The 144,179-nt window shown below is 46.8% G+C and overlaps 2 protein-coding genes and 1 long non-coding RNA gene across 7 annotated transcripts; 2 read left to right on the forward strand and 1 right to left on the reverse strand.

The window, feature by feature from the left end:
* Window positions 1-17,143: 17,143 nt before the first annotated feature.
* Window positions 17,144-21,382, reverse strand: LOC139052453 (uncharacterized). Its single transcript, XR_011509910.1, has 3 exons — window positions 21,247-21,382; window positions 18,751-18,800; window positions 17,144-17,811 (listed from the first exon to the last, which is right to left on the reverse strand). It is a non-coding gene; the product is annotated as an uncharacterized lncRNA (long non-coding RNA).
* On the forward strand, window positions 20,785-75,061 carry LOC139052451 (negative elongation factor A-like). Of its 5 annotated transcripts, none has more exons than XM_070529555.1 (14): window positions 20,785-21,188; window positions 23,464-23,635; window positions 26,311-26,472; window positions 28,027-28,119; window positions 29,766-29,905; window positions 37,795-37,861; window positions 41,953-42,062; window positions 42,828-42,851; window positions 43,021-43,077; window positions 43,238-43,337; window positions 51,680-51,809; window positions 62,660-62,906; window positions 68,410-68,509; window positions 71,976-75,061. In XM_070529555.1, the coding sequence occupies exons 1-14, from the start codon at window positions 20,880-20,882 to the stop codon at window positions 72,149-72,151; spliced, it is 1,887 nt and encodes a 628-aa protein (XP_070385656.1). In that variant the 5' UTR covers window positions 20,785-20,879; the 3' UTR covers window positions 72,152-75,061. The 5 variants fall into 5 exon arrangements, with proteins under 5 accessions (XP_070385656.1, XP_070385657.1, XP_070385658.1 ...); XM_070529556.1 differs by having other exon boundaries at window positions 43,021-43,044; XM_070529559.1 differs by lacking the exon at window positions 20,785-21,188 and adding an exon at window positions 21,343-21,452.
* Window positions 75,062-103,959: 28,898 nt separating this feature from the next.
* On the forward strand, window positions 103,960-111,912 carry LOC139052450 (sperm-specific sodium:proton exchanger-like). The gene is made up of 2 exons (XM_070529553.1): window positions 103,960-107,159; window positions 109,707-111,912. Exons 1-2 carry the CDS (start codon window positions 104,049-104,051, stop codon window positions 110,058-110,060), a joined length of 3,465 nt encoding a protein of 1,154 aa, XP_070385654.1. The 5' UTR covers window positions 103,960-104,048; the 3' UTR covers window positions 110,061-111,912.
* The last annotated feature ends 32,267 nt before the right edge of the window (window positions 111,913-144,179 follow it).

Consider the following 144,179-nt stretch of genomic DNA (forward strand, 5'->3'; position numbering starts at 1 on the left):
TCAACAGCCATCTAGAAGAGACGGAAGCCTACCCCCACACCATGATAGGCTTCCGATCCCGCCTGTCCACGCAGGACGTCATGTTACAACTAAAGAACCAGATCCTTGACGACAAGACAAGAAACACCAGAGCCATCCTAGGACTAGACCTGGAGAAAGCATTCGACAACGTCGCTCACGAGTCGATCCTTAAACAAGTGTCTAATCTGAACCTGGGGGAAAGGTCCTACAACTACGTGAGGGACTTTCTGAACGATCGCAAAGCCACCCTTACGGTTGGCGACCTCGAGTCCGAAGAACGAGCCCAGGGAAGCGGAGGTACCCCCCAGGGCTCAGTTATATCTCCGCTCCTTTTCAACTTAGTCATGCTGGGTCTCCCCAGCAAACTACGCGAAATCGAAGGAATCCACCACGCTATATATGCAGACGATATAACGATATGGGCAGACCGCGGCAGTGATGGGCAAATTGAACACGCACTACAAACGGCCATTAACAAAGTGGAAGAGTACCTCCAAGGAACGGGCCTCAAATGCTCCCCGAGCAAGTCCGAACTACTCCTTTACCGGCCCACGCGCAGAGGCATGCCACCAAAGAGCTACACAGGACCCCGGGAGTACGAGGAAATCCGCCTGTACACCCAAGACGGAAACGCAATCCCCAAAGTGAACAAGATCAAAATCCTCGGAATGATCATTGAGGCCAACGGAGCTAACGGTGAAACCGTGAGGAAGATCGAAGGCAAAGTCATCAGCGCCACGAGACTCATAAAGAGAATAACCAATAGACACGCGGGCATGAAGGAAGACAACGTCATTCGACTGATCCACTCATTCGTTGTCAGCCACATCGCCTATGTAGCCGCCTACCACAACTGGTACGTCGCGGAAAAGAACAAGATTAACACGCTCATAAGGAAAACGTACAAGATAGCCCTGGGCCTACCGGAATCGACGAGCACCGAGCTCCTGACTCAGCTGGGCATATACAACACCATAGAAGAAATAGCCGAAGCACAACGCATCTCGCAGCTCGAACGCCTGTCGACCACCACGACGGGAAGACACATTATGAACACGCTCGGCATAACGTACCACAACCAGCACGGCCAGAAAATGCCAATCCCCAACAAAATCAGAGAGACCATTACGGTGGCAACCATCCCAAGAAACGTGCACCCCGATTACAACCGAGGTAGACGAAAGGCAAGAGCCGAGGCTCTGCTCCGCTCATTCGGCAGGGACAGAAACGCGCGCTTTGTCGACGCAGCCGAATATGCGAACGGCCAAACATACGCCGCCGTAGTCATAGACGCAGAATCAAAAATCAGAACCGCATGTAGTGTATACACCAAACACTCAGAAATAGCGGAGGAAGTAGCGATTGCGCTAGCCCTCACAGAACAGGAATGCGAAGTCGTACTAAGTGACTCGCAAACGGCAGTAAGGAATTATGCCAAAGGTCGAATTTCCAAGGAAGCCATGTCCATTCTGGCCAAAGCGGGCAGATCCAAAACCGCGAACTCGAGGATCATATGGTTCCCCGCGCACGTCACCACGGAAGGCGACGCGCTCCCGAACCTAAACGAGACGGCGCACCGGACGGCGCGAGACATGACCCGCCGCGCCGAACAGGGAAACGCCTCTCGCACGATAGCGAACGCTTCTCGAGCAGAACGGGACAGGCTCACAAGATACAACGACATCACCAGTGCATATTTGAACGCCAGAAGGATATACCCCCCGCCGAGTCCCAAATTGAACAGGAGGCAGGCCGTCGCCTGGCGACAACTCCAGACAAACACGTTCCCTAATCCATTCCGTCTCAAACGCATCTTCCCAGATAAGCATCAGGACGACACGTGCAAATTGTGCCAGGAAGGACCAGCAACACTCAAACACATGCTGTGGGAGTGCAATGTAGTTATAGGAGGGATGGCAGTTACTCCGGAGACCCTGTCGTCGAGGTGGGCCGCCGCTCTGCGCAGCTCAGACCTCGGAATCCAGACGTGGGCAGTACAGCAAGCCCGTGAGGCGGCGTTGAGGCAGGGCCTTGACGTTCCTCCATGGGAGACCTGAGCCCGGGTCGCGTTAGACCTTGCCGGACGTACAAGAAAGTTGTATCCATCCATCCATCCATGGTGGGTCACCCTTCGTCCTCATCAGCCTCTGTTCCGCTCTTCGACGGGCAGCGCATAGATTTTGGAGCTTTAGATCCGGATCGGAGAATTGGTTGGGTAGCTTGAGCTCAGCGGTAGCTGATCTCTTGCTACGTAGCATGTCCGCGAACAGGTATCCAGACGATTCGCTTAGGCCATCCCCGTACGTATCCCAATGCGTCACAGGACAGGATCTTCGGCCGTTGATTCTATATTCAGCAATGTTAGCGAAGACAGAAAAATGGTCGCTGCACATTCTATCTTTACTCGTCTTTGACGATGCAAGGATGTCCGCTGAGTGTAATGTCAAGTCAATGTAATGTCAATGACACTGTAAGAGGCCGGTGGTCGAAAAAACATTGGCTGTTTGTCATTTGTGACGCAGAGTCCCTCGGTGTCTAAAGCACTAACAATTTGCTTCCCACGTGCATCAATCGCCTTGTCGCCGCAGACAGTATGGTGCGCGTTAAAGTCCCCACATATAAACCTCGGAGCTGGGCAGCGGCTGCAGAAGTCTCATAATTTCTCCCATCGAGACCTTCAGGCGAGAGCTCACATATACGGAGGCCACGCTGAGGCTTCGGTTTCCCAGACGCACTTGTACAGCAGTGACTTCCAAAGCACTGCTGCAAAGGTCTTGAACTGGTAGAACGTAATGTGGTATTTCACGTCTGACATATAGCATGGCGCTTGCGTTCAGAAATGTCGGAATACTTTGGTTTCCGTGTGCGACATAACCGACAATTGATCTGGAACTTGGAAGACCAGCTTCGCGCAGGGCCAATATTAGCACAGACATGTTGCGTAAGAAAAGCGACAGTTCAGGTAAATGCAACGCAAGACCCGCACAGTTCCATTGCATAATAAGTTGCACCTTTGGGCGAGATGGTGAACATTGTGTCCTGACCACATCCATATTGCTAGGTGCTTTAAGAAGAGGCAGAGCTTAGAATCACTGACTCGAGAGCCAGGACTACTTCGAGCATGTCCTTCATTGAGCTCGCTGGCAGCTTCTCTATGTGTGATTGCAAGGCCTTGAAGAGAGCACGTAGCCCCTGCTGGCAGTCCTCCTGTGGTGTTTCTTTTTTCATCGCAACGCGATTGGGGCCGTTGCAGGGCAGACACGTGACTTCGCTGTTCTGGTTGTTCAGCAGTCTTCTTGTCTATGGGGCCACTGTTTATTGATTTGACTGTTTTAACTGGTCCGCTGCGCGACGGCACCACTGTGTCCTGGATTCCTTGAGAAGGATTCAGGTTTGGAAAATCAGTTTCACTCTTTGAGCTCCATTTGAATTCGTCTGATTCTCTGAGACTCTTCGTCTTTTCTTCGTCGTATTTTTCTCATCCTTTTCTGTTGGCCCCAAGATAAAGGTTTTCTTTCGCTTTAATGCCGCCGCCCGTGTAAGACACTTGCTATAACTAGCTGGATGACCACCACTACAGTTTGCACAAAGAAAGTTCTCGCTGCACGCACGTGTTTTGCAATCATGTAGTCCTCCACATCTCTTACACCGCTGCTCACCACGGCAGTACTTGGCCACATGTCCATAGCGTTGACACTTGAAGCACCGAGGTGGTGTATCAACGTAGTCGATGATCTCATGTTTTGTGAAACCCAAGTTGATCTTCCCTGGATGGTCTGTGTTTGGAGCGAACGTAAGAACCCCGGTGCTGGTTCGCCTGGACTCCCAATCGGATTCGGAAGTCTGGACACGTCGCGTGACTCTCCTTGCATGGTAAACATCTTGTGGCTTTAGGTATTCCAACAGTTCCTCATCAGTGTACAACTTAGGTACTCCTCTCAAAATACACGTGTTTTGCAGGTACGAATTGGGCACTTATGCTGAGATTGCAGTCCCTGAGATTGACTTGCAACTGAGAAAGGAGTTCACATGCTCTTCTGTCTGGACATCTAGAAGCAGCGCAGTAAATCGCAGCAGCAGCAGTAAATCGGCTCCTAACTGGCGATGCGCAAAGAATTTTCACAATTTCCTTAGACAGAACAATGGGATTCACTCTTTTCAGGTCGGCTCTTTCTGTGGCAGGGGTAACAATCACTGGGATTTCGACGGTCCTCTCCATGTGGTGACGCACAAGCCTGACGCTTTCATCGTCCAGGTCTTTGGTATCAGCTATGTCACAATCATCAATAAGCGTAGACTCGTCGTCTGTTTCTGTAGCCTTATATCGCTTACATTCACGGTTGCTCTCAGGGTCAGTCGGTTGCCTCTGGCCCGGTGTCAGGTCAGGCGTAGTCATGACGGAGCTCTCGCCGCTAGCAGATCGGGCTCTTCTGTAGGCTCCTATCGAAGCGACAGGAAGCGAAGCCCCCGACCCCTCCCCCCCCCCCCCCTAGCCTCTGGTAGGGAAGATATCTTCGCGAGTCGTCCGACGCCTTTGACAATTCTATTTCACGAAACCTCGAAAAGAATACAAAAAACACTAGGAAGCGACGCAGCAGTGCGACTTGTCTTGTCTTGTCTTGTGGCCTCGAGAGTGGCGCGTACCCACTATGGAGGATTGGCCAAGAAGCAGGCGGTTTTCCGTATGGTTAGAAGTAGAGACAATCTAGATTTGTATAGTGGAGCGTGGGACGAGAGTACTGTAAATTAGAAGACTGTGTCGAACCAAACTTCTTCTTCCTCCCTCAAGCAGAGCATACAGCTCTGTTAGGAACCAGCGCTAGCCACGAGGCGCTACGGCAAACTTGACTGGGCAGCTGAAGTATGCAGACACCATCCGATGAGGAGGCCACGAAAATGCTACGACGTTTTGGTTGATAACAGACGCGCTGTTATATCAACGTTCGCTTTAGCTCTATGCCTCGAGCCAAGCTCTGGCCATACCCATGCCCGTTGGAGAAGCTCATGCGCTCATACATTCTAGCAAGCCGGTTACAGCTCAGGCCAGAATCTGGACGCATGTGTGCATGAACATGATCAGTGAAACTGATGACGTGGAATCACAGCTTGTGCTTCTGAAAGCTGTTTGCACCGCTCACTCGGCTGTGTGTTGTGGTGCTGCTGCTGGCACGCGAAGTTTCAGCGCTCGTTACCCATATCGGAAAACCAATCAAGAAAAGTTCACACTTCATGCTGTTTAAGCGCAGTTTACAAAAACCCCACAGGGAAACGAATGGGACAGGCGCTAACTTCCAACTAACGTTTAATGTAAGATGTCGTGAATATATACAGAAAAATCGTCAGAAAGAAACAGAAAAGTCAAGAATGAACATAACTATTCATTCGGTCGTACCGTCTAACATGTGTGCGTTACCAAGCAATCGTCACCAACTGCCCTCAAGAAAAGTTATTTCTTTGGCAGATAACAAAAGAGATGGAGAGCTGACGCACTCACAAACATCACTACTCATTACTGCAGCTTCCACGATCTCGCGCCGGCACCGATCTTTGTCTCTAAACAAGACTGCAGTGTTTTTAAGATATGGCTTGCACCTAAAGTCTCGGCAGTATAACGCCAGGTGTCCCTGCCTTTCCTTTGTCACGTTCCTGTCGTGCTCCCTTGACCGCTCGTTTAGACATCGTTCCGTTTGCCCTACGGATGTTTTGTCACATGATAGTGGTACCCGATAGACAACACCTTCGCCACATGAGATTAATTCTTCCTTGTGCTTTGCTTTGAGCCCCTTCTTTTGGCTTTGCACCGGCGCTGTCATATTGCACAAGTTGGTTAATTTGTCCGGGGCTGTCATGATGACTTTCAGGCGTGCATTTTCCCCAATCTTCTTCAGACGATGTGACATCGTGTGCAGATATGGAATGACGGCCACCTTCTTTCGATCAGATTTTCATTTCCGTGCACCTGATCAGTCACGCGTACTTCGTCTAGCGCAGAAGAACCTCAGCCATCGTTGCGATGTCAAGTGTGTAGGATAACCTGCTGAAGCTAGGCGCTGTATTTGTATTTCGAAGCTTTCGTTTACACGATGCATGCACGACTTAAGTGCATTATGCCGACACATTTGAGCGATCCCCTTTTTTGCCAGCTTTGTGTTAGCCGACAGAAACGGCAACAGCGGTTTCTTGCTCCACGGCTCGTATGTCCAGCAGGCATGGCTTGGGGGAAAAAAAAACAGCTTTAGGTCAAGAAACCTGAGAATGTCGTTTTCAGGCACCTCGTGCGTGATTTGCAGAGGCTGGAGGCACCTTTCATATGTGCGGACAACGTTCACCACGCCGTTGCCGAAGGGATTTTTGTCACTTCTAATCAACACAAGGAAATCATCCCCAAACCTGTAAATTCTTGTGGCCTTGAAACAGGACAGTTCTTCGTTTATCTTTCTGTCAAGAGAGGCCAAATATAGGTCGCTGAGCACTAGCGCTATGCATAAACCTATGCACACTCATGTTTTCTGCAGGAACACGCACCTGACTATCACGTTGCGCATAGGTGGACGTAGTGTACAAGGACAGTAAATCAAGAAACCGCTGTTGGACCACCTTACATTTCTCTTGAAAAGTCATTGCCCCTGTTCAAAGATTTTGTCATCGACACATTTCGAAAACTGGTCTTGAGGCAGGGAGTAGTACCAATCCTTAACGTCCACGGAAAAGGCGTACAATCATTCAGTGGCGTGGTCATTCAGGAAATCAATAACTTGCTCCGAATGTTTTGTGGCAAAGGGGTAATCGGCCTCATAAGTTAAGACTGTGCTGTAGGAATTGTGCTACACACTTTTCTGCCAGGTATGTCTCAGAAATAATTACTCGAAATGGTGTGTCGACCTTGTGGGTTTTTACACTGAAAAACATTTCAAGGCTAAGCTAGGCCTTGCTACTGCTACTCCCAATCTTATTCACCAGATCGGGGAGATTCAGCAGCTCACACAGCTCTTTTGCTCTAGCATTGACATGATTCAGCTTAACTTTGGCACACTTGTTGAACACCGATCCAATAGCGTCACACGCTTTCTTGTTGAATAATTCATAATAAATAACACCGAATCCGCCTTCTTTATCAGCAGGCACAACGCATAGCTTGTTTACCTTTAAGTAAGAGGCTGCTCTTCTGATTGGTAACCGAAGGCTAGTTGCTTTATGCCGCAGCAGAACATTCAGACCGTCTGAAGCCCTTCTAGCCTTTTCGAAATCCGGAGCAATACTAGAAATCCACCTTACCATGCAGAGCAGGTTTGGCTTCCGTGGCTTGGGCTCTGTTGCACATTTTGGACCATGACTTAGAGTGTACCGAACAAATTCTGGGAGAACAATGTCTTCTACTGTATGAACGACGCCTCCGGTCTGCGATGACTTTCTGGCTTCATTCGAGTGAAGCTGGAATAGGAAGTGGCACCACAAGGTTGCACTCGTACTGTCTATCAGGCTGTAGTACTCATTCCACCTTCTTCGTATACGATAGTCCAGGTTGCCTATGCACATGATCGTAGAGTAAGTCGTGGTAAAAGTAACCTTGTCTGTTGCATTCTGACCGGAGAATTTTACATATCCGATTTCCATGGCTGACTGAGGGCTTGAATCCACTAACCAGAGCTGAGACATCGGGAGGCACCAGTTTCACACGCAGGCAATATGAGATGGTGCAGGTGCGACGCACAGCGATAGCGATCAGAGTGATGAGGAGGGTTGGATTAGAGGTAACGTGAGTGGAGAAGAGAAAAGTTCTTTAAGGCTATCCCGCCCATTCCCATCGGTAACCTGTTATCGACGGTTGGCGGGAGTCCATTTCACCTTGTTCAAAGTGCTTATTGATGACTCCTGTAGCACTATGCACAACAGAAGGAAGCACTGTTCTAGTAAAGATGATTTTCTTCCTTCTGTTTCCTTATCCATAAGTTGGCAATATTAAAACATATGTGTGTTTCCGATTGCGATGATTATATATATGATGCTCAGGACTATAGGGCGTCCTCGTCACCATTCACGGGCGCTAAGAATTGTAGTTTTTAACCTCATACCCGCATGTAACTTTTCGCGTGTAAACAGCACTACTGACTCTCAAGACGACGGCATTCGCCGTATTTTTGCACAAACTGTGAAATCATGTCGAACCGGACCGGAATGTCTGTGTGTGTCGATCGATGGGTGTAACTTTCACGAAGAGCAGGAGGAGGGGTGTTGCTTTTGCTGCAGGCGGACCTAGCTTTGCAAAAGTTGCCGGAAATTGCTCCGCCTAAACGCCACCACCACGATATGGTCTGAAAAAACTCGCAATATAAATAAACTAATAACACCAGGTTCCAAAAACAAGTTGACTGGGAGCCCGATACGTTGCGCGTTCTCAGGCCTTTCACTCGCTGAGTCGCACATTGTTGTAGTGGACACAACCTCGGTCCATCTATCTATCATATATTCTGTCGAGGTGCTTTACCGCCAAAGGTTTTGCCTCTGCTACAGGTGTAAGCCACTTGGTGCGAATATGCAGGATGGTAAGTTGACATTCCGCACTCTCATATGACCACGGTGGTTTCCGATTGTCTAATTTTTTAGTAAACTGCAGGCCAAGTACACGAACTCTTTTGAGTGCCACAGAGACGCGAGATTCCGTCCACCTCCTAAATCACTGAAGAAGCGCTCTTGACGCCTGAGTATCACTGAGGGGGCGCAGTCGCAAGAGCAGACGTTGAGATGCAAGCAGGCACGTCACGTCTCGTCACGTCTCGTGACGACTGTGACTCGTGCAAAATCTTGTTGCTAGCAGCTGTCAAGAGCTGCCCTGAGGGTTTCCCGTTGTAGAGAGTCCAAAGGATCGTACTGGGACTTTCACGGTGATATTAACGGCAACTGGGAAAGCACGCGATTCATCACCAGTGCCGAGTGTGATTACTACATCGACGAAGGATGACTGCCCCAGCGTGCACCGGCCATCCTTTGCACAGCATTCAAGCGCGGTTCGAGCGACGAAACGATGGTGTCTACAGCACTCCTGCAATACATCATGAAATCAAGTACTACGCGAAGAAATTTTACGTGATTTGCTTGATTAATTGACGTGCTTCTGAGGCTATCATGCGCGTTATTCTTCGCCGTAGCCCGGGAAACAGCATAAAACGGAGCTTGTCTACCGAGATGGCTAATTCTACCGATGAGAGGTAAGCTTTTGCGGACCCTACAGCAGAGGCACTTCCCTGTGGTGCACCTCGTGAAATTTCTCTCACTGTACTGAGTGCCATCCCTAGTTTCACCTGCATTTACCGCCCACTGATAAACGTATTAATGAAACATCATAGGTGGCTTGTGACCCCAATGTCCGCTAGCGGACAGACCGTTGAGCCCTGGTTGACATTGCCATATGCCTTTGATACGTTCAGGAAGATTGCAAGTGTGGAGAATCCCTTAGCTTGTCGATGTTCGCTGTGGCTTACCAAATCGATGATGATGTCCTGCATTCGCACACAGACGTTGCCGGAATGCAGTCATAGACGTCGGGAGAAGCTTGTGATATTTTGCTACCATCCCAGCCTGACACACACGAGCTTTTCCAACAGCTTTCTTTACGCAGGAAGTTAGGGAAACCAGTCGATACGAGTTCTTTGTGGGGGTAACTATTGGTACAACCCATGCCAAACTTCCAAGATGACGGTACATCTCCATTTACCTAGATACGAATAAAAAACGATAAAAGATTATTGTTACGATCCTCACGTAGGTTGCAAACTATTTGGTTGGTGATTCCATCCGGTTCCGGGGCACCGCGGCGACGCAAGGAGTCTATGGCTGTGGGCAACCCCCTCGATATGAATGAGGCATCCATCACAGATGACGTAGCAGGTGGAAGGGGGAAATGCATCACTGCGCGTTTTACAAGCTCGTAAATGCCTGCAAACTCCTCAGCCAGTGACATAAAACAGTTGTCTTTCAATAAGGAAAGTTCGACAAAAGGCTTCAGTGGCCTAGGTGCATTGCATCGATTGTTTACCACACCCATATATTCCAGACATCGGAGTAAACACAGTTAACTTGTCACAAAAAGCATTCCATTGACTCTGGTTCCAAAGTTTCTTTGTGTGTCGGCGAATAGCTGCATTGAGTCTGTTGAAGACCGTTTTCAGAGCATGCATGGTGCCCCTTCTTTCGTACAAGTTGCCTCTCTGCTCTTCTACATGCAGCGCACAGATTACGGAGCTTTAGGCCTGAAGCCGGAAAGTGTCGGAGCAGCTTTAGAGTAGTAGTTCCTGCTGCCGTGCTTGCTGTCATACCTCGAAACAGCTCACCAATAGACTTCGCAAGTGCTCTCTGTATTTATCCCATTTGATTACCTTGCGAATATTAGGCCCACTTTTGTGAAACACAGTAACGCTTACGCTCAGACAGAATGAATTTGTTTCTGTTGCGCAACTTTGTGAACACCTTTATGCGCTTTCTGTCTTGGTACTATCAGTGTATCGTCGTTATTAGCACACGATTACGTGTTGTCGATATCACAATATTCAGTTATAGCGCAGAAATGTGTCGCAATTTTTTTTTCTCGTAATCACGTTCTGTTTATGGAGCGCGAAGTGGTTCTTTATTCGACGTTTTCGTCCACAGTTATTTAGAGCCTGGACCACAACGCCTATAAATGATAACTAATGAACTCAAGGAGAAGCCCGCCGTGGTGACTTAGCTGCTATGGTGTTGCACTACTAAGAGCGAGGTCGCAGGATGAAATCTCGGCCGCGACGGCCGCATTTCGATGTGGGCGAAATGCAAAACCACCTGTGTCCCATGCTTCGGGGGCACATTAAAGATCTCCTGGTGGCCAAAATTATTCTGGACTCCCCCCCCCTCCCTCTCCTATGGCGTGCCTCATAACCAAATTGTGGTTTTGGCACCTAAAACCCCATATCTCATTCATTAATTCATTAACGAGCATTATCATCGTTATTGATCGGTGTTATGTCTAATTCAGGGCAAAGGCACCTCCCAGCAATCTCTAATCACACCGCTCTCGTGTAATTTTAGTCCAAAGTGCCAACAAATGATCTCATCTGATCCCACTATGCAATACTGTAATGTCCTCCACTGGGATTACTTTCTCTTTGTGCCAATTTTGTTACTCGTAATACACCACTCGCTGTCAGCTCTACGCATCGCATGACCTGGCCACCAGTACTTCTTCCTCTTCATCTCAACCAGAATATCAGTTATCCGCGTTGGCTCTGTGATACACACTGACCTCTTTCTGTCTCTTAACGTTGCGCCTATGTCTTATCATGGTAGACATTTATTTTAGCATTGTATTTCTAAGTGGCCTGTCATGACATGGAAGTGCTTGCCAATATGTTACAGGCCAGTTTTATTCGTCTGGAAGTTTCTTTCCTGTGACCTTTACCCTCCTTTGACTGTCTGTGTACGTAATAACTATACTGTGGCACATCTCCAAGCTAGAGCATTACTGCCAGTCACACACTGTTGTCCTTTGCCAAGCTTTTGACCACTACCTCAATAATTTGCGGCTAATCTGCAAACTTACCTTCCGACGTGGCCATATAAGGTGTTCTTTTCTTTCTCATTCGTTGCAAGTTGTCTCAATCGTTGCTGAACAGGAAAACGTCATGTAATGAGGAGAAAATGTTAGGAGGTAAAGGGGGGGGGGGGGGAAGGAGACGCTTAGCCCACGCGCCAGCGCTTATAGCTCTTGGACGGCTCTGGCGCTTGAGGACTCAGACCGAACGCCTGTATTGGCTAAAGGTCGGCTGTCGTTGTAGATTGTGATAATACGTGGCTGGTTCTATAGCATCAGTTTTGCCTACAAGATGTGTTTGCAGAGCCTAAAGACAGGTAACTAGACTATCTAGGTGAATATAGAGACAGGTACTTGGTAAGTATGTAGAAACAAGGTTCTAGCACGTAGCAAATTTTGCGACCGGGCCGTGGTGCGTCGCCACCACGATGGACGCGCACCGTCAACGGTGCTGTAACCAAAGGCAAATTAAACCCAGTGCAACACCTCGAGGCCTACTTTGAATACCCGAGGCCAACGGTAAGTACGTTTTTATATGATCGAACATCTTCCCGCCTTGCCCACTCCCAGAACTAGTGCACTGGACTGATACCGGAAGCAGCGATATTGGCTTCGCACTAAAGCCAACCATCCTGAATTTAGTGTGACAGTGCTGAGCTTTGAGTATGTTTCCCATGTCCCGACTTGACTCAGTCGGAATGACCAAATGTCCCGACTTTTTCTTTTCTTTTTTTACTGCATAGCTATATATAAACCAGCTTTCTTTTTTTAATTGCTGACAGCATGTTTGCACATTCTTCTATATTGTGTTCTGTTGCATTGTCATAAACACGGCTTCGTTTTTTTCGTGGTTCTACGAGTAGTCATGTATTGGGCCCTAAGCGTTGGCAGAACCGCTATCCGTATTGGCAGTCGTGTTAGTCAGGCACCTTTTTGTTGTAAATGGCTACATGATTGGGCTAAAAAAAAATTATTAAACCTTGTTTCACGTATTGGCTGGCGGCTTCTGGCACTGACACGGTCGTTCGTTGCCAGCCGTCCCTTTCCTACTGTCCTGACTTCATTCACTCGAGAGTTGGCAACCCTCGTTCGCACAGCAGCCTAAAGGCATAGAGTTTCTCACTACATTACCTAGAGGGAAATCTGGCGCTGCTGCGCTGTGGTATGCATGGGAATGCTGGTATATTGTGGATTCGGATTGGCATCGTTCTCGTAGAGACAGGACACCTTGAAGACGCGCTTGGCAAGTACCGTTCCGTCTGTCACAGTGATTCATTTTCTGCTAGAACAGCAAGTGAAAACCTGTTTTAGCTTTATTATTACGCGAAAACATGTTTTGTTTAACTATGAGAACTTGTTATTACGTGTACGATTATATAATACGTAAAAAGTATCAGCGAGCCGCTAAAGTTGGAGGACAGACGACAAGGTTCGCGCTCGCTTTGAAACAGTTGGTCGTCTGTTCTTGCTTTTCTTCGCTTGGTCATGCCTCGTGGGTGAGTAAAGATGTAATATGCGTGAATGGAAACATTTTATGAAGATTTTACTTTGAGAACGCGCTATTTGCGTAGCCATATCCACGTTTTAGACGAAGCCTCTTACAACACCAGCCAACACGAGCCTCGCAGACACATATCCCGTCATTCCCATGACGGCACGGTGCCCCCTTTAGAAACTCCCATAGACGGTGGCGCCAGATTACCCTCTAGGTGTTATAGTGAGAAACTCTATGCCTAAAGGAAAAGAAATCGAGTGGAGGTATAATGAGCTGTCGCTGCAAATTGAAACGTCACGTTTCTAACTCTATCCTCAAGTAGACGACGACGACAACGACAACAAGAACAAGAACAACAACAACAACAACAACAACAACAACAATAATAATAATAATAATAATAATAATAATAATAATAATAAGCATTAATTGGAGCATCGGTAGAGCCTTCAACGGGACAAAACCGGCGCGCCAACAGCATAAACAAAATCGTTATCTCGGTTAGACGACTTGTCAAAAGGCTTCGTCCTACAATGTAGCGCAATGTCTGTACGCTCACGTAGCGTTACATCATCGTGCCTCTACTCACCCCACTTCTCATGCCCCTACCGGAGCTCACCTATAGGCGCTTGTGTGACTCAGCCTCTTTACGCTTCTCACCTACGCATCAATGCGTCTCCGCAGAGCATCTCCGCTCCTACGACCAGCTTCGCAGCGCTACTTATGTATGCTAAAACCCTTTGCCAAAATATCTCTCGGACTAGTTTCCATCACCATTTCAAGATCATCAGGAGCATTTCCTTTTAAATACTTCCTTGTTAAATGCCAGTAATCACCTACGGGGCAGAAACCTGGAGGCTTACGAAAAGGGTTCTACTCAAATTGAGGACGACGCAACGAGCTATGGAAAGAAGAATGATAGGTGTAACGTTAAGGGATAAGAAAAGAGCAGATTGGGTGAGGGAACAAACGCGAGTTAATGACATCTTAGTTGAAATCAAGAAAAAGAAATGGGCATGGGCAGGACATGTAATGAGGAGGGAAGATAACCGATGGTCATGCATTAAGGGTTACGGACTGGATTCCAAGGGAAGGGAAGCGTAGCAGGGGACGGCAGAAGGTTAGGTGGGCGGATGAGATTAAGAAGTTTGCAGGGACGGCATGGCCACAATTAGTACATGACCGGGGTTGTTGGAGAAATATGGGAGAGGCCTTTGCCCTGCAGTGGGCGTAACCAGGCTGATGATGATGATGATGACTTCCTTGTCTCCCTTGCAAAGTTTAATGTTAAATGTTCTCTAGCTCTTACCGCTTTCATATACATTGATCCTTATAAAATCTTGGAAGTTTCCAAAGATGCCCCGAACGGCACTTTTCTTGACATTTAACAAATCCCGATGGCACTAACAATTTGCGCAGCAGACTGGTATGACTTGTACAAGAATATATTCTCGAAATTCTTTTGATTTACACCTCTGTTCAACATAAGGTGAAACAAGGAAAGAAAGAAAGACACGCGCCTCAGGACAAGCGCTGACTGCCAACTGAATTTTTGTTCAAAGAACGCCAGCCTTAAAAATCCAGACGCAAGTGTGTAAATACGTCCTCTGTTGCACGGTCAGGAAAAGCGATAGCCCTTATTACATGAAAATTTCTAATCTAGTGCTGTGCAAAATGTATACGCATGCTTGTTCTGGCTGACGTTCCCCAAATGAGAAATTCAGGCAGTACTCATCTGCGATGATTATTGAAGCACGCAAATACATTCCTTTTGAAAATAAAACGAATTTATTAACGCTAGGACATGCTCTGGGAATGTGCCAGCAACAACGGTACTGAAAGCATCTCCGTTCGCGACGCGTCCATAACCACGGCCGTTACCAGTGTACAAAAAGCCTCGAGCTTGCATCTTCCCGACGCCGCCTCAGCTGCGGGGCCACCGGGGACCTTCTCCATCGGCGTCGCCACTGCTCGGCTATCAAAAGTGCGGAGTTGGAAGACCAGCTCTGGGCCGTCCGGCAAGCCGAAGATGCCGCCTGAATCCAAGGACTTCGAGCCACCACCTGAGGCCACCACAACAAAACTGCCGGACCATTCTTTTTAATAAAGTTTCTTCTTCTATTGTACACTGAGTGGTTGTTTGTCGTTCTATGTACACATGTACACTACGAAGTTAGTACAGTTACAGGTACAGGTAGTTAGTAATGTTAGTACAGGTACTAAATTTAAAGTCACACTTTAGCCTTATCGGTGTTCTTGAAAACACTTGTGCGCTGAAATTGCGGCTTTATAGAGAGCGTTCCGGGTGCTTCACTAAACGGTTAAATGGCCGCAAAGAAAACTGCCCTGACAATACCAAGAATGCTATTCGCATTATTTACTTCATTTTCATCGTAAAGGAAAATGCTATACTCACACTTTGGACTGAACTACCTCCGCACTGAACCCGTATTTTTGATTAGATAGCCGGAAAGGAAACTTGTCTGAGAATGCCAAGAATGCTATTCGCATTAAAATTTAGTGCACAGTCAGCGCTAGCTTGTCCTATACTGTGATGGCGTTTATTTGCGCCTTCGTTTCAGTCGCGCTGTTTGTGCTCGTAGCATTTCTGATTGGTGTCTCAGATGTCCTGTGTGTGTGTTACAATAAGTTCTAGGTGGGATGGATAAGTGGGATCAGTTTTTCTAAACACATGAATTATCGAAGAACTTCCACAGTGAAGTCCATGATGCAAGCTGTGGCTTCAGCATATGACTATCAAGTTGTTCAGGATGTTAGACACACAGCTTGCGGCGCGCTTGTGAAAACCGGCTCGGTAATGTTGAGTACTAAAATAGAGTGTAATTACCATACTTGCAGGTAAATAACGTGACCACGAATATAACGCGAGGGGGACTTTCGGTCCCTTAGAAAAAGATAAAGTTACTATATAAGTTATTATACGAACAGGAACTATTACTATGAAAAAAGAAAAGTGAAACAACGCAAGAAAAATGTACCGACGATTACTATGAAAAAAGAAACATCAAACAACGCAAGAAAAATGCACCGACGATTACGATACTCCGCGATGCAAAATTTGAGCGCATCACCCGTGATATATTGGCTGGTGCGGACAATCTGCCTCGTGTGGTACGACTGCCTCTCTAATCGGGAGATGGTGGAAGGCAGCGCGTGGGTGACACGTGGGTGCGACTCACAGCATCCATCGCGGACAGACCTTCGCTCATGCGGCGCTTTGTTTCCATACGTCTGACGCGCGCTCCTCTGGGGCCATCTTGTAGCTATTGTCGCCGCAGCCCGCCTTCCGCGGCATTAGGCTTTTCTTGCGCTTTCGCGACAGCCTCCCCTTCCGTTTTCCTCCTCGCGCTCGCTTCGCTATCGCTGTATCTCTCTCTCTCTCTCTACTGCGCTTCGCATTCGCTCTTTCGTCCTTCGCTGTGCTCGTTCGCTCGGTTACGAGGGACGCCGAGGCACGCCGACGTTCCACGCAGGTCTTTCCCTCAACCCTAACCGAACCCGAGAGGAGTGGGAGGCGATGCTGCTCGGTTGCTCGGACCTTCAGGCCCAAAAGGCCTTGGTCCAGAGCGCTAAGCTGGCGGCTATGTGTGTCATCGCGAAATATGTGTGTCAGAATGAAGACAAATGGGGGGGGGGGGAGGAATCAAAGATATAAACTAAAAAGCGCAGTGTGTATCAAATACCAAGAAAAACTACTTTCTATCACCTGTGCTACATTCTCGCGCTAGCTCCCCCCAAGAACGACTGTGAGAATAGAACACAGAATGTTCCTTTACTCGACTTGGGGTGCACTTCTTGTTTATCTATTTGTTTTCATTATGCAGTACGTGTACCATATTTGTCGTTTGTCAATAAGATAAGTCCCAATTAATGTCAGCGATTGCCCATGTCTGCTTCTCTGTTTATGTCTTCGTCCCAGGTCGCGCTGAGCGAATATCAACTTTTTTGAATACGAATCGAATACGCGTAGTGCACAATCGATTAGGTAATCGAAGTGTCAAACGCAGACGCATATATTCACAGCAGAAATATTTATTTCGGCAAAATTTGGTGTCCCGCTTGGGCTAATTAGCGAGAAAAAAAAACAAGCAGCCAACTATCACGGACAATTGGGATAAATTTTAAACACTGTATCACTAATGGACATTAAAACAACAGCGCAAATAGCCTCTGAACCTCACTGGAGCTTGGCTGCAAACAAGCTTTCCGAGAATGAATGCATGCTATATGACTAACTTTTTAAAAACGACATATAAATGGATGTTAAAGAAAAAAAATATCACAATGAAGTTGAGCAAAAAGAAACGAAAAAGCTGCTTAAGGACTTGTATGCCGTGCAGATGCATGTAAAAAGGCCCCTTGCAAGGAAAACATTGTTGGTTGCATGCAAGAAGCACTAAATTGCAGACTACAAGCAAAAATAACATGTCACGTAGGCTCTGGCGCGAAACCAAAAACAAAGCTAGCATTGCCACTTTATTTGTGCATTGCTTTCATTTATTTATTATACTCTCAAGACCACAAGGTACTACAGAGGGGAGTGGGGTAAAAAAAAGAAAAGTTACGTAACACAGAAAACAAAGAAGGCAGCAAGTGACGTAGTCGTAGACATGTGAAGCCCGAAGCGATGGTGTCCATTATGGCCGTACGAAATCGTGCGTGGTCTTCAATAGCAATCAACGCGGCGGGAAGGTGGTTCCATTCTTGACACGTCCTAGGAAGAAACGATTCATGTCAAGCTCTAGTGCGACACTGCAAAACTCCAACTTTGTGATGATGATCAGTGCGAGGAGATATGTAGGTTGGGAATGAAATAAGATTATCGCGCGGGTATGAATTATGGAAGTATATATTATGAAACAGAGCCAGGCGAGAGCATTTGCGACGAGCAGAAAGTGGTGGAAGTTGGAGGTTGTTTTTCATAGAAGTTACGCTAGCCGTTCGGTTATAATTGCTTAAGATGAAACGCGAGGCATTATTTTGAACACGTTCGAGAGACTGGGTTAGTGTCTCAGCATATGAGTCCCAAATTGATGAAGCGTATTCCATTTTACTCCTAATTAGCGTCTTGTACAAAATTAACTTTAATGATGACGGAGTGGAAGAGAAGTTTCGACGGATATAACCTAACATGCGATTACTTTTATTGATAACGCTGTCGATGTGTAAAGACCAGGAGAGAGTAGAGGTTAAATGGACACCTAGGTATTTGTAAGATGTAACTGCTTCCATGGCAGTATAATTAAGGTAATAGGTCGGAAGAAGAAGTTCACGGCAGGTTACACGCATGGTTATGCACTTAGATGGGTTTAGTTTCATTAACCACAAGTCGCACCAGTTACAGACAGCGTTAATGTCGTTTTGCAGAATGTTAGCATCATCGGCGTCAGAAGTTTCACGAAGAATAACGCAATCGTCGGCAAAGAGATAAATGTTAGAAGAAATTTCATTGGGGAGGTCGCCAATATAAATTGAAAAAAGGAGAGGGCACCGATCCTTGAGGAACGCCAGATTCAACTGGGCTAAATGTAAAGAAGTGGTTATTAAATGCAACGAACTGTGATCGATGAAGAAGAAAGTGCTCTAGCCATGCAAACAGATTAGGGTCAAGGTTTAATTTACTAAGCTTAAAGATGAGTAGTTTGCGACATACCTTGTCGAAAGCCTTTTCAAAGTCGAAGAAAACACAGTCTGCGCATGAACCTTTATCAAGAATAAGATGAAGATCGTGAGTGAACGAAAGCAGTTGTGTTTCACAGGACAAACGTTTGCGGAAACCATGCTGTGCGCGTGTGAAGAATGAGTTATCGTCTAAGTGCTTAACTAAATGAGGAAACAAGCTATGTTCGAGTACTTTACAAGGAATGCTAGTGAGGGAAATGGGGCGGTAGTTGTGAGGTGAGCATTTTGGCGGACTTGCGAAGTGGAACCACCTTAATTTTCTCAATTATCCAGTCTGCAGGGAGCTGATGGGTGTCCAAAGATTGCTGGAATATTTTTGAAAGTAATAAAGATGAGTAAACTGAAGTTTTTCTCAAAAACTTTGCGGTAACCAGGTCTGGGCCAAGGCTTGATGACATCTTTGGATTTTTAATTACATTTTCTGTCCTAAGTGGCTCGATCCTAATAAAATCCATAGCCGGGTAATTGCAGCTATTTAGGGTGGGAAACGCAGGATCAGGACATAGAACGACATTACTGTAGAATGCGGAGTTTAGGATTCGGGGACATTCAGCGTCAGGTATTTTTGATCCACTATAATCAGCTAAGGTTATTTTATCATCTTTGGAAGGGTTTACGATGCGCCAAAACTTTTTCGGGTCTTCTGTAACTATTGTAGGCAAAGTGTGTTCTTGAAACATGCTTTTAGCGAATTTTTTAGCTGCTATGTAAGCTTCGTTGGCGTCCTTGTAAGCGTCCCACTTAGATGCCAAGCGACTTTTCTTTTGCGATGCAGTACAGGCGCTTTTTTGCGATTGCAAAGCCTCTTTAGGTGAGAATTAAACCAAGGCGCCTTAGAATTCGACGGAATAAACTTATCAGTTAGTTCATATACTTTGTTTCTGAATATGATCCAGTTATTGTCTACCGTGCGATCATCGAAGTTACTTAAAGAGGGGTCAAGGAAGTTAGATAATTCCAAGTTTATATCATTAAAGTTTGCGTTGTCGTAGTCATATATTAACTTTTTTTTTAACAGCCGGCTTTGACAGAGGAAAACTGTTGATTTCTAATACCTTGCGCTAACCTTGTTTACCAGACGTAGAACAGTAAGCGGACTTTAACAGTCAGTTGTGAAATATTTGATTAGTTTTTTTTTTATATTCGAATACAACCTTCCCCCCTCCCCTCCACCCAGACGGCGTCGTCCGACTGGGAGGAAGGGGAAGGGTGGAAAGCTAACTTATTGTTGCAATGAGGGAGGCAGGCAAGTTAAATCAGTCATTGTTCTGATCAAAATTTTAAAGTTTATTTACGCATAGCTCATTCCTTTGTAAAAAAAAAATCTCTTAGCTCTTTTTGTTTGGTGGTTATCTATTATTAACCTACACATAACCGCCAAATAGCTAACAGATACATTAAATCGTTGCTTCGACGTTAATTTTGCGTCGCAGCTTATTACTTATTTTCTAAAGCACTTCACCCACAAGGATACTGGTAATTGAGGCTGTCTAAGCACTCCAGCATCGGTAATTTATGCTTATTTATTACCGGCACCTGTTCTCTCACAGCTTGTTCTGGTGCTGTCAACCGAACGGTCGTTCCGGAGTCGTCGCTTGGGCACATAAGTCTTTAGCGCTATAAGTTAAATGCAGTGGAAGGAACTTGGCGTAATGTGTGCGTATTGCTCGTGAACAGTGCAGTGCGGCTGTGCGGCCGTTGCCCTCGCCTGTAGAGAAGCCATCACAGTACGCCAAAAGCATGGCCTCCGAGATACTGACACCAGTTCTGCCATGTTGTTATGAATGTGGACAGTGCTCAATAATGCTCAATAAAAATAGAGTGTTTCTATATCACTTCTTGACCTGGTTTAATGTATCATTACCGTCCTACGGCCGGCGAGCAAGTCACAGAGCAACGAAGGCCCGTTTCCACATTTAATTCTCCCTCCTTTCGCTACTAGATCGCATTCACTGTCACACCAAGGGAACTGCGAGAGCTGTCGCACCTGTTGGGTGAACACTGAACGCCGTCTGTGTGGACATTGGCAGCAGACAGTAAAACAACTCAGAAAGAAGTAGGACGCATAAACAAAACCGAAAGCACAATATTTCAAGCGACATGAAAGTAGAAGCGGCCAAAAGCGGAGATCACGCGGCGAAGCCCGGTTTGAGGCTACCAGTTTCTCAAAATGGCGTCCGAAAAATTGTTCGATTCAAGATGGCGTACGTGCGCGACAGCGACACGTCGCTGTGGCTACATAATAAGCTCGGAACGAGTAACGATCTGTGGTCTGGCTATTCCATCTGTTCCCAGCTAAACCAGGATGTGTTAAAAAACATCAGAGAGTGTTTCATTGACCTACAGTCTCAGGTTAAGCTAAAACTACTACTCTCCTTCCTGCACATACCGCGACGCAATGTCGAAGAGGTAAGACGAGAGTGTCATTAGTTATTTCGTCTTATTTTAGCGTCTGCAAGAGACTTACTTGCGTTCAGATTGTTCTCCGTGCTATCTGTGTTGACCTATGGCACGCATCGTGATTATAGGAAGCGCTACGCGGACAGCTGCGACCTGCTTAGGAGAGCGTTCGCTGTTTGGTAAACACACCAGCTGGAAGGTATCACAGGACTAGCGCGGCGGCTTGCGGTGCCGCTGAACGCTGCGATAGCCACTTACGTAGAGTCTGCTCGAGTACGTCATAGCTGTCTTTGCACATGTTTCCGTTTGACTTCATTGTTTGTTTGAACCCGTGCAGTCTCGATCTAAACACACGGCTGGTGTTTTCCCGCTGTGTTTTGCGTCCGTAGTTCTTGCCAAGCCCTCATTTCCATAGTAGGCGCGGAATAGGCGGTAGCGAACTTGGCGCGGATTATCGTGGCGCAGCGCCGAATGGTTCGCGCGCGCTAACTTCGTACGATGCGTTCACATTTTGCCTTCTGCACTTTGAAAAATTGATGTTCGTTTGCGCGCATGTCGCTGGCGTTGTAATGACCGGTAACGTGGAAAGCCACCCGTTAGGTTGTACGGTTGTTTATTTGTAAATAGCAGCTGATGGATGTACTCGTTACGCGCACGAACGATATTTCAATGCCCGGTAGTCTGCTCCACTTTAGCTGTGCAGTGCCTGGTAAACTACCGTTCACGGCATGTGTGTTAATAGGCGTTTAGTCGAGCGTCGCAGCTGTTCGGTTTTTAATTTTACATGTGCATACTACTATCAGTTCTATTTGTGTCTTCTGTTGTGCTGTGCGGCGCCGTTACAGGCACACTGTTTAGCAGTTGCATAACATGTTTCTCTGCTATTGGATTCACATGATTTTGCTGCCAGTCTTCACCATGCCAGATAAAAAAAAAAACGTCCATTGCAACACTTGCTTTCTATTCTTTTTTTTTCTTTGTTGCTTTAGTGTTATTTAAATCGGGGTTCTGGTGCATACTGGCGAAAGTATTCTACTGCCTTTGAGAGCTTGGAAACATGTTTGTACAAACATTTTAGAAAAGCAGCACACAAGGCACTGCATTGCAAGATCAGTCGACTTATGTATATTTTGTGTTGCCATTAGGATTGTTATTAGGATTATTATTTGGATTGCCATTAGGATTGATATTTCAAGATTCCAGTTCCGTCAGCCAACGACTCTGGCACATGTAAAGCATATGAGAGGCAATGTGCGACAGGGATGAAAAAGCAAGAACTCTTTTTAAGCTTACACTATGGCTTGCATTTCAATATATGACAAGGAATCCTGTGTTTTGTTGATAAATGTTATTCTAGTCATTTATTAATTTAAGAGGATAGGAATACTTGGAGCATTTATGTGCCGCAACAACGTAATTGCATTGTAAAAGTGAAGAGCCATAAAGTGCTAATTTTAAAGATAAGTCTCATGTTAAAAGAGTAACTTTTACTGGGTGGAATGCAGTCTACATTGCCTTAGTACTTCTATTATAGAAGTTCATCCATAGGAATGAAAAATAAATCTGACCGAACTTTTATAAACTCTTGACCATTTGTCGGTATTCATTTTTGTGTAAGGACCCCGAACTTTGATTGCTTAATTTAGCATTTGCAAGGAGAGGGCATGTTTGAAAGCCTCCTTTCGTAACTTTTTCATGTACTTGTAGCATTTCATGTCATTCAAGTCACCTGGAACCTAAATCATGTGTTTGCTGTCACTTGTCATACTTGTTGACATTTCTTCACTGCACTGTTAATGTAGGAGTTAAGAGACACTAAAGGGAAGTTAAATCTTGTTTGTTTGTAGACTAGGCTGTATACTGTGTCAAGGTATACTAGACATACTATGTCAAGGTAGTGTTATGTTGAATGTTTAAAAACAACAGAAGCCACCTCAACCTTAAAAGATCAGTTCTTATGGCTTAAATTCTCCTGCATGTTTTTAGATATGTTTGTAGTGAGTGTCTCTTTTTAATGTTGCTTGTTTTTGCATGCGACATGGCCTAATAAGGCACTAAATAGAGGCATCTTGGGCAATGTGAATGTCTGGATTAAGGAATGTGCGAGGGCAAGATGTATCTTGAGGTGTGTGCTGACGTATAGTGACATGACAGTTCATTTCATGTGCAGGCTGGTGTTTTATGCCACTGTAAATCCACCTTTCAGTATAAGCTCGTATTTTCTGTTGTCTCATCATCATCCCCTGTGTCTTCTTCTTCTCCTCTTGCCCCTGCGCAACACCAGTGGAAGGCCGAATTAGAGGACATTCTGGAGGTGGCGTCCGCTGACAGCGACCAGTGGGTCAGCATGCTCGCCGAGCTACTGAGGTCATTTCCCGGCAGTGGGACACTGAACTTCAACATCGAAGAGAACTCTGGTGTCTTTGTCGACCTCTGTAATGACCTCCGAAAGCTGGGTGCGTCCAACTTCTCTGAGCTTTTTCTGTAAAGGGCATAAGACACTAACGGGTCTTTAAACCATGTTTGGTGCTGTTTCTTGCAGAAGGAGGCCGTGATGTCTTATTTTAGATTGGAATCCATTGTTGGTGTGGGTTTCTCAGGCATGAAATTATGACTATGACAGTGGAGTTCACTTTACGCGTTATGTATAGTATTTATTATGTGCATTTTCACTTGGCTGGATGTAGCCTTGCAGTGCTCACAAATTCTGAGCTGCTTGTGTATCGGAGTAGGTGCGGAATACGCAGTAGCGAACTTGGCGCGAGTTGTCGTGGTGCAGCGCTGAATGGTTCGTGCACGCTAACTTCGTACGATGTGTTCACATTTTGCCTTCTGCACTTTGAAAAAGTGATGTTCGTTTGCGAGCATGTCGCTGGTGTTCTAATGACCGGTAACGTGGAAAGCCTCCCGCTAGGTTGTACAGTTGTTTATTTGTAGATAGCAGCTGATAGATGTGCTCATTATGCGCACAAACAATATTTCAGTGCCGTTAGTCTGTTCCACTTTAGCTGTGCAGTGCCTGGTAAACTACCGTTCACGGTATGTGTCTTAATAGGCGTTTGGTTGAGCGTCGCAGCTGTTCGGTATTCTCGCAGTGCTTTAATTTTACATGTGCATACTACTATCAGTTCTATTTGTGTCTTCTTTTGTGCTGTGCGGTGCTGTTACAGGCACACTGTTTAGCAGTTGCAAAACATGTTTCTCTGCTTCCAGTCTTACATGGGCATGCAGGTTCTCTACATAGACACAACATATAAAGAAAAAGACATGTGCTGCAAACCATTCCTGTTTAATGACATCAAAACAAGAAGCTCAAGCTTCCTCACTCACTGCCTACAGTACCCCCAGAGTCCACAAACCCGTAGGCTAAGCAGATGCATAAAAAAAGAAACTATTTTACAGTACAATTGTAAATATTTTACAATGGTAAAAGGAAGTCAAGTAGATGTTATGTTAACCCTTTCTATGCCATGCTGTCATCCCAAATTCAAACGAGAACTGTCTGAAAAAATATTTAAAAAAATGACCAACATGTTTTACTTTCCCAGAAAGAATAAGTTCACTTCTGCTTGTGCTGTCCCTTGGTTTGTTTGCTTTCATCTACCAAAAGCTTGACTAAGTACTGAGACAAAGCCAGGCTCGTCCACGGCATTGATAGAAAATGCAAGGTACTGCTGATGAGCTGAGCTTCGTCTCTGGCAGTATTTACCAGAAACCTGTGGGCGAATCCAGCTCCTCCAGGCTTGACAAGGGTTCAACATGCCAGCAGGTGTTTAATGTCACAGTGGGGTTGTGTATTGCATTTACTTCTTACATGGTAATGTTACCTTTACCAGTCTGGCTGAAGCATCCATGAGAAATGGGCTGAATTCAGGTGGTCTGTAATTATTGGCCCTCCGTCGAACCTCTGACTGTATTGTCAAAATTGTGGTTCAGCCTTTAATTTAATGCTACCACTTTTCTTTACTGGCATAAAGATAAAATGCCATAAAATGGCATAAGCATTTTATGTAGACAAGTTTGTACATGCTTGTTTAGGCAAACCATCTGTATTGCTGCAAAAATGCCGGTAACCTTGCGTACAATTTTGATTTCTTCAGTTTGACTGTAATGGGCAACTGAATCATGACATGCTGCTCTGTTTTTTTTTTATTTGAACAAGTGTCAGTGGGAATGAATTTACTCTTATTAGGCAGTGCCCATATTGTGTCCTCTCCTTGTCCTTTTTCTGAAATTTCGCACTGTTCTTTTTAAACAATCATACCAATATAACTTGTACAGCTTTTCGTTCTGGTACACTTTTGGGTTTTACAGCTTCCAGGTATTGTAAAATAGTTTCTTTTTTTTTATGCTTCTGCTTAGTCTACGAGTTTGTGGACTCTGGGGTACTGTAGGTAGGGAGGGAGGAAGTTCGAGCTTCTTGTTTTGATGTCCTTAAAAAGGAATGGTTTGCGGCGCACGTCTTTTTCTTTACATGTTGTGTCTATGTAGAGAACCTGCATGCCTATGTAAGACTGGAAACAGTGTTATTTCATTCTGAGGTTACGTAATTCAAGCAAGGCCTTCATTTTATTGATACTCTAGCTTCTCTGAGAAGAGTGTGTCCTGTAATTGTGGATCAGAGGCCATTCGTGATGTAGAGACAGTCAATACTGTCAATGAGGATGTATTTTGTACAGGGATGACTGTCAGGAAGACATAGTGGACGAGGTACTGAAAGTATTGAGACTATTTTGAACATGTGGTTTAGAATAATCTTAGCCAGGCTGTCTGTGAGCACACTGTGCTGTTGGTAAATTTTAGTAGCATGTGTTACTTTGCATGATGCAGTCGCTCTGTAGTGGCTGAAAAAATTGTCAGAAGCCAACCATGTGTAGAAGCATGGCAGTACCTTTCTTTAATGTCATTTGCAGTTCCGAATGATGCTTCATAACAATACACATGAATGCAGAGCATCACCAGTTATGTTAATCGGACTTCATTAGTACATTTGTGACTGTATTAAAGCAGTGCAGCAATTTTACATGAGATCACTTGCTTTAGGACATGTAGTTGATTACAATTTGCCTTGCAGAAAGTGTCACTTTCATACACACTGTAAAATACCAAACTTTTTATGTGCTCTTTCCAGTGAAAAAGCATGCCGACAAGAACATCCTTCCTCTGGAGTGCCTCTACCTCAACAAACATGCCCTGACTGCGTTGGTTGGCCAACTTCCGCAGCCCGTGAAGCACTTTGCCCTAAAGCGCAAGCCCAAGTCAGCTGCCCTCCGGGCCGAGCTGCTCCAGAAGTGTGAGCCTCTCCCTTGTTTTTATCCTGTGTAAGGTTTTCTAAACGTGGTATGGGTGCTACTTATGCGTAACTGCTATACATGAAAGGAAAAATTCAAAATTGTCAACTGCTTTACTGTAGCACGAAGCCGCAACTTTCCCTTTCATGTACGTTCCTCCATCTTGCAGCCTTCTGCAGAGTTGATTTGCCATTGACTGCCAGATATGTGGCTAATGGGAAGTACATACTGAAAATTTCTGAGCTAGCGTACAGTAAATGCTTTCTTCAATGATGAAAAGTCTTGTAGCAGACATTTCAGCAAAACTAGATGTGCCTGAGGGCACCCTTATTGGTAATGGAGGCAATTCATTCTCACTTTCCTTAGTGCTCGGCAACTGAATCAGCATCATTATGATGAAGTCATAATGTGATTTTAGTATTTCCATTCTAGTCCCGCAGCTAAAGGAATTTCATTGCACTGTCTTTGAGTGAAACAGTGCAGCAGATGGGACGCAGCGAGTAGCAAGCGGACATGCAGAGTGATACTCGCCATTCCCCGTCTATTCCACTTTGTTCCAACATGTTGCCTTACTAACTACCTTGAATTCAGACCTTAGTTCAGCACAGTGCTGACTGTGCTGAATCTGCTGCAGCCCTTCTGGAAGGGGATGCTGTAGGTAGATTGCCTAACACATGGCCTCCAAGATCTTTGTAGCCGCACCAAGTCTTGGAGTGGTTTGGCTATGCCCAACACAGTCGACTTCCGTCACTTCATTCTTGACGGAACTGACAGAATTGATCTGATTATCTGGTCGGTTGAATTAAAAGAAGAGGTTGAAAAAAATGGCCAAGTGCAGCTACTCCTTTATTTGGCAGTATTTTACGAAATCCAACATGCCTATAAATCTTGTGATGGTAGTACGTACACAGGAAAGGTCGACTGTGTTAAGAGTTCTGTAGAAACAAACGGGCTGTTAGAATGAACAGCACCTTTTTTTTTTTGCATTTCATGCTTTCGGTATGTTAACTGGTTATGCACCTGTGTTAACGTCAGTGGGAAGTCTCTTCATACATTTTTTGTTCTTACTATCTACACAAGAGTTCTGCCTTGAGTAGAAGTCATAGGCAAAATTGGTTTCTTGCCATCTTGTTCCTGCAAGGTGTTGTTTTGCATTGTAGCTGCCTGCTCCTGTTATTAGCTCAGTATAATGAGATAAACTTAAAATGTGTCTCGCTGATTCCAATTTATAATAAATATATTTTCGTAATGAGTAACGGGTATAACGAAGGTATTTTTGAACCAAATGCAACTTTTTTATGGTGAAATTTGAATGTATATATACTTGAATCACAAAGCAGTTGTAGCTTTTGTCACAAAGTCGACAAAATGTTCGTGTATCTTTTATTTTACATATAGAAACATGGGAACCTAATGTTCTTGTCATATCATATGTCATCTTAGACTTGCAGTGGGAAGTGTGCTAATGGTAGCACTTCGCTGATTCTCGGGGCCATAACAACTGGTTCGGTATTGCAATTATTGGTTTTTCTGACGTGTTATGTTCTTCATTTCAGCGCAAGATGCCTTGTCCAATGCCAAGCGGAACACATCATCTTCATCTGTGCCAATTAGGTGTCGAGGTCTTACAAAGAACCTCAATGATTCAAGTAAGACTCCAGATATTACAGCAGATACAGAGCTGTGTACGTCACCTTACTAGCTTTTCGAAACTTGGTAACAGGGAAAAATCTTGGCCCAGCTAAGATTTATACCTCGGTCTGTTGCACGGAGCATGAGCATTCTGACAAGTAGATAATCCCAAAGCTTGTCGAGCTCTGCACTAATAGATGTAGATAGGTCTCATGTTGTGTCAGAAATGTGCACAAAATGCTGATCTCCTTACTCCATACTGCATCTCCGTATGCCCACAGGGTGTTGTGCCCAGCCTTGCTTTCGTTATCATCAGCACTGGTCGTCTCGTATTGCTCCAGATCTTTCTGCTAGTTTACTGTGATCGGCAGGATGTCGGCTCTGTGGTAAATTATGCCCACCATGAAGTCTTCGATGCGGAAAAGCCCTGGGGCCCGAAAAAGCATCCCAAAAGAAAAGCAATTGATATCGAGCAGCATCTAGTTGAAGGAAAAAGCCTAACTTGCGCAGCAGTGGCATTTGATTCGGCACCATTCCCCAGAGAATAAAATGGCTTGTTTCGAAATCGTTAAATCAGTTTTTCTCCTGTAGCACTTTTTGGCCAATTCACACTTTTAGGAAAACTATTGTTTTGAAACTGCAATAAAGAAAACTGTTTACAATTTTTTTTTAGGCTGTAGATTTGTGTGGAACAAGGTCATGGAACTCTTGAATTTCTAAATTGCTTCTGTCAAGAAACAAGTATACATTTTTTGGATCAGAGTAACAACAAAAAACAAACTTTGTTTTCAAGTGACACAGTTTCTACGAAAAAAGGCATAAACGTGTGAGCAGCTGTTGCTGTCTTGTAATATAGGGCATCCAGAAAATGTTTATTTAGAAAAATTTGATCTATCTTTATCATTTTTGAAATGATAGTTTTCCTAAGGTGACACATTTATTTGCTAATTGGAACCAACGTTAAAACAGAAGCTTCAAAGAAATGTTGTGTTTGGCATTATGATGGCCTTAGGAGCAGTACCACTTGATAGAAAGGGTTCCATTTTATGGCTACAAAGAGGGGAAACTTAAATCCATTGTCTGCCTTCTCTATGCTGTAAGCAGGACGTTTGTGCATGACTGGTAAAAGCAAACGGTCACCGTAGTGCCAATGAAAGTCATTGTAGAGGCTACTCTGCTTAGGTCTGGTGTGCATTGCTGCATTGAAATTGAGGATAGATCAAAATTGCACAAACGCTGTGATTGCTGTAGAATATCAGTGCTGTTATCAAGGTTCATATGGTTTTCGGGATTAAATTAATTCATAAAGTTGCCTGGCTCTGTATTGAAGAGGGACGTTTATTGTGACCAGAACAACCCTTCCTTGAATGAAGAAGAGGGAACGGTTTTGGCTGGTAACATGGCCAGCACCGCTGTTGATAATAATAGTCACCAATGATAATCATCATCGCTAAGAATGGAGTAGAACTACTTCCCAAGTGCGAGAGCGTATCTGAATGTAGCCGGAGTGCCCTTTTTGACCATCCGTACAATGTCAGCCTTTTGGGAGCGCTTTAAAACTACCATCTTAAGATGCCATTTAATGTTGCTATTAGTGTCTCTTAAAGGGGCAGCATATAGCATTCTTCCGTGTAAGGACTCCAAAGTGCCGGTGTTTTTGCAGGTCCCTTGAGGGGTATTCCCAGCCGTGTGCCAACAGGTGGCTTCAAGACACCCACCAGCGGCAACCGTCTGAGTTCGGGTACTCCACTTAGTCGGTCCCTCACCAAGCCTCTGGGGAACAAGAAAGATGGCGGCATCAAGGTGGGTAGCTGCTGTAGTTTAACTCACTGGCTACATAGTATATATATGCACAAGTTTGTCAACTGCATAATGTTAACTACATTGCCCTTTACTTTGTCTTTTGATTGAAATTTCTCTATACCAGAATACTGTTTATTGTTTGTTTAACGGCTGCATCCATAAATTGCAGCCTAAATATTTACGGAGAAATGTGGGGTGGGTGAATATACGAACTTTCGAATACGAATAGAATACTACACGCTAACTATTCATATTCGTATTTGACAAGGAACTATTCCGTATTTTTGAATATTTGAAAGTTCAGTAATCCCTCGTTGTAACGAAATCGCTTTACTCGAAATTATTTCCGGGCCCAAACCAAACGCATGCATTTTAAGCCATATAACTTGGAAGCGCGCGAAGAGCTCGATCCGTTTAGAGCGAAGTGGCGAGCGGTGGCAATCCTTTTGCGCATGCAATGCCAAATTAATACCGCCGATGGATTAGTCTAACGCAGGCACAGAACAGGCCACAAAAGTACCAAACCCACAACCAATGACCGCCTAGTAACGAGTACCAAGCTAGTATTGAGTGCACCCACTGTTTACTGCGGAGCGAATGGAAGCTGTCAAATTATATGGTGCAGCATGCCCGAACCATCAATCTTAGTTGCAATTGCATCACTGGTGTCCGCCGTGATAGAATCCACACAAAAATAGTTTTCCTGATACTTTGCAATGCTAGAAAACTGTGGACTCTTGGATGCCAAAAAGGGGCCAAAAGAGAGCGGGCAGACTTGTGCCGTAGCATTCCATGGGGTGTGCTTGATGAGCAAAGTATTACATCTCTAAAGAACACTTCTGGTGCTGAAACGTGCCGAAAAGCACAAAAGAAGTGTCTCTCTGTTATAAGTGCCATGTTCAACGCACAGTGCTACGTTAACAAATCGGGAAGACGACATTGGGGAAGCCGGTCTAGAAATTTGCTCGCCACTCGCCATAATCAGCCTGCACCCTAATAAAACACTGCCCCTAGCTTCATTACACTTTTAATGGTGCAAATAGACCGATAATTTGCCAAAGCACGAAAAATCCAAGCGTCGCCAGTGGTGAGTAAGGCGTCAGCATGGCAGGTCAATGCTAGCTGGCATTTCCCTGGCAATTTTTTTGAGCCGGTCATGCTTGATTCACGCCATCTGACTTTAGATATGCTGTCTGAATGCATGGTAGGGTCATTGAATTTTGTTCCTACACATTTGTCAATGGCGCAGACACAATAGTGCACAAACACCGACACTCGAACCGTAGAATTAACACAGTGTTGTCGACAACGGTGTGCCGAAAAACTCTCATTTCGCAAGCTTCACGGCTACACACCTCGGGAAAAAATTGTCCAGCGATCATGCAGAGCCCCTACTGCAAAACCATTCAGTTTTCATGATTGTGCTGCGTACCCACAATGAGTGGCTAACCGTTTTTTGAGCACAACAAACACAACCTCAGACTCGAGCCGCGGCATTTGCGGCGCTTTCCAGCACTATCCTCTCGTAGTCTTCCGTGACCTCCACACACCCCCCTATAAAACCGGCCACGGCCTTACGCTCCTCATTCGCTGTCCAGTCTGCAAGCAGTTTGGATACCCGTCACTCCTCTCACTAGCCTTCATGTTAACTCCTCGCCTCCTCACTGCCAGTTTTGACATCACTGCTTCTTCAAAGCTGCCCTTTTCTGGCCTGCCCTCCCGAGCACAGTCTTTCACCAATGGGTGCCCTTCTGCAGTTCCTGCTTCTTGGTCTCCACAACTCCGCTCGCCTTTCTTCCACTACATGGGAAGCCGATGCCAAGCCTGCCATTGCAACCGTCGCCATCATCAGTTTGCACTGACGAAGAAAGCGAGATGCTCTGACGACATTTTGACGCTTCTGCCCTCTGTGTCGCACACTCCGTTCAGTCACTTTGGCATCGATGGCTCCATGCTGCTGGCCATGCAAATGTGTTTTATTCGGAGTGCTCCATCATGCATGTCTTGCGTGTTTTTGTGGTCTGCAAGGATAAATGGCTCCGTCTGTCTCCGGGCATAAGTGTCCAACTTTAGAGCAGGAAAGGTCTATTCGATTCAGCCAAGCTCTTCTGCACCTATTCACGGTGCACTGCACCTAGACCCTCGATTCCCCGAGGTGCAGCAGTGCACTCTGCACCCCCGTGCTCAATAGAACAGGGTGCAATGCAAGGTGCCGCTGCGGTGCACCCTTGAACCTTGCAGCGAGTGGGTGCAGCCCGGCACCCCCTGCACCTTTTCGTTTGTGGTGCCGTGCACCTTTTTCTGAATCGAACAAACCTTCAAGTTCTACTGATAAAAGAAGTGGAAAAAGGCGGCCGGCGGAAAACTGACATCGCGAAGGAATTCGGCATACCGCCATCTACTTTATCAACTGTATTGAAAATATTCAAAAACATGGAAGCTAGCTGGGCTGGATGGCTTTGAAGAGAGCTTCTCAGCAAAGAGAAAGAGGAATCGTGATTTGAAATACCCTGAAGTGGAAGGTGCACTTCTACCGCTGCTGAAGAACGCCAAGAGTGCGAATCTCACCGTACATGGACCTGCGCTTACTGCAAACGCCAAAGCTCTCGCCCTCCAAATGGGCGATAAAGATTTCAAGTGCAGCAATGGCTGGCTTGAGTGGTTCAAGAAATGACATGGTGTGACCTCGAAGTCGACCGTTGGCGAAAGTGCAGCCAGGAACCATGACATTGTAAACGTATGGCGACAACATTGGCTCCAAGCTCTACTTGAAAAGTATGAAGACAAGGACATCTACAACCTGGATGAGGCTGCATTTTTCTACAAGATGCGACCGAATCGCACGTTTACTACCGCTGGCAGATCCTCATTCAGAGGAAGACAGAGCAAAGACCGTGTCACGGTGCTGTTTGGTGCCAATACAGCAGGCGAGGACAAGCTTTCCTTGTTGGTACTGTGGAAGGCGGAGAAGCTGAAGTGCTTCTGAAATGTAACTCAGGGTGTCTACCAACTGGGAAAACCGGGAATTCTCAGGGAATTTGTGCTTCTATCAGGGAAAATTAGCTGTAACCTTATTGAAAGGGAACGAAAGTCATGTTAATGCTGGCTCCAGTAACAGAGAAATCGCAAAGAATGGTTGTTGACGCCGTGTCATCGGCACAATGTATTGCCAGAGTAGTTACCGACCGATTTTTCGGACATGCCCGATAATTAGCACGGCTTTGCGGCACCTGCACATACTCCATATAGTCGATGTAGGTATATTGCCCTGACTGCAGGTCTGAAATGGCATTAGTCGAAGACTCCACCGCCGCCATTTTGATTATCTCGAAGCCTCGAACCGGCACTCTCGCACACAGATCCGCTGGCAGCCGTAGCCACCACCGCGGCAACGTTAGGCCTAGCTGCTTCTACGTTTGCGATTAAGCTTGCCTGCTAGATCTTATGTGAACAAGAAAAGGCGCGAGGCACGCAATCAAGAACAGTGTATAGCCGCCTGCCTCGCGTGAGAACAATGACGTGCGCAGTTTCTTATTCCGGTACCAGGAAATCTCCACCCGGGTCATCTCACGCCGCATTCACAGCTGTTGCCACCAAACTTATTGTGATAAGCGTCTTCACCTATCTGTTTTATAGCACATGGTTCATAGTGCCATCGTTAGCATACCGCATGCTTTTAGTAGGCATTATTTCCAAACGTGCCACTGTTGTCTGCTGCAGCCAGTGCAATGTGGGCATCACGTTTCACTTCGGCGGCATCTGGCGTCGTCCACCAGCTCGATTTCGTTTCGGTTTCTTGTTGCCCTCTTAAAACAACACGCAATAGGAAAACAACAGAGCACATCTTAGGCCGCCGGAGTGCTACCAGCTCGACGCACGTCAGTGTATCGTGCCGCAACGATCCGAGCGACGTTTTACATTATGTAGATGTCAAAAATAGTTGAGTTTGTCAAATTTTTTCGGTTACCGGATTTACTTGCATAATGATCGCACTTGCGTAATAATCGCACCCCTGAATTTTGTCGTCAAAATTCGATATTTTTCTTTCCCATGTAATGATCTCACCCCGAACTTGCCGCAGCGATATGTTGTGTGCCAAGTCTAGCTGATGATGATTGTGCTTACGATCTGTCGAATGCTATGCGAACGACTCTTCAAGACTTGCCAAGCGATCTGCATGCGCCAAACAGGCTCTTAAGCAGATGCCCCATTCCATTCCTTTCATCACTTTCTGCACTTCCAATAAAATAAAAAAAATATCTACAACAAAACTTGCCTTGGTTTTATTATTTGTAGGTATTATAATTGTTGTGGTCAACAACAACAAAAAAAGGCACCTTTCTATTTTTTTTTTTTTGCACTTGTGGGCACGCTACAAATCGTAAAAGGCAATGACAGTAGCCACATTTACATTGATATGTTAGAAGTGTACCCTATTCATACGCCAGCATTTGTAACACAGCTAACATATTCGCCCATACTTAGCGGAAATGTGCCGCATTAAGATTGTAGTGAAGATTAATGTTGCTGTTTTCGCAGCATGCCCACCATGTGTTTCTGTCACTGGCAGCTGAGCACACCCATCTCTGTTTCTGTCCCTTCAAAGTGGACATGGCTATGCTATTCCCGCAAACTTGCCGATATTAAGAATATTATTCATTACTGATACGGTAGAAACTTTCAATGCACGTAATGTGCTCATGAGAAAAAAAAACAATTGCGTTTGGTGCTTTCAGGCTTGCTCCGTGGACAACAATCTTTGTTTTGAGGTCCCAAACTGTTACTGCGTCGGCCGCCTTGTTTGTTGACCTATTGTCATCCCACAGCAAACACAAGATGAATTTTTTTTTGACGCAGAAAATTTATTTTGCGTAATGATCACACTCCTAAATTTGCATCATTTCTTTTTTAAAGTGCGATCATTATGCAAGTAGTCGCGGGATCGAATCCCGGCCACGGCGGCCGCATTTCGATGGGGGCGAAATGCGAAAACACCCGTGTGCTTAGATTTAGGTGCACGTTAAAGAACCCCAGGTGGTCAAAATTTCCGGAGTCCTCCACTACAGCGTGCCTCATAATCAGAAAGTGGTTTCGGCGCGTAAAACCCTAAATATTATTATTATGCAAGTAGATACGCTAGTTCGAATCGTACGTTTTCCCGGTTAGCGTATGTATGAGGTTCTACTGTAGTTTATGCAAATCTCGGCTGGAGCCTACTACTTGACATCCTGCAAGTTTAGTTTGTAGTCTCTTACAGTCGAACCTCGTTGATACGAGGCCATTACGTAGGATTTCCCGGTGCCAATTTTCACTATTGAGGACAAAAAAGAAATGACCCAGTACAGTTACGTATTTTTACCAGTTCATACACACTTGGAAGATACAATCTTTCGGCACCAACATTCAGAATATATCTCTAAACTGTTATCCTATATGTCTTCCAGCCGCCAGATCCCATGCAAACAAGAAAGGGCACGAGGCACGCACATTCAAAAATAGTAGCTGTCTGCCGCAGTAACTTGCCCGCAATGTAATACTATACTCACCCACCCGTCTCACGTGAAAACGTCGGTGTGCACTAAGTTTCCTATTCCGGTATCAGCAAATCACCTACAGGGTCGTCGCACGCTGCATTAACAGCTATCTCCGCCAACCCTGTCTGTTTCACAACGCGTGGGGCTTAGTGCCGTTGGAAGCGTACTGCATGCTATTAAGGCGTAAGCCTTTAGTAGCTCATAAGTGTCCGGGCGCTGTTCGTGGTGGACACAGGAAAGCGGTGATCACTGACGAGGGGAGCGAGGAGAGGAGGCGCCATGCCAGTAGTGATGTGTGTGTGGGCGCGTGGGAGAACGCAGACATGCACGTGGGGGTGCACGCACATCGGCGACAGACCTTGCAGCCATATGGCGGTGATTGCATCCCATGCTCACGGCCACGGCAGCGTCTGTTCGCAGAACAGTTCAGACAACAGCAACAGAGACAGTCATAGATAGGCTTTCACCTATCGCAGTTTAGCTCAGCAAAGTGCCCATAGATATTTTATTAAGAGGGGATGTGGGTTCTAAAATGCCTTTCTTTATTTTTGGTTCAATCTGAACTAAACTTCAACGTTTCAATCAGGTTTTCTTGCTGATTTCAAATCTATAATTAGTTTTTCGATAGCTACTTTGGTTCAGAAATCATTGAAGTCTGAAAATAAACTTAATGGGTACTTCTTACGAGGCTTTTTGGCAATTTTGCATTGGTAAACACAAAAAGTAAGTGCATGATGCTTATACCAAAGACTTGGGTGATGCTATTTTTATTTGTTTGAAGGCATTCTAAAGGTAAGAAAGCAGACCAACATTTACTGTAAATATTTTTTTCTTATTTTCACTCACTATTTTTATTGTAATTTGCAAAACGATGCTAGAGTAACAGAAATAGCATCACCCTCTAGATCATTTCAATATGAATACACTAATACCAAATTTGTTATTGTCTCTGAACAACATAATTAAGAAAAGCCCTGTAAGGCTGAGTGCGGTGTGTAAAAACATTGAACTGAGAAGAACGCATTTGAAGTTTAGACAGCTGTAACTTTTTCTAGAATACAGCGAGGGCAAGATTAATGACATCATTTTGTAGCTCTATTCTTCACTAGAATGGCCATACTAAATATATGACTGTACCCTCCCAGAAAACAGCAAAAAGCTTGTTATAAATCCACGTACTGCCCGTAAACCAGTATGAGTAACTACATTTACCACTTCATGTGCCAGTTCCAGTGGCTTGCAAGCTTAATAAATAAAAAAATTGGATAGTAAAGTAGCCTTTCCATAGCCAAATAAACCACAATGTTAAAGTAAAAAAGAACGCATGGAATATTTATTGAAGGGCGTGAAATAATTATTGCCATACCACAACACTTCGTTCTACAGCATGCCAGTGCTCTATGCAAGGTCCTTTGCTGGCTGGTGCTGTTTTGAAAATCTGGCCTCAGTAGCACTACAGTCTAGATGCTCCCTTTGTGACTTCTAAAGCTTTTGTGATGAGCAGCTTGAATTTCCACTCCATTGCGCACTGTGTCGCCCACTGAATAGCATGCAGTATTAATGCAGTCTAGAATGTCGCTGGACGTGCCAGCTGATGATGTGATGACATCAATCTACAGCTAGGCCCAGTAGGATTAACGGTGTCGATAGAATGCCGCTTCAGACGCAACAGGTGGTTCCAGCCATTCTGTTCGTGCCAGCTGTTTGGGCAGCATGTCGTCATCCGCAGTCTTCAGCCTCTCATTCCATTGACGCTCTCGTTTTTCCCCCCCTTGTGTTCTTGGTCCGTACTGTGCACAATTGTGCAGTGAGCTTTTGTGGTTCCTACGCAATTTGAGACTTAAGAACTTGCTATCGACTAAGGCACCTCATTCAGAGTTTGCTTGAAAACCTTGGTACTTTCTATCATTACGCAGCCTTATGTGCCACACAACATTTTAGGACAAGTTCACCTTATAACAGCACTTCAATTGAAGCTACTCTGTTAGTTAGTCAGGTGTAGTGTGTCCATAAACAACTGTGTGTAATTTATCCATTTGACTGCTTGCAGCCGTGGTAATTTCCAATCAATGCCTTGGCCTTTGCAGTAGCAATGAAATTTCATTATGTAGAAATTGTGAATAAATGCATTTGCATAAATATCACCCCCTGAAATTTGAGGTGAGATTTGGCCACCACCTATCGCAATCTACATTTTGTACTCGATACTAACGTGCTTGTAATACCTTAGTGAATTTTTTCCTGAATATAGGTGCGTGTTAAAATCGAGTAAATGCCATACTTTAGTCACTTGTATGAGCAGTTTATTGTGGTGGGTGCAGCTTGTTGACCGTGCACGGTCATTTCTGCATGCAGTTGCTGGACATCAATGAGCAGCCACTTGGTTACGGAAGGGATGCCAAGCGGAGGAAAAAACCTACGGGTAAGTTTGTGCCTGCCCATTGATCTGCAACATCAGTGCAAAGCTCGCAGTAGACTATGACAATCCTTAAAAATGTCACCGGTGCTTGAGAACACCCGCCACGGTGACTTGGGCGATGTGGTGTTCTGCTGTTGAGCTTGTAGTAGCTGGTTAGATTCCCAGCTGTGGCAGCCACATTCAGATGAGGGCAAAATGCAATGACTGTGTGCTGCGTTTTGGCTGCAGATTAAAGGAACTCAGGTAGTCGAGATTAATCGAAAGCCACTGCAGCATCTCACATAACCACTTTGCAATTTTGGGACGTTAAACCAAATTGAATGAATTATTAAGCAGTTGGGAGCACCAACTCTTATTTGAATATTCCTAGATTGAAGCAAGCTTAGGACGGCTGTTATTTAATAATAAATTAAACTAAACATATTCTTTCAAGGAATTTGGCTTCTTGTGAAGTTGAACAACAGAACCTTGGGTACAGAAAGATGTCATCTAAGTGGTTTTCCTAACTGGGCTCGAACCTGAGGTTCCTGCAAATGGCGTCTTACGTTTTCACTAGTGGTCAGAACAACTTGGACCCCATCCTTTCTTTTCCCTAATATCTGTGCAGTTTGACCTTTGTATTGAACATCCTATCTGCCAATTTTTTTTCTGGCTGCTTCAAGACATTTTGTTGAGTGCATGGTTTTGAAAAGCCTATACTAGAGCCACTCGATAGAAGTTGTTTGTAAAGCAAAACTATGTAGATAGCATTTTGTAATTGTACAAGCAGTGTTTGCCTCTTTGCTTTGTCGCAAATCGGGACGCTGTCAATGTTACTATGCTCTGCTACTGTCACCGTCGTGCCTGTGAAATTTCAAATATCATCTAGAGTAGCACATGCTGATCATGAAAGCACAGTCACGGTGCATAGAAAAAGGAAATGAAGTACAACCATACACTTTGGATGTTGCATTGCCTAATTTACCTGCAGGCTGCATTTCATTTGATCACTGTGCAAGCAGTAAATTCTGCAGAACTTCTTTACGGTAACAGAGAGTACAACAAAACATTGTGTATACAGTAGTGCATAAGTGGGACTTCACTTAGACCATTAACTGTGGATTTAATTTTTCATTGTTGACTGCATCTTGATGACCTGTTGCACTTGTTTCGAGGGCAAACTTTTGTCAGCTTTTATCAGCGAGGTGACTTGCAGCACTTTGCTTTATAAGTGATCAGCATTTGTGTTGTCTTATAATTGAAGCGAAGAATCCTCTCTCTTCATAGCATCTCTTAGCTCTTAGGCTGTTAACTTGGGGTATGCGAATACCAAGTAGTAGATTCCGAATCAAATATAGAATCAAATGAAGAAGAAAATGACCATTGTCAAATCGAATATTGAAGATAAGAAAATTTTTCACAAAATTTAATGCTTACACATTTTCAGCAAGAAAATACAATGCTGCACATGCTCAGGTGTCTCCTAGCATTGCATAACAAGAACATAACAGGCCAGCAGTAAATTTGGTACATAGAAATCAAGATTTACCATACGATCTACTCTTATTAAAGGGAATGTCAAATTAGTGTACTGGCACTGATTACAGCTCAGTTCTAGTATATGAAGGTCTGGAAAATATTTTTTTCATCAATAGAATTTCTGTTCAATCCAATCAAGTGCTTTTTTTTCCTCTAAAGCTGCTGAATTAGTGATTTCCTGTTCTACTGAACCTGTGGGGTTCTCAGTTTAATAGTGGACCAGAGTATTTGCACTAATCTTTTATTTATTGCATACAAAGATGTGCTTTCCAATTTTTCACCGAAATAAATGTGGGCTATTCCAGCTTCACGTCAGGTGGGTTATTGTAAGGCCTATCTGCGCAACAGTTGAAAGGACCGCTCATTACGTGACCCGATCACCACTTCACTCTTGCATGCACCGTCCACACTGTTTCATTGTCAGGTTTAGCGTGATTTGCCACCTGTCAAAGATTCTGAAACCTGGAGGGTCATGGCAAGCTTGCGCGATGCTCCCTCCGATCCCCCCCTCCCCCCCTCATTCATTGGCTGTTTAGCACAAACGCATGCAACCAGCCATGGCACTTTCGTACCCGCAATTTAAATCCAAAGCTAGTCTTGTGAAGGGGTTGCTCGAAACTACAAAAATAGGCCGATGTGTGTCTACGAATGGCATTGGGAATGAGAGGCCACCATACGGTGGGTCACAAAAGTGGTGGTTATAAACAACTTCATTGCCATCCCGTGTGCTTTTGTTTGTGAGGCGCTTTGTTGGCTTTCTGAGTATCGCAGCTGCTGCGAATAGATTGTGTCAGTTCTGGCACCAAATCATAACTTTAGTGGCCGTCGCCCAATGAAGCAGCGCCGGTTAGGCCTAATGGCCTAGCAGTGTGGCCGTGACGAAAGTTCACCGCAGGCCAATGTGGTAATGGGTCGCAAGCCATTGTGGAATGCTTGCTGCTAATATGTTTGTACTGGTGGTTGACTCATAACTGATCGGTCCCGAAATCATGTTGAATTGGTGTAAAGTTTGTTGCCATGTAACCAACACAGCCTGCATGCCTATCTTCGCACATGCTTTTGCACTTGACGGAATACTTGGGTGGCATCAAGCTTCGAGAGGCTCTGCGGTGCACATGACATGTAGCGTTGCACGGGTGTCTACAACGAATATATTCAATATTAAAAAAATAAAATACTAGATATTCTTTTCACAAATTGAATTATTCGAGCGTTCACTATTCAATTAGATTCAGTAATATCCGAGTATTTGCACACCCTTGCTGTTAAGATGTGATGACTGCAAAATAGATGGAGCAACAGAAGGGAAACTCCGATAGGCCCTCGTTATAGTGAAGTGAATGGGACGGCAAGAAAATTCAATACAGTGGAATCATGATAAATGGAAATCGCTTATATTAAATGAAACACCATCCTCATGGTTGGTTAGTTTTGTATTTATGCAGTTGTATTCAGCTTTGTCTCTCAGTAAATGGAACTTCTTATAACAAGAACCGATTTCCCTGGTCCCTTGAGGTTCCGTTTAAAGAGAGTCCACTGTATAAGCAGTAATTCAATAAAAGTGGCTGCTCCATAAAAGCTAAAAAGTGGAGCTGAAATAGGGCAACTCCGTGAAAGTCTAGTACGGGTGTCACACCGTGCATTTTTCGGGAGCCCAATTGCAATCAAAATTCATTGCACACATGCTCAGAGGAAGTAGTGCATCTTTGTTCGGGTGACCTTAGGCACTCAGGGCATGCAGAATGCTGTGTGGAGTAAGATTTGCCTCTTCCGTAGAGCACTAATCCCACAGGATGGCAGCACCGCTCGCCGCTGATAGCACATGGGTGCAGGATGGAGAAAAAGGGTGCACAGGCGCCACAATGGTGTTAGCTGGCATTGAAGAGGGTTGCTTGGTGGGAAAGGTGTAGGTTGCTGCTGTGTTCACTCTAAGCGAAGTGGCTGTCTAAGCGGTAGTTCACTCAAAGTGGAGTGGCTGTCGATGTGCTTTGAGTAATTCGGTTTAAAATTTATGCATTTGGGCTCGGGACGGGTGAAATTTCGAGTGAAGTGATAATTAGACTAAAACGATTTCGTTACGACGAGAGTTTACTGCATGCAAGTTGCTTGCATTTCAAAAATACCGGGAACAAGAACAATGTTTCTTTGTATTGTGTAGGATACAGCATAATATATGTTGATGACCTGCGAAGTGAACCTTGTTGGAACTACGGCGACCCTTTCTTTTATTTCCTTTCCTTTCCTTTGGTGTTATAAGGCTAATCATTGGGCTTGTTCATATTGATACTTCGAAGATGTAGTAAATGAGACATGGACAGAAATAAGCACAGAAGACACCTTGGTGTGCCACTTCTGGACCCAGTTTTTCTCCAACAAATGGTTTGAAGTGGCACACCATAACGTCTTCTGCATTTCTTCCTCTATTTGTGTTTATTTTGTTGCAATATTTTCAGTGTTTTGTGTTTCGATGTTTTGTGTTGCTACTCTGGTGGTGTGACTATCAATTACAAAGAAGCCAGACGTGCAGCTCTTGTGGAGCACAAGTTGAATTTTTCCTTTCATGTTGCTCTGCGCAGAGGAAATTCCCGAGATGCAGAAGAAAGACAAGGAGGCACCGACTACACCCACAACATCGGCAGCACCTGTGACGCCAGATTATGCAGCTGGCCTGCTTTCATCATCACAGGTGACTAATGCCTTTGTGTAACCCTTCGAAATAGGTTGGGACTCTTTGCCTCTGTGTTGTGTTGACTGGATTTAAAAGTCCGTGGAATGACAATTCGTGTTACAGTCAATGTCGAATATATAGAACTTGAAGGGAGATATAAAATGTGCCTATCTGAAGCCTATCCGAGATCTCCGCACGTCTCGGGCAGTTTCCTGAGATCAGGAAAGTTATCAAGTTACTGAATTTCTTCTCCAAGGCCATGTTGAACGCATGAGAGTTTAATTATTTTTTACTCATGAACATTGCAAGTCGCTCGCACACTGGAATGGTCTTTGATATACTGACCACAATGTTAACCCTAAATGGCCGCGTCGTCCCCCAGATGTGAGACTGCAGTGTGCCTCGCCTTTCTCGAAGTGCTTGAAACTGGACTTGGACTTCACAGCAGTTATCTTCTCATGTGCGCACAACACTGGAGAGGCAATTTCCGCGAATTTCTGTACTGCATAAAATCCTATCTCAAGTGCATTTCTAAGCTCAAATTGTAGCTGATAACAGCGGATGATTTTATCGAATAAAGTAACAAGCTTCTCTTGTTTCTTCTTCTGTTTGATAAATTTACTGATATTTGTGATCCTGCCAAGATCCAATGAACAATTTCCAGATTATGCCAAATAGCCCGGTGTGCTTGGAATGTTATTATGACATCGTTTGTGATCCCTTTGTATGTGGCTTTGGTCTGTTACAGCGTGTTCTGTTTTTTAACTGTCATTTCTGTAACAGTACAGAGGTCTGTATTTTCCCTGTGTAAGTACTTTATTCATTTTCACACATACATGTATCACTTATTTATATTTTGATGAAATTTGTGTTTTATCATATAGCTAGCTCTCTTTGGCACTGAAAAGTCAGCACGTACGCCTTTCATATCTACTGCTTGGTTCTGCACATGTGTGTTCTCATTATGCGTTCATAGGTGCACCCGACCTTCGTTTACTCGGCAAGTTCCTTCTTGAATTCAAGATGTGGATGGGTCTGTGCTATCTTCAGCTGCTGCATTTCTCTTGTTTGTGAACGAAATTTTAACATTGTAAATAGCCAAGTCAGAGCCTATTTCAACCTGCCAGAGGTCCTGTTCCCATTTTCTTCTGTCATCTTATATCTCATACCTGCTCACATACTATTTACTGCAGCTCTCTTCAGTGCCAGCATCACCTGCTGCTTCTTACGGCATACCGGCCACAAGTACAGCCTTACCAGCCATTGCTGCTAAGACTAATCCACCATTGCAAGGTAAGCTCGAGTGTTAGTCTTTCTAATTTTAACTGTTGTTGATGACCAAACTGTCTGACAAGTGCGTGGGTATCTGTAGGGATACCAAGGCAAATTATGATTATTGTTATATTAATTTGTTTGTTATAACCTGTTTTGTTATGAAGAAATTTCACTGTATTAAGGTTGTTCGATTACTTCTTCCAGACTTGGTGTACACTTGTTCCACTGAACAGTGGGAAAGCTTTCGTTCACTGGGCAGCTTGCGAAATGCTCGTTGCAAGAAACATTTATCGTATCACATTATTCTTCTATGAAGCCTTCTGCCACGAGGAAAAGGAACAGAATTTTTTTCTCTACAAGACATGGCATGGCATTTCTGCCCTTCGATTGGGCACTGTGTTGCAGTCGCAAATACTTTGCATGTGTTTTTCTGCCGAATCTGCTTCTTTTGTACTTACTTTGTCGATCAGTGCTCTGCCACATATTCTTGGCAACGCATCCTATCGGCACTCGCAACAATGCTTAACTCTTTAAGTGCCAGTTAAAAATCCGAGAAAGTGATCAGAAAATGACATTTCTTCTTGACTACACATCTGGATAGCAAATTTTTTCAGATTAGAAATATGTATATATAAAATGAAGGTAGTACAGTGAAACCTCGTTAAACTGTAGTTTGCCAGAACCCGGAAAAAGTACGTACTAAACGGTACTACTGCTTAACCGAAATAGCATGAGATCGCCCACTTACCTTTCACTTGGAGAGAGTGTGATGAAAGGGGAAAAAATATGCAGTATTTATTTACTTCGCACGACAACCGTGTTATTTTGGTTTGATGCCGCGGTGGCTTCAAACTTGCTGAAGCTGTGAGCCAGCTTTTCAGCCAGGGCCCTCTTATCGGCAAACACTCGCATGGCAGATTCCTTGTTCGCGTTGCATAATCTCCGTGCACAGGTGCGGTAGCGTTGCAGAAGTCGCGGGGCACCTTTTCATTGTGGGGTGCTGTTCTCGTAGCAACGATTGCATTCATGAAGCTAACATAACGCGCAGCTTCGGCCACTGCCAGACCTGAAGCACCCGCGCTGTCGCTTTCCGTGTCGGCCTTATCGCTGTCGCCTAGCGACAGCGATAAGGGCGACACTGTCGACACTGTCGCTAGGCGACACTTCGGCAGTAACAGAGGCAATGATGGCGAAGAGTCAGACCTCGTAGCCAACATCTCTCCGTGGTCACAGCAGCACTGCCAAGCAACTTCTTCGCTTTCCAAATGCCACACTGTAGTCAACAGTAGACCCATGTCGTGTGCCAGCGCCTGCTTTTCGTGTCACGTTCGATAGCACAAACGATGTCTAATTTTTTTTCTGTGCTAAGCATCCGGCATCATCTTTATCTGAGTTTCAACATGACGTGAGCTCCCGCTTGCACAGCGCCACAACGCTCTCTGGCATGGCGCCGGAATGATGTTGATGTGGCTTCACGCGCAAACGCACAGGGCGCTTGGAGGCCATAGTGCTAATCTCTGAGGCTTATTGTACTGCCGGGCTGCCCGATGGAGATGACGCACCGCCGTGTTTGCGCGACGAAAAGTAGAAGCACTACGTGTTAACCAATAGGTACACAATAAGCTGGTGCGGTTTATGCGGATAGAAAACACATTACATTCAATGGCCCCTAAGTTGGGGATTTGACTTTACTACTTTTAAAACAAAGATACTGTTTAAGCGGGTATGGTTTAACGGGGTTTTACTGTAAATCCACATTTTGTCTGAAGATATGAAGTAACATGAACCAGGTTCCATCCATCTAACTTTGTCCACTGCCATGCCGTTTCAGAAATATTGTTGTAGTTGGCTACATCAAAGTCACTAGATGTGTCTATGGCAAAGCTGCCTTAGCTTGAATTCTTTTGTGCAGAAGCAAATTCTCTTTGGAGCTTCACGACTGAATCAAACCCGTACTTTCACGATGGGCGCAGCAACACACGACTGGCAGTTGCCATTTTTAAGATCTCTACCAGATGAACAGAGTCTGTAGACCCCCCCAAGTGGGGGAGGCATAGAGGGAACTCACCATAATGTTAATATAGATTGGACAAGCCCAGTTCATTACCGGCACATAGAAACAGAACTCAAACACGTGAATGAGACAGACTCCTCGTCGGCACGTTTTGCCAAAAAAAAAAAATTAGAAAATTGTGAACGAGTGAGACTCGTCCACGGCGCTTAATTAAAGGGTTAAGCACACTTATAGTTGTGATTAAGGAGGCCTTTTGTTGCACGAATTTGTTGTGGAAGGAAGATTAAAAAATGCTGAATTTTTTCTGCCACTCATTCTATGATGCTGTGTGAATATAATGGGTACACTCGCAAATTGACACTGTGCTTGCATGGAAACATTTGCTTCATTATAGTTACATTTGAATAAACACTGTCTTGCATGTGCCGCCTTTGCGCTGTGTTTCTATAGCATTTGCTTGAAAGGTTGCACAAGCCCGAAGAAAGCTTTGCTTAGAACACCAATTTCCACATATGTGTGAGATCATCCAGATTTCTTTTATTACCCTCAGCAGCTTGACTTACTCAGCAAGTCACCCAGAAGTTTTCACAATGTGTGATGCCACAATGACTAGTGTAGGAATATTAACATCACATATTGCCACCATTCTTTTGATTTCACCACGCTATTTGGTATACCATGCCTCCGTTATTCGTAGAGATCTACGTACTTTCTGTTCCGTAAATGCGATCTATCAATCTAGCTTTGCACATCATTTTTCTTCAGTCTGCCATCACATAGTGCTGTGGGGCGGTTGTAGCCAATGGCAAAGAAACGCATTGACGTTGAATAGAAAGTAATGTACCTCTGTACAAGCTGAGCCCCATCATGCTTAGTCCTGTCTCTTGCTATGCAAAAATTACCGTATTTACTCATGTAAGGCCCGCGCTTTCTTTTTTCTATTTTTTAGTTTTTCGGATTTTACTCAAGGCAGGCTTAATTAAGGGCTACTCACTGAGCCTCTTTGATTATCTGTCCCAGACAGTTCTGGAATGCATGAGGCGGTGCTTTCAGCCAACGAGTGTCATGTATCGTCTCGAACAGTGTAGGTCTTTCAGGGACGGATAATTGAAGTGGCCCACTGAAGCCTTGACCGTTGTGCAATATAACACAACCACTCAATTGTCCTCGTGGTTTCCACTGCCCCCCGTCGTTGGATGAGCTTGCCTTGTTGGTGCCCACCCAAAGCTTGTTGTCTTCCTCGCTGTCCATACCATACGAGATTCCTGTCACATTGACGCTCTCGATTAGGGGTTTGAACTAGACTGTATGCCATGCGATCAATATCCACGCATACTTCTTGCAACGATACCCTCTTCATGCACCTTAAAGCACTATGCAGCTAAACAATGAACTGTAGAACAGCTGATTGCTTATGGATCTATGCTGTGTGAGCGAGATACGGTGATGACGATGATGAGGCCATCATCATCGTAATGGTTTGCAAACAAAGTACGGTGGAATCCCGATCATACGACTTTCTTGTGACTGCGAAAAAGCATAGCAAAATCCGAACATAAATAATGCCTGTAAAAATGCTACTTATTTAATGCGACAGATTTACTAGAAGCTTCAATGTAAACTACTAACATACTCTGCAGGGCTTGGAAACCCAAATTACCAAAAAAGTAAATTCGATACGGAATAATGCTGCAGTGCAGGTACCAATCATGCTTTATTCAAACGAACCTTTACGACACTGCACTGCACACTGCTGTGATTCCCGCCAGCCGGCGCAAACTTTAAAAAAGTTGGTAAGTTTCTTTTGGACCTTGTTTGGACCTTGTTTGGACCTTGTTTGTTGCCGAACTTGAGCTTTCGCTCAAGTTCGGCAACCTCCAAAAGGAGGGCCTCTGCGGCGTTGCGTGAACAGATGAAGTTCCGGATGCTGTCTATGTGCCGTAGCACCTCGGTGAACGAGGTAGGCACAGGCACGGCATCTGTGGCATCCTCGTCCTCCTCGTCCGATGTCGCAGCGATGTCGGCAAACTTTCCAACAGCAAGCACGGGCACTTTCTCAGAACCGTCCTCGTTAGCACAGAATAGTGCCGTCACAGGCTTTTACTACGCTTGCCACCATGACAGCTGACACCCTTAAACGCAAGGGTTTGCTCGGGCTGCATATGGTAAAAAATACCGCTTTCATCGGCGTTGAAATTGTTGCAGGGCTTGTATGCAGCAATCATCTCCGGCAGCGACTCCATCCACTAGTTCACCATCGAGACGTCCACAGAAGTGCTTTCTCTGCAGGAGCGGCTGTACACAATCCTGTTTCATTTTTTAAGGTGATCCAGCCACCCGTTTGATGCCTGAAAGTCGTTGATGCTCAGACGCAATGCCACAAGGTCCGCCTTTTCTTTTAGAATGGTGCCGTCAACGTTGATCGCAGAGCTCCATGCTTGATGCAGCCACTTGATAAGAACTTTTTCTAACTTCTCATGCTGTCCTTCTTTTGCTGCTTTCCGCTTGAGCCCGAACCTGTTGGCATTCGGCAATATCATCGCTCTGTTTGCCAGGATCGTCTTAAGCGAAGATTCGGGTACGTTAAGGTCCTGGGTAATGCTGGCTTTCGTGGCTCCATGCCGCTTTTCCGCTTCCTTGATAATATTCAGCTTATCGCCGAGCGACAGAACTGTCTGCTTTCGGGACATCGTGCATCGCGTTGCTCCACACAGCTTAAAACCTCCGCTGAACGCTGGTTGCTAGGATTACAACGAAAAATACGTCCAATAAACCTAGGCCTCTCCGTGCTACCTTGTCGGCGATCTGCTGTTGGGAAACTGGAAGGAGAGAAACGCTTCCCCAACGTGACGAGAGGCGATGCCGCCGAGAAGAGAGGGAGAAAGTGATTGTGGAGAAGAAAAGGTGCTATTTCAGCACAGCGAGCGTCGTGGGCAGCTGTTGGGGGGGGGTGGGGGGTGGTAGAGAAACGCCTCCCCAACGTGACTAGAGGCAACGCCACTGAGAAGAGAGGGAGAAAGTGATTGTGGAGAAGAAAAGGCGCTATTTCAGCACAGCGAGCGTCGCGGCCAGCAGCTGGTGGGGGAGAGAGAAACGCGAGGGTCCTTGTATAACGCAGGTCAGGCGTAAAATTGCGTCGGATAACCGGGATATTTAATGCATTCCTTCTATGGGGACTTTGCCGAGATTACGCGAATCCGTCGTGAAACCCGGGTCGTCGCAAAACAGGGGGACGTATAACTGGGGTTCCACTGTAGTGGCTTGCGAGAATAACCAGCACACGGCATAGCCTCTGAGATTGGGCAGCATGTTCTAGCTAGGTTTTGAAAGGCATGCAGGCAGGTATGTGCATGTGAACCTTAAAGTGAAGCTTTCTTTCACAGATTTTTCAGACCTGGTTGATTAATCAGACTTCTACGTGGCACTGCCACTTATTTAATGTACAACCAACGTATAACAATTACTGAAATTTGAGATGCTGAATGGTGTGTTGCTAATATTTTTTTGGACTTGTGTGCATGTGCGATGTCACAAACATGGCAACAGTAAACAAAGTTACTGCCATTCAGGCTGTCGGTTATGCCCTCGTTTTCTCTGGCAAGGTGATTTGTTGGCTTTCTGAGTGCCCTACTGCAGCCACTAGAATAGTTGTATGGCCGCTGTAAAAAGGCTTTTTTTATTGGGCACCAAATTGCAAATGTTGAAGCTGCACTGGTTAGGTTACGTGCGCCTATCAATTTTTGAACGCAAATTTTTTGAATGCGCTCGTTTATGCTGATCTACCAGTAGCAGTGCGATTGGGTTTATCAATTTTGTATGGCTGTTATGGCAGCTTGCCTGTTCACAGTGTCCCCAGAGAACAAAGTCTGTGGTGTTTATACATATATATATCTATATATATTATGAACAGATAATGTATTGACTTTTAAAAGAATTTTGGTTTTTTCGCTATATATATTTAGTGTTTTTGGATTTGACTACACTATTTTTCAACTCCTAAGGTTGGCAGGTCTGAGCTAGTAGACAGTTTTAGTTTAACATGCGCTATTGGGGGCGAGGACTTACAGAGTCGCCTTCTATCGGAAGCGCCTCCCTTGCGTAATATGAGGAATCGCGCGGTGTGCTCTTCATATGTTTGGCTTACGGCGCTTAATAAAAACACTGTGCGGCAGCCCTCCTGCACGTTTCTGTAAGTACTCTCAAAACGAGGGAACCTTATTACTGCAGAAATAATAATCTTGGGCAAACTGAAAGCACAGAATCGTTTACAGACGCCATCTCTTTACTGAATACGAACAGTGAAAGCCACTGCGCTTGGTCACCGCGATGGAGTCTGCCGAACTGGCTTGCGTGAAAGTTCAACAATCGCTGAGCACAAACTATGTGAACTATGTTCTTAAAGTGGGTGGTCTGTATAACCAAGGGCGCGTAACAGAATGAAGCCTCAATGCATGCAGCGATTGCATGGGTTCGCGGCGACTGACTGCGGGTCTGCATGCATGTCCGCGCACAATGTTTTGCTTTCACTGAGAGCATTTTCGCACTGTGCTGCAAACTTTAGGCCGCACAATATGAGCATTTGACAGTCCACAAGCAACCATTCTTGCGTAGACGTTATCAGAGCTGTTCAAAAACAATTTCGTTTTAACAAGGGACTTCGATGCTTACGGCGACTGTGATGTGCTGTCGCGACGATTCAATATTTTTTTTCTTCTAAATTCTTGGACGTTTCAATATTATTTCTAAAGTTGCGTCACACTGTATACACTCAGTGGGCGATTTCGCGCTGCTTCTTTTTCGTAATTCAGTGCGTTAATTCATAACACAAACATGACCATATGCCATGCCTTTGTTTAATGTGCTTCTTACCACTTCCTTTTCTTTTCTGTAAACTTGCCAGTGTCCAGCATAAACAAATTCATAGACCAAACCGTCGTGACACTAGCCGAGCAGTGAGTGCGGGTGAACGTATCAGTGTGCGTTTTCTGCTACTCACCGAACATCGCAGTCCCGGCACTGTAGTAACAATATTCCTTGCATCTGTGCTTGCTGCATACCTGAGTTGTAGCCAATGGCTGTCTGCCGGTTCTAAGTTTTGCCAGCGAAGCTTGACACAGCTCCTTGCCCTGCAGCCACGTGTGAATAAGGCTGACGCCGGGCTCCGTTGCATACATCCGGCACTGCGGCACCGAGCCGTAGCCTACCATGCTGCACGCCTCCAAAGGCAGCCACTATCTATTATAGTACTTTTAAATGTCAAGCAGACACCCAAGGTGGTAAAGCCTGACCACTTAATCAGAACCGTGGCACAGGTGGGACTTTAAACTTTAGTTTTCAGCTCGCTTCGGCACTTCTGAAGCAGCCGACGCAGCCGCTGTGTCCACGTGATCCCTCATGCCACGTCATGCCGACGGTAGCGCCATCTGTTCCAGTGGTGGAGCTCGCCCCCAATACCATTGCCTACGCTAAAATATAGTGGGTGGTTACTGCGCATGCGCAGAACGCTAAACAACCGATAGTGTATTGCATACACACGCTATTTCTCAGATTTGGTGCTAGCGTCATCGCGTTGCTTGCATAGTTTTCTGGAAAACATGGCAGCAGTCCCACCTGTCCGCTTCGAATTGAATTTGGTGTTCTTTTTGTAAAATTCACATCATTTGTAACAAATGACTGTGTAAATGACTTTCGCTTAGTCTCAGGCCGCTTTGACGACAGAGTATTGTAGATAACCTTGCATAGTTTTCGAGATCGTTTCTCATTTCGAACGAGTCGAAGCCTAACGAAAGAAACATTCCCGATGTCGGTGCCACCTATCGCTCGTGTCAGGAGATAGCCGCAGCGACGACATATGGCCTCTGAGATTCGAACATCTTGCAGGGCAACTAAAACTGTAACAAACGTTCGCTGCTTAGCGTATGCTATACCATAGTGTATAGCGTACGCTATAAGTTGCGTACGCTAGACATAAACTGTCTAGTATCTATGAAGCACAACACACAGCAAAATTTGGTGAACAAACTTCCTGCTGTGCTGCTTTTGTCAAAAGACAACAAAATTTATTTTACCATTGAAATTCAGTTTTTCAGACTGCCTGATAATTTGGACATTTTTGTTGCCATGTCCAAGCTCAAGAAAATTTGCCGGCAATTGTATACTGATTGGAAGTGTGCTTCTTAAACTGCCAATGCTACTATGCGAGACGTTTTGGGTAACACTAATAAAGTCCGCATGGACTTTACTCTGAAGTCATGCTACTCTCCTAAACATTTGTCTTGTGACATTGTCGTCCATGAGCTTTTTATTATGCAATTTTTCTAACCCGCTGTTCTCTATCTCTTAACAGCTTCAGGGGGCACTGGAAGCCAAGTTGGGACCACAACCAAGCCAGGGGCTACACTGGAGCAGGGCACCGCTGCACCAGCACAACCACACGAGGCCATGCCGCCCAGCACAAGTGTGGATGCGAGCACAGGGTTTGTACCTCTAGCACAGCGTATATGGCTAATAGCGTAATTCGCCGGAATCACATATATTTACACTATAAACGGTACTGGTAGGAGAAGATGAAATAACAGTTTATTAAATTAAAGATGGAGAAGATATTATACTCGAAAAGCTTGCGGCCCTTTATATGCAATGCCTCGTGACTTGAAGTGTACCAGAGAGCTGGAAGAATGCCAGCATTATACTAATCCATAAGAAGGGAGGCGTTAAAGAATTGAAAAATTATAGGCCCATTTGCTTGCTTTCAGTATTGTATAAATGATAGTATAAAAATAAATATAATGCAGTGGACGTAAAAAATAGTCTGATGATGATGGTAGTGAAGCCACATCACTTGTATAACAACATTTTTTGAAGGCTGCACACATGCAGAACTCGTAGACGAAGCATTGGCACATATCTGAGAATTGAAGCATGTGATTGGGATGTTTGCATGTTTCAATTTGTGAATATAGGAAGGTTAATGTTTGAGCACCTGCAGTCTTCGCAACAAGAAAACAAAGTACAATTAAACATTGATATAACGAAATTGAAAACATTTCACAATTTTGTGTTAGATAAAGGTTTTTGCTACACACAGTTCTTGAATAAAAACTAGCATAGATCATGCAAAAACAAAATGCAGCGGATGCCAATCCTAGTTGACTCACTTCTGAAACATTTATTTAACAGGAAAATCTGTGCAATCTTTCTTGCTGTTTTCGCACAAGGAATGACGTTACGTGACGCTCCAATGAAATTAAATCATCCAAAGCTGCCTTATTGTCCTGTGAGCCGACATGACGACGCAAGACGTCCAATGCATCCATAACCTTCCTTGCAGTAGGCAACTCAAATAGTGCATCTGCCTCTGTCAAACCGTCACTGCTGTAGGGTTGTGTCACTTACAGTGGACTCTCTTTAAACGGAACCTCAAGGGACCACCAGGGAAATCAGTTCTGTTTATCAGGAGTGCCATTTAAAGAGAGACATTGCAGAGAGCATTACATGAATACAAAACCAACCAGCCAACCATGAGGGTGATGTTCTGTTTTAGTGGCAGTTCCACTTAAACGATTCCCGGCTATTGAAATTCCACTGTATAAGCAGCATGTGCGTCCAGAAACCACATAAAACAGTCTTGTCAACATTAGCATACGTAGATGTCTTTAGCCTTTTTATTCCCTGCAATTGGTGCCCTACTCCACTACGTTGTGGATACCTTCTCTCGAAATCAAAATTGTCAATGGGGAGCTGGCTGGGATGTTGAACCAGGCAGCGACATCCTTCTCGCCTGTGGAAACCACATTCACGATTGCAGATATGCTTTCAAGAGATAAAACTTTGTCTTTTCTAATCACGGAACTCATGCTCACAGCGAACCAACACCGCCAACAATGAGAGCATGCCCATCGGCACGCTGAGATAGGAATAAGCCTAACGTAGATGAGCGCCAAACTGATGTCACAATTTCATGAGCAAAAGCTTCAGGTCATGGCCTTTGAGATGGTCCGCCAGCCCGGCCGCCCGGTGCAGTAATGGCGCTGGCTCACAATCTGAAAGGCTATGTGAGGAGGCTGCTCTGCTTGCCGCTGTACAGCGTTAGCGGTTCTAGAGTCTCTCGTATCATCATTGTGACACATACTCACTCGCTGTGGTCGTATGCATTTTTCTTGCAGCCCGCCCATTATATTATAGTCTTTAAAATTACAAAACATATGCACTGTGCATACAAATTTTCAGTTACGGTTACGGCTCAAGATAATAAATCATCAGGGCCGCAAATTCTTTATATCAAGGTCAATCACCACGGTGCCTTTGTTAAATGGAGGTCATAAATACATGGTCTTCTATGGAGATGGCGTTATGGATTGAAAAAAGTTCATGAAATCCAGGAATTTGTTACATATAGGTTCCTGACATCCAGGCTTAACTGTAACACAGAAAAAAGAAAGTGAGAACTGATACAGAGAAATGTAAGCTGCTGACTAAATTTTCAGACCTGCTCGATTATTCGAAATTCCCCGCAGCACCGGCACCAACTCTACAGAACTAGCGTAAGATCTAAATTTCGGATGCCATACAGTGTTTCGTTCAATTTCTCGGACTGATTTGCTTGCGTTCAATGTCATAAATATGGCAACTGCAAACCAAGTTGCTACCGCTGAAGTGTTGTCCGTGATACCCGTGCCCTCATTTTCATTGTCAGGGTTGTTGCTCCACTTTTCAAGTTTTATACAGCAACTGTGACACATTTTGTTGACTTGGTACCAAACTGGTACTTTGGCCGTGGACTACCGATGTGGTGCGCTGGTTAGGCCTAGCCAGCGGGTGTGCCATGCGGCATGCCATTGCGAGAAGCTCACCTCTCATGTGTGTTTGGACCCGTAGACGATTGCATAGAGATGAGGCATATGAAGCGGAGTTGGGTTTCTTGGGCAGGTAATAGGCAGTGGCAACTACTGGCAAACACCTACCAAGTTTGAGTGTGCGAGCACTGGTACAAACAGCGTAAGCTTGCAGCGGAGATTAAGCCTAACAGCTCTGAACTAAAGTTGCTGAACACTGCTTAAACTGACAGCATTCAAGGTCACAGGCATGATATCTGCACTTCACGACACTCATCGTGATAGGCGCACACAAACTGAAGCGCCAAGGAGCAACAATGCGCACGCACTCAATGTGGAGCGCACGGCTGCTAAGTGGCCAAGCAAAGTCTTCTCCGTTGCCTAGGCACCCCCGGTGCAGCCTCATTATGCTGCCGCCACTTTTCCTTTTTTTTTCATTTCTTGTTTGTTTTTGCTGTGTCTCCTCCTCCTCCACGCAAACATGTAAGTGTGCAATGATGTGTGCTCTTTGTAATGCAGGCTTGTGTAAATAAATAAAAAAGGTTGAATACAGTCGTTGACCTATAAATTGGACACCGGTTATTCGGTCATGCTTGGTAATTCGGACAGCTTTGCAGCACCGCCAGTGCCCCTTAGACTTAATGTGTAAAGACGACTCATATATCGGACAGCCGCCAGCTCTACATTCGATTATGCGGACTCCGTCTGTGGCTGCAGCACACGCCGACTCTGCCTTCATTATCTCCTCTGGCAACCTTGACGAGCCATCTAGTATGGCTTCAGAGATTACATGATAAATGGTAATCCCCGAGGCCTTGCCTTGGTCGCAGCACTGCGCCTCAGGGGGCTTCTTCGATTTGCCATTTCTGGCTACCCGCGGTCTGCCAGAGCCAGCCAGAGCGTCTTCGTTTTTCTCGGGTTGCTCCGCCCACCGCGCCACGCACTTCCACCAGGCGTTCGTTTTGCTCGGGCTGGACGGTTCTGGTTACCCACAGGCTGCTAAAACCTGCCAGGACGATTTTGGTCTGGCTGCTCTCTGGAAGTTCTCTGGCTAGCAGACTACTAAAAGAGGCGATGGGTGCTCTCCACTATCTTTGCGGGGACTTCACGGATTGCAACGTGGCTGCTTGAGGACTTAAATTTATCTCGCTCAGCCAACTGTTTACGGTCATCTTTGAATTTCCTTACTTCTAGCATCTTTTTGGGTGCTAATGCACTGTTCCGCATTGCGAAGCGGTCTGATATGAGCAGGGGTGAACCGTTTGAAGCTTTTGTGTGTGTATGTGTGTGTGTCCCCAAGGCTTCTTCGTGGCGGTGATCAGTGCGCCGCGCTCTCATGCGTGCATGTTATCTGCATCGTGTTTCACGCAAGTTGTAGGCACTCATTAACACATATTGCGGTACATTTTCGGTTCATCTTTCTCTGGTGGTGTTCCTTTTCACATATCTCGCATATGTATGCGGAGATATCTCCTTTTTCTGCAGTTAGCGAAGGCATTGCAGCTAGCCCGTATTCACTCCATGTCTTCGTCGTATGCTTTGGTGGCAGCTCGAAACCGATATGTGTCTGAACTGCAGGCTGTTGATGTAAGAATGCACTGGTTGAGTAATAGGCACACATACATTAGACACACGTACATTGGCTTATCGCTCTCATGATCGCAACCAATGTTGTTTTTCGTGTGAAACTTTTCGCTGGTCACAGGCGGCGAGCATTTGCATGCGCCAGCCCCGTCTCCAGCTCCTTAAGGTCAAAGAAGCACCATCAGCCACGACAAACTTTCTGAAATCGAAGCCCAAGCAGGGCGGTATGAAGTTTTATGCGTATAAGACGTACCCGACATCGTGCTTTTTCATGTCTTGTGAAGTAATGACACAATGCCAACTCATCAATGTCGCCGGTGGGTGACGCAATCGCTGCAAGCAGGGACCCTCGAGCTATTGCTTTCAACTTTCAAGGATACAATCACTTATGCACGATTTCGCGTCTTGTCACCGGATGCGTCGGAGGCCATCTGTTGTGCTGCACAAGGTGATGTTGGCCCAATGTGCGTCCTGTGCCGAGACACGCGAAATCACGCAAAAGTGATCTTATCCCTGAATGCAACTATATATTTTCAAGCTGACAACGCATAAATGGGCTGAATACGCTGAGCGTGGCCGGCCTCGCCGGGCGCTGCCATGCTGGTAGCATGTTTGCATTCGGCCAGCTGTCCCGGTGCTCAATTTTGCAAACTTTGGGTAGGTTCGGGTTGTCTTGGGATCCCAGCCCACGTGACTTCCTATCAGGACTGGAACTAACTGGCTGCCAGCGGGCTGCCAGAACTCCGAAAATCGAAGAGGCCCAGTGATTTAACTCTAAATGCAATCTCGGAGGTGTTTGCCTGAATTGTGAGGTTGCATCAATGTTGCGATCATCACATCCATTCCGGCACCACCGTGCATGGCCAGCTCTTGTTTGTTGAATATGCCTTCCAGAGTGAGTGTCTTGCCATTATGTGCTTATTTGTTTGTTTAGTATGCGTTCGAGACAGTGCTCTGCTGGCTCCAAAAAGTATTTCTCATAATGTTATCGGCAGTCCACGTCAAATAGCACCAACGGTGCCCTCCCAGTTAGACTCCACAACTGAAGAACCTGAACTGCCGCCTACCACAACGAGCTCAAATGCCGACATCATTAATGACCTGCTAGGCTACGGTGTGCCAATTCCTGCTGCAGTTACATTTGAAGACTTTGCAGACGCTGACAGCGCAGTGTCGTTGTGTGTTGAACTGAACGATGACGAAACAATTGAGCAAGTTGTTCCACCTTCAAACTGCGACTCTCTGCAACTCGGATGATGTAGATGGTCTGTGTGCTCCAGAGCCTTCACATGCGAATCTGACTTGAGCCTTTGCAGTCCTTGCATCGACATACAGAGACAACACAAAACTGGCAGAAATACAGGTGGACTTGGTTGCACATAAGCGGAAGTGTGTGCAGCAATGAATCGGCCACTTTTTCATTGCATAAAGGCCTTCGTAAATAAAATAATACAAAAATAGAATAAACGTAAACAAAATAATCTTTTTTTGGATACATTTGTTTTTTTCAGACGTTCGATAGTTCGGACTTATTTATGTTCACTGTGGAGTCCGAATTATCGGTCGTCGACTGTACCTGCCGAAGCCTACATTACTGGGAGCACACACAGTTGTAGATTTACATCTTGCATATGTGGTGGCTGAAATTTTTTTCTGTACGTGTATGCTTAGTCCCGATATGTGAACTGCAGACTGCTTGACATTGTAAGAGATGCTTTGACATCCTTAGTAGTAGTTTATGGTATCTTTGCTTCTGTAATCTTCTCCTGCATACTTATGCCCTTAAATAAAAATCTTGGTAAGAAGAAAAGCATCTGTGCATGTAACCCATACAAGTAAACTAAGCATTGTGGTAAGGGCCCATCACGATTGCTGGAACAAACAAAAACTCTAGAAGCATCACTTTTATGTTCAGTTAACACTGCTTTCACTGACACGGCTTCTACACAAAGCAGATGGTTTTTCACAAGTTTCACTTCTAGGTGGAGTTTCACAGCAATGAAGTTTGCCTTAAGGTGTGGTTAATGGCACTGTAGCTCAATTGGTCATAAAGCCGCACATGAAGGTAAACATTGAAGCAATTTATAGCTCTAGTTTTCACTTCAATTTCGTAAATTTTTGGTGCAGATTACACCACTGAAAATATGACACTAAGTGTTAATGAAAGTACACTTGCAAATGAAAAAGTCACCAAAATAAACTGCATTTACAGCGGAGCTGTCTGAAATGTACAGATGTGCTCATTATCGTGCAACTTGTTACTCTGTTTCTTGCATGATGATTGCACTCCCCAGTTTTGTCATCAAAAATGTTTTTATTTTTCTCTCGTACTGATTGCACCACAAACTGCAGGGTGTTGTGTGCATGGAGGGGGAGAAAAAGAAAGAATAAAAAAACAAGAAAAAGAAAGAAAACACAAGAAGGAAGCATTAAGTCGCACAGTCAGCTTTCAATCGGTGATCCTCCCCCTCTGACGCCATTCTCTCCTTTTTTTAACTTGAAGCATGTAACCAAAAACTGTTGCCAATCAATTTTTTGGACCCAGATGACTGCTCCAAACAATCTAGCAGTCTGAAAGACAAACTTCAGTGGCAAAATATATTTCGTTGTTTTTTTTTACAACATCAGCACGGTAAAAAACTTGTTTACAGGCTTTTCCTTTGTGTTGCGATTCACTTATATAAACACTACTTGAAATTTTGGGATGGTTGAGTCTATGGGTGCAGTTTGCATTTGCTTGTTGCACAGGCTGATATGCACTGTGCATCATCGTAAAGCGCAGATGTCACGCACGCGATCTTGACTCTGCAATGCTGTCAGTTTAACTATGGTAGTTTAACGCAAATGATAAACGGACATGAAAACAATGAAACATACACGAACAATTGCAAGACATGTGCGATGTTCATGTGTGCAACATCCTTCTTCACTCACCAATAAGCACCCGTCAATGTCTGTCTCATTGTTTTTGTGCTTGTTTATCCTTTGTGCTAAGCCACCATAGTTATAATACAAGGCCAATTAGCCCAGCAGGCTGTCCTCCTGAAGTACTCTTCAATTTAAGCTGTGCAGGGATGGAAACGCTATGCTGATTGCGCCATCTTGTGCCAAACAGTTCAGCTGTAACAACTTGCGCCCAAACTAATTTTGAATGAAATTGCCATGTACACCAAGATGTGCGTCTTCAGTGCCAGCCACATAGGCTATAGGCCATAGTCATGCTTTGGCTTGTGTTTAGCCCTGGAATCCAAGCCTAAGCAACCTGTTTCAGCGTGAGCATCTTTGGAGTGTGGGTGTTTTTGGCGGCGCATTGTAAGGTGTCGAGAGGAAATTAAAATGTTTTTGTCGTATAAATTCCGGAGTTATTGCTTTTTGGCCACATTTAGTTGGCAAATTCGATACGCAACTTATGCATGGTTTCAGAGAAACCCATATGGGTTTCCATTGTCGCTTCATGCTATGGTCAGATGAAGTACAATTTTTCCCATTCATAAACTTTCCTCCACCTTGCGAGCTTCTGCAGAACTGTTTTGCAGTTACTTAATAGTGTTCTACAAAGTCAAATAAAGAACGCCTTTTCTAGTCTGCCTGCATTTCACTCATGTTGACCTTTACTAAGCTGCTCCAAAACGGGAAATTCCTGCTTCAAACGTGCTCCAGAGTACCAATTTGCTGCTCCCAGAGCTACTCCAATCTTGTCTGCTTCCATCCTATCTGTGCTGCACAAAGTCAGTTTTGGAACTTTATCTGTATTGTGCCCACGTGTGAGCTTGTGCTGTTTCATCCATTTAAGCACATACATAAACTAGGTAGGCGTTCGCAGTGGCTGCCGGCTGATCACCCACGAATCCGCTTCACACGTGCTGCCATCAGACCAACTCATACTCATGACTTCATGCTTCATCTTCGATTTAGTATATGGTGCAAGATTCATGCAATGGCTTCCTGCCTGCCACCCTCCACTGACTAGGCCTAACCAGTGCTACTTTGTTGGAGTTGGTGACTGAAATTGCTCTTTGGTATTGAATCGATGAAAAGCTCTTCACATTGGCTGTACTACACTCTGGAAGCTGAGGAATTGCCTCAGCAATGAGAGTGAAGCCATGTGCGACAGCCAGAATGGTGGCAAATTGGTTTGTAGCTTCCACGTTTGTGACCTACTTCACCCAGATCATTCTAAAAGATTGAGCAACATACTGTGTGGCACCTGAAATTCGCCATACGTTGGTTCTAAGGACAACATTGCGGTGCCACTGGGATTTCTGAATAATTGAGCATGTCTGAAGAATCGGGCATCCAAAGGGTTGGTCAGTGATTGCAGTTTTGTACTAAAATTACCAAAGCAAATTCGATTCTTGGTGCCACACATTATTTCACCAAGAATTTTACCTCGTGTGACAATCGCACCCCCAAATTTCAGCTGCTTTTCTAAAAAAAAGAGAAGTGTGATCGCGATGCAGGTAAATACGGTATGTGTCCTTTATGTTCTTGAACCAGAGCCTATAAATCCGAATGTTTGGAGCGCAAAGAGATGTCTGAAGGAGGCATCCACAAAGCTGACTGACTAAAGTGCTGGGGTCCCTTTCTGGTTCTCCAATTCTTTTTCCCAGCACACATGTCTATCTTCTCACTTTTGCGTTTTTTCAGCAGCTTGTTTCGCTTTCTTATCGGCACTTATACTTTCACAGCCACATCATGCATGCCAATAGCTGTGCCCCGCCCCTGCAGCACACCCCTGCAGCACACTCCTTTTTCCTGTAAACATGAGACATTCGATAGACCTTAGAAGCCTCCATGCAGCTATGCTTGAAAACATTCACACTTTTCTAAAAGAGTTATGTGGAACGTTGGGGCTCGGATTTCCAAGGAAGCTAATAAAGCTGCCCTACAAAAGTATGAAGGGAAAGTATTATGCAGCCTCAAATAACATGAAGTGGTGCGTACCTGCCAAGCTTCCCGGATTAGCCGTGCAATGTACAAATGTGACCATGCACCCGAACCTCGTTAAATGAAGCTGAAGTGGAAGCCGAAATTACTTAATTATATCCGTTCGTTATACCAACTATTGCCCTTTACTGCAGTGTATGTCCAGTGGTACGCACTACTTTGAATATGCAAAGAAGACTACAGCTACGTGGCCTGCCGAACCGCTATGTATGAGATGAAAATTTGATAGAGCAACAGTAAAAGACTCTGGCATGTGCAACACGCAACTTTTAGCACCTGACACGACAGTCATTACGATAACGTCCTTATGTTTCAGTGTGATGGTCTTTCAATTTTGCGTTCCATTTGGCTTGCTCATATTGTCGTGGAACTAGCGAGACAGTGATGTAGTCTAAGAGAACAGCCAGCACGCTGTGATGCGAACGAAGCCCGTCGTGTTCGAGCATCACGTGACACACATCGCAGTGTACCGACTATGTACGCAGCTGCGGGGGTATTGGACTTTCGGAGGTAGTTTCACTTTCACAAGATTTCGCAAATCCGTCGAAGTATACGGCCGACAGCGCTTGTAACAGCGTCAGAAACGCAGACATATTCGTGGACGCATTCAGCCCTTGAACACGAAACTATCTTATCTGGTGTTTTTTGTGGTCCTGTGGCTCTGCTGTGTGAGCGCGCCGGCTTAGCTTGGTCGGTGCGTGCCAGTTTCACGCAATCTTGGAGGTCATGCTTGGCTGCATCAGCACAGTGCGACACACTGCAGTGGTGGAGAGAAGTGCAGGCACTGGTTTTTAGCACGCTGTGTGCAAGCGTCATCGATATATGGCACAGTGCAGCTAGGTGGGGCCTTTGAGATAGCAATCTCAGAGGGCGCGCCTAGTTTCCCCAGCCATGTGCCGCAGTGAGAGAGAGGTGTGATAAGCAATAAGTGCTGCTTGTGTGTGGCGGTGATGGCGTATTCGACACTGGAAATTTTAACTGCCACACCATACGAATGCAGAACCCGGCAGAAAGCGATATGCTCGGTGTGCAGTGGCTGGTATTTTTGGTTTCAGAGACGAATCTAGTTTGTTATGGCCATTGGAAAAACAATTGTACTTCGTTAAAATAAGGTTTTGAATACATGTATCTCTATGGAGATTCTTTGGCGAATTGCATTTACATCGTTATACCCATTATTTCGTTAGATCCCTTCTCGTTATTACGAAGTTCAAGTGTATTGTGCAGTTGTACAGCTGAGGAAAACACCTCCTGGAAATTGCACTTCTCATGCAAAGACACCCATTGGTATAGGCACATAAAAACAAAATGGTGTAGGTGACCCAAATTTGCATTGTTATCACAGTCTTAGTACGTTTGTTACGCCACCGTATCAGCCACGCAGGGAAAAGAAATTTAATGCGTCATGCTGCCAACAAAGCGGTTGCATAGGTGGCCTAATACATGGCCTCTAAGATTGTCAGTGTTGCGTAATGCCTGCTTTATGGCTGCTTTATGCCTGCTCGTGCCCCCTCTGCACTGATGATCTTGGAGGACATCTCTGATGCTGTATTCCACTACAGCATTTCCTGTCTCTCCATAAACGGCGATGCTAGCGTCGAGGCACCTTAGACAGAGGTTGCTTAGCACCCTTCTCTGTGCCACTGTGCTCATTGCTACAATGAGTGTGGTGGCAGCAGTTTAATGATGCCTTACATGGTTACAGTTATCCTTTACACGCTTTATTATTTAGGGCAGTTGTAGTTATTTATCGTCGCTTTTTTTATAGTAGCATGCAGGAAGTATTCAGGGTGATAAAGGTCGAATAAAAGTTAACATTGTTCAAATTAATGATATGGTGTAGTGTTCGTCACTTGTTTACTTTTTTTTTCTTGCATTTTTTGATTTCGTAGGTTAGATTTAATTTCCAGGTATATATATATATATGTGAACATCTGCTCTTTTAACTAACCGTTGTGCAGCATGGCGTCGGCGGCAGCAACTGTGGTGGCCCCAACAACGAGCACCGTGGTGACGGTTGCAGCACCGCCCAATGCAGTGGTGCGCCGCACCACGGCCACCATAGGGGAACTGGGTGCCCTGAACAGCGCCACCACCACTGCGGCCGTGCAGCACATCGCGGTGCAGAAGGTGCAGCCCGTGGTGTCGCAGCAGACGGCAGTTGTGGTCACCACCCAGCCACAGCAGCGCGTTGGGCTCTCCCTCTCGGTGAGTGGCCGCATGCCCCCATTGTGGTTGGAATCGGATTTTGCAGACCGATTTACGGAGAGAATCAGATTTACAAACCAGCTGCTGCATATGTTTGGGAGTCTATTCTTACTGAACAAAAAGAATGTTGCCAGCTGTCTGTGACTTTGGTACCTAAGAATTAACATGTGCAGTATGGGCTACTCCAGTAAAAGAAAACAGCAAAAAAGCTACACCAGCACCGATTACAGCACAGTTCTTATGTAAAGACCTGAAAAATACTGTTTGTCAATCGTGTGTCTATCTAAGCTTTCAGATAAAGTGCTTTTTCATTCCGAAGTTGACGTGTTTGTCATGTTGACTTTAATACTAAATAGGTATTGAGCTTAAAAAGTAGATCACACTGTACCGTCAAGAGCACCAGTCTAGAGACCATGGCATCAAGCAGCAAATCTTAATTTCTTCTAGCACAGTTGTGCAGTGTGAAACTATCCCATTGCATTACATTGGTCAAACAGGCACAAGTAGGCTATACCACATTATTTCAACCTGCATGCCTAGGCTGCGGTGAAAAAAGAAGAAAAGAATTATGACATCCCCGGACTGTTGCTCACATCTATATTGCGTGCCAATGTTCCATTGCTTGGGAAGCTTTGTTTTCCAGTTTTTCTCCAAAAAACCAAGATATCTTTCTGTATTATGGTAGGTGGCTTCTCTGGGTTTCTCTGTCATTTGCTCCTAAAAGGGGCCCTGAATCACTTTTTATTCAAGTTGAGAAATGCACTTGAAGTTAAAATAGACTATTTTAGAAATGGTTTGCTACAAAAGGCACTTCAATTCGTTCAGCAGAAGCAGAGCTATTGGCAGTAAAAGGTTGCGTATGATCCCATTTGTGGTGCTTCTGCTCCTTCTTCAATGACTTGCATTGTGAAGGCTACAGCGGAGCGAGGCAGCCCCACAACGCTCCACCTACTAAACGTGACAGTGGCGCGCTGCTACTTCCGATTTTGGGCCAAATGCAGTTTTCCTCAGTGAGCTTCGGTGCGCTTAGCCATTGCAATCGTCGCGGCACCCCGTGGTGGCTGTGCTATTTACATTACATAGCAGACTGCAGCTACACGCAACTGTAGTGTATTTGTGCAGTCTTTGCTTTGCGGACAACAGGGCTTGAGTGTCCACTCGCTCTTATATACTCCAGTCTGGCTGTGCTATGTAGTGCGGACTGACTTTGTCCTGCACCAGCCTGACGGACGGATAGTAGCCGCATCCAACTTGTGCATTTTGAAGCTCTATCAACAGCTCAATGCGAGGCAAAGTCTGCCAAGGCGTTTAACCAGGAGTGGCCAGAAGGGAGTGCATGCTGGCAAGCATGCATGTGGTCTGACCTGAAGTGTCACGTGGTTCGAGGCTTGTTGAGTGTTAAAAACTAGTCGAAATTAGCAAGATCCGATGGCTATGGCACCGATTGCTTCATTTAATTCCTACGCAGGCGGCCGTGGCCGAGTGTGAGCAGACGATGGTCAGCCTATTGCAGAAGTATGTAATTATAATTCAAATTTGAAACCGGATTTGTGCTTACTTCAGCCTGTTTATTAAACTGCCTCAATAAATTTGCACAGCAACAGTAGGAAGAAGCGCACTGATCCAAACACCCTTCTTGATTGATGTCACCCATTGGCCAATAGCAGCAGCATATGGGAATCTGCTATATTATGAAATAAAGCATGCAGGAAAGAGTAAGGAGCAGGCTTTTGTATAAAAAAGAGTGTTTGAGAAAAAAGTGACTTTGTGGTCCGCTTGTGAGCTCCACACGTCATGCTATTTGCGAACTTAGTTCTTTCACCAAGCCCTAGGGGTGTTTTAGGACCCCTTTAAAGAGAAGCTGAAGAGTCTGTCGAATTCAATAAGACGTTCATATACAGATGCGGGAACTTTATAAACCACGAAGGTAAAAGTTTGGGGGGGATTTTTCACTTAGGAGCGACGCAATCATCAGTTAAAATTGGGTTGTAGCTCCGCCCCCCGTCGAGCGCCGCGCGCTGCTGCTGACGCTGACGATGTGAGCGGAGACCGGAAACCGCGGCTTAGTGACGTCAACACTGGTGTTCCGCTCCTTCGCAGTCTCTGCGACCGTGCCTGACCGGGCTTATTTCTGCATGCGTGCAGTCCTAATCTGCTTCGCTCGACCCTACATTCCTTTATTTGTGTGTATATAGGAGTGGTAGTTGACGTGCGCAGCATCAATTGAACTTGTAGGCCGATCATGCTGGCGTTCTGTGCAGCCTATGCTTGCACGAACACCAGCGGCCGCGACGATGTTCCGATGTTCCATTAGTTCCCGCAAGACAAGTAACTTTCAGCTAAGTGGGAGGCTGCTGTGAAGCGAAACAACTTCAAGCGCTCAAAAACAAGTGTTGTGCTCTAACCACTTCCGTGACGATTATTACCGGAGTTTATCAATTATGCGTGCTTTGGGTTTTCCTAAAAAAAAATTGTTAGCACGCTGAACGGAAGGTGCATGTTTATCGCCCACCCTTGACGCAGGTTTCATCGCCAAGTGCTGCAAATTTTCTAGTCGCACAAGTGTTGTGAAATAGCCTGCATGCAGCTACCATAACGCAGTGCAAGCTGAAAGTTTGCATGCGTTGGAAAGCCTGCTCACGCCAAGACTCTGCACTCCCCCTTCTCTCGCACACATAAGAAACCGACAATTTCACATAGCCGACGGAATTCGCCGGTTACGAGTAGCGTGCGGATGGTGCGCTGATGAAGGTTCTATACTACACGTGCTACAACAGCTGGTAAACTTTTCCCACATTTAAACCGTCTGTGTAGATTGCCGACAGCTTTGGGGCAGCGCACAAATGCTGAAGATTGCATCACCGCTTTCGTTCTACGAGGAGGCATGCAGGAACATAACACTACAGTTGTTTGCCCGGAAACGTACTCACTGGAACGCTGAATGCAGCTTAGCAAAGAACATACTCGCCAAAGAACATTTCCAACACAAGGAGATACTAACACTTCGCCTTCGTTCGCGTGGAAAGCAGTGCTAGCACCAGCATTTTTTGCTTCTTGTAGAGGCCGGCTCTTCGCAATCGGCTTGTACATGTAGTATGTACAAGTATGTACGTACGTGTAGTATGTACAAGTATGTACGTACGTGTAGTATGTACAAGTATAAACCCCTTACAAGTGATCTTGCATGCGACAGCGACAGCGCTGCAAGAGAGGCGATGGCTGTTGCGTTCACTCGTCGTCTGCAAGCCGAACCATTGTTGACGTCAGGAGGCCCCCCGACCAATCACAGGCGGAAACAAGGCGCGCGAGCTGGGCATGTCTGCTGCTGCACTTTTTGTCGAAATAAAATATGTTTGCGCTTTCTTTCACTCAATTTCGATGCGATATTCGAATTCAGAGGGTTGAAAACCACGGCGTAGTGCTCTTCACTCATTTTTTCCGGAAAACCTTTCAGCTTCCCTTTAAGGCCAATCCACGTGGCAGATTAAAGCATGGACAGCATGTGTCAGCCACTGTTTGTGCTGACGGTAAAGTGCAGCCGCCACCTCACTCTCGGGTTCGATGATGTTTGCTGCTGGAGCAGAGTTCTGAAGAGGAAATCCACGGCAAGTTTGCGTGAAGCACCCAACTCCACCAACCCTGCAAACGCATATGCAGCTGGTGCACTGGTTGCATGACATTTTCATGCTTGTGCTAAGCTTGTGATTGTTGAATCTACGAGAAGCGACTTTATGTGGGTCCACAGGCAGCGAGCGGAACGGAAGGCCAAGCTGAAATTGCAAAAACGGGATGGATGAGACGCACTGAAGGTTGAATGCCAGCAGCAGTTGTACAAAACAACCTTCTATGGGTATTGAAATTACTATCTTGTAAATTGCAACATACAGTATAGTTTTGTTTGTTCTGCGTTTGAGTAGGAACAACCTTTGTGAGCTATACTTTACGAACACCTTTATGCATGATAGATTCCCTATTTCTGCCCCCTCCATAATCATTCATTTGCATATAAATCACCGACCAATTATTTGGACTTCTTCAAGGTACCACCACCTTCTCCGCAGAGTCAATAACGATAAATGAAATCTCAGACGCTTCATTGGTATACTTACCTGCTCACTTGCATGCAATGTCGGAAAGATGATGACCCATGAACACAGGTATAATTTGTGCCGTTCAAATTGCCATTTGTGCTCTTTCTTTTGTTGGCATAGTGGCCTCTTGGCATTGCAAGTGCTGTGAATAGGCCTGCGTCAACTCAGCGCAAAAACAACTTCAGTTGCCTACATGTGAAGAAGCTGCACTCATGCAAAAGAAGCCGCCACAAGTCGAGAGGCATAAGTGGAAAAGGCTAGACGGTTATGATACGATTGGCGGTCTTCTGCTTCAGCTAATCTCTCTCACCTTTGAGCTGAGAATATTCATACTTGAAAACTCTCGAGTTCAATCAGCCTTGAAATTTTAACCCCCAAATTAATTCCAGAGAAACGTACCAAATTTCTCAATTTCTTTAATGTAGTCATGATATTTTCTATGTCATTCTGGTTTGGAAAATATGTTGCATGATTGGTTTCCGCTTAGAATTTAAAAAAAAATAAAGAAAAGCTTCTCTTGAAGGCAATCTTCCATCGATGGCGACCATAACTTGTCGTTGGCTGTGCGAGCAGCACATCGGGCTGAACAAGTGCGACTCATCATTGGCAATAGTGGTACAACCTCCCATGACGGGTACAGCTCTGGATTGGGAGGTTAAAAGGTTAAAGTAAAGCTTTCTTCACCTCCTTTTGCCACTTTGCGGGTGCTGGCTTGCTGTATTGCTGATTATGCAACAACTTTGGCCACTGAGCATGTTTTACTGGGTATGTGTACAAATAGACTTAAGCCACTGGTTACGTGCCCAAATAGATAACATATGGGCCGATGGGTATTCGCAACTGGGAATGTTGCACAGGAACATGTATGTAAGCATTCTTTGCCAATCTCCCAGAATGGGTATGTGCCTAATAGACAAGCAGAAGAAAAGGCAAGATGTGATGAAGTCAGCAACAGAAAATTAAGAGAGAGTCTGCTACAGAGAAGTGAAGAAGCCACATCAAAATCAACCGAGTGGGGAGAAAGAAGCAGAGGCAACAAAATGGGACTACGGCATGCTTGAGCGAGGAGCATTGAGGTACATTGAAGTAAAGACATTTCAGTAAACATCATAGAAAGCCTTGCTTATCGCCGATTCCCGCATGTGCAGCGAATACACCTATCTTATTTTTTATTATTTGCATTCACTTTGCACTTTAAGATGTGATTGCTGCACAAGGGGGAAAGAAAGGGATGCGGACACTTAGTTTATGATGATGTTTGCTTGATTTTGTGTTATCTCCTCTGTCAGATATGTGATAATCCCGATATGTGGCTTGCCAATATACTGTACTCTGCAAGGTAACCTTCGTGTTCTCAGCATTGACATTTCCCCATTTTTCCTTGTTCTTCATTTTTCATTTCTGTAAATTAGTTGGACCAAGTATCTGAGGCACAGGAAATGTTCAAGAACTCCAACAAGGTGTCACGTTCTGAGAAGGCGCTCATCCTGGGTTTCATGGCTGGTTCCAGAGGTGGGTGATTTCATTCTCATGTACGTAGTGAGATTTTTGTTTAATGGCAGTTGACAATGAAATAGCCACTGAATTCTGTTTCTAGGGAATACAGTCGACACTTCTTACAACGGCCTGTAATGATTCTGCGAAAAAAGTCCATTATATACCCAAAATTCGTTCTGTCAAAATGAGGGCCCTGGCATGATGTGAAATAGTGGAACATTGCATACACAGCTGTTTAATCTAAAGGCCACTGCAACAACAGTGAGAACATCAGAATTAGAATAAATAAATGTATAAATAAATAAATAACCGATAAACAGGTTTAATTAAGCAGTAAACGGGCACGGGGCCTTGCTGCCTGCCGTTTTCCAAATGCTGGTCGCCAACAAATGGCAATTTTCGCACACTAGAGCATATATACACTCTCACAACGGCAAGATTAACAATGTTGGTTTCCTTGTACTAGAGCACATGTATATTTGCACATCGGCCAAATTAACAACTGGCACAACAGCGGGGAGCCAGCTAGCCAGTGCAGCACCATGCTAATTGGCTCGAGCACGTCGCCGCCACCGGTGAGACAAACCTTGACTAATGTTAGTCATACAAAAGAGTGGTCCATAGAACAAACTGTCTTAACTTTGCCTTTTTGCGATAAAGGATGTCTAATTTCGATCCTGTAGCGCAAATGAGCATGTAAAACGCATGTAAAACTGCATGTAAAACAGCTCGACTGCATCTCATGCTTTGCACTAGATGTATTAAGAGATGGCGCCACCATCTCTCGATGGTGACATGCGGTATGTCTGGTATGGTGTTATACACTGTACATGCGCCTTCTTTTAATCCTCCGCTCCCTCCGCCGCGTCAACCCACGTTCTCTGCGAACTTGGAGCAGACGTAGTATCAAGCTGCATCTGGCCCTCCCGCTCCTCTCCTGCTGTTCGGCTACCCCATCTCTATAAACACTACTCTCTGTATCTCCACGTAACCACACCCATTCCTGTGTGGTGCAGCCTATGCTTAATAAACACAGTTAACCCCCATCAACAAATGTCCAGTGTTCTATTGCCCACTGTACGAGACGCAGTGAAATGCTGGACGCCGTGAATAGCAGTCTTTCGTAAATTGTTGCGATGACAAAAAAAGATATTATCAGAACAATGCGTTTTCTGATCGTCGCTGGTTGTTGTTGAAACATCATATGCCATGGATTTGAAGCTAAGCTGGTTAGTCCTAGTGGCACCCTTGGCACTTGCTTGTCACTGAGACAATAACAGTGGGCGGTGGTGAGCTGCTTGCATCATCGACCCAAAAATTTCCTGCATTGGGCGTTGCATGCCAAGCAGCTGTGGGAAACTTGTGGCTAGTGTGTTCGTTCCATAAGAAAAAGTACATTTTCACAAACTCCCTGAGTGATTTCGCAGCTGTGGGAAACTTGTGTTCGTTCCATAAAAAAAAGTACATTTTCACAAACTCCCTGAGTGATTTCGCAGGTGATAGTTTCATTAGTGCACTGCTTCACACATGCATCACCGCAGCTAAGTACATTGTATTTATGCCATATAGACAAAACTTGCCCAAAAATTTGTCCGTTGTATATGATAGTTCATGATAGCCTGGTTCATTAGAAGCTGGCTTTGTTGCGTTGATAGTATAGGCAGACCAAACCAAAGGATAAGAATCGTCTGTGATATCTGAAAGTATGTTGTATGCAGGTTCGTTGTAACAGCTGCAAACTGTACAGTGAAACCTCGTTAAACCGTAGTTGGCCGTAGCCCGGAAAACATTTGTACTAAATGGTAGTACTGTTTAACCGAAATAGCATGAGATCGCCCACTTACCTGTCGAAAACGGAACACAGAACTCAGAGAGAGTGGGATGAAAGGGGAAAAAAGAAAAGTGCAGTAGTTATTCACTTCGCGCTACAAAAGTGCCATTTTCGTCTGATGCCATGGCCGCCTAGCACGACAACAGCAGCCTCAAACTTCCTGAAGCAGTGTGTCAGCTTTTCAGCCAGTCCTCTCTTCTCGGCAAACACTCGCATGGCAGATTCCTTATAGGCGATATGTATTCTCCGTGCACGCGCACGGTAGTGCTGCAGAAGTCTAGGGGCGCCTTTTTCATTCCAGGGTGCTGTTCTCGTCACGACGATTGCATTCATCAGGCCGACATAACGTGCAGCTTCTGCCACTGTCGGGCCTGAATCGCTCGTGCTGTCGCTTTACGTGCTGTCCTCATCACTGTCGCTAGTCGACACTTCGGCAACAACAGAGGCAATGATGGCGAAAAGTCGAACCTCGTAGCCGACATCTCTTCGCGGTCGCAGCAGCGCTGCCAAGCAACTTCCTTGCATTCCAAATGCCATACACAGTAGTCAACAGCAGATCCCTGTCGCGTGCCAGCACCGACTTCTTGGTGTCACGTTTGATAGCACGGATGATGTCTAATTTTTCTTCTGTACTGAGCATCCGGCATCTCTTTTATCCGAGCTTCGGCATGATGCGAGTCCTCGCTTGCACGACACCACAATGCTCTGTGGCACAGCGCCGAAATGATGTTGACGATGTGGCTTCACGCGCAAACGCACAGCGTGTTTGGAGGCCGTTGTTCCGATCTCTGAGGTTTGTTGTTCTGCTGGGCCGCCTGATGGAGACGATGCACCGCCGTGTTTGCGCGACAAAAAGTGGAAACAGTACGTGTTAACTGACACGTACGCAATAAGCTGGTACGGTTTATGCGGATACAAAACACATTATGTTCAATGGCCGCTGAGTCGGGGATTTGACTTTACTACGTTTAAAACGAAACTACTGTTTAAGTGGGTACAGTTTAACGAGCTTTTACTGTATAATAATGCAAGATAAATTGAATACTTAAAAGAATAGAAAAGGGAGCTCTACACTGTTTTGTCTGGTGCCATTAGGCTTGTCAGAATAAGCAGTGCTGCATGTGCTTATGGGGCGCAACGTGTGGGAAAAAGCTGAATATTTCTGCAACCTTTGCACACAGCCTGATGTATGGTTCCAGTTTAGGCCAGTAAATGCATGCAACGCAGTGTTGTGTGGTTTTAATGGCTGCTTTCACAAACTACACAGAATGTCTACTTTTTCGTGGGACCCGTGCTTTGTAAACTTTTGAAATTTAAATTAGTTTTAAACATGTGGGTGTGGAAGTTGGAAAACTGCATCTTTATTTAATACCTAGACTAGCAAAATAGCAAAAGAAATGAAAACTATAACATCGATACCCGTGCTTCTTCAGTTACAGTTGATTTTAGTTTATTTTCGCACTTCTGTCAGAAAAGACAGTCTACACTTGAGTGCTTGCTTCAGGTAGTTCCACTGCTTACAATGGATTTGTAACTTGGGAAAGAAGAGGTTATTTGTCTTTGTGCTTTGGAGTCTAGCGTTTTGTGCAACGTGTGTGTCCATGTATGAGACAGCATCATTTACACTACAAATGCCTTTTTTTTTTGCAGCCAATCCTTGCCCTGAGCTTGGAAACCTGATCACCATCCGGCTGAGTGAGAACAAGGAAGAAATTGTCCAGCCCAATGGCACCGTGAAGCAGGCCATCGTAGAGACACACTTTCAGATGAACTACACCACAGGGGAGTGGAAGCGTGTGCGAAAAATCCGGGAAGTGGAAGACTGAAAAAGAAAAGAGAAAAAAGGAAAGCTGGCTCCACTTGGTGAAGTTCGCAAAAGGTTCTTTTTTTTTTTTGTGAAGTGAGAATGGTCAGTGTCTTGAAAGGTGGTATGAATGACAGTGGATGGCAGTGCGTTTTGGACGAGGCTCAGTGTGCTGTGTGTTGCATCAAAAGAAAGGAGGACGCCACAGATGACACGTTTGGTGCATAAAGACACTAATCTTCCTTTCTCCTCTTTTTTTTTCTTTTCTGGCAGGCAGCAAAAGTCATTGCAGTTTTTATGGTGTCGTACCACTTTGATGAAAAGAAAAAGTGCCCTGAGCATCTCTGTAGGATTGTTTTCTCATGCACTCAGCAGTTCTTCCCCCTCTCTCTTTCTCTCTCTCTCTCAGCAATGAAAGTATACATGCACCTCCTGCAATATGTACAAGGTATTGAATAGAAAAGAGACAAGGATGATGTCACTGAGTGAGTGCCGTCTCATGTAGACCCTTTTTATCAAATGCACAGTGTTGATTTTGGCAAGCTGATCCAAACAGCAACCTTTTTCTTTATTATTATTATTTAAAAAACATCTTTGACTCTGGTACCTTTTTTTTTTTTTTTGAGCTTTGACAGGAAATGCAGTTACCTGCCTTTGATCTCAGGAGTGCCTTTGGTTGACATCGTATTTGAGCTTTTGACAGGCATGTGGCCACTCACAGAGGGTCCTTGTATATGCAGACTTTGTAATCATGGGAGACCTATGGTTAAGAACCAAACGCACTCTTTAACCAGACACCACTGAATATCACTGGATTCACTGGATGCTCCACACATGTCATTCTTTATGTGTATGGTACTCGCTCATTCTAATTGCCTCCTCCTGCCCTCATCTTTTTTTTTTGTTCATTTGGCATTCTTGCAAGGCATCATTGACTGTAATTAGGAGCTCCATTTCGCAAGTCCATTGGGGGGGTTAGAGTGTACTGGAACATGGAGTGTGTCTGGAACGGCCGCTCTTTCAAAGCATTCAAAGTGAAGCCAAAAAACCGTAACGCTGTTGCGGGCACTACGATCAGTAGCACTCACGCGGCGCGGTGCGGAGGTAGAATGTCTGCCTCCCACGCAAAAGACCGGGTTTTGAATCTCGGCTAGTGGTAATGTTTTTATCTTTTTTTTAATACTTCATGCGTTGATGTTTAAATTCTTTATACTGCTGCTTAATACTTGCTTCCGTTGCCATGTAATGCAAGAAAGAGTGAACTATAACATGGAGGAATAACAAAAAAATTAAATTTTTTAATATCGAACAATAATTTTTGCAACGCCACCTCATGGGAATGAACAAACCTATCCCAACCAAAGCATGGCCTCCGAGACCTGTACATATACACAAGCCTGCCGAGGCTGGCTCGACAGGCTTTGCTGGCTGTGTTTTCTGAAGCCATCGACGCAATAGCGCTAAAGAAGTGGTATTTTGCCTGTGCTTTCATTCTTGCTAATTATAAACAAAACAGTGGACATAATGGTGTGCATGAGCTAAGTGCATGCAAATGAGATTTGTGCATAGAGGTAGGTTTAATTAGTTAACAGCGAAGACTACCCTTCTTGAACAGTCTTCTTTATTGGCATAATACTTTGACTTTTCAAAATATTTACCGGAGTGCATGCTTCTTGCATACCATCAGCGATGGGAGACTTCTCTCTTGGGATGCATTCAGGGTATGAGTACGTGCGTTGACGCAGCATATGTAGTATTTGAACTGCGCCGTTTCGCGGTCACCGAACGTTGGCTACTACAGCCTGTTTCCCTTTTGCGTCGATGGCTTCGGAAAACACAGCCAGCGAAGCAAGTGAAGACTGTCGAGCCAGCGTCGGCAGGCCTGTGTATGCGTACAGGTCTCGGAGGCCACGCTTTGGTCGGGATAGTTTTGTTCATTCCCTTGAGGTGGCACTGCAAAAATTAGCGCTCGATGTTAAAAAATTTAATTTTGCTGTTATTCCTCCATGTTATGGTTCACTCTTTCTTGCATTACATAGCAACGGAAGCAAGTATTAAGCAGCAGTATAAATAATATAAACGTCAACACATGAAGTATTAAAAAGAAGAGAAAGACACTACCCTTTGCCGAGATTCAAACCACGGTCTTTAGCGTGGGAAGCGCCCCCAATGGCGTTACGGTCGTTTGGCTTCACTTTTGGAAGCTTGTTCGGGGCACTCTCCAATTCTAGGTCACTCTAGGGGGGTCTTTAACCTTGTACAGTATACATCCTAGTGTTATTATGATGAAGTGTTTTCCACTCCATTGCTGTTTAGTCGCAAAGAGATGACAGTTGGATTGTGAGGCAGAAGGCAGAATCACTGTTTATGTTTGGGCCCGTGTATGATAGTTGCTTTGCTAATAAGCTTCAGTGTATATATGCACACATCTGATCCATGCATTTTCACCGCAGGTAATTTGTTGTATTCATTCTCTTTCAAAACAAAACATGCCATTTGTAGGACACAAGGTCTGTTAGGCTTACCTTTAGAGTAAAAGAAAAACTGATGCCCTCAATTCTGTTTGATATATAAGATGGCTTATTTATTTCTTCATTCAGTGATATGTTGTCAAACTACGGAAGTGCTATGCCTCATGTGTTGCAGAAGAAAAAGCCATGTGTGTGCGACGCTTCATATATCCTGAAACAGGCATTGTGAGTGTATGGAGTCCCACGAATGCAAGGACTGTGTGCTTTCTGGGGAGGCATGTCAGTCTGTGCTTCCCTTTGAGTCGTTGTTTCTTTCTTTGAAACCATACTAGTTGGAGTGCCGATATAACTGTGCACTTTATTGCTGTATAATGTACACTGTGTAATATCCTCTTCCCTCATGCTTAAGGTCCCATGTTTGGAGAAGGAAAAATGATACAAATAAATATTTTCACAATGTTTCTACGCTCCTGAGCCATACGTGATTGAAGTTCACGAGTTCTAAACTGTGAAGTCTTACTCTGTCTGGTATGCGCATCGGATGCCGAAATTGTCCCACTGGTCACAATTTTTTTTTCTCTGATGACGTTAGTAACACAGTAAAAACTAACCTTGAACAAATGTTCAGTATGCTTAGAAGTTGTCTTGTTATTGTTCAAGCTGTGCAAGACTGTATATTGAACATCACTGTGAAGCCCATGCAAAAATGCATCATGCCCAAAATCCAAAAATTATGCACAAACCATAGATGACTATTGTCAATGTAAGTGAATAGCGTGAACGAACAGTCAGACAAACGATTTCCTTGCCGAGTCCTACCAATGACCAACCACAAAAATGGGCAGAAGAGGCCAAGAAAAGCTATTCGCTCTAAGAAATTTGGTTATTAACATAGGTGGCTAACAAATTTTGCACTTGGTAATGTTGGTGGGAGCAGGTTGGGTGCTTAATCTAGTGCCTCATCGAATTCACATAAAAAAAAACTGATTGACATTGGTGAATTGCTACTTCACAGCATGCGTGACAAAATGTCAGTGCACTATTTGTACTAATGTTTGCGTCTGTGCCAGTACGGGGATAAAGACAGCTTGTCGTACAGACATCTGTAGTGCAGGGAGTACATAGTTGCAGAGGGCAGTGAAGTTGACGAACGCACATGTATGCACAGCAAAGAGTTGCAAATAGGCTTGTGCAAATATCTGATATTTTTGAAATATTCGTGAAGAACTAATATAGATCTGAAGACATGTACGCTGGGCAGTTTCGGTATCGCTGAGCAAGATGCATTGCCATTGTCACTGCTTGTAGACAACACAAGCCTAAGAAGAACAGTCATTTACAGACGCTGACTGGTTTTTCAGACTTGCTCGGTTAATTGAACAGCCACCTTCTCTGTTCAACCAGTGTACTACAGCGACTGATGTTTTGGACACCATACCACTCAAGTTTTTGGACCTGATCCATGCGCTAAATGTAAGAAAAGTGGTGGCTGTTAAGAAAGTTGATGTCAATGAGATAGCCCCTCACACTCACTTTTGTTGGTGAGGTGATTTCTCGGCTCAGTTTTCCTAGAGCCATACGGCAACTACAAATAGATCTGCATCGATAGTCTCAGTACCAAACTAACTTTGGCCGCTGAATCCTGGTGAAGCAGCACTAGTCAGGCCTAACATCCAAGGCCGTATGACAGTGGTTCTAAACCGCTGTGAAAAGTTTGCTGGTATTTCAGAGGTAAGCTGGGTGAAAAATTGACAAGCGCTGACGCGCCGCCATGAGGTTACATGCACAGTCGACTTGCCTTAAGACGATGCTGATGGAGTTGATGAAACTGGTCAAAATAAACATATGGCCCAAAAAATGCTCAAACACGCCCTTGATTCACTTAGTAACATTTGTCTTTAGAGTTAGCTGCGCCGCAGTAGAGCCGTGTTTTGCGGTGAAGCACACCAAGCGGGGGAAAGCTGCCGCTGTTATAGGACATAGCACACATTCCTTAATTTACACACACACGTGCAGCGTCTCCGGTCACGTTATGAGCATCAGTGTTAAGATTGACGCCTCCCCCCGTCTTTCATTGGCTTTAAAAGTTCCTCAAGCTGTTTTCATCTTACTGCCTTCTTTTTCGCTAGCTTTCCCAAAGTAGATACTTTCTTCTCCGTTGGTGCGCGCGCGCACATATTATAAAGGAACATGTAGTAGGCACCGTTAACAGCCTCATATACGAGACACATGGTAGGCGAAATGAGGGCTCAAATCGCACAACTACCTCAGGTACAGTTCTGAATGGCTGCCAGTATGCTTATTAGGCATCTAGCAGATTGTACTGTGACTGGAGATGGTGCATGCGTGCTTGTATATTTAAGGAATGTGTACTTTATCCTGTGACGGTGGCTCTCTTTTCATTCTTGGTATACTTCACTGCAATAAATTGTGTACACTTCACCGCATAATACGGCTGCAAACTGACCAGTCAAGTTCGAATTATCTGGTAAAGGCCAATTTCGCAATCGAAACAACCGAGGTGTGGGTCAATAGGAATGTATGGACGCCGGCTGGCACCTTCGGTCGTGTTCGATTTAACTGAAAGAAAAATTGAATTAGCCGGATGCAAATTATTAGAAGTCTGCTGTCCCCAAAATAATGCGAATCTAAGCATCTGTACGTGGTGCGTGCCGTGCTCGCCAAATGAAATGCTTCAATTTAGGGCTAACTAACGCACATACTTTAATTTCCACCAGCTGCAGTTCGTGTCACATTGATGTAATCTTGGCGCGCACACTGACATTGGAGTCCGTGTCATCTTTGGTGATCAGATTCCTAGTGACATGTCATGGTACTCTCAAGTACTTTGGACATATGCAGGGTTTACTAAGTGCACCCTGTTGCATTTCATTTCGTGAGCACTGTACATACGTTGAACTGTATTTAAAATTTATTTCATATATTTTCAAGAAGAATTTAATGGCTATTTGAAAGTTGAAGCACGTGAGAGTGTTTGTTTTCAGGTGCCTTAATTAACTAGATGGTGCCACCGAATTGCACAAGACTTGGGATCGCACATTTCATCTCAATCGCATCTCGTCGTACGGACCTGTACTGGATGTGACGAAGACAGCTTCGTTAAATACCATGAATTTTTCTTGTTCCACTTCATACTTTTGTACTATTATTATTGTACTATTATTATTGCTAGTTCGAGCTTATGTTCAGTAGGCATCTGATCAGCTAGCTTCCAAATATCAAACTGGTGTATCGACAGGTTAAATAAGGGCGGCTAGCTAAACCCTGGACCGTATAGAAGCAGCGTTCGGGTACAAAGCAGACCAGCACATTACTAAAGAGCGCACATCCCAAGTTTATCTGCACGTTTACTAAGCAGAACGAGTTAATCTGGCGTGTAAGCGTTATTTGTGTGACGCAGCATAAACTGCCAATTAAAACAGGGTGATAACTAAGGTGGAGAGTCAACGCCTTTATAATGAAGCACTTAGGACCTCCAAAATACTTTGTTATACTTACTTTTTGAAGCGCTAACATCACACTGTAGCTGCCAAGGACCAGAAAAAAAGTAGTAGTCAAAATATGCAGCCCCACATCATGTTTCGTCATCTTGATGAAAATGCAAAAGGGCATTTTGCAAAACTACAACTTTCAGGCACACATTTGAAAACACGTGACCTCCCGACAGCCAATCAGTCAACATGGCAGATAACGGCAGCTGTGCAGCCGCCATGCGTGTCGAGAATAGAACCCCGGGACTGCATAATCGAAGAGGCCCAGTGTTGTCGGTGTCCGTACACAGTTAAGAAGAGACTACACCGATCGGAAAATTAAAGTGGCACTATTCAAAATCCCGTCAATTTAAATGCCAAAGATATCCTTGCTCATCAGTGAGTAGTCCGCATAAAATACTTGTCGTCTTAGCCACAACTTAGTGGGGAAGAAGCCACCCGTTGGCGAAAAATATAGAGGGGCATTCCTCCATCTAAAGATGCTAAACATCATGTACCCGATACGCTATAGGGCCAACTGCCCTTGGTACGGTGGCATACCCACCCTAATACATCTAACCTGGGAGTGCACTAAGCGCCGTCATAGGCCAAATAGCAATAACACAATGGAGCAGTATGAGGCACAGCTCACCCGTTCTGACTTGGCAGGACAAAGGTCCTTAATTAGCCAGGTCAGCTAGGCAGGCGGCAGAGACCAGTGGGGCCTGGACTGAGATGCTCCGACCACCTCTCCTTTATATTGCTACGGAACAGTATTTGCAATCTCGAAGAGGCGAGCAGTGAGAAGACGACGATTGGAGGCTAGCGCAGACTGTTGCCTCTTGACCAAGTGCCGCGTATTTCCTTGTATATACACTTGTATATAGCTTTTCATCTGCATCTTCCTACGTAACGTATCTGGTGGAGGTGGACGTTCCCTGTACCTCGTCACGGAGCTTCGCAGTGGATGGTACGTCCAGCCTTCCTTCATGGCTCCCGGCGATGACAACTTGACTCAGCCGCCTTTGACACCTGCTGCCACTTCGATGACCTACATCACTCTCCCCACTCCCCGTGACCCTGGCGTATTCTCGGATAAAGATGGGGAAGATGTCGAGGACTGGATCAGCCTGTACGAACACGTCAGCCGCAATAACTGGTGGGACCCTACTATCATGCTCGCCAACGTAGTCGTTTACCTCAGTGGCACACCTCGAGTTTGGTTTCGGACACACGAAGATGAGCTCACCAGTTGGGATTCGCTTAAGCAGATGCTCCGAGACTTGTTCAGCAACCCATACGGTCACCAACTTGCCGCGCAGAAGGCGTTATCCGACCGCGTGCAGACGTCAACGGAGCCCTACGTCACGTACATTCAGGACGTCTTGGCTCTGTGCCGCAATGTTGACGCACACATGACTGAGTCTGACAAGGTTTCCCACGTCCTCAAAGGCATTGCCGATGACACCTTCAACTTGTTCGTTTTCAACAATGTGGTGACGGTGGATGCAGTTATAAAAGAGTGCCGCCGCCTGGAACTCGCTAAAAGCCGACGTATCGACCAGCAGTTTGCCCGTCTGCCCAACACCCCAGCGACAACTTCCTGTGCCGATGCTCCTCGACCCACCAACACTGGCGATGTTACCAGGATTGTCCAGCATGAGATCGAGGCCGCCTATCCGGCTGCCTTCGACTCCAACCCCTCCAAGGCACCTGCAGTCACAGTTTCCCTGATCCAGGCAGTGTCCGCCAGGAATTCGCAAACATGGGTCTTCACACCATCTGCTCGGCCCATCGCCCTGATAACCACCCGGCTTCTTCGATTCCGCCCCGTCCCATACCTTATTACCCACCACGTTTCCTTGTCAAATAAAGTTTATACACGTTTTAAAGATTTCTACTGGCGTTCCAGGGAAACCACTGCACCTTTAGACATTCCGAATGGTAGGCTTTCTACACTCTAAGAACAGTTCACACCGTTTGGCGTGCCCCTTCTGCCACACGACAATCGTCATCTGCCTTGATGCGTTTCCTTTCTTTATCACTGCGAGCCCGAAACTTTCCAGTAACGAACGGCATGCGCGTTATCAGAAGGGGCACTCCAAAGGGTGTAAACAGTTCTATGCTGATAACGCGCGTGCCGTTCGTTACTGGAAAGTTCCGGGCTCGCAGCGTTAAAGAAAGGAAATGCATCAAGGCAGATGACGATTGTTGTGTGGCAGAAGGGGCACGCCAAAGGGTGTGAACTGTTCTTAGAGTGTATTGCGCTACAAAGTAGATGTTCCTTGAAAAGCGGTGGACAGTGCCTTTAAGAATGTCTTTGCCGCTTATTAATGTGCCGTTAAACGACATTACAGAATAAAGTGAACAGCGTGAAGGATGGATGAGCGCGTTTGTTGTGGTGGAATTCCATATAGGGACACGAAGCTCGCAGAACGTGTGGGAAAAGTTACAGTGGCATTTCCCTTCCTGAACGCGACTTACGCGGAAGCGTATGGGCGCCGCGATATGCAGAGCGAGCACCGCGGGGTCGAAGCACAAACGGAAAGGGCGCGAACGCGGTCGCCGACGCTACATTGATCTCGACGGTGCTACGCCTGGTGTGCCACAGCGAGAGCGCATAATGGTACGCATACGAAGAAGAAACGCCGCGACGTGCACAGCGAGCACCGCGGGGTCGAAACAAAGGGCGCGAACGCAGTCGCCGACGCTACATTGATCTCGACGGTGCTACGCCTGGTGTGCCACAACGAGAGCGCATAATGGTACGCATGCGAAGAAGAGACGCCGCGACGTGCACAGCGAGCACCGCGGGGTCGAAACAAAGGGCGCGAACGCGGTCGCCGACGCTACATTGATCTCGACGGTGCTACGCCTGGTGTGCCACAACGAGAGCGCATAATGGTACGCATGCGAAGAAGAGACGCCGCGACGTGCACAGCGAGCATCGCGGGGTCGAAACAAAGGGCGCGAACGCGGTCGCCGACGCTACATTGATCTCGACGGTGCTACGCCTGGTGTGCCACAGCGAGAGCGCATAATGGTACGCATGCGAAGAAGAGACGCCGCGACGTGCACAGCGAGCACCGCGGGGTCGAAACAAAGGGCGCGAACGCGGTCGCCGACGCTACATTGATCTCGACGGTGCTACGCCTGGTGTGCCACAACGAGAGCGCATAATGGTACGCATGCGAAGAAGAGACGCCGCGACGTGCACAGCGAGCACCGCGGGGTCGAAACAAAGGGCGCGAACGCAGTCGCCGACGCTACATTGATCTCGACGGTGCTACGCCTGGTGTGCCACAACGAGAGCGCATAATGGTACGCATGCGAAGAAGAGACGCCGCGACGTGCACAGCGAGCATCGCGGGGTCGAAACAAAGGGCGCGAACGCAGTCGCCGACGCTACATTGATCTCGACGGTGCTACGCCTGGTGTGCCACAACGAGAGCGCATAATGGTACGCATGCGAAGAAGAGACGCCGCGACGTGCACAGCGAGCACCGCGGGGTCGAAACAAAGGGTGCGAACGCAGTCGCCGACGCTACATTGATCTCGACGGTGCTACGCCTGGTGTGCCACAACGAGAGCGCATAATGGTACGCATGCGAAGAAGAGACGCCGCGACGTGCACAGCGAGCATCGCGGTGTCGAAACAAAGGGCGCGAACGCAGTCGCCGACGCTACATTGATCTCGACGGTGCTACGCCTGGTGTGCCACAGCGAGAGCGCATAATGGTACGCATGCGAAGAAGAGACGCCGCGACGTGCACAGCGAGCACCGCGGGGTCGAAACAAAGGGCGCGAACGCGGTCGCCGACGCTACATTGATCTCGACGGTGCTACGCCTGGTGTGCCACAACGAGAGCGCATAATGGTACGCATGCGAAGAAGAGACGCCGCGACGTGCACAGCGAGCACCGCGGGGTCGAAACAAAGGGCGCGAACGCGGTCGCCGACGCTACATTGATCTCGACGGTGCTACGCCTGGTGTGCCACAACGAGAGCGCATAATGGTACGCATGCGAAGAAGAGACGCCGCGACGTGCACAGCGAGCACCGCGGGGTCGAAACAAAGGGCGCGAACGCGGTCGCCGACGCTACATTGATCTCGACGGTGCTACGCCTGGTGTGCCACAACGAGAGCGCATAATGGTACGCATGCGAAGAAGAGACGCCGCGACGTGCACAGCGAGCACCGCGGGGTCGAAACAAAGGGCGCGAACGCGGTCGCCGACGCTACATTGATCTCGACGGTGCTACGCCTGGTGTGCCACAGCGAGAGCGCATAATGGTACGCATGCGAAGAAGAGACGCCGCGACGTGCACAGCGAGCACCGCGGGGTCGAAACAAAGGGCGCGAACGCGGTCGCCGACGCTACATTGATCTCGACGGTGCTACGCCTGGTGTGCCACAACGAGAGCGCATAATGGTACGCATGCGAAGAAGAGACGCCGCGACGTGCACAGCGAGCACCGCGGGGTCGAAACAAAGGGCGCGAACGCGGTCGCCGACGCTACATTGATCTCGACGGTGCTACGCCTGGTGTGCCACAACGAGAGCGCATAATGGTACGCATGCGAAGAAGAGACGCCGCGACGTGCACAGCGAGCACCGCGGGGTCGAAACAAAGGGCGCGAACGCGGTCGCCGACGCTACATTGATCTCGACGGTGCTACGCCTGGTGTGCCACAACGAGAGCGCATAATGGTACGCATGCGAAGAAGAGACGCCGCGACGTGCACAGCGAGCACCGCGGGGTCGAAACAAAGGGCGCGAACGCGGTCGCCGACGCTACATTGATCTCGACGGTGCTACGCCTGGTGTGCCACAGCGAGAGCGCATAATGGTACGCATGCGAAGAAGAGACGCCGCGACGTGCACAGCGAGCACCGCGGGGTCGAAACAAAGGGCGCGAACGCAGTCGCCGACGCTACATTGATCTCGACGGTGCTACGCCTGGTGTGCCACAGCGAGAGCGCATAATGGTACGCATGCGAAGAAGAGACGCCGCGACGTGCACAGCGAGCACCGCGGGGTCGAAACAAAGGGCGCGAACGCGGTCGCCGACGCTACATTGATCTCGACGGTGCTACGCCTGGTGCGCCACAAAGAGAGCGCATAATGGTACGCATGCGAAGAAGAGACGCCGCGACGTGAACAGCGAGCACCGCGGGGTCGAAACAAAGGGCGCGAACGCGGTCGCCGACGCTACATTGATCTCGACGGTGCTACGCCTGGTGTGCCACAAAGAGAGCGCATAATGGTACGCATGCGAAGAAGAGACGCCGCGACGTGCACAGCGAGCACCGCGGGGTCGAAACAAAGGGCGCGAACGCGGTCGCCGACGCTACATTGATCTCGACGGTGCTACGCCTGGTGTGCCACAGCGAGAGCGCATAATGGTACGCATGCGAAGAAGAGACGCCGCGACGTGCACAGCGAGCACCGCGGGGTCGAAACAAAGGGCGCGAACGCGGTCGCCGACGCTACATTGATCTCGACGGTGCTACGCCTGGTGTGCCACAACGAGAGCGCATAATGGTACGCATGCGAAGAAGAGACGCCGCGACGTGCACAGCGAGCACCGCGGGGTCGAAACAAAGGGCGCGAACGCAGTCGCCGACGCTACATTGATCTCGACGGTGCTACGCCTGGTGTGCCACAACGAGAGCGCATAATGGTACGCATGCGAAGAAGAGACGCCGCGACGTGCACAGCGAGCATCGCGGGGTCGAAACAAAGGGCGCGAACGCAGTCGCCGACGCTACATTGATCTCGACGGTGCTACGCCTGGTGTGCCACAACGAGAGCGCATAATGGTACGCATGCGAAGAAGAGACGCCGCGACGTGCACAGCGAGCACCGCGGGGTCGAAACAAAGGGTGCGAACGCAGTCGCCGACGCTACATTGATCTCGACGGTGCTACGCCTGGTGTGCCACAGCGAGAGCGCATAATGGTACGCATGCGAAGAAGAGACGCCGCGACGTGCACAGCGAGCACCGCGGGGTCGAAACAAAGGGCGCGAACGCGGTCGCCGACGCTACATTGATCTCGACGGTGCTACGCCTGGTGTGCCACAACGAGAGCGCATAATGGTACGCATGCGAAGAAGAGACGCCGCGACGTGCACAGCGAGCACCGCGGGGTCGAAACAAAGGGCGCGAACGCGGTCGCCGACGCTACATTGATCTCGACGGTGCTACGCCTGGTGTGCCACAACGAGAGCGCATAATGGTACGCATGCGAAGAAGAGACGCCGCGACGTGCACAGCGAGCACCGCGGGGTCGAAACAAAGGGCGCGAACGCGGTCGCCGACGCTACATTGATCTCGACGGTGCTACGCCTGGTGTGCCACAACGAGAGCGCATAATGGTACGCATGCGAAGAAGAGACGCCGCGACGTGCACAGCGAGCACCGCGGGGTCGAAACAAAGGGCGCGAACGCGGTCGCCGACGCTACATTGATCTCGACGGTGCTACGCCTGGTGTGCCACAACGAGAGCGCATAATGGTACGCATGCGAAGAAGAGACGCCGCGACGTGCACAGCGAGCACCGCGGGGTCGAAACAAAGGGCGCGAACGCGGTCGCCGACGCTACATTGATCTCGACGGTGCTACGCCTGGTGTGCCACAGCGAGAGCGCATAATGGTACGCATGCGAAGAAGAGACGCCGCGACGTGCACAGCGAGCACCGCGGGGTCGAAACAAAGGGCGCGAACGCAGTCGCCGACGCTACATTGATCTCGACGGTGCTACGCCTGGTGTGCCACAGCGAGAGCGCATAATGGTACGCATGCGAAGAAGAGACGCCGCGACGTGCACAGCGAGCACCGCGGGGTCGAAACAAAGGGCGCGAACGCGGTCGCCGACGCTACATTGATCTCGACGGTGCTACGCCTGGTGTGCCACAAAGAGAGCGCATAATGGTACGCATGCGAAGAAGAGACGCCGCGACGTGAACAGCGAGCACCGCGGGGTCGAAACAAAGGGCGCGAACGCGGTCGCCGACGCTACATTGATCTCGACGGTGCTACGCCTGGTGTGCCACAAAGAGAGCGCATAATGGTACGCATACGAAGAAGAAACGCCGCGATGTGCACAGCGAGCACCGCGGGGTCGAAACAAAGGGCGCGAACGCGGTCGCCGACGCTACATTGATCTCGACGGTGCTACGCCTGGTGTGCCACAAAGAGAGCGCATAATGGTACGCATACGAAGAAGAAACGCCGCGATGTGCACAGCGAGCACCGCGGGGTCGAAACAAAGGGCGCGAACGCGGTCGCCGACGCTACATTGATCTCGACGGTGCTACGCCTGGTGCGCCACAAAGAGAGCGCATAATGGTACGCATGCGAAGAAGAGACGCCGCGACGTGAACAGCGAGCACCGCGGGGTCGAAACAAAGGGCGCGAACGCGGTCGCCGACGCTACATTGATCTCGACGGTGCTACGCCTGGTGTGCCACAAAGAGAGCGCATAATGGTACGCATGCGAAGAAGAGACGCCGCGACGTGCACAGCGAGCACCGCGGGGTCGAAACAAAGGGCGCGAACGCGGTCGCCGACGCTACATTGATCTCGACGGTGCTACGCCTGGTGTGCCACAAAGAGAGCGCATAATGGTACGCATACGAAGAAGAAACGCCGCGATGTGCACAGCGAGCACCGCGGGGTCGAAACAAAGGGCGCGAACGCGGTCGCCGACGCTACATTGATCTCGACGGTGCTACGCCTGGTGTGCCACAACGAGAGCGCATAATGGTACGCATGCGAAGAAGAGACGCCGCGACGTGCACAACGAGCATCGCGGGATCGAAACAAAGGGCGCGAACGCGGTCGCCGACGCTACATTGATCTCGACGGTGCTACGCCTGGTGTGCCACAAAGAGAGCGCATAATGGTACGCATGCGAAGAAGAGACGCCGCGACGTGAACAGCGAGCACCGCGGGGTCGAAACAAAGGGCGCGAACGCAGTCGCCGACGCTACATTGATCTCGACGGTGCTACGCCTGGTGTGCCACAACGAGAGCGCATAATGGTACGCATGCGAAGAAGAGACGCCGCGACGTGTACAGCGAGCACCGCGGGGTCGAAACAAAGGGCGCGAACGCAGTCGCCGACGCTACATTGATCTCGACGGTGCTACGCCTGGTGTGCCACAACGAGAGCGCATAATGGTACGCATGCGAAGAAGAGACGCCGCGACGTGAACAGCGAGCACCGCGGGGTCGAAACAAAGGGCGCGAACGCAGTCGCCGACGCTACATTGATCTCGACGGTGCTACGCCTGGTGTGCCACAGCGAGAGCGCATAATGGTACGCATGCGAAGAAGAGACGCCGCGACGTGCACAGCGAGCATCGCGGGGTCGAAACAAAGGGCGCGAACGCAGTCGCCGACGCTACATTGATCTCGACGGTGCTACGCCTGGTGTGCCACAACGAGAGCGCATAATGGTACGCATGCGAAGAAGAGACGCCGCGACGTGCACAGCGAGCATCGCGGGGTCGAAACAAAGGGCGCGAACGCAGTCGCCGACGCTACATTGATCTCGACGGTGCTACGCCTGGTGTGCCACAGCGAGAGCGCATAATGGTACGCATGCGAAGAAGAGACGCCGCGACGTGCACAGCGAGCATCGCGGGGTCGAAACAAAGGGCGCGAACGCGGTCGCCGACGCTACATTGATCTCGACGGTGCTACGCCTGGTGTGCCACAGCGAGAGCGCATAATGGTACGCATGCGAAGAAGAGACGCCGCGACGTGCACAGCGAGCATCGCGGGGTCGAAACAAAGGGCGCGAACGCAGTCGCCGACGCTACATTGATCTCGACGGTGCTACGCCTGGTGTGCCACAACGAGAGCGCATAATGGTACGCATGCGAAGAAGAGACGCCGCGACGTGCACAGCGAGCATCGCGGGGTCGAAACAAAGGGCGCGAACGCAGTCGCCGACGCTACATTGATCTCGACGGTGCTACGCCTGGTGTGCCACAACGAGAGCGCATAATGGTACGCATGCGAAGAAGAGACGCCGCGACGTGAACAGCGAGCACCGCGGGGTCGAAACAAAGGGCGCGAACGCAGTCGCCGACGCTACATTGATCTCGACGGTGCTACGCCTGGTGTGCCACAGCGAGAGTGCATAATGGTACGCATGCGAAGAAGAGACGCCGCGACGTGCACAGCGAGCACCGCGGGGTCGAAACAAAGGGCGCGAACGCAGTCGCCGACGCTACATTGATCTCGACGGTGCTACGCCTGGTGTGCCACAGCGAGAGCGCATAATGGTACGCATGCGAAGAAGAGACGCCGCGACGTGAACAGCGAGCACCGCGGGGTCGAAACAAAGGGCGCGAACGCAGTCGCCGACGCTACATTGATCTCGACGGTGCTACGCCTGGTGTGCCACAGCGAGAGCGCATAATGGTACGCATGCGAAGAAGAGACGCCGCGACGTGCACAGCGAGCATCGCGGGGTCGAAACAAAGGGCGCGAACGCGGTCGCCGACGCTACATTGATCTCGACGGTGCTACGCCTGGTGTGCCACAGCGAGCAACGTTCTTAGACATACTTCAGTTTCGCAGCTCCCTATGCGAGCCCATTGGCCGACGTGGCCGAAACGGGTGTCACTGAAACTACCGGCGCTGCAGTCGCGTCTTTCGTCATGCGCCGCGCGTCGTCTGCTCCTGCTGCGACGCGTCGTTTGCACCAACAGGCCTGTAAACGCTTATCCGTCGGTAAATGTAGTTTAGATACGCAGTCTGAGTTTTGTGACAAACCTGCCGCGCGTAAGTAACGGGGACTTCATGGTGTCTGTGCACTATCGGCGCTGCAGTGACATATCTGTCACGCAGCGCGCATCGTCTACTCCTGCGATGTCATCTCTGCGGTGGGTCGTTTTCCCGAACTGGCCTGTGCCGTTTGCTCTTTGACGACTGTGTTTTGGCTGCCCGAACAATATTTTATGCCAAGGACCTTTGAATGACATGTCTAGCTAGTCTTTAGAAGCTGCAACTACACCGCAAATGAGAGGTTGTGCACTGCGATTCCGCTTCTCAACCAACTTTTTCCATATAAAAGCGCCACGGTGCTCCCTTCAGCGGGGGCTTTGTTTTTGCTGCTTAATCTTAAGTGTATTCATTAAAGACGGCGAGCGCCTGTGCAGACGTAGGGACATTAACGCATCACGCCCAGCAGTCGCTTGAGACAAAGATGTGGTGAATTTATCCACCCCCGTCAACGCTTCTTCGCCTAATAAATTTAATTGACACATGTATTTTTTATAGTTGTCCACGGATATTTTGGGACGTGCAAATGAGTTGGAAGTGATCTGTGAGCAGTGACAAGGACGAAGTTAAATACTATGAACATATTTATGTCAAAGCTGAATTCATTTTCTTTTTGACGAACAAAACAAACCATAAACACAGTGACACTTTTTATTTACTTTGTGCACAAAAAAGTAATATTGAGCTACTTTTGCTCAAAGCAATTTTGCCCTCTTTCTGGCTGCTTGCGCCTGCTCTGTCAGCGAGAGAGAGAGAGAGAGAAAAAAAAAACATTTATTCGGACCATCGAGGTGGTTGCCAGTTATCGACGCCAATCAGCACAGGTTATATATGAAATAAACTACGCTAGCTCACCTGTCCATATTTGTGCTTGAGCAAATGGTTGCGTACACACTTCAGGGCATGTGGCACATCACACAGGAAATAAAGGTACGCGCGCTCAGGCAGGCATGTATGTGGAATCTTGTGAGAAGGTGAGGTTACGCTGCCGCTGATTCTGCTGCCACACCGAGCGATTGTTCCCAGCTCCGTCACTGACTACGGCGATCACCATATCACCATGTTTATGCAATTACATTACATCTTGCAACACCAGCTCTGCTAAAATCCTGCCAGGCGCAGCACCTTTCGTGGCAAAGCTAGATGGCAATCGGTTGCACCCAGCTCTCCAGAAGTGGTACGAACATCAGCACGAGTGCATGATCTGCAAGTTGGTCAGTTCCTTCATTTGAAATACCACCGTAGTCCACAAAACCATCAAGTTTGAAGGTTGACTTGTTGAAATTGTACGCCTGGCGCAACTTAATTTCATCCAAAATCAGTGTGCTGAATTTCTTCCCATCTGCTCTGTTGCCCAGCTGTTTTCCAACAGCTTCCATGCAGAGAGGATTGAAACCATACTTGCATGGTATTCCTTTCAGAATTTGTGTGAGACGGCTCACGGGGGGCAAGGGCAGCATATTCATGTCTGAAGCTTATATGCTCGAGGGCTCAAAAGCCAGTCCGCATTGTACCGCGCGCCACACGGAGACTTTGCTTTCAACAGTTTAAACGATGTCATAAATGCAAGGAAGTTCGGCCAACGCTTCCTCGATTCTGTTATCGGGCATTTCAGAAAGCCTTCTTCAGAGGCAAAATTTCATTCTTTTGCTTTTGATGCGCAGCAGCCGCCCTAAGCAGCCTCTTCTTCACATTGCGTAGTTTCTGATATTGCTTGAGCGTTGCGCTCGGAGCCTCAATGCTCAGTCGAAGTTTCCTCTGTAGACGGAGACAACGTGCGCAGACAAGTTGCTTTGTAAGTACATTGCACTGCTTGTGGTACATACTATCTGATGTCACCGTGTCACGCTGCCTTTCACGCCCGCACACATGTTCAAGCTCTCTGCTTTCCTCAGGATTCTTTCCACATTTGCAATGCTAGTCGCAGCTCGAAATAGCCTCTTGTGAATTTTGCTGTAGCCGTTTATGCAGCAAGTATCATCCTCTTCAAGTACAACAGTTTTCATTACTCGCAGATGCCTGGCTACCAGTTGCCTCATATAAAATATTCCGCATCGCTTCTGTGTTGCGTCGTCCTCAACAATTTCGAACTTCCTGAGCGTAGAACGCAGTGTCACGTTCGTGAGCTCGTTGAGCACGAAGTGTGTAGCGCATATTTCTCAAGTTCCTTCTTCCAAGCCCAACAGCAGGTTTGGATTAAGTTGAAGCGCTATCACTACAAGCTTCGCCCTATGTACTTGCCGGCATTTGCGCTCGTTCTTTTGGTGGACGTCGCTTTCGCTTCACATTTTTTGGCTTTGAGATGTGCTCAGGCAGCCCAAGAAAGAGCCGAAGAAGTGGGCCGACAAGCATCCATTTCCCGCGAGGAATCAATATTTCTTTGTTACCCATAACATGCTTGTAGTATTTCAAAATGTCGTCGTCCTCAAAGTGGAGTTCACACACTTTTGATTTGTTTGTGAGGCGTTTGTCTTTTCGCTGTAGCATGCGTTCCCAACTTTTAAACTCTCCAGCGTCTTGCGGCGGGTCGAAAACATGGTGACCTGCGGCATCGTGTCTTAGGCTGCTGATGCAGCCGGGGTCAAAACAGCACGGCATAGGGAACTTCTTGCTGTCATGAGACGCAGAAACGCTTCTTCAAGAAGCTTTTCAAGAGAACAAATCACGACGCATCACACAACACCTACAAAACGGAGAAGGATAACGACAGACGATGCAGCGCAACCAACATGAAACAAGAAGTGAAAGCAGAAGTCATGTTTCAAGTTCATTACCAGAAACGCATTTACAATACCTAGCTCACATATGACAAATTTTCACAAAGAGGTTCAAAATTAAGAACTGTGAAATAACTACTTCTCAAAATTGAAACCGGAAATCTACCAGAAATGGAGCAACTTCTATCAAAAACGAAACAAAAAGTGACGAAAGACGCGATCGCAGCGCCGCTAGTTCGCGTGACCACCACTTCGGCCATCTCCCAAGCGGAGCTGCGAAACTGGAGTATGTCTAAGAACGTTGACAGCGAGAGCGCATAATGGTACGCATGCGAAGAAGAGACGCCGCGACGTGTACAGCGAGCACCGCGGGGTCGAAGCACAAACGGAAAGGGCGCGAACGCAGTCGCCGACGCTACATTGATCTCGACGGTGCTACGCCTGGTGTGCCACAGCGAGAGCGCATAATGGTACGCATGCGAAGAAGAGACGCCGCGACGTGCACAGCGAGCATCGCGGGGTCGAAACAAAGGGCGCGAACGCGGTCGCCGACGCTACATTGATCTCGACGGTGCTACGCCTGGTGTGCCACAACGAGAGCGCATAATGGTACGCATGCGAAGAAGAGACGCCGCGACGTGCACAGCGAGCATCGCGGGGTCGAAACAAAGGGCGCGAACGCGGTCGCCGACGCTACATTGATCTCGACGGTGCTACGCCTGGTGTGCCACAACGAGAGCGCATAATGGTACGCATGCGAAGAAGAGACGCCGCGACGTGAACAGCGAGCACCGCGGGTTCGAAACAGAAAGGGCGCGAACGCGGTCGCCGACGCTACATTGATCTCGACGGTGCTACGCCTGGTGTGCCACAACGAGAGCGCATAATGGTACGCATGCGAAGAAGAGACGCCGCGACGTGAACAGCGAGCACCGCGGGTTCGAAACAGAAAGGGCGCGAACGCGGTCGCCGACGCTACATTGATCTCGACGGTGCTACGCCTGGTGTGCCACAACGAGAGCGCATAATGGTACGCATGCGAAGAAGAGACGCCGCGACGTGAACAGCGAGCACCGCGGGTTCGAAACAGAAAGGGCGCGAACGCGGTCGCCGACGCTACATTGATCTCGACGGTGCTACGCTTGATGTGCCATACGGAGAGCGCATATTGGCACGCATGCGAAGAAGGAAAGGGCGCGAACGCGGTCGCTACATTGATCTCGACGGTATTGCGCCTGGTGTACCACAGGGAGAACGCATTTGCCAAGCATGCGAAGAAGAGACGCCGCGACATGCGCAGTGAGCGCCAGGCTCGGAACACAAACGGAAAGGGCGCGAACGCGGTCGCGGACGCTACATTGATATTGACGGTGCTACGCCTGGTGTGCCACAGGGAGAGCACATATTAGTACGCATGCGAAGACGCCGCGACATGTACAGTGAGCACCGCAGCGTCGAAGCACAAACGAAAAGTGCGCGTACCCGGTGATTCTCCACTTCTAGGCGTCTTCCTCCTGCTGCACTCGTTTCTCTCGCGGCTTGAAACACAATCTCGCCGATTGTAAAACGTGTAGAAGTTAGGCAGGAGCCATTGAAGATGTTTCTGATTGAATGAGCGAACATTTCTCGAAAGCACTAAGATTTTAATAAAAGAATGATGTGCTTGAGGACGTATATTGCTGCAATGGATATAAGGTAACGTTAAGTGTTTGTTTCATTACATAATTCGGTAGAGAACAGAGTCGCTGACCAGAAAATCTGTAGCGCTAGTGTCTATACACACCTATAAGCTGATTCGTTGTATCCGTCTTGTATCCGGCAGCGCTCGCGCCGGCGTACAAGACTGCACCGCCGCTGCACTGCTATCTAGCCATAGAAGAGAGAGAGAGGTAGAAGATAGGGAGGGCTGTCTTCACCGAGCGCTCCATCCCAGCGCATAAACATGCGTACGCCCCTAAGCTCTCACGCGACGGCGCGCATCCTTTGCATCGGCGCCTTTGTATCGGCGGTCAAAGTTCCACCACTGCAAACGTTGGCGAAAAAGCGAAACAAACCTATACTTTCCGGACAGCACGCGCCGAGCCGTTTCTTCCCGCTTTTCTTACGCGGCCCTGCTCCTGCGGTGTCTTATCGCGTGTAGCGACTGCATAGCTACGGATGCCACGTTGACCGGCAAGACGAAAAAGGCGAATGGAAATCGAAGGCAGTTCCTTTAATGTTGTGGCGCATGCTCAGATGCAAGCTATCTCAGACCGGGCGTTATCGGTATACAGACGTCGCCCGTGCAGACTGAAGCGCGCTCGCTGACACTTGGCGGGCGAGCGCCTTTCTTTGCCGCGCGCTGGTCATTTCCGCCTCATAACCTGTACGCAGGGTGGCAGGCACACTTTGCGTGAACAGCTAGTGAAGAAGTAAAGAAGTTAGACCATGGTTGCAAAGGACACGAAGTGAGGAGGATGCCAGTGAAGGAATGTCAGTACGGTGAAAAGGTATGGAACGACGTGGTAGCTACAGCTGGCCGCGCCAAATGCACTGCAAGTGAGTCGGCTCTCCTGCCTATCCAATCCAATCTAGTACCGTGACTTACTCCGTGCTATTAGCTATTAGCACTGTTAGCGCACCCTTTGAAACGTTAAACCAAAATTATTGTTAAGAAGATTGGTGACTGCGACACGCTCGAAACTTCAGGAAAGCCGGCGTGCTGACGATGTACTACAGCTACGGTCAAGCGATGGAGTGCTGTGCTGCTGAACGAAGAAATAGGGCACGTTTAGGGGTTCGAAAGAGCTCGAGGAAAGCCACAACAATCTAGTACCGTACCTTAAACATTAAGAATGATGTGAGATTGTGCTTCCTTTTCTTTACGGCACAAGGTTATACCAACATCGCTCTAGGCAGACGTGACAGAGGCTGTACACATACTCGTGTTCCTTGTTTATATCTTCTGGGAGCCTTTTGGCTTCATCAACCACGTTCAGCGCTCGCTGTACAGAGCACGCTGCCCCGATCAAGATCCTCATCCTTTTCTGTTACTAGATCCTTCCAACTTTTTTTTTCTCTTCTGGACAATGATTCATGACAACGGACGCATTAGCTTGCTCCATTAACGGAGTACGTTGCTACGACGTTCCTATACCAAACTTTTTCGTAAAGAATGGCTTCCGTTTACGATATCGCTAACAAGATGACATTTGCTGCCAGTATATCCGCGGAATTGCCGCCGATAGTAAATAGCCGCAGGACGATGTTATATACGTTAAGATTAGGTGAAATTAATATTGATTTGTTGATCGGCTTGCAGTCGTCAGTTACGACCTAATGGCCCAAACCTAATTCTACTTGTGATATCTGCAGTTTGGCTGTAATCTCTCCGCCTTATGGCTGGCGTTAGCCGAAATAAGTACTATGTGGTTCTGGTCCGGAAGAAAAGAGCGAATGAAACAGAATAAGAACATGCGCGAAAATGACAACGATATGAGTAAACGATCTTGGAGGTTCTATGGCGAAACCGGTGTGTCGGGTCAGTAGGTTGACGTTTACTCTAAAAACAAAACGAGTCCCAACTACTGATTTCGAGTTGCGAGTGATTTCTGGTGCGTATGTCTGCTCGATAATGCTCGTAGTGGAACATTCTACGGGAACGTTGCGCTGAGACTAATAGAAAGCAGTGTTTGTGTGCTGATTCGCCAGCAGTTCGAGCGTGTGCAATACCTTTCAGTAGGTTAGGCTTTTCACGTAAGGCAAGCACGACGGCTCGTACAAATGTATTCGCGCGAGCACGCTTTGCACATTAAAAAAAAAGAGAGAAAGGAAAACAAACGGTATGCTGTTACTCTGCCCAGCTTATCAGGATAAACCCGCCTGAAGCTCTATGTGCAACCATCCCTACCCCCGTTTTCTTTATTTCATACGTTGCTCTGTGACAGTGCTTTATTTTAGATGAATACACTGCACAAAATATTGGGAGAAAACGAATAAAATTTATATTTTTTACAGAAAATTTATTTCGATGCAAACTACAGATATTGTTTCATTAAAAATGCTGAAAGGCAGATTTTCTTTCTCGCTTAATCTTAACAGAATTAATCCTATAGATACAGAGTAAAGTGATAAGTTAGACAAGAGTATTGCGGGCAAAATGAGTTTTGTTTGTCTCTTTACTGTCCTGAATTAACATTTGTGTGCTGCTTCACCACGTGTAAGCAGTCAGACATCATATGCATCAGCCAGTTAATCTTAATTTATGAAAACACGCAGCTGCTCACCGGGCCAGTCGCCCTCTCAAATCGTGGCTGCGTAGAGTTTACTTTCGCATGTGTCGGCGCAGTGCCGTGCCGACACATGCGTTCGCATTCTTGGGGTACTTCGCACACTTTTCGGGGGCTATCTATCTAGCCAGGCTGCTGCATGACGCGTTTCTCTGCTGTCGCACGCACCGGCGCGCGGTGTATATTCGGAGGTCATGCGCAGGCTTAGCAGCGGCAGCGCTAGATGGCGCCGAGTGTTCTTAGGGAAGCTCGAAAGAGTAGTCCCGGTGTAGTACACGCCTCATACGTAAGTTGTTTCAACGGTGGCAATATGTTATGTCGGTACATATTGATTCAGTGCTAACTCACTTCTCTCGACAGTCATCGAGAGTTTGGTACTGCCGCAATGTTTTTTTAGCGGTGTTTCGAATGATTCATATCTACACAGCGTATCCAGCTCGTGAGGCCCCTGTGTGGAAGGTCGCAGCGATGTCGAAGGAAGGTAACGTGTAGTTCGTGTAAGAGTTAGGGTGAAATCAAAGCGTCTATTATGGGTCACTGCTAGACAAGAAAGAAAAAAAAAGAAACAAAGAAAACACGGTTAGGTACAGAATACTGTGTACACACCCACTACCACGAAGCGCTGGCTATCAATTAGGGCATTTGAACCCGTGTGAAGCGTGTACTGACAAATCTTTCAGCTAGGCTTAAATTGCAGCGCAAATAATACGTCAGTACACGGTACCAAATCAGAATGTATTACCCTCAAAATCAAGAGTACGCGGACACTTACAGGGACACTAAACAGAAATACTAAATTAGATTTGACGGCTTATCATTCCTTCAAACTCAATTTTCATCAATTTTGCGGGGATAGCCTGATTACCAAAAGAGAAAATGAGGGCCATTACTCCATTAAAAACAAAAAAGAAAGAATAAAGAAGAAATGCGATCAACTCTTCGTTTTGATAAATCAGTGTGACGTCACGGATATCAAAGTATCTTCTCGTACTTGAGCCAAAGTGGCTCAGAAAGTGGCAGCAAAATTTACAGAAACGTTTTAAGTTTTTAGCTTATTTACTATACAATGTGGTCCACCTTTAGCGGTAAACTATTTTTTTGGCTTAGTAAAACATTCTCTTGCGCAACTTCGTTCATAATTACAACAAAAATTGCAACAACATTGTGTTTTGAGGGACATTGTAGAAGCGTAGTGCACAAATACAGGTCAACTTGATATTCCCTTTAACGTCTCTTTGAAACGTTTAATATTGACGGAGTTACGGGGTATCACGTTTGAGAAACATTGGTCGTATGTAAGGTGAATGGACAGAATATTTATATGCTGCTGGTTACATCTGGATAACAAGAAAACTTGACCGGTCAGGTTCGTGACATTGTAATCGGTCGTTGCTTTTTTTTCTTATTTTGCTTCGGCACCTTGCCATAGACCCATAGTACAATAACATTTCAATTTTTTCAATTTCTTTATAAAACGACATCGGCACTGATCTTTCTTAATAACGGGAATTATATGAAGGCATGATGAAAATGTTGACTAAAACAAGGGCAGCATGAAGCTGGAAACGTGCATGATGGAGCAGTCTAAAACTGCTTTCATCACAGCTTCAGTTCAACGTCACAATCACCTCAGTATTGCCGTCACGCTCAGTATTGCTGTCACTATAGTCACGGCCGCTGGATCCAGCGGCCGTGCCATAGTAAAGACTTTCTTTCCTACAGGCGTCCGTAGAATAGACTAATTTGATGGTTCATTGAGAAAATTGGACAGAGTTGTCATTGCAGGGGATTTTATTCACATCTTATCTCGTGGGGTTATCGCTCAGATACGAGTGGTGAACTCCTGCGATAATGGCTATCATTAAAAATGTTCGCTGCTGTAATAGAGGGGCCGTAACACTTATGCGCCGAGATTCAAGGTCTGTGATCGGCCTAACTCATGCAGCTGGTGGAGTTAGCATGCCATCATGAACGTCTCTAGATGGTGGAACTTCCAGTGATCATTTTCCTTTAGTTTCTTTTCTATCATGCGTTCTCCGCAGGGGGTCAGTGATGAAACGATGAAATTTATCAACAGCAATGCATATAAAGAGATTGTGCACTCTGCTATTAACTCATTAACTTCGCCTGATAACGCTGAACGCACGGAGAAGGTTCTAAAATGTCTTATTGGCACAACAGTGCAGTCTACATTTATTATGGGAGTTTCTACTAGAAGCAAGAAAGGTTCCCCGTGGTGCACTGAAGAATGCGAAAAGGCATATCGTCTTAGGAAAGCTTCTTGGAAGAGCCTTCTTTAAAATCAAAGCCCCCTAAATTGGATCAACTACAATTTCTTTGCTGAAAGCTAAGGATGACTATAACGCTAATGCAGACACTTGCTTATATGACACACAAAAAAAGAAAAGCCCTGCACAGACTGATGGAGCACAAGAAATCTTCTGCCAGCCATATTTTCAATTCCGCTGTATAGTGACCCCAGTGGAAGCTAAGACTAATCCTGATTGCATAGCATGTGACCTTGCGTTGCGATTTCAGGTACAGTGCTCAGTTGGGTTCAGAATGCCATCACAGCGCGATGACTTTGAAGAGGTGAACTCATCTGAACTTCTATCTATCGTAGCTTGTATGAGATTGGCAGCTCCGTGTTGGATTTCGCAGTGGTTGTTATATTTGTTCCGCATATATAGATTCAGAAAACAAAATATGGTTACCTAAGAGAAGCTTCGAAGTTTCGGCCTTCGCAACAATAGATGTTGCGAAAGCTCATGAAGGCGCTGAGTATAACATTTTACTGAATAAACTTGCTGCCTTAAACCCTCCATCGCATATCATTGATTGTAGATGGATGCAATTGCATTCCTTGCTTCCGATAAAAATGTTCACATGCTTCACCAAAAGTTGTAAGCGTATTTAAATCTTCTTATGGTCTGGCTGGATAATTTGCGCATGATCCTTAACAATAACACAAGCACCTTCCTAGTATTCCTTTCGCATCAATCGGTTTCCTTATCCCTTGTGTATCAGAACCAACTGATTTTGCAGGTATAAGGTACCTGGGAGTGATTTATGACCATGGCCTAGATTGGCGTCCTCGTATAAAAAAACATTGTTAGAAAAGGTGGAATCGCTCTTGGTCGGTTGACAAGAAAATGCAACAGGAAGTTTGATATACGTAGGAATACCTTACATTTATCGCGCTTATGTAAGACCTGCTCTTTAATTTGGTTGTGCGTTGATATCTGGCTCTCCAATTTGTAAGTTGCAACCTTTATGATAGAGAGACGGGGCCTACGTCAGTGTCTTGGCGTCCCTAAGTACGTTGCGAACTCTGCGCTGTATCTAGAAGCAAACATACCAGATTTAGCGTCGAGGTTTCAGGTGCTAACAGTAAAAACTTTTCTTAGAGCATGTGAACCCGTTCCCGGGACAAGTGACCCAGTGTTTGTCTCACAACCGGCACTATTTTTCATTGCATGGGGCCCAGATACAAGCTGCTTCACGTAGTGTTTACACGGAGACCTTAAGCAGAAATAGAGGTTTACCTACGATCACTTCAATGTGTCGCTTCAATAGAGACATGTACTACTTGTAAGTTTACGTCTTTCCGAAGAATGCTAATTTCATAGCCACACAGACACTAGTCGAAATCTTGAATGAGTAATCGTCATCATCAGCCTATTTTATAGCCACTGCAGGTCGAAGGCCTCTCCCTGCGATCTCCAATTACCTCTGTCTTGCGCCAACCGAATCCAACTTGCACCTGCGAATTTCCTAATTTATTCACCACACCTAATATTCTGTCGTCCTCGACTACGCTTCCCTTCTCTTGGCACCCATTCTGTAACCCTGATAGTCTATCGGTTATCTAACCTACGCATTGCATGGCCTTCCCAGCTCCAATTTTTTCTCTTAATGTCAATTAGAATATAGGCTATCCCAGTTTGATCTGATTCACACCGCTCTCATCCTGTCTCTTAGCGTTGCGCTTAACATTCTTCATTCCATCTCTCTTTGCGCGGTTCTTAACTTGTTCACGAGCTTCTTTGTCAGTCTCCAAGTTTCTGCCCCATACGTTAGCGCCGGTAGAATGTAAATAATTGTGCACCTTTCTTTTTAATGATAGTGGTAAGCTTCCAGTCAGGATCGGACAGTGTCTACCGTATGCACTCTAACCTATTTTTATTCTACTGTAAATTTCCTTCTCATGATGATCAAAGTCCCCTGTGAGCAATTGACCTACGTAAATTTATTCCTTCACAGACTTTAGAGGAAGACTAGAGGCTGCCAGGCTACTGAACATTATCTTTGTCTTCTGGATATTAAGGTTCAACCCTACTCTTACACTTTCTTGGTTAATGTCCTCAATCAGTTGTCATAATTTGGCCTCAGTATTGCTGGACAGGACAATGTCATCTGCAAACCGAAGTTTCCTGAGATATTATCAGTTGATCCTCACTCCCAAGCCTTCTCAGTTTAATAGCCTGAACACTTCTTCCAAGCATGAGCGAATGGCGTTGGAGAGATTGTCTCTTTGCCCAACCCCTTTCTTTCTGTCTACTTTTCTTGTGGAGAATCAAGGTAGGTGTGGAATCTTTGTAGACATTTTCCAAGATGTTTACGCAAGCCTCCTGTACTCCTTGATTACGTAATGCCTCTATAACTGCTGGTATTTATACTGAATGAAACGTCTTTCTGTAATCCATGAAATTCATATATAAAGACTGATTGTACGCTGCAGATTTCTCGATTACCTGATTGATGACATGGATGTGATCCATTGCAGGGTATACCTTCCTGAGGCCAGCCTGTTTTCTTGGTTGACTGAAGTGTTGCCTTTATTCTGTTGGAAATTATCTTGGTGAATATTTTATACAATGCTGGAAGTTGGCATCCGTGGACACTGCAATGTAGTGTTCACGGATGCCTGACAGAAAGATAAGTTGTCGATAGACATTTTCTCTGAAACACTATCATCGAGCTTTGCTATCCTCTTTCTGTATTATGCTCCAATCTATGCGGTCCAATTCATGGCCATTTGCTTGGCGCTATACGAAATTCCGAACAATGTGTCGCGCATAATATTGCGCGCAGACTGCTTGTCAGTTTTTATGTCGCTAGAAAGCACGAACAATTCACTACTGCTTTGGTCGCAGCATTTTTTCATTCCATGTCGTGTTGAAGAAATTCGGTTTTTTGTGGATACATGCACATTGTGGACTAGCACTTCATGAGAGGCAGACAGCTTGGCAAAGACAGGGCTTGGCGGGACGGTAGCTTTCTTCATACCCAGCCGTACCCTACTGGCGCTGACGGGAATCCGAAGACGACAAGTCCTAGATAGAAAAAAATGAGCACCTCCTTGCCGCACCGGATTACGGACATTTAGCGTTCGCCTGGAATGTCCGGTCATTTCCTCTCGGCAATGCGAAGTTTCGGTTACCCTATTATAATGTCGAATACCGCAGTTAGATATGTACATAAGTAAGTCTGGGTTCGCTCCATGGAACCTTTGTGCGTCATGTGGAGATATATAAACACTGGACCATTTTCTTCCCTATTGCCGAAAGTATAATTCCGAAAGAAATACCTACTTAGATGAGCCATACTTCATGTGGGAGGCTGGAGATATCGCTGCACCATTTCCTCCTCTATTGCCGAAAGTACAATTCCGAAAGAAATACCTAATTCATGCAGGCCATATTTCGTGTGGGCGACTTCCTCTCTTGGTGATTAATATTTCCTTAATAAGTATCCTTGGTCGAGCCGGAAAGGATGTTTGTCAGATTGTCTTTGAATATGTCATTGCTACAGGGAAACTAATGTTAAAACGCCTTTTCCTCATTATTAGCTCTAGAACGCATTATTTTCATAATCTAGCATCTTCGTTAAAATTGACATGACCACTTTTCAAGAAAAAAAAGAAAGAAAATAACTTATAATCACTTCTATATAAATATAGGTAGTACTGGCTAGTAAGTTACCAGGGGAGAATGTGATGTGATAACTTTATTTGGAATCCGGCGATTGGGAGGCCCGGGCCTGGGGCCGCCTAGATGGCCACTGGGAGCTGCTGCTCCCGTGCGGCTTCCTTGGCTCGCTGGACGGCCCAAAGTTGGTCTTGGAGTTCTGAGCTGAGCAGCACGGCCGACCACCGCGCCCGTAGATTTTCTGGGGAGACTGCCATTTTATTTTGGTATATTTCACATCCCCGCAACATGTGTTGAAGGGTGGCTCTAACAGACTTGCATAGCTTGCACATATCGCTCTCGTATATATCGGGGTAGAAAGTTTTTAGCTGCACGGGACTCGTATAAGTTTCTGTTTGTAGTCGCCTCCAAGTAACGGACTCAGCTCTGTTCAGTTTAGTGTGAGGCGGTGGTAATACTCGCCTCCGATTTTGATAGAATTTGGTAATATCACTAAATCTTGTTAATATATCTTTTTTTCTCCAGATTTCCTCCTCCGCGTTCCCCTGACCAATGGAAGTCACTCTTTGCTCAGCTCGGCGAGTAAGACCTCGAGCTTCGCGGTGTGCTACCTCGTTGAGGTTGACTGCGGGAATGTCTGGAGTCGTATGCGCTGGGAACCAAAGCAATTGCCTGCCGTTTTTCTCTGCATCGGAGAACTTCGCTTCATTGACTCTGATGATGTGCCATGCCTCAGGAGAGATCCTACCTTTTGCATAATTTCTAATGGCCGCTTGAGAATCGCTTATGATGTACTGAGCATTCGTGGAGACCAATGCTAGTGCCTCCTCTGCGGTCTCGGAATGTTTGGTATTAACAGATACGCTTGTAAGGGGTTTTTGGGTGTGATCTACGATTACTGCTACATAGCTATTTCTGTCTGGGTATTCAGCCGCGTCTACGAAGATTGCTCTGTCGTCTGACCCAAAGCTTCGGATAATTTTCTCTGCTCTACTCTTGCGTCTGCCGTCGTTGTAACCTGGATGCATGTTCTTGGGTATATTTGGTACTAGGAGTTTGTCACGAATTTCTCTCGTTATCGTCCTCTTTTCCCCGTATAGATTGTGATAATTCATTCCTAGTTTGCTTAGTATATGCCGTCCCGTTTTGGTTTTGGTTAGTCTCTCTGCTTGAGATGTTTGTTGTGCTTCTATGAGTTCGTCCAGTGTGTTGTGGAGTCCTAACTTTAGCAAGAGATCCGTGCTCGTACTGATGGGAATCCCTAGAGCTAGTTTGTATGCTTTTTTATCATGTTGTTAATTTTACGCTTTTCAGCTGCAAACCAATTGTGGAAGGCTGCTATGTATGTGATCTGACTGATTAAATTAATCAAACGAATTACTAACGAGCACCAAGGTATGAAGAAAGTATCATACGGCTTATACAATCATTCGTAACCAGGGAAGAAGGAGTTCATATTATGTTTCCATTGCGAACCATGGCCAATCCCCCGCTCGTGGGTACGTGCCATAAGTTGAGGATAACAATTGCTTTTCATGGCCGCCGTGTATTGATGGCACACCTGTAGGCCTTCTCGCTAAGCTCGCTGATTGCTGTTTGCATAATGGATTTCTTCGCGGCACTATATGCCGCAGTACTCGATGTGGCAATCGTAGAGTTTCATAAAATTGTTGCACAAAACACATCGGTGCAAAATTGCGCTTGTGTTCACTTCCTGGGGTTATCGTCCGTGAAAGCTATATTGCTCACTGCTCGACTGAGCTGCACAAAAAGTGCGCCCGCCATATTTTTGTTGCTGTTCTTTCTTGAGTAGCTCTCTTCATCGAAGAACACGTCCTTCCCTTTTTTTTCTTTTTGGGCGAAAGCGCGCGGTTATTGAAAGAAAAAAAGAAGACAGTGCATCGAGCCGAAGTGGCATTTTTTAGCGCCCTCATCACCGGTCGAGACAATGAAAGTTACAACTCGTTTCACTTGCTTCAAGCACTTGTATGCCTCAAGTTTATGCGCTTGAATACCATACAAGGCTTGCTTTATTTAACTGCATTTCTCTATCTTAAGTCTAAGGGGCTGCTTTTGCACGTCTAATGTTGGTGAGGCCGCCCTGGGTATTCAGAACATGTACAGAACCGTAGCGAGCTGTCAACAACATGCAGTTCATCGAGAAGGAAAATTACGCTGTGGGTTAGGAACACGTATAGGGGTTGTGGAAACATGGCTGTTTTCCATCCAAGCAGCCGGACATCCATCTTGGCCACAGGGGAACACCAGACCAGGGCTTAATAAGACGCGAGGATTGTTACGGCGTTTTCATTGCCAAGGGGCGAGATGACGGCTGTTGCAACGTTCGCAGCATGAAGGTAAGCATGAGGAAAAGGCTAGGCCCACTTGGCAGCTCGTAGAAAAAAATATTTCTGAGCAACGAGATTTGGTTGAGGTCGCCGACACTGGCGCACTCAATTCGCTGCTCCCTAGGACAAAATGTATATATTAAGACAAGGTTTCGAGAATAGCAGGGCTTTGCCGAGAAATACTCTTGTTGGCAGTCGAGCTCCTCGGCATTTAGCCAGCAACGCAGCTAGATTGCTGCTATGGCATATCTATATATCTATATATCTATATAACTTTATACGGGCCTTGATATTAGCATAAGGGTATTACCTGCTCTTGAAGTTCAAAGTATGTTAGTTCGAGCAGCTTATTTTTTTAAAATCGCCTTTTCCACCTTTCCAGATAAATGTCTGGAAAAGGTGGAAATTACCCGTGTAAGAAGTCGTTCAATGAAGATTGGACCTCTCAGCAAAAGAACAACAAAGAAAATTGTGGAACTTCGGTGCTTTTGTCCGACCAACAAGAGCGCACCGCTACATCAACACCACCAGCTTACTAAACTCTGCGTCTGGTTTCTGTTTGGGCTGTATGACTTCGAGCTAACAATGCTTATCTTGAAGTGGCAGCCAACGCAAGAAACTTATGCAACCGGGTAACCTGCTGTCGACCGACCAAACACTATATATTTTAGAAGTGACGCCAATATGAAGCCTATACTGATCGAGACGCGAGTACCCCTCTGAACAGTGGGCAGTGCTCTTGAGCACCAAAGCAGGCGCGATGAAGAAAAGATTGCGTGCTTCCGCGATCTGTCAGTTGCGCGAGCCTACTCGAGCTGCGCGAGCTAGCACGAGCGAGCGTTCTGGCTGACTGTTCGCTGTCCGACTCCCGAGAAACGAACGAATTGTCCGGAGATGAACTCCCTAATCGGCGAAGATGTCGAAGGAGACTACAGCCTCCGCGACCGGCAGCTGAGCGTCGTCATACTGCTGGTGGTGGCTATTGTGGCCGGTTTTGTTCGCGCTCTGCGGCGCATCGTCAACATCCCCATGGTGGCCGTCGTCGTGGCGATCGGCTTCGTCGCCGGTCGCATGGTGAGCAAGTACGATCTCAAGGAGAAGCTGCTGCCGGTCACTGACGCTCAAATACGGGAAATGCTGTTTCTCTATCTGCCTGTGCTCATGTTCACAGCCGCCATTAACCTGCGGCACCATCTTTTCAGGCAGTGCTTCTGGCAGTGCGTTTTAATGGGCTTCGGCGGCCTCGTGTTCAGCACCATGCTTTTCATGCTGTACATGTCCGGCACCCGCGACGCCGAGAAGCAGAACCTGGCGGAGACCGTGCTCATCAGCCTGCTGACTTGCTGCGCCGAGCCTATGTTCGTATCAGACCTGGACGTGCTCTCAACGGCTCGCTCCCACATTCTCGAGACGATCGTCATGGGTGAGCCGTTGGTCGGAGTGACTTGCCTGTGGATGGCTTACCGGTTCAGCACTTTACCTGGGAAGATCACCATCTACACCTTCCTCAACACGGTGGCGTGCACGCTGTTCGTGGGGCCAATATTTGGCAATATTTTCGGTCGCGTACTTGCTATGGCCACGATCGCGCTGTCGCAAGATTTACCCGTCTCTTTCATCGTCAATGTTACCAGCGTGGTGGCCACATGGTCGTTTGCCGAGAAGTTCCTGTACGGTGCCGGTATCACTACGGTCGTCTCAATGGGTCTCACTGCCAGTGCCCACTCGGCGGCTACCGTGCACAACCCAGTCGTGCTCAGGAAGTTCTGGATGCTTATGAGGTACGGTTACAACGTCGTCATCGTCTTCCTCTCAGCGTATCGAATCGGACGTGACACGCGTGACTACCTTGGCTGGCACGAGATCATGAGCCCCATCAACGCTTACGTGGCTAAGATCGGAGTGCGCTTTGTGACCACTCTCGTGCTGTATCCCCTGCTGGCGTCGGTGGGGTACGACCTGAACTGGCAGCAATGCCTGATAGTGGCGTGGGCGAACTTCAAGGGCGCTATCATGATCGGCCTGGACCTGACCAGGGCCTTCCCCACAGTAAACCTCGAGTTCGCGCTCAAAGAACAGTTTATACGCATGGGCACTATGTTTCTTGTCCAAGTGCTCAACACTACCACGCTGCCAAAGCTAATGTCGATGCTAGGGCTGCTGTCGCTTTCGGATGTAGAGAGGGCCAACATGAACATGGTAATCATGGCGCTTCGCAACACGTCTCGCGCGTCGACAAATTTTCAGCGTCGTGACAAGAAGTTCTCGGGAGCCGACTGGAAATGGGTCCAAATGCACACTTATATCGACAACCCGTACGCTGGCGCTGAAGAGGAAGAGCGCGCGGAACAGACAGACTCTTACGTTCCCGCACGCGTATACAGGAATGCTGCCGCGAAGAAGGCGAGCGGTTGCATTTTGAGGTTGCAGAAGGTCTGCTACAACAAGCAGTACGAAGATGGTATGATCCATAATAAGACAAAAGCCACCATTTTGGCTGCCCTGCAGTATCCGTTGGAGAAGGAAGGCTATCTCGACTACGACATGATGAAACCCTTCATAACCGTCCCTGATTGGATCTACCGACTGAAGGATCTCGTGCAGCGTTTTGCCGGCAACGAGGCTATCGAAAAGCGTCACACCAGATCCAGTCGTTCGCGCACCGATGAAGAGGAGGACGACATAGAAAACGTGACCATGCTTTCCGCTATGTTGAAGGAAGGTTGGTACCACGTGCTCGTCGGCTTTGTGGCACTTGGTTTCGTGCTTCTACTGAGCGGCCTGGCTCTGTTCATGGTCAAGAAGAATACCGAACCAGCGCACCACGAGCTGCTTCTCTCCATTGTCACCTCTGTGCAGGGCATTTACGTCCTGCTCTACTCTCTCGAGATGGTGTTGCTCGTGTACAATGTTGGTATGCTTCGCGTAGGAAGAGACGTTTGGAAACAACTGGACGTCATAATGTATTTCCTCGTGGTCGCCGAGTTCGTGCTCATCAGCATGGCTTCCGTGCAGAGTGAAAAGCAGGGAAAAGTGTACCCCATTGTCTTGCAGGTTAGCTTCATTACGCTGGTCTCATGCCGTATCGTCAAGACCCTGCAGAAGCGCGTGGTGCTACTCCTGTGGATATGGGACGTGCTAGATGGTATCCTGAACCGCAAGCTGTTCTACGCATACGACTTGAGCTGGGCGTACATCACGGCGGAGGATGAAGCCATGGCAAAAGTGTTCCGCTTTGTCAGTCAGCCGCACCTGGCCGTCGCCATACGTGAGAACAGCGGCTACAACAAGCTGCAGACGCTGAAAAACGTCGTCGACATCCAGCAGCGTTACCCCAACATCGAGGTCGCCACCAAGACACGCCAGGCAGCGCGCAGGATCCTCAACAAAGCGCTCGATGGCCTGAAAGAACTGCATGAGGGTGGTCTGCTGGATGACAAACAGTTCGGCTTGCTTTTCGGCAACCTGTCCTGGATGATCCAGCGTGCCGACGGCATGCCAACCAACGTCGCTGTGGGGAACGCGGCGTTTAACACGATGCTCAGCGTTCCTTGGCTTACGCATGACGTTGTGCCCAGACTGCTGCAGTCCTTCTACCAATACCTGAAGGAAGGCGAGCTCCTCGTGGAAAAGAACAACATGCATGACTGCGTCTTCATCATCTGCTCGGGCATCGTGCGTGTGAGTGGATGCAACGAGGAACCCTGGGCAAACCCAGTGCACCTGGCCAACTCGGATTCGACGCACTTCTACTTCTGCGAGGGCGCCTTCCAGGACTATCTGGTAGCTCCGGACACGCTTGGGCTTCTAGGCTTCCTGACGGCCATGCCTTCTGTGTGCCAGTGTGTCTGCGAGACGGACGTCGAAATGTGCTGCATCCCCATGGAAGAGATGACCTCGCTGGTGGAGCAGTACCCCGAGGCGCCAAGTCTCGTGTACCGTATGTGGTTCAGTGTCGCCATCCGCGTGGGCCTGGCTGTACTGGTCAACCAGAAGCGGTACCAGGTGAGAATGCGGCGAGATACCCTCTAAAATTGGGGCCCTTGAGAATTTCGCGCACAAAAATGTGTCAGGAAAACAAATTTTGTTTCGGAGCGGTGCACTTTTTATGCGAAGCATATTACGAGAGCTCAACCCAGCTCCTCAGGCGCGGCGGTGTCGCCTTGAATACCACGTGACACCGTGACGTCACGACAGAGGAGAAGTGGCTTTGGCTCAACTCTTGCAAGATGGGCTTGGTGGGAATCGAACCAGGGTCTCCGGAGTGTGAGACGGAGACGCTACCACTGAGCCACGAGTACGATGCTTCAAAGCGGTACAAAAGCGCCTCTAGTGAATGCGGTGTTGCCTTAGAAACGAGCTGTTTCTAAGGCTCAGGCGTGCGTCGCTTGCTCAGGCGCACATTTCGTTGCCGCGCCGAACGCTGCGTTGCTCGACGCTCACCGCGTCCAATGCGGGGCGTCCAAGGCGAAGCAGAGTAACGCATGAGTTGTTTCTTCGTCTAGCCGAACCAAATATAGCCAAGCAACAGCAGTTCACCAAGCTAAACAGTGGTTCAACAACTAAAATAAAGGCTAGTATGCTTCGCATCCTGGGCTTAACCTTACCTAAGCCACAGCCATTTTTTAAAGTTAGTCAAGCTTTTATAGTAGTGGAGCGCTTTTTATTTGACCTCCTGACAGTCACCTAAAAGAATTTCTTCTCGTAATAGTCTGCGGCTTCTATTAAAAATGACAAGACACACAAGGCGGTCAATAATGATGTTGCATTGCTGAGCTGCCATGTGTCCCGGCTAACGTTAGCCAAGCTCTACAAGGAAAGAAATTGTAAAATAGTGCAAGATACCATTGTAAGAACTGTGCTGTTCAGTCATCAGGCCTATGACGACCGCACACCGTAGGTCTTGAATTCGTATCTTGCAGTGTGTTTTTTCAAGCATTTTTTCCTTCTCAGCTTGGCTAACCGTAGCTGTGACCATAGTGTTTATACAATTACGAGAGGGAACTGTAGCGCTAGTGACTACGAGAGCTACTAGTAGGTCAGTTCAGCCAGCATTAGAAGTGATGGCTAGTACCCGGATTTGCCTAAACTTCGTCCTTCTGGCTTTAAATGGCTTCGGGACTTTGCAAAGTGGCAATATCTAATAAAGCACTGCGCGCATACTCCGTGCATACGCACCACTGATCAGCAGACTGTCTTGCACGCCATACACTAGTCTGAATAAGACATATAGTCGCACTTCCAGAACTACCAAATTGTCCTCAGTCATCGCCCTTGGTCGATGCATATTCTAAGCCTACTTAAAGCCATCCTCCTGATAAAATACGTCCTTGATAGACGTGGAGTGGTAATAAATCGGGATATTGGGGTAGTCATGGCAGCACACGGCACAGGTGGCCTCATCTAGTATCTAACAAATATTGGCGCCTTTAAATGAGCCCCTGTAGCTCATGATTTGTAGCGACATGTAGTGTTGTTTTCTTGAAGAACGGACTGAAGCTTTGAGTGGGCAGAATTAATAGTACGGTCATGGGATGCGATGGTTGCACCGTTGCACTCCTTAAGGGCATGCAGGCGCTCATTCTCACACTTCTGCGTTGATCGACCCGCGCTGTCTGACCCACCACCACGAACACGATTCGAGCGTGGAGAAGCTAAGTTTGTTTTCTTCGAACACCGAAGAACCACTGGCTCTTCCCAGTTTGCTGTAATATGCATTGCATGATAGACCAGAGGTGGGAACTCGTGGATCTAGCTCTACAATTACCTCTAATATATTTTTTTTTTAAACAACACTACGACCAGGCAGCCCCAACAATTGCCAAGCATAAGGCGCACACCTGTCGTTGTTCGATCTATCCCTCACGGAAGCGGCACGCTTCGCTGCACAGAGGACAAACCGACTTCCAGTGGCATGACAATCACGCACCGCGCTCGTTCATAAGCAAATTATCTTGCTTCACTAACTTAAGGTATGAGTAGCAAAGACACACTGTATAGCCCACCCGTCTCACGACCTAGGCGAACATGCCTTAAAATTGCGTTGGAACTTCTGCACGTACACGTTCATATAAAATGAGGCACGTGGGGGCCATCTTTATACTCGCAGACAACTTCCTGTGGCAGTGAGCGGAAAGCTACACGGAGGTAAGGCACGCACAAGTAAGAGTGCTCCTGAAAACAGTGGCATATTTAGTATTACGTAGGGAAGAGAAAAACCTTATTTAATACAGGAAAATAAGATAAAATAGACCACAGAGGGGTAAATATGGACTTTTCTGCTTTTCTCTGCTGTGATTTGTCAAAGGCGTAACCGTCGTTCGTGGAATAAATACGCTGTTAAGTAGTATCTGTTCCAAGAACCAGAAAGCGCTGTCACACTTTGCTGGACTAGTTGGCGTGGTAACACACGTGCAGGCACTCCGCTCTGCAGCTTTCCCTTCATTGCCACAGAAAGTCGTCCACGAGTTTAATTGCGTCCTTAGTTGTTTTCCTGCGAAAATGTTTCTGCTAAGAGGCGTGTTCGTAACAATACCGGCCATAAACATACAGGAATGGACGCACGACAAGCTGAAGCGGTTCCTAGAGAACGGGATCATGCCCAACCTGTACTACGCCATCGACTTCGTGCTCGACGAGGCGGTGTTGGACGTGATCCTGATCCAGGGGGTGGTCCAGTGCTCGAAGACGCAGGGGCTCTACACGGGCCCAACGTACATCCCGGGCAACGTGCGAGAGATGAACCTGCCGGGTAGCCCGTCGTCACGGGCGCGGCCCATCATGCTCATGACCACGGTCATGCGCTACCACCTGCCGAGTGACCTGGACTGGTTCCACCAGCCGCTCACTCACTACGATTACAAGAGGCAGCGAGCTTATTCCATGGCAGTCTCTCGCCCTGGCTAAGGCCAAGTTCATTGACCCGGACTCGCTTCCTCCTTGATACCGTCAACGCCACGTCACTCTTCATCTGTCAATCACTTCACTCGCTTAGACTACTTCAGAACGTGCACACACAGAACGTGCACGGACTCGGTCAAACAGGTCACTTTGATTGTTCGCCCATTTCCGTAACCGCATCGCCGCCGCATCATTATTTTACGCAATCGCGCCCGTATAATCGTTGCACTATATAGTGCCGGAAATGTCGTGCTCTTCGCTCGCTTTGCCTTTACAAAAGTGACATTACAAAAGTGACATCTGAGCTCTCGCGCCGACAGCGTAATCCCCCACCTTACAGCTGTTCGGAATCATTCGGCCTCAGCAACAAAACCACGGGTGTGTCTACACTGGCCAATCTGCGTTAACGCGTTTACAGGGTCGGCGTGTTTTAGCATGCCAAACATGCTACCACCAGTACGGACGATTACGGAACTTTGCCGCCTATTCGCCAACCTAGGCCAAGCATCGATTTGGATTCGTGCTACGATGAGTGGACTTATGAGTTTCAAGAAAATGAAAGTACTAAAGAAGCTAACAGCCGGCAAGCGATGGCGCTTGCCAGCTATGACACTCGTAAATTCTTTCAAGCGGGTTGGAACAAAAGGGCGCCTATAGTTTGGTCTGGAAATAGTCTAAGAAATTGAAACACTTCGACTGTATGCGGTTACCCCTTCGTGATCAAGTTGTGGCAGAACATAGACTATTATGCTTAGTGCTCTTTGAGCATGGTATGCGCAAGAGCGCTTATTAAACTGAAAGAAGCGGTGAGGCGCCTTGCAGAGTTTGTTTTTGTAGAGCATGCGTACTCTTAAATTTAGTTAAGGAGGAGGGCTGAGGCGCATGAGCGCTCACTGTCTGAATTGGTATTCAATCTGAACTTGTATTCGGCGTCAAGGCTTCCTTATCGGAGATAGCGAGAGTGGTATAATTTAAAGGCCGTGCACTGGTGGTTTTATCCGCACTTTCATAGTGGCATAGTTACACCACCGGCAACAGCAGGTGCTACATTTCGAGGCATTCGTTGAAGTCATCTGCGAGGTGTAGGGAGAGCGTATATCCAAATTAAGGGCCACCGTCTGTAGGCCTTCTTCACAAGCTTGAGGAATGTTTTCGATAACGGCGCCCAATGCAACAGTTCGTAATTATGTTGGTATTTAGTACACATTTTTATCTAAGTAGGTGAACGCTGAAACTATGTGACTGATTAGCCTTCTTCACGACCTGTCGAGGTATTCAAGTGTACCTTCGCGGCAACAATTCCAACGTGCGAGCAGTGACGTGACAGGTTGATGCTGTGTGAGGAAAAATAAAGAAAAAACGCCACGTCAGTGCAGACATTAAGCCGCGAGGTAACTCAGACGACAAAAAGGCATCTGATGCAAAGAAGGAAGAGGACGATACAAGTAACTAGAAGGCGAACTATGCGCGCACTATCTCACATCCGTATCTTTCTCATCTGTGCACATGCTCATCTCGGAGCGCTTCACGGCCTCTGTACGTGTTTGGAATTCTGTATGCGCTTATATTTCCGGACTCTGTGTAGTCTGTGGTGCAACTTGTCCCCACCTTAAGTCTATGTATACTTATAGGTCCATATGCAAGCTATATTTGCACTTTATGGAAAATGTGTAGCTTGGTTTTTCGAACATACGACGTTCTTTCTTCTTATACAATATTTCTTGTATTAATGCAACCATTATGTAAAAAGGAATAGCCGTCACAATTATAGGGTGACGCAATGACTTCATTTTATGCTCCTTTCTATAATAATAATGATGATAATAATAATAAACCGCACATTTGCTGTTTTTACTTTTCCAGTTCATTACTCGATGCTGCATGTTTCCCCTGTGCATACGAACACCCAGTTCCTAGCCCGTTTTTTATTTGTGTTTCCTTTTGTGTTCTGAAGGCTCACAACCATCTTCGTCGAGTGATTGGCACGACCACATAACGCTAACGGCAGATAAGCTGGTCGGCAGTCTGCAATAAGTGTTTGATTACACTTTTTCTTAAAATGTTCTTCGTTGATGCAGTCGTTTCCCAACAGAGATTTCAGTTCCTCCTTACGAGGGCCGAGTTTGCCGAGCTTTTCGTTCGTAAGAACTGCTAGGTTTGGCCGGCGAACTTCGTCAATATGTTAAACACTAAGCTTGGCCGGCGCCACTTGTTAAGAGCCGCTCTTGCGTAAAAACTAATATTTTAAGCTTCTTGTCTGAGGAGGTAGAAAGTATGGTCGCGTATGCTCGTCGAGGTGCCTTTCTCACGCTGTAAACGGGCGAAATAAAATTTTCTGCTAGTGGCAGCAGACGAAAAGGAAATATACACAGACAGCTGTAACGGATGAAATCATGTGATACATTTCAGCACTATATTAGCGTGATAGTATTAGAGATATTGCCTTGCTTATTAACTCAGACGACCAATTGCAGTGCATGCTCACCGACCTGAAGAGGCAAAGCAGAAGGGTGGGTCTAAAAATTAATCTGCAGAAAACTAAAGTAATGTTTAACATTCTCGGAAGGGAACAGCAGTTTATGATAGGTAGCGAGGCACTGGAAGTGGTAAGAGAATACATCTACTTAGGGCAGGTAGTGACCGCGAATCCGGATCATGAGTCTGAAATAATCAGAAGAATAAGAATAGGCTGGGGTGCGTTTAGCAGGTATTCTCAGATCATGAACGGAAAATTGCCATTATCCCTCAAGAGAAAAGTGTATAACAGCTGTGTCTTACCAGTACTAACGTATGGGGCAGAAACCTGGAGGCTGACGAAAAGAGTTCTGCTTAAATTATTAGGGTGTTTGACTTGGCTAGCACGTTAAATAATTGCGGGGGATTTCAATGCTAAAATCCCGAGCTGGGGATACCAGAAAATCGAAAAGAAGGGGCAGCAAATATGCATTGCGGCAGAAAACACAGGCTGCGACCTCTTAACGGACGAAAATCAGCCAACGCGCCAGGGTAATAGCGTTAGCCCAGACACCTGCCCCGATCTAACATTTGTTAAAGGAGCAAAGCAGGCCGAGTGGGAGAACCTGCTAGAGAACCTAGGCAGCGATCATTATGTACTGAAAACCACAATCGAAGCGGCGAACGTAAAAAGAAAAATCGGCACAGCCCATATCACAGATTGGGATGCTTCCGTAAGCACAGCGAACAACTAAAAAGGGAAATCACCTCGATAGAGGAATGGAGCCAGCAACTAAAACAGATACAAGAACTCTATACACAGGAAATAGATAGAACAGAACAAACACCGGAGGTCGACCGGCGGCTATTCGGGCTATGGGAGGCAAGACGCGGGCTCACAAAACGCTGGAAAAGACAAAAGCTAAACAGGAAACTCAAGAAGAAGATAGCAGAGATCACAAAGAAGGCAGAAGAGTACGCAGCACAGCTGGCCAGGCAAGGGTGGCAGCAGTTCTGCAGCTCACTGAACGGCACGCTTAGCACAGCCAAGACGTGGCGCATACTAAAAGCCTTCATGAACCCAACCAAAACAAAAACAGAAAGCGGCAAAGCAATCCAGAAACTGGTCCACCAGCACGAAGGCTCCGACGAGGAACTATTGGAGGCAGTGCGTGTAAAATGTTACGGCAAAGACAATCCAAAGGCTACGACGGAGAGTATCTGGGGACAGAGAACCCCCACATGGACAGACCGATTACAAGAGAGGAAGTTTACGCGGCAATTGGAGCGACAACCAAAAACACAGCCGCGGGCGTCGACAAGATCAGAAACTCCTTAATACGCAACCTCAGCGACGAGGCGATAGATCAGCTCACAGCATACCTTAACACACTGTGGACAGAGGGCACGATACCGAAGGAATGGAAGCACACTGTCGTGGTGATGATACCTAAACCGGCAAAAAACTTCAGATTGAAAACCTGAGGCCTATCTCCTCACCTCGTGCCTCGGTAAACTCTACGAAAGGATAGTCACCAGAAGAATCCAACACCACCTGGAGGACAATGAGCTATACCCGCACAGCATGTTTGGCTTCCGGGCGAACCTGTCAACACAGGACGTCCTGCTACAGGTAAAAGAAGAAATCATAAACACGTCGCCCAGAGCAGGCGAAAACGTTATCATGGCCCTAGATATCAAAGGGGCCTTAGACAACGCTAGCCACGAAGGCATCATGGAAGGACTGAACAACGCCAACTGCGGCAAGAGAATCCACGACTACGTGAGGGCCTTTCTGACCAAACGCACGGCAACGGTGGGATTGGGGGATCTGCGAAGTGACGTCTTTACCACCCCACGCAAACGCACGCCGCAGGGCTCCGTGATCTCACCAATTCTCTTCAACATCGCAATGATCGGACTGGCTCGAAGACTCAGCAAGATTGATGGCATCCGGCATGCAATATATGCTGACGACATCACGGTCTGGCTCAATCGAGGCTTCCTGGGACAGAAGCAAGAAAAATTGCAGGAAGCGGCCGAGTGCGTGGAAGAATACGTCAGAGAAAGGGGCCTGGCGTGCTCCACCGAAAAATCAGAAATCCTGAGAGTGGGAAGAAACCCCACCAAGGAAGAACTAATAGTAAAACTAGAGGGACAGAACATACCTGAAAGGAGCATGATACGCGTCCTAGGCATGTGGATTCAAGGAAGCAATAAATGCAGCCACACAACCAGCTTACTAAAAAAATCGACAGAACAAGTAAGCCGAATGATAACGAGGGTGTCTCAAAGAAGAAGCGGAATGAGAGAAGAAGACACAATCAAGCTGGTCAGAAGCCTAGTGGTCAGCAGAGTCACGTACTCGCTCCCGTACCACAACATGACCAAGCACGAAAAAGAACAGACGGAAACGCTACTAAGGAAAGCGTATAAGACGGCGCTACATCTGCCTAGAAACACTCCCAACAATAAACTGTTACAGATGGGCCTAAGCAACACCATTGAAGAACTCGCGGAAGCGCAGCTTGTTGCACAGATCGCCCGGCTCCAGCAGACTGCCACCGGCCGCAAGCTCCTAAAAAGAATAGGGCATAACACAGACGGAATAGAGGATCGGGCTGCTAGCATCCCAGACAGCGTTCGCCAGACACTGGAGGTTAGCCCCCTACCGAGAAACATGGACCCGAATCTCCACGCCGCCAGAAGGCAGGCACGAGCAGATTTCGTGGAACGAAACCTAGCCGCACTAGAAAACACAGTATACACAGACGCGGCCGTATACCCATGGGACCGAAACACTAGAATGTTTAGAGTCGCGGCAGCAGTGGTAAACCACACGGGAGAACCAATTAGCTGCGCGACCCTGAGAAACTGCACTGAGGGGGAGGAAGTCGCCGTAGCTCTAGCGGCGGCTGAAGGTTACCGCAGGAACAAATCTCTGATAATTCTAACGGACTCCAAAGCAACATGGAGGAACTACACACAAGGCAGAGTTAGTAAGGAAGCACTGAGAATCCTCCTCAAAACAGAGCCTCCTAACAAAAAGATAAAACATAAGATCGTCTGGATACCGGCACACACCGGGATAGAGGGCAACTCAAGGGTGGACCGCCTAGTTCGCGAACTCACGCACCGAGCAGGGCAGTCAGAAACCCTAGAGGCCCCCTTAACGGTGGAGCCGACGTATGCAGAAATACTTAACCACTACAGAGGATGGAGACTTAAATACCCCCCACCCCACACATCGCTCACACAACATGAGGCAGTAAGCTGGCGAAGACTGCAAGCAGGTACGTTCTTCAACCTGCACACATTACACAAGATGTTCCCTACCCAGTACAGGGATACATGTCCGTGGTGCAGAACAACCCCCACGTTATACCACATCTCGTGGGAATGCAAGCGTGATTTCGCATTCTATAAAGTAAATAACCCAAGTGCGGAACAATGGCAAGGTCTGCTCACCAGCAGCGAGCTCGCAGCCCAACGGGCAATTGTGCAGCATGCCTGCGAGGCAGCAAGACTCAGCGGTGCCCTGGAATAGGGGCGCCGACCTTGTGAAGCGGTCAGGACTCAAAACATGAAGACAGCGGTCCACCGCCAATCTCTCTGAGATATAGAGAAATAAAGTTTTTCCATTCCATTCCATTCTGCTTAAATTGAGGACGACGCAACGAGCTATGGAAAGAAGAATGATGGGTGTAACGTTAAGGGATAAGAAAAGAGCAGATTGGGTGAGGGAACAAACGCAAGTTAATGACATCTTAGTTGAAACCAAGAAAAAGAAATGAGCATGGGCAGGACATGTAATAAGGAGGGAAGATAACCGATGGTCATTAAGGGTTACGCACTGGATTCCAAGGAAAGGGAAGCGTAGCAGGGGGCTGCAGAAAGTTACATGGGCGGATGAGATTAAGAAGTTTGAAGGGATAACATCACCACAATTAGTACATGATCGGGGTAGTTGGAGAAGTATGGGAGAGGCCTTTGCCCTGCAGTGGGCGTAACCAGGCTGATGATGACGATGATGATGATGATTAGAGACTGTCTGAGCATACATTCAGTTTTCTGCACTTTCAAGTTCGCTTTTCATTCGTTCTTACTTGTTAGTAGTCGCTTGTAAGTGTAACATCTCCGTTCACCAACTTGGAACTGTATTTAGGGACATGTCTTTGGGGGTTGCTTAATTTTTAACTTTCAAGATCAATGTTTGCGCACATATTTCAAGAACTTGCGCTAGTAAGTCCGCTTGGATTTAAGCATTGCTTTGTCACATTACGCTTACAGGTTTATGCATTCTGTCGCCATATTTCCAGTTCAAATTACCGCAGAAGAGCTTCGGCCTCCTCGTTCTACACCATTTGCAGTCGTTCATTTATACAGTCGGGCTACTCTCATTCGTAACTCAACTAAACCCATCCCAAACCTCAGTTAAAGGCTCAATTGTCACGCTGGTTGGCAAACACTGGTGTGGCAGGATATCGCAAAGGGCCTGAGAGGGAACAGCGTTTCCCGTATAGGACAACTCGCAAGGAGCAGTTCTTGTTCCTGGAGCGTGATACGTTTGCCGAGTTAGCTGCGTAGCGATTAGGTTTCTGAGAGGGCGAGGGGGGACACACGACGTCAGTCAACGGCAGCACGACGTCAGTCAACGACAGCACGCCATCAATTCGAGCCTTGCCGTCAACAAACCGCGGGTTGGTCACTTCTAGCTTGCTTTGCCGCTTGCAGTAGATTTAATTCGGTGCCTCCTCCAGCGCGCTGTCCATATCGTCAGTGAGTTCGCCAGTTCGTGTTCAGAACTCTAGATACCGCGCTGCTCAACTGATAAATGTTAATTAGATAATACGCACGACTAACTTTCACATTGCATTAATATTCGCGCGGTGTCGCCGAAGTCACGAATCCAGTTCTTAGATGCACTTCGTCTACTGCATTCATTAACGTTCGTAAATTTAAAACCAACAGAATGCTAGCGGCTGAAGGTCTTAGCTGCTGACTGATACACAGTGGTGGGTGCGACCGTTTAACTCTTGCAGTGTGCCGCTATGCAGTGAGCGAAACGCATATTGTGTGTGGGTACGGAATAATCGCCGGCAGCGCAAGAATAATTTCGAGAGAACCTGTTGCCTTAACCAACGACGTTGCGGTTGTTATACGACGGCATATAAATCGGCCTCGCTTGTGCTCAGTGGTGCGTCTTGCTGCGACATACTTGCATCAAAGGGAAGGAAGGCATTGTGTCCCTTTTTTGTTTACCGTGGTTCGCGTCTTCTTCAGTATTTTCGTACAGGGGTAATGCTCCCTGCACGAAGCACGACTCAATAAACCAATATGCGTGGTAAGCGTACACTTATTTACTCGCGCTATTCGGATGTGTCTATGTCTATAATTGGAGCACCTGTTCGATACCCGATTCCTGGGGGCGAATAAAGGAATCGTGCCCTACCCAGCCGGTTGCAATTAACTGTTGTGTATAGTAAGAAAGGGTACTCTGGAGAAAAGTCTTTCGACATAGCGACTGCGCTTAACATTCCCTTAGTGTAAGGGAACAGTAGGTGCCATTATATGGAGCGCCATTGTTTACGGAAATTTCCCTCCCGTGCGTCGTCCTCCGAATATGGCCTATAAAAGGAAAATATGTCTCAAGTGCGCTTTCAAGGCTTCCCACGCATTCCTTTCGGCCGTAATTTTTCCCCTGCACAATCCTATAGCCCGCACCCGGAACGCAGAGTGGTGCAACCACTTTGTTCCTCGCTCTCGTCCCGCCATTTTCTTATATTTAGTGCGTCGTTCGCGGAACTACGTATTCTATAGTTTTCTTTTCATTGTTCGAAGCGACACGCTTGGGATGCGTATGCGGAAGTGACTTCGCGGGAGAAGAAACTTTTTATTCTTGAGACGGCGGGGAGAGAAAGGGAACCTGATCCCTTTTAAAGAACGACGATGGTGAAATTGTATGACGACTGCGGAAATGCCGCCTGAACACAGCTTTGTGGAAGGGCGGCATTTGTTTTTGCTAGTGAAGCTTACAGCTGGCTTCTTGGAGGTTCCTTTGTTTTGCACTGGAAAAAAAAACTACGTTTATAAGAAAATTACGAAGGAGAAAAGGAAAACGCACTGAAAAGCTTTGCGTCATTATTACGACCTTTTTGTGAATTGCGCTTTGAAGAGTCGTTCGCGATGACATGTGGAGAAAGAATGCCAGCCGACTTTTATTCTGTCCTCTCCTCTCTCCAGAGTGTTTTAAAATGTTCTTTCTTTCTATAGCAGTCAGTCTACGTTATCTGCGTGGCCGTAGAAGTTGCTGCACCATACCATGCTCCGCATTGAAAACTGCAATTACATATTATTGGCGCCCATTTCGTGATGGACTGACTTTATGGAGGCTGTTAATGGCCTACTGCTAATAAGACACCGCTGGCGCGGTAATGGCAATCGGGCAAGTTGGTCCAAATTTAACAGCCATATTAACGTAGTGACGAAAAACTTGTGGCCGCCTACGTGCAAACTGAAACAGATTTATTCAAAATTACTTCGTTGAACAGCGACGAAGGCAACCGTTCAACGAAAAATAGTCCTTATGAACAAATCGTCTCGTGCATTCGCCCCTTTGCATTCGCCCCTTTGCATTCGCCCTTTGCATATGCCCCTTTGCATTCGTCCCTTTGCATTCGTCCCTTTGCATTCGCCCCTTTGATTATTTTGCAAATGGCGTGGATGGCGACATTGTAGATGTAAATGTGCCAACCAAGAATCCGCAATTTTTTTTATTGCTCGCACATTAATGACACGATCTTAAAAGCGCTCTTGGGAAACCTTTGGCTCGTGTGTTTTGGAGCGCTTTAAGTATTTCGAAGAAGACGCTCGCTGATTTTTTATCGTAAATAATGGGGAAATCTTTCAGCCCAGTAGGCACTGCGGCATCATTAGGCACATATGCGTTATACGCCGTTACATGTCCCGTCTCAAAATCACGCCAGTGCTCGGAAACATAATTGAGGATTGGCCACAGCGTTCCTTATCTTAATTATTCGATTTGTTGCGGCAGGAAATTGCGTTTTCGCGGTAGAATGTTGCGTCATTACTTTCGCCTTCCTTCCGACTTTACGTTTTACCGCCAACGTGTTTCCTTTACTTATTTGGTGATTTTTCTGACTGAATTGTTTTGCCTCCACTAGCACGCAAGAAGCCCCACAAAAAACGTTAAGGTAAGAGTTGGAGGATGTAGTAACAAGAGTAAAAGAGTGAAGGCTCATTCGGTGAATGAATACCCTGTCAAAGGGCGAGCGGTAATCTAAGAGGAAATGGATTCGGGTAATGGCTTGCCGCACTGGCTGGGCGGCTTAATGACACGATCGACTAATGGAGGTATCCCACCGCCAGTAATACGGAAGCCATTTGATGAACTCTGCGGGTGACGTTTCCATTCGCCAGTTATTGTTAGCTAAAAGGCCAACTGAGTTTTCTGCCGGTGGCTGCCGGGAGACGAATAGCAACGCGGAGGCTATACACGAAATCAAGACAAGCGCCCGGCTTTGCGTCTTCTACATTTTGTAGCGAGCTAAAGAAATGGTGCGTCGAAAAGCGGCTATGTAGCAGCTTCAAAGAGAGCGCTCTATTATACCTTTTCGTTTCTTTTTTGTTTACTTGCTCATAGCCAGCAACAGTTCCGGCTTATTTTTCCTACTGCTCAGTATTTTACGTTTGTTCAATTAACGCATTGGTACACTGAGAAATGGAACGTCGAAACACGCCAGAGGTTCTAAGGAAATGTTTTTCGCTCAGTGGCCAAGTCGTCTCCTCTTTTTAATATATTTTGTCTTAGCCTTACTGCAACGTCTTAATATTTTTTTCCATTCCTCATCGCAGTACGTGGTATCTGTTCGCTGTCGTTTTCTTCTTAACACTTTCTTGACTACTTTACGATGCGTTTGTGTCTTACTCTTATGCACTTTCTTTTCTAAATTTCATTGTTTTAACTCATTGGATTACTTTCATTATCTGCTGGGTTGGTTATCAGGGAACGCTCAAAGGAGACCAAACATTTACGAACCATAAATCAATCCTAAAAAAGTGAAATAATAATACACCCTTGCTTTTTTTTCGGTATCACTAAAAGAAATATATATTGGGGGGATCTGCACTGTCCAGTTCCTTACCAGTCCCCGTTAGTGGCAGTTATATCCTAGAATATAACCTGGCTTTGCTGGCATAGGCCACTTTCATTGAGCTCGCCATCCTAATAGTCACGATCATCATCGGGGAGCTCAGGAAACTGGACTACCCTTTTTCGGTTCTTTTCTATCACTTCAGTGCGCACTGAGGAAGACAAAAAGGGGGGGGGGGGTGGTAGGCTCGCTTAACAACAACTGTCTCCCGAGCTATTGCTGCGATATTTCACTGGCCTAGTTTGCGGGCATGACCTGGTTTGGACTGCATAGAGCTAGCTATACAGAGAGCTAGATACAGTATGAAGAGACAGAACAAGGAAGCTCTCATTTTTTCGATGTCCAGCGGCCTAAAGGAGTCTAATATTGACTGAGCTAATGTCGAAGTCCTTTTTTTTCAATATTTGCTCCTGTCAATTCTTAAAAATTGCTGTGCGTTCCAACAATCAGTAAAATGTAATGATCAATATAGTCTCCGGTATTTTTACATCTTCTGCAGTTAAGTTTGTGTAATGTAAGAGATGAAACCTTGCCTTACGACCTAGATTTTTCCCCCTCTTAGCAGACTGCATAGCCTTTGCAGAGAAAGGCTGACGGAAAGACCGAACCGGCCTCTCGCTGCTACGAGCTCCTCCTCCCAAGAGCGGATAATTCACTTATGCGGTTTATATGAGCCGTCAATCGATGAACTGCTCTTAAACCTGACCATCGATATATATTATTATTCTTGCGCTTACGCGTGAGTCCTTATTATTATTATTTTTTTGCTTTCTTGTAACATCGAACAAAACATAAAAACTATGCCCCGCGGGCTGGAGCGTGACTATTCTGTGTGTTCAACGACGCAGGTCGCGGATATAATGCGCATCGATTGCCGGTGCCTTTGTTTCTTTCATTCTAACTTTCATATTTTACTTTATTCTCGTCACGGGGACGAGGTCGCGGCGATATCGTGTTGCTACACTTAGTGGCTGCGGAAGTCGAAGCTCTCGCTGAGCAATGAGCGAGCGGAGCCGAGGGAGACGATTTGAGAACGAAGCTTTCGTAGGTGAACCTCCTCGCACTTCGCTGACAGCGGCGGCGGCGGCTACACCGGCGCCGCTGTCGATCGTCTCGGCGAGTAGCTCACACACAGGACCGAACTCGTATACAAGTAGGCTCATCTTCAGCGCCGCCCGTGCTCCCCGTAGAGATGTTCCACAGGTCGGCTGTGCTCTCAATAAGGAATTATGCAGTGAAACGACGCCCGATATACTTAAATATCTTCCCTGCAACATTACGTTTTGAAGCGCACAATTAGTTTATTAAAGCGAAGCTTCCTCTTTATCTTTTTTTTTTGCGAGGTTTTGCGCGCCTGCTTGGTCGGCTTCTTGTCGAATGAAGTGGGCCAGTCCTGAAGATCGTTCTAGGCAGACATCGGCGATGGCGTGTCGAAAAGTTGGGCAGATCTCGGAGACTGTATTCCAAGGTTTCGTGGATACCGTGGGTAGCGCGTTGCGAGTTTCCTCGTTTCGCTGACTTGCCGGGCGGGCACGCAATCGCTTCGCTGTGAAATGTGTTGGAGAATGCGAACAGTTTTGCAGCCTTTAACCGTGGTCGCTTTACGGAAGTTTCGCTTCACATCGATTCCCAAAAGTGTGTTGAATCTGCGTAATTCTTTTTTTTTGTTAGTTGCAACCACATGAAGCCAACAGACAATCAATTCGGGGAAAGAATGTGTTACCTGTTCTTTTTAATTGAAATGTAGGAGTGACGAGAAAAACCAAGGAAATGAAATTGGATAGAAAGACAACTTGCAGCAGGTGACAGCTGAACCCACACCTTCTGCATTACGTGAGGAGCGTTCTTCCACGTACCAATAAGCTGCCGTGGTGGCCGTCCTCCTCCCTTACATTTTCATATATATATATATATATATATATATATATATATATATATATATATTCTTGGGAGTGTTAGCCAGTGCCAGCCATCAGGCGCCACGTAGTACGTGGACGCAACGCATCAGACTATAGGACTGCAAAGGCTGCATGCGGAACGCGTGATGACATCACTTCTATGGCGACTTTTTTTTTTTTCAGCGGTAGTCTTCGAAAGCGTTTATCGATGGAGCAAAATGTGCATATCTATCAGCATGACACATTGCTATGTTGAGCGATTACACAGAACCGGGCTGCACGAGAATATTTGTAACCTTTTCAATAGAAGCAACAATCGCGACGATAAAGAACCAGAACTGCGCTCGCTTCATTAGAGGCAGTTTACATCACAGAACAAAAAGCTGGAGTAACACTTCCTGTATGTCTACTTGCAGGACGTTATTTTTTTGTTGCTGCAACTCTTTTCACCATTCTTGTTCCTTTGACATTTGTATGTCGCTCTTTAATATCTTTCTCCACTTCAAAAAAGAAAAAAAAAGAGAAAATGTCTTGTATTGTGCCCTCCCGATTAGACACAGCGCTGTTTTCTATTTGTGGCATTAATTTATTCAGCTGATTGGTTTGCTTTGTTTCACGCTAACTTCACATCACCATTACTATTTCAGTTCCAATAGAAACAATTAAATCCAATAGTTCTGTCTTTTGAGCGCTCATTTTCGCTCTTAACTTTTTTGTCTACTAAGCTCAACAGCGTTAAACGAGACTCACTCTCTCGAAAATGTGATATACAGACTGTCCGCAGCGTCCACACAGCTCTCTAGAAGCAATTTTTACAAACTCTCAGCCAGGAGTATAACGCTGATATGGTAACGGAGCAGCATCATACGCGGCATTTCAGAGGCAGACTATATCTTAGTCGCAGCTCTCTGTCTACTACATGCCAGCAGCAGTAGAAAGACCATTTCTTTGCGGGTACGTTACAGAACAACGCCTCCCACGCGAGGATATTCATGAGTTTTATTTTCCCTCCCACTGCTGACATGAAGATGCATTGCGCCAGGAGCGAACACAGGAACTGGACTGTCTACCATTCGCTCCTCCCTGCTTTTTCGCAATCGCGGTGCCGCCAACGGGAGCGTGCCTTAATTGGGTGATGGAGAGTCCTTTATCTTCTCACATACAACAACACAGACGAGAAATAGAAGTAGTACAGGTGAGTGTGCCGGAACGGGGCCGGGTGGAAGCACGAACAGCTGAGAAGGAAGAAATGGGTGCCCACATTGCTGAAATATTGCGCGAGAATTAACGCTAGCGCCAAGACACGTGGCCGCCTTGCGATATTGCGGCGACGGAGGAGGCCGAGACGTTAATTAGAACGAATCTTGGCTCACCACGCCGAGAATTCTCTTGCACAAACTCCAGTTTTTCGGCCACTGACACCGCTGGCTGAGAAAGTTGTTGTGGGTGGAGAAGGCTGAGGGGAGGTGTGCAGACACTTGGGAATAGCCAAAGAAAAATGGAGTCAGCGTAATGGTTGCTGAGCTCAAAGGAGAAGGTTTGCAGCCTCTTGAGCGTAGCGCGAAGCTGAAAAGGAAACTGAAGCGGATTTCTCTGAAATCAAGCTGCGCAATTGAAGAAAGTTGAAGGTTTCTTTCTGAATAACTTTACTATACGGATATTTCTCATAGCTTCCTGCTACCTTTATGTCCAATGCAAACTTTTTTTTCATTAATGAACCTCCACCTAGCGCATTTCTGCAGGACTCATATTGGTAATGATTACCAGGACGCTTTTGTTGGGCCAAAGTGCTTCTGCGCCTTTTTCGCGAAGGTGGCAGGATTGCGTACCGATGTAGCAGCTCACGAGTTATTACGTGAACTGACCATATGAACCCTTTCTTAACTGCTATTTATGTGTCGCTTTCACTCTCTTCCTTGGTGAGCGTCTTTTCCTCATTTTTACCGCGACAGCCACCGCAAGTTGAAATCTCCCTGCGGTATCGTGCAACGTGGACGTGCTAAACACTACGCTATTGCATAGTTTCTGCACTCGGTAGTCAGGGTGTTTGTCTTCCACACACAGACTCTGCGAATGGTGGAGTCTGTGAACGTACTCCGGAGGCCGCAGAAGGCAAAACATTAGCGATATACTTTATAATGAAACGCTTATGGGGTTATTTTCGAAGGACAAGAGCGGCGCGAGCGTTGAGTCGGACATTTAACGTCTCATCGACGCGAATATGCCCTGATATCTCGGGACACCCAGTATAGAAAACGACGTGGCCCTCGAAACAACTACGTGAAAGCCGCTGTGCTTAGTGCCCACTTTGTAACTTCTCGTGTAACGGGTCGCGCGTTCTTTTTATTGCGATATATGGACACTCCAGGCGCATTTCTGCTGTGGTTTTCGCCGTGATGTTCCCTATGAAGTCCAAGGGCAATAACATCGTTGTCGCAGCGTATGCTTTATGCACTAGTGAAAGCGTGCGAGAGTGGGCCGACGATGGCAGCTCAATCTCGCGCACGCAAGGGAAGAAAGCAGGGAGAATGCGCGCCGTTATCCGTCGCGCGCAAGGCACCGGGAAAAGGGGAGGGAGGAAGGGAAGGGAGCGTTGTACTCCGGCTGCTGCTGTGTATGGTGCGGCTACGCGCGGCCGCGCCGGTCTTATCTTGAAAGCATGCTGCGATGGGACAGAGTGCACAGAGTGCTACTACCTTCGTGTGCCTTGGGTCTGCAGTGACCCAAGTAGGCATCAAATTGACCCATTGAAGAGAGGCACATACCCAGTGGGACGCACCCAGTCACCCAAGTGGACGTCAGAGTTTCATATTGCTACGGGGTAGTATTCCCAATGACCAAGAGCCGAGCAGGAAGAAGAAGAAGACGACGATTGGAAGCTAGCGCGGGCTGTTGCCTCTTGGTCAACTGCGGCGTATAGCCTTGTAAATATACTTGTAAATAGCTTTTCGTCGGTGTCTTCCTACGTAACATATTTGGTGGAGGTGGACGTTCCCTGTACCTCGTCACGGAGCTTCGCAGTGGACGGTACGTCGAGCCTACCTTCATGGCTCCCGGCGACGCCAACCCGACACCACCGGCTCCGACACCTGCTGCCACTTCGACGACCTACATCACCCTCTCCGCTCCCCGTGATCCTGGCGTATTCTCGGCAAAAGATGGGGAAGACGTCGAGGACTGGATCAGCCTTTCCGAACACGTCAGCCGCAATAACCGGTGGGACCCAACTATCATGCTCGCCAACGTCGTCTTTTACCTCGGTGGCACACCTCGAGTTTGGTATCGGACGCACGAAGATGAGCTGACCAGTTGGGATTCGCTTAAGCAAAAGCTTCGAGACTTGTTCGACAACCCCTACGGTCACCAACTTGCCGCGCAGAAGGCGCTTTCCGGTCGTGTGCAGACGTCAACGGAGCCCTCCGTCACGTACATTCAGGACGTCTTGGCTCTATGCCGCAAAGTTGACGCACACATGACTGAGTCCGCAAGGTCTCCCACATCCTCAAAGGCATTGCTGATGACGCGTTCAACTTGCTCGTATTTAACAACGTCGCGACGGTGGATGCAGTTATAAAAGAGTGCCGCCGCCTGGAATTTGCTCAAAGCCGACGTATCGACCAACAGTTTGCCCGTCTGCCCAACACCCCAGCGACATCTTCCTGTGCCGACGCTCCTCGTCCCAACAACACTGGCGATGTTACCAGGATTGTCCGGCGTGAACTCGAGGCCGCCTATCCGGCTGCGTTCGACTCCGGCCCCTCCAATGCACCTGCAGTCACTGTTTCCCTGATCCAGGCAGTTGTCCGCCAGGAGTTCGCCAACATGGGTATTCACACCATCTGCTCGGCCCATCGCCCTGATCCCCACCCGGCATCTTCGATTCCACCCCGTCCCGCACCTTCTTACCCCCCACGTTTCCGCAACCCCTCTGAATGGCGCACTGCAGACGACAAGCCAATTTGTTTTCACTGCCATCGAATTGGGCACATTTCTCGGCACTGCCGCAGTCGCTGGAGTTCCCTGAACCAGTCTCCATCTACTGCCTACTCTCGCCCCCCAGATGGCCTTTCTCGTCGCTATGCTGCCCGCTCAGATAATGCCGCCACCGATTCTCCTGCGCCGAACCGCCCCTATTCTCGTTCACCTTCGCCCCAACGACGACAATCTCGCTCTCCCCAGCCCCGTCGTTCCTATTCGCCGACTCCCTTCGGACGCCGCTCCCAGCCGGAAAACTAGACGATGCAGCGCCTCGAGGTGACGCTGCATTGCTCCCTACGCCGCCAATTCCTCTCCTGACGTTGCCCACTCATCTGAACCTTCTTTACGTGCAAGTCGACGGTGTTCCTGTATCCGCTCTCATAGACACTGGGGCGCATTTGTCGGTAATGAGCGCGGATCTTCGTACCCGGCTGAGGAAAATAATCACGCCCGCCACGGCGCCTGTTGTCCGTGTCGCCGATGGCGGAACAGCCCCCGTCATTGGTATGTGCGCCGCCCGCGTCTCCTTCGCCGATCGCTCCACTACCGTGCTATTCACAGTCATCGCTCACTGTCCCCACGACATCATCCTCGGCCTCGACTTCCTCTCCGCACATTCTGCTCTCATCGATTGCTCCGCCAGTACTCTCCGCCTCGACCTGCCTGTTCTGGATCCCGCTGAACAACACCTTCCTCGCCTCAGTTCCGTCGACTTCGTTCGTTTGCCACATTCGGCACTGACTTACGTTGACTTCGTGTCATCCCCACCAGTGCCCGACGCTCACTACATCGCGGCTCCTATGCAAGGCGTCCTCCTTACACACGGGATCACACTACCTCATACCATTTTATCTATTACGGCGAATTGCGTCTGCCTGCCAGTGGTCAATTTTGCCTTGACGACACAAGTGCTGCCACGCGGGATGTCTCTGGCCCAACTTTGCTCATTCGAGGATCACTCTGTAGCATCGATTTCAGTAGACGACAATTCAACCGATCCTCCTTTGCCATCGCAGTCGGCAACTTGTACCATCGCCAACTTACAGAAAATGATTGCACCCGACATGCCGTCCGAGCACGCTCGTGCGCTCTACCACGTTCTGATGTCCTACCAAGATATTTTTGACTTTAACGATCGTCCTTTGGCCCAAACAACAGCTGTTAAACATCGCTATAATACCGGAGATGCCCCTCCTATTCATCGCCGCCCGTATCGAGTATCACCGGCTGAGCGTCAAGTGATTCATACCGAAGTTCGCAAAATGCTTGCCAAGAACATTATTGAACCGTCATGTAGTCCATGGGCGTCACCGGTTGTGCTGGTAAAAAAGAAGGATGGCTCATGGCGCTTTTGCGTGGATTATCGGCACCTTAACAGGGTTACCAAAAAGGACGTGTATCCCCTACCACGGATTGATGACGCCCTTGACTGCCCCCACGGTGCTCGCTATTTCTCCTCTATTGACCTTCGCTCCGGCTATTGGCAGATTGCCGTGGACGATCTCGACCGCGAGAAGACTGCCTTTGTGACACCCGACGGTCTTTATCAATTCAAGGTGATGCCGTTCGGCCTATGTAATGCTCCTGCCACTTTTGAACGCATGATGGACTCCCTTCTTCACGGTTTCAAATGGTCCACATGTCTGTGCTACTTGGACGACGTTATAGTATTCTCCCCAACATTCGCTTCGCACCTCGAGCGCCTCTCAGCAGTCCTGGACGTTTTTCGGCGAGCCGGTCTGCAACTCAACGCATCGAAGTGCCAATTCGGCCGTCGCCAGATTACTGTCCTTGGACATCTCATTGACGCGAACGGAGTGCAACCGGACCCAGGCAAGATCCATGCTGTTACGCACTTCCATGTTCCGAAGTGTGTCAAGGATGTGCGCAGCTTCATCGGGCTTTGCTCGTACTTCCGCCGTTTCGTCAAAAATTTCGCGGCCATAGCACGACCACTAACCGAGCTTTTGAGAAATATAAGGGCTGCAGATTCCCAGTGTCATGTGCATAGTGACCTAAGTGGGTCCTACGTTTACTTTGGAACCCGGTTGTGGTGGCGGTTGTCCCTCAGCATAGCAGTCCGTTGCTCTACTCACCAGACCATTAACTACTCAGGGACACAAGTTGGCGGGAAAATGGGTAGATATATAAATAGGTGGATATATAGATACCACGAATCACCTTAAAACTGCTCAGCCCGGCTCACTAAGCTCAGACTGACCAAATTTCTAGTTAACTGTATACTCACTCGAACTCGGACACACCAAAATTTTATGCAGCCGGCCTCACTCAGGCTCAGACTCGGACTCATCCTAGTCTGAGTGAGTCGATTCATGAGTGAGTTTTTAGATCTATGGCAGCGCATTGATGCAGGGTTGTAAGCTTTCACCCTGTGTTAGGTCGTTTTGCTCTTTCTCGCCATACAATGAGGAGGTCGCCTGATAGAGACGGTGTGACGATGGATCGAGCTTTTTTAACCGCTGTCACAGCAAAGGAATAGCTGCACAAAATTGTGAGTGTTGCGTTACCTTTCGTCATTGTTCCCCGCTGTTCCATGTGTTGAATAGAAATGAGCTGGGATAACATCCTGCACCATTGTGTTAGAAATATTTGGCTTAAAGTCTGTCGACTGTTTGCATAGAATCCATTTGGTTACCCTATAGACGCAGCAGTAAAGCAGAACTTGAAAAGTACCGCAACATTAAAATTTAAAATGTACATTGGACAAATTTTTATTTTATGTCTGATGAACTAGGACGACTCCAGCAAAGGCCTTCAGAAGTACTGAAGGAAAACAATGGTATAATTGTCCTCTGTTGACATGGGGCCAGGGGAACGTGCTGCGTAGGTCTTGTGAAAAGCTGGTCGATGTGTGAAAGAAGTGCGTAGGTGGCCGACAATATATGTAGTTTGAGCGTGATGTAGCAAAAATAGGCCTTCTGTGTGTGCCATACAACGTAGCCTGTCGTAACCATAGAAAAACTTTAGCGCTTACAATGGCGGACAGGCGTAGCATGAAATTAACTCCAATCGTGGCGTGCCGTTCCTTAGGACGGCGAAGAGCTGATTACGCTGGGCGTAATGATGCATGGTCTAACAAGGCTTGCGCAGGAAAGGAAGAGTGTACAGGATGTGAACGCCGCGACGCGTTGTTGCAATACGAAATTAACACGAATAAATCTTGGCTATATGACAGATAAGGCTAAATTAGACTACATCGTGATATGCTTACGCTCTTAGCATCTTGATGTAGCGAACTGCATGGGTACAAACAATGCAGTCGACAAAGCAGCAGATGAAACGTAGTCCCATAATACAGTTAACGCGGACATCGTGCAGTAAGCGAACGTGTGGCACACTGCTTCGCCAAATTTATAGCTCGCTGAACTTGATGATGTAACGGAGCTGGCAAAATTAGTCCCAGTATCTGTCCCATTAGCTTTGTCCCAGTAGCATTAGGCCACACTTGTGTTTATTTTTTTATTTTCTTGGTGCGGCTTCAAAGGTTCTTGAAATCGCAAACTGCAGACTAAGTAAAAATTTGGAGGATGTTTAAGCTTCACCTTTAAGAGTGGAACGCGATAGCATTCAAAGATCCCTGACGGCTTTTCACGCTTCCCGGAAACTGGAGCCTAATGTTACCGCAACTTTTACTGGAAAACACTGGCGGCGAATGCTATGTGCACGAAGGGAAGCTTTCTGGTTTAAACGTGGCCTTTTGCGTGGGTTGATTTCCTGTTATTGTTTCGCACTTTTAATAGTTTCAGTTTGAGAAGAGCTAACGTAAAAGATATGCGCGGTGGGTGTTTATATTTCATTGATTTGTTTGTGGGCTGCCGTTCTCGAAATTCGGAGGAATAACTTTGTAAACAATGAAAGACAAGGTATGAGCAACGTTGGTGGTAGAAGAGTGGTTGGGTATGCGTGGTTCGAATTTGATTCGAAATACATTTTATCAAAGTGGTGTCCGACGCTATACGCCGGACTCCGAAGGCGGATTATCCATAGAGAAAGAAAATTTCTCTATGGGTTATCTGCGACATGGACCTTTAATGCTTTCGCGTTAAAACATCGCAATAAATGATGGAGGACACATATTTCCAAACCCTCTGTATACATAAGTGCTCGGTTTGTTATCGACTGGGACACTTGGACACTGTCTCGTCTTCTCGCCTTTGGCTATCAACATTATTTATTAGCCACCTTAGTATCACTCTTACGCGCGCGCGCGCAAACGCACACGCACACGCGCACACGCGCACACACACACACACACACACACACACACACACACACACACACACACACACACACACACACACACACACACACACACACACACACACACACACACGCACGCACACGCACACGCACGCACACACACGCACAGAGACACGCGCACACACACAGACACGCGCACACACACACGCACGCGCGCGCGCACACACACAGACACGCGCGCACACACACACACACACACACACACGCACACGCACGCACGCACGCACGCACGCACGCACACACGCGCGCACACACACACACACACACACACACACACACACACACACACACACACACACACGCACACGCGCACGCGCACGCGCACGCGCACGCGCACACGCACACGCACACGCACACGCACACCATGGTGTCTTACACACTTAGGTGTCTCTTAATCTCTTAGTGTTCTTTAGGTCAACTTTAGGTGTAGCAAACACGTTAACCAAACTCGCGGCAACTGTTCTACATTATTCGGCCTGTTAAATATCATGCCACCTTCTGGTGTGCGACGTGATCACTGACGTCATTACTTCCGCTTTCTACTTTCGGGTTTCCAGGATTTGCCCCAAAGTCGTGCTCACGTGGAGGGTTTCTAAAGTCTACGATTCTGTGCTTTGGCGTGCGGTTACGAGTGATTTCTAATTAATTCTAATTATTCCAGACAGTTCAGTAACTCAACTTGTAGCTAACCTTATGCTCTGATATAACTATAATGAAAGCCGTGAATTTTTTACTGTACTATTTTTCTTATTTCTTTCTGATTTATTTTGAATTTTCTCCACGGTCGTCTCATGAGGTGAATCGGAAGTGCTGCGCAAGAAACAAGAGTGTCGCTCGATGCTCGTGTTACTAAAGAAATGGCCAGTCTATTACGCGATGGGGATATATAGTCAGCTACTGCGCACATCGAGAGAAATGTGGCGGGGGGAGCTTTTCCCGGCGTCTACACTTTCGATATTTGTCATTGTGGTTCTAGCCCGTAGCTACAGCCAGGGCACTTCGTTAGTATGGACTTGCGGGAATCCTTATAAGAACAGCGTTCCATAGCGGCAGCTTCAAGGTTCAATTCCTTTTTAGCGCGATAACGTTAAAGGCCCCATGTGGCAGAAAATCCGATGTCGGACGTTGTTTTGCAAAAAGATTTTCCAACCACCTATGCCCAGGCCCTACATTTGGCGCAAGGACGACCACCTTTGAATGTTGTAGCGCGTAGTTTCGCGTTACTGTTTGAATTTTCTGGTTTCCATTTTTTTCCTCTTCTCCCTCTTTCTCCTTTTATTCCCTTTACCCCTTTCCCCAGCACAGGGTAGCCAGCCGGTACTTACACTGGCTAACCTCCCTGTCTTTCCTCTCCTTTGTCTCCTCCTCCTCCTTGGCGCGAGGAAGCTGCTGAACTAATTGAATTTCTCAAGGTAAAGAACGTTGGAAATTTTTAAAATATGAATGGCAAACATCCTCAGACATGATAGCGTGGGTCTGTAATTTGGCTGTACGGGAAAATATAATTCTATTACGTGAAAACTCAAAGAAACCCATCTTCCAGCGTTTCTACCATTCATAGACCGGCCGCGTCGTCCGTCATTTGTGCGCGCCGGCACCTGAGTATCTGAGGGGCCACGGAGCGGCGTGCTGGGTTTCTCGCAATACCTCCAGATGGCGCTCGCCTCGGGCGCATCGCGGCCCACGCAAGAGGCCGCGTTTCTACGACAAAGCCCACCTTCGTGCATAGCGTTCGCAGCCAGCGTTTCCTGGTTAACATTACGGTTACATACACTACAATTGCCAGGAAGCGTGAGAAGCAGTCAGGGATATTTGAATGCTATCGCATTCCCCTCTTAAAGGTGAAGCTTAAGCGTCCTCCATCCTTTCTTTTTTGTGAAAAGAGTCGTTCATTGAATAAAAGCCGATGTTCCGATTTCTCTAAGATGTACCAAAATCGTGTGATCTCCACCTGTTCATGGTCGGCGCTATCGCTGAAAGCGGCAACGCCGTCGCTCTCTGCGTTCTCAGTTTTCAATGTATCTTCCGACCGGCGAGTGGGTCACATTAAGAGTGAGCGCCACTCTCAGGACATCGTCAAATGCCGCCATATTGTCGAATTTTGTAGTGTCGGAATTTTGAGCCAATCATAGAGACCATAGCAGCCCTCTGGGCCAATCATAGCTGACAAGATGGCGAATTCAATAATGTGGCAGAATATGTCAATGTCTAGACTATCAGCCCTTCTTCTTAATTGTCATAGTTATCTTCCGAGCCATCCTGCAGCCTTAATTGCTTGGCCAAACGTAACATATGCATCACAGAGTACATGAGGTACATGGCCAGAAGTGTATAACACTTCCGTATGACGTCGGCTTAATTACTACCGGAGGACTGTGGCAGTTTCGTTTTATCAACATGCTGTTACTGATTTTGCGATAGACATCCATAGAATAAAGCAAAATGTAATCCATTTGCTATATTTGCCGCATGTCAGTAGAAGACGCACAACGTTAGTCTATTATCACGCAAGTATGTTATAACTAAAACTCGGTTTCTGTTACTACTTTTCAGGTTCTTGCATAATGTTTTCTGTTGTATTTTTTTTCCTTTGCTTCGTTCGCTGCGGCAGCAGGGGGCGTTTTCGTTACCGCTCAAGCAGTAACGAAAAATTCCAGCCACTTTGCCGGCTCGTCCGGCCGTGTCAACGGCCGGTGTAATCAACGCATCTAGCGAAGCTACTGCAGACATTGGCACTGTTATTCCCATATCGTCGCATCTTCCACTCTTGTGGTTGTGTGCTCAACCGATTTTCAGGGCTGTTGTTCGCGCCTATAGCGTCGGCCGCAACCCATGCAGCACTGCAACGACAATTCGAAAAGAGCTCTGCGGTTCACTGACAAGGAAAACGGCACACGGATGCTCTGCTTCCCAGAATACGAGGTAAGCGAGTCAGTTTTTGCAGTTGCTGCGAAGTTAATTGGCGCAAAATTTTGTCTAGCTAACCGGTGAACTGAATGCACGCTGTTAGCTGTTTCTCGTGCTTATGATCTAGTTTACGGATGATAAAAAAAAAATACGTAACGGTACTTCGACGCATTCACAGAAATTGCCTGCTTGCTTCATATCCTAATCTGAAATATTAAAAAAAAAATTGCCTACTCATTTGATAGTATGCTGTCCATGCTTTGAGCACAATTTAGTTCATCATGATTAAGCGTAAATGCCGGGTAAACTCCTGACTGTAAGCATAGCGCAAGCCGACTGGCTGTGAGAACGTAGAAGTGGGTGCCTTCTAGCGCGTTGACCGGGTGTGCATGTTTGTTTTGATATGAGCATATTACAGCTCCAGCCTAGCTTATGTGCGCGTGAGATGTGTCTTCCTTTGAGGGTTTTTACAGTGCTGCAATGAGAGAAGCAAAAGTTTATACAGAAGGCGCAGCGTTATCTATTTTAAATCGTTATCTTATTTAACCGACAGATCTTTTTCATTAGGTGAAATCGAGCTAATAGTGTCGCGACAGCGGGAGGCCTAATTGTGCAGGGATGTATTAGAGGAGCGAAACTGTACCTTTGATGTGCCCGTCACATGCTCGAAGAAAGAAAATGTTCGGCTACATATACTGGCGTGATATAGAAAAAGCACCTTGCCCAGAAGTGCAGTTGGTAACGGTATGTGAAGGTTACTCTAACTTTAATTGAATGTCCTGCGAATGAATGAATGAATGAACGAATGAATGAATGAATGAACGAATGAATGAATGAACGTTTATGTAAATAGAAAGGCTCTTAAGCCAATTATGGCGAAACAGGAGATGGGGGGGGGTGCAAAGGTAAAATATGTATGCCAATAGCACCGACTTAGGCGTAGACGCGGTGGATGACGCCCGTCTGCCTCGTGAAAGCCAGCAGGCCGCGCAGTTCGCTTTTCTTTCGTGCGTCACTGCCAGTTACTGCCGTCCACTGTTCGTAAAGCTAGCGAAAGAATTAAAAACAAAAAATAAACATAAAAACATCCCTCTAGTTATCTGAAACAAAAGGGCAGAAATCCGAGCACCTGGCCATGCCGCTTCGCAAACATAGGGTTGAATTCAGAATACGATCACACATCGCATGTAGCTAAAAATGAAAGCGACAAAAAAAAAATGTGCGCAATAGCTGTGCTACTGTCGGTTCTCGTCCGCCGAGATAAGCAAAAATCGTGAGGCAAGTGTGGGTTGAAGCCGAGAAGTGCGACGTCTCCCTTTCTCTCATCAAGGCTACCTCTGTTAAGGCGATGCCCTTGATTTTTCTTTGTTTTGCTTGTGACACGAAGGCCTCTGGCATGTAGCAGAAGGAAAATCGCTGCTTCTTGTATTTCCGTGAACATAGGTTTTCTGAGCAATTTCAGTAGCACCGTATATAATGCAATACTTCAGAATAATCTAGACTGGCATTAATAAAAGCTACTGAATTCTACCATTTTAAATGGCCATCGTCACACGATTGTCTTGCTATCACCCTAATCGGCATCATGGGTGGCGGGCACCGAAACACCAGTCATTAGCACTGTTCTTCTAGAACGACATTCAAATAAGATATTTTCGTAGTAAATGCTTGTGAATAGTGGCCCTGGCGCAGAAAGTTGAGAGGTCAGGTGGGCGTCTGTCTTTATTTTCTGAGCCTCTCCTGGCAAGTCAAGCCCCAAGCTCCAGCTTAACATATTCTGTTAAGTATCCTGTTACCGAAAGTCCAACGTGTCTTGATCTGATGCTGCGCACGATTCCCATCGTTTCTGTCTTTCACTGCTTTTCCTGTGCTCATCCGCGCTATAATTCACTCAATAAGATAATTGGAGATAGAACTGGAGAGAGAGATAACTGAAAGACAGAGACGTTAAACATTCAAGAGTCTGATTGGCTATCCTACGCTGGGGGAAGAAAGAAGTGGATTAGAAAGAAGGGAGAGGGAGGGGGGTAGAGAGGCGTGCAGGGACAGCACTGCAGATTCAAAGGCGGTCTCACAAGCCAGGCGTTCTCAGAAAGCACAAAAGTGCATTCACTGGCTTGTGAGCCGATGATCGATGGGTACGGTGTTGTAGTACTGTCTGTTTACTCAGGTAACGATAAACTAGTTCCCTGAATGCGTTAGACATAGATTGTCTTTGTTCTTCAAATTAAGGGAGAAACCTGCCCTTAATTTGAAGAACAAAGACAGTCTATGTCTAACGCATTCAGGGAACTAGTTTATCGTTATCTGAGTAAACAGACAGTACTACAACACCGTACCCGCTTTCAAAGCTGCTCTGGGCCTGCCTAAATGTACTTCAACGGAGCGCATGTTAGCTTTGGGAGTGCACAATACTTTTGACGAACTGAGGCAAGCCACCCTGATGCGACAGAGGGAGCGCCTCAGCTTCACAAAAACTGGTAGGGAAATATTGGCTAGACTCAATATCCCAGCATACCCCATTTATCTCACAGAGCAGGCCGTACCTCTCCCTCCTTCGATGAGATCCAAAATTACAGTAGCCCCAATTCCAAAGAATATGCATCCAGAGTTCAACAAAGGAAGGCGCAAAGCACGTGCACAACACATTCAATCAGCCTACTCTAATAACCATAGGTACAACACGTACTACACGGACGCAGCTTTGTATGCAGAGGCGACCGGGCAGCGCTACCAAAGGAGGTACGCCCTGGCAGTCGTGAACGCTGTCAGCCAACAGCAAATTACCGCGTCGGCCACGGCGGGATCCCCAACCTCGGCTGAAATATTAGCAGTGGCAATCGCACTCGCTCACGCGGAGCGTTCGCAAAGGGACTCGGTTGTGGTCACGGACTCCCAGGAGACATGTCGCATGTTTCTCAAGGGGCACGTGACTGCGGCTAGCCTCGCGATAATCCCCAAATCCTTCAACCACCATCATCGCCTACCCTGGTGCCCGGGCCACGCGGGGGTACAGGGGAATGAAAAGGCTAACGCGTTAGCTCGAGGGTTCACTAACCGAGCGACGCCATCCTCTTCTAACCCCAACCACCCGCACTACCCCTCACAAAATTCCACCAATTTAAATGCCAAAGACATCCTTGCTCATCAGCGTGGAGTCCGAAGAAAATACCCGCCGCCTCACCCACAACTTAACGGGGAAGAGGCCGCCGATTGGCGTAAAATACAGAGTGGGGTGTTCCCCCATTTAAAATTGCTAAACGCCATGTATCCCACTCGTTATAGGGCCAACTGTCCTTGGTGTGGTGGCATACCTACCCTAATGCACATAACCTGGGAGTGCACTAAGCACCCTCATAGGCCAAACACCAGTAGGACAATGGAGCAGTGGGAGGCACAGCTCGCCCGCTCCGACCTGGCAGGACAAAAGTCCTTAATTAGCCAGGTCAGGCAGGCGGCAGAGGCCAGTGGGGCCCTGGACTGAGAGGCTCCGACCACCCCTCCTTCAAATCTTTACAATTACAATAAGGTTTCTCTCTCTCTCTCTCTCAAATTAAGGGCAGTGGCACAATAGGTAGTCAATGTTCTCCTTGCAGCCTCAGACATCATATGCAGGACTAACAGGGCACTGGAAGGTCTCATTGTACAAGGGGCAAACACATGTCCTGAAGTACTGCATAATCTAGCCCTTGGCTAGCGGATGCAGACGCTCTAACAACAATTTTGTCTGCCATAAGAAATATAGTAAATCACACGGATAAATTGCCTGATTCTTGAGAACGAAATTAACTAAAGAGAAGGCTTAAGTACAAAACGCAGAATGACGAGAGATATATAGACTCAAGAATAAGCTAAAGGCCAGTGCAAATGCCAAATTACAAGCAAGCGCCGACACATTCGCTCAGCAAAATGGTAGCATTTCCTGAGTTCCGTGCCTGCCCGCCCTGGACGTCGTCACGTCAATCCTAGGATACATCGATCTTCCCTTTGTAATGATGTAATCGTCAATGTTTTAACTCCCGTATTCAGAAAAGTTCTTCCATTTGACGCTGATCTCAGACTGAATTGAGTCACAGACTCCAAGTTACGCTTGTTGTCGTTTCCTACGACGAAGAGCTGCTTCAGGGACTCTGCTCCAGCCTCTTAGATTGGACGCTGAAAGCACGCTATTGTGGTGTTATAGCTCGGTAATCGCATAGCAGCGTTACTGATGCGCAGTGATTGGTTTAGACTATAGGACTGCGCTTCAGCTTTTGCTTTGTCGGCAACAAAGGTGCTTCCATCCCTTCTACATTCTTTTAGTTCTGCTAGACATGAGTCCTTAGATTGCGTAGGCTATTTGTTAGTGTTCTTTTTTCCTTTCTTTCTTTCTTTCTTTCTTTCTTTCTTTCTTTCTTTCTTTCTTTCTTTCTTTCTTTCTTTCTTTCTTTCTTTCTTTCTTTCTTTCTTTCTTTCTTTCTTTCTTTCTTTCTTTCTTTCTTTCTTTCTTTCTCTTCATCATTCTTTCTCTTCCGTGAATAGCTTTATGTGCCTACATTTTCACATATTCTTACTTCGTATACTTCTTTTTCATGCTTCACCCTAACTATTCGCAGTAAAATGTCAGAAGTTTCGCTAGACTTCCATTAGACCTCCCATTAAAACATCTCTCTTGGCCCAAAATCATTTAAAGTAATACCCACTAGGACAAATGCAATGTGCCCGATAAGCTCCTTCTTCTTCCAGAAGAAAGGTGCGCTGCCCATTACAATAAGTTATATGAAAGCGGCAGAAGATAAAACAATGCAATGTAAAGAAAGCGAGGAAGAGAAACAAAAGTAGAAAAAGAAAGTCCACATTCCTTCCGCGAGAAAGAGCAAGAGAGAAGAAAAAAGGAAGGAAGGGGAGGGTGTTACCTCTATTAGTTTCATTGACATTCTTTCATTTAGTTTTCTTGCGATATAATTTATTCTTATCTTTTTAACTTTTCTTCCGTTTTCATATTCTTATATTTTTATATTTTATATTTTCGTAGTCTTATCTTTTCTGCCCCTTACGCCATCCCCCTCTGCAGAGTAGCTAACCGGACACTTCATCTGGGTAATCTCTCTGCCTTTCACCTCTTGTTTTCCCTCAATTAATTTATTCGTATATATTTTGATGTTAACAAAATAAATGCAGTAGAAAAGGCACTCTTTACCTCAATATCTCCACAGCAAAACGTGTAGAACAAAACAGAACAGAACAGAAGTTAACCAATTTGCACCTTATCTGCTGCCCTAATAGCCAGGAGGCAGAAGCAAGAAAAAAAAGGAAAGGGGAGATAAGAAATGATGCATGCTCACATACACAGCAACGTTCATTGTGCATTCAAAGGCAGCCGCAGAGTGCTTTTGACAATAAGAGCAGTAGTCTTTGAAAAAGTCAGGCCACGTCACATCGGGTAAGAAACTTCCGAAATATAGGAGGCAAGGCGTCTGCTCACCATTTCCCAGTGGTCGCATGGATGGGGCGCATGGGACTGTAATAAGAGGGGCACCTTCGCATACATTGCTCCAAAGGCGCATTGCCGCAACGTGTGCCGCATTTCTTCCCGTATAAAACGGATGAAATATGCCTGGGCCGTACGTAAGCCCAAGTCTTTTGTATACGGGCGACTAGACGCTCCGCCATTTCCTGCAATTTTTTCTTCAAACATCCCGACTGTGCCCACAAAGGGTCCGCACTGAACATAAATCAGAGGTCACGCTCCGAGCTAAGACGCGTACTTGTTCTATGGACTATAGCGTGACCTATGCGACCAGTTTTAAGAAAGCGCTTTTGAGCTTTCTGAGGCCCACTTATCTCGACGAGGTGCTTTAACTGTGTTGTTACTCGTCACGCGTTGTGGTGTATATTGTATATGTTTCGTGTATAAATATATATACGTTCATTGTACGTATCACTTCATTTGTCGTCGTCCCCATCTGGAGAAGCTTGTTAAGCATGCCGTCAGGCAGCTTGTCTCTCTAAGTGACCGCAACGTTGCCCTTCCAGCACCACTTTCCAAGAATTGATACTTCACATGTAGCTCCTTTGACCTCTTCTCCAACTTCGTTCTGTTTTTCCTAGCGGGGGGATGAAGGGCGGAGGGCGATGGTGAACGAAAGCTCTTCTGGCAAGTTGCCACAACGTTCCTGCTTTCTTTCTTTTTTCTTCGAAAAGAACGAAAATGGTTGAACTTATTGAGAAGCTTGGCACAAAGTGACTGTTCCAAATAGAAAGCAACATCTTCGCAGCAGCCATCGTCGGTGGACTCTTTCACACTATATCTAGCTTCTTTATACTAACGCAGTCCTGGCATAGCTGAGATTAATATGCTTACAAGTAGCGAATCACCACCATCATCAGCATCATCGTCATTATCATCATTTTTATTCTTTTTCTTTTTGGCCGAAATCGATACAACAGAAGACCATTTGTGTTCATCCAAATACTGACGCCGGGTCCACAGCGCGTGAGCCATCGTATACTCCTCTTGCCGCCTTTCTTTTTAAGTGCCACCAGAAAAAGCGATAGTTATGTTGAGTGGTACCCACACAGACAGTAAAGGCGTACATCCACTTTAGTGGGATGAGTAAATGACACTCCATGACATGAATACTTCAACCTTTCTTTGAAAAGATGCTTGGTAAGTCATATAAAAGATTAAAAGCTTAAGACACTTGGTGGCGTCACCATGCAGTTTTCCCGCCAGCTTCCTACAGGGTCGGGAATGATACTGTATCCGCATAAAACTACAGTATCTAATCATTCGTCCAAAACAAACAAACAAACAAACAAACAAACAAACAAACAAACAAACAAACAAACAAACAAACAAACAAACAAACAAACAAACAAACAAACAAAATGCATACCTGTGTTAACCGATATCTCCGCCTGATATGTTGGACCTGCTGGATCAACCGGACCTACCCCCGACCAATCTTTGACATAATGGGAAGTAGAATATGGGCCGCCATTACGTTAATGCTTCATGAATAAACATAATGACTATTTTCGTTTGTCTCTGGCGCAGATGATTCCTGCTGCAACTGAAGAGCATAATGTCTGTTCCCAACGTTTCTACAGGCCACATTCCGAATTCCTTTAAAAGTCGACAACTTGAGTAATGGGAACAATATTTAGTATTATAGCGATAGCAATTATATGCGCGCTCTAGGCGCATTCTTGTCGTCGCCGTCGCCGTGATGTTCTGTATAAGGTGCTTGGGCGATAACGTTGTTGCCGCGCACCATATGCTGTATGTGCGAGTGAGAGCACGCGAGAGGAATCGCGGCTCAATCTGGAGCGCGCGCGGGAGGAAGGTGGAGAGGAGGAAACACGCCCCTCTTCCGTCGCGCGAAAGGCCGCGGGGGGATAGGAGGGAGAGAGGGAGACAGCGTTGTGCTCCGGCAGCAACTGTGTATTTCACTACCGGGTGCAAGGGGAACTGACGATAGCCGCTCAATTTCGCCGCAGCTGTGGCACAGCGACTGTTGTCTGTTCTTGCGAGTCCCGAGTGATGCTGAACGGAACGCTTCCCCTCACTTTCCCTACACCGCACATGCCAACACGTCGCCTGAAGCCGGAGGCTTGAAATGTACTGGCAATTCAAGGCGTAATATAGCAACCCAGTCGTTGATCGTCGTGTCGCAGCATTCGCGCCAGTTTGGAGCATGACATAGCGACGTAAGTTATGTCGATTACAGCACATCCATATCTTTCGAGTGTCTATTCTCGCATGTTCTTTGCGTCACTATTCAAAGAAGGTGTCGGTTTCACCCGAATATCCCAGTCAATTGGCATTCCTTCGCTCTATAGAAAAGAGCGTGTGACTTGAGATCCTAAATCAGTAATTTGCTTTTCCAGGGTACATATTGAAATTTCTTGCATACTTTAGTAGGTCTAAATCTTGCGCTTTTGCCATTTTTCTTGTTCCTTGTTTAACTGTACTGTGCAAGGGTTCACTAGCGCCATGTATCTTGTTTAATTCTGTCCTAAGTGCCATTTCATAACATATATTGTTTAACCTTTTAAAGGGTACTAGCGCCAACTCTATTTAGTCTTTAACAAATTAAAGATTATTCTTTGTCAAGTGTTATACACTTGTACCTCTGACTTGGTTCCACCTCTCAAACATTAAAATACGGTCCCACAAATGCATATAGTTACCCGCCGTGGTTGCTCAATGGCTATGGTGTTGGGCTGCTGAGCATGGAGGTCACGGGATTGAATCGCGGCCACGGCGGCCGCATTTCGATGGGGGCGAAATGCGAAATCACCCATGTACTTAGATTTAGGTGCACGTTAAAGAACCCCAGGTGGTCGAAATTTCCGGAGTCCTCCACTACGGCATGCCTCATAATCAGAAAGTGGTTTTGGCACGTAAAACTCCACAATTTATAAATGTAGATAATTGTCCTTCATCCTTTTTAAAGTGCTCCACAAAAATTTCAATTAATCAAGTAATCGATGAAAAACCCTGCAGTGAAAGCGATGAATAAATTAAAGGCTAAAATTATGAATCTTGATTCATTTATCGAATAAGAGAAATTAGTCGACCATCCGTAACTGTGGTGTGTTCATGTTTGCCTGTGCGTACTTACACCATGCTTGTTAATTCAGTTAGTAAGCGAATGTTTCCAAGTTTATATGGCCGATAAAACTACTATATTTCGCATAACTGTCTCCTAATTTGCCATAGGAATCGATGATTCGCCTTTAGGGCGAAACTGCGACTTTTTTTTCACTAAATATTTGTTTTTTTTAGGTTTCACCACAGTTCTCTTCAACTGCTGAGGATGGCAGGTCTGCAAACGTTCCACGTTACGTTTTGATTGAACTTAGACACAGCCTGGCAATTTGGAAAACTGAATAGAAACTAGAAAATATTGACACGTATACTTTATCGTGTGACCACGTTTCACCGTCTAACAAATGCCATCGCTTAGCTTAGGATGCGCCTGCATGTATCGGAAGTTTTTCGGATGTTATCGTTGGTTCTATCCGCCGACTGTCACCGAAGCTTGTGTAAACGGACTGCATGTATGCGCGACGCGAATTACGCAGTACCTTCTGGAAGACGCGCGGGCACCAGCGATTACTCTGGAACTTTCGATGACTCATGTATAAAAGTCGACGTGCTTGACCCGCTGATCAAATTTTTTACTATCGCCGGCTGTGTTCGTCGCTGTCGCTGTTCTTTGAGTGTATAGCCTGTTTTTGAGTGCACAGGCTCGCCCAATAAAATGCTAGTTCCGTAACTCAGTTTTGCTGCTTTCTTCACCATCTCTACTATGTGACAATATCTTGAAATTCGTGACGCCAAACGACACGCCAGCGCCGCGTTCTCGCCATGCAATAATAATAAAAAATGGCTGTGGCTTAGCTAAGGTTAAGCCCAGGATGCGAAGCATACTAGCCTTTACTTTAACGCGACAGCGTTAAGGAGCTCGTGTCGCAGAAAAGCCGGTGTAGTCGGCGTCGGCTCAGGCGTGCGGCGCTTGCTCAGGCGCACATTTCGTTGTCGCGCCGAACGCTGCGTTGCTCCACGCTCACCGCGTCCGATGCGGGGGGCGACGCCGCGAGTGACGGCGCGAGTTGGAGCCCCGTTTCTCCTCTGTCGGGACGTCACGGTGTCAAGTGGTATTGAAGGCGACACCGCCGCGCCTGAGGAGCTGGGTTGAGCTCTAGTAATATGCTTCGCATAAAAAGGAGACTTGAGGTTTGGCGTTCGTTTCTCCCCGGCTTGAAAGGATTACGTTCCTGCTAAACAACTGCGAATGCAGTTTTCAACAAATGTTTTACGGATCTAAATTAGTCCAACGTTTCTCTTTCGCAACACTTCAAGGCTTTCCTTAGAATGACTCTCTATTTCACTGCGCTACGTTTCGAAATTTCAATAGGCGTTCTCGAACAATGCCTTGCGTTCACTTGTAGTAGGCTGGCAGTGGGCACACTGTTACTAAACTTATCGTACACATTTCTTTGTCCTACGCATGCATGCTTGCTTAAACATAATATGCAGAAGTTTGCGCTCACGTGTTCCGGCATTTCTTTGTACACGCTGTGTTTGCGAGCGCGTGAGGAGGGAAGCAAGCGAAGGGGACTTTTCCAAGATGTCAACCGAGAAAAGATTGCGCATTGTGCCTTGGCTGAGTGTGGTGAAGAAGGCGCTTTCAATTTGCACTACGACCGTGCCAGAATGCGTCTGCGAGTGGGCCGCAAACACCACCACCGGTTGTGTACGTGTGCCTCGAAGCAAGAACGGTGACGAGATAACAACGGCGCCGACGAGATGTCAGTGCGCCTATACATTCGCCGAGAGAGAGTGGCATTGTCACACCAGATAGCTCGAGAGCGAATGGCAACGCGTCAGAGGCCGCCCTAGTGCTACTAAATCCCCCCGCTTGAAAGCTAAAGATTGCTTC

Source organism: Dermacentor albipictus, unplaced genomic scaffold, assembly GCF_038994185.2.
Source record: "Dermacentor albipictus isolate Rhodes 1998 colony unplaced genomic scaffold, USDA_Dalb.pri_finalv2 scaffold_23, whole genome shotgun sequence".
In the NCBI taxonomy this organism is placed as follows: Eukaryota; Metazoa; Arthropoda; class Arachnida; order Ixodida; family Ixodidae; genus Dermacentor; species Dermacentor albipictus.

Coding starts and splice junctions, on each gene's coding strand:
- LOC139052450 (XM_070529553.1), top strand. CDS start 104,049: ATGAACTCCCTAATCGGCGAAGATGTCGAAGGAGACTACAGCCTCCGC. Junction 107,160..109,706: donor TCAACCAGAAGCGGTACCAG/GTGAGAATGCGG, acceptor ATAAACATACAG/GAATGGACGCACGACAAGCT.
- LOC139052451 (XM_070529555.1), top strand. CDS start 20,880: ATGAAAGTAGAAGCGGCCAAAAGCGGAGATCACGCGGCGAAGCCCGGT. Junction 28,120..29,765: donor AAAGAACCTCAATGATTCAA/GTAAGACTCCAG, acceptor GTGTTTTTGCAG/GTCCCTTGAGGGGTATTCCC. Junction 29,906..37,794: donor AGAAAGATGGCGGCATCAAG/GTGGGTAGCTGC, acceptor TTCTGCATGCAG/TTGCTGGACATCAATGAGCA.